Source organism: Tasmannia lanceolata, unplaced genomic scaffold, assembly GCF_043159265.1.
Source record: "Tasmannia lanceolata isolate RefF3 unplaced genomic scaffold, GAP_Taslan_0.1 ptg000006l, whole genome shotgun sequence".
In the NCBI taxonomy this organism is placed as follows: Eukaryota; Viridiplantae; Streptophyta; class Magnoliopsida; order Canellales; family Winteraceae; genus Tasmannia; species Tasmannia lanceolata.
The window spans coordinates 6,277,029-6,391,535 of record NW_027518683.1 but is presented as its reverse complement, the minus strand read 5'-3'; the positions used below and the strand labels follow the sequence as shown (position 1 = coordinate 6,391,535).

The 114,507-nt window shown below is 39.7% G+C and overlaps 5 protein-coding genes and 1 long non-coding RNA gene across 10 annotated transcripts; 2 read left to right on the top strand and 4 right to left on the bottom strand.

Moving 5' to 3' along the window:
* Positions 1-1,088: 1,088 nt before the first annotated feature.
* LOC143879445 (uncharacterized) lies at positions 1,089-21,341 on the bottom strand. 2 transcript variants are annotated; one of them, XM_077381830.1, is made up of 10 exons: positions 19,780-21,340; positions 18,908-19,381; positions 18,492-18,793; positions 10,972-11,706; positions 10,611-10,889; positions 10,217-10,378; positions 9,142-10,077; positions 8,791-9,006; positions 7,982-8,242; positions 1,089-1,883 (listed from the first exon to the last, which is right to left on the bottom strand). In XM_077381830.1, exons 1-10 carry the CDS (start codon positions 21,101-21,103, stop codon positions 1,545-1,547), a joined length of 5,028 nt encoding a protein of 1,675 aa, XP_077237945.1. In that variant the 5' UTR covers positions 21,104-21,340; the 3' UTR covers positions 1,089-1,544. The 2 variants fall into 2 exon arrangements, with proteins under 2 accessions (XP_077237945.1, XP_077237944.1); XM_077381829.1 differs by having other exon boundaries at positions 18,492-19,381; positions 19,780-21,341.
* A 5,762-nt stretch (positions 21,342-27,103) lies between these two features.
* On the top strand, positions 27,104-70,619 carry LOC143879444 (uncharacterized). Its single transcript, XM_077381828.1, has 5 exons — positions 27,104-27,311; positions 61,947-63,042; positions 66,733-66,853; positions 68,824-68,883; positions 68,974-70,619. The coding sequence occupies exons 2-5, from the start codon at positions 62,003-62,005 to the stop codon at positions 70,459-70,461; spliced, it is 2,709 nt and encodes a 902-aa protein (XP_077237943.1). The 5' UTR covers positions 27,104-27,311; positions 61,947-62,002; the 3' UTR covers positions 70,462-70,619.
* Positions 70,620-76,514: 5,895 nt separating this feature from the next.
* On the bottom strand, positions 76,515-80,873 carry DIN10 (Raffinose synthase family protein). 2 transcript variants are annotated; one of them, XM_077381826.1, is made up of 8 exons: positions 80,624-80,873; positions 80,471-80,526; positions 80,052-80,287; positions 78,892-79,968; positions 78,110-78,319; positions 77,678-77,812; positions 77,281-77,590; positions 76,515-77,093 (listed from the first exon to the last, which is right to left on the bottom strand). In XM_077381826.1, exons 1-8 carry the CDS (start codon positions 80,781-80,783, stop codon positions 76,713-76,715), a joined length of 2,565 nt encoding a protein of 854 aa, XP_077237941.1. In that variant the 5' UTR covers positions 80,784-80,873; the 3' UTR covers positions 76,515-76,712. The 2 variants fall into 2 exon arrangements, with proteins under 2 accessions (XP_077237941.1, XP_077237942.1); XM_077381827.1 differs by having other exon boundaries at positions 80,471-80,519; positions 80,624-80,872.
* Positions 80,874-85,953: 5,080 nt separating this feature from the next.
* On the top strand, positions 85,954-97,252 carry NFD5 (pentatricopeptide (PPR) repeat-containing protein). The gene is made up of 2 exons (XM_077381824.1): positions 85,954-87,320; positions 95,816-97,252. The coding sequence occupies exons 1-2, from the start codon at positions 86,205-86,207 to the stop codon at positions 96,866-96,868; spliced, it is 2,169 nt and encodes a 722-aa protein (XP_077237939.1). The 5' UTR covers positions 85,954-86,204; the 3' UTR covers positions 96,869-97,252.
* A 2,098-nt stretch (positions 97,253-99,350) lies between these two features.
* On the bottom strand, positions 99,351-101,221 carry LOC143878279 (uncharacterized). 2 transcript variants are annotated; one of them, XR_013250917.1, is made up of 4 exons: positions 101,084-101,221; positions 100,913-100,958; positions 100,459-100,624; positions 99,351-99,976 (listed from the first exon to the last, which is right to left on the bottom strand). It is a non-coding gene; the product is annotated as an uncharacterized LOC143878279 (long non-coding RNA). The 2 variants fall into 2 exon arrangements; XR_013250916.1 differs by having other exon boundaries at positions 100,459-100,958.
* Positions 101,222-103,080: 1,859 nt separating this feature from the next.
* Positions 103,081-114,259, bottom strand: DAYSLEEPER (BED zinc finger and hAT dimerization domain-containing protein DAYSLEEPER). Of its 2 annotated transcripts, none has more exons than XM_077381823.1 (2): positions 114,057-114,259; positions 103,081-105,260 (listed from the first exon to the last, which is right to left on the bottom strand). In XM_077381823.1, exon 2 carries the CDS (start codon positions 105,243-105,245, stop codon positions 103,230-103,232), a length of 2,016 nt encoding a protein of 671 aa, XP_077237938.1. In that variant the 5' UTR covers positions 105,246-105,260; positions 114,057-114,259; the 3' UTR covers positions 103,081-103,229. The 2 variants fall into 2 exon arrangements, with proteins under 2 accessions (XP_077237938.1, XP_077237937.1); XM_077381822.1 differs by having other exon boundaries at positions 103,081-105,257.
* Between the last annotated feature and the right edge of the window lie 248 nt (positions 114,260-114,507).

Genomic DNA, 114,507 nt, shown 5'->3' with positions numbered 1-114,507 from the left:
CTATTCAGCTTTATGTGGAGGACTCTAGTTCACACGTAGTCTCAGGGTGACTACGTAGACAGGGGCATCAATCTGCATCCTTCATCTTGAAGCTAATTTGACCTAAAAGATAGGTTGTGAAGGAGGATTGAGAGTGGGGGAGGGGGAGGGGGAGGGGGAGGGCTAGGGGGCATTAGACCAAAGGAAAATTACCAAAATCAGATCTTAGTTATAGATCAGAGAATGTCCCTATAAAACAACCAGTTCAACTTTCTAGTAGACTGTTAGGATATCAAGCTCCCCCATTCCCAAAGCTACTCTGAGAAAATATGAACAAGGGAGGAGAAATTTCATGTGCAAAAGTACAAACCTTCTCATCTCGTTGTTAAAAAACAAACGCCTCTGAACCTCTCCTCTTTCTGAGGATTGCAACATTCAAACGAACTGGACTCATACCTTTTCTGAGAAATTTACTCAATTGGATTTAAGAATTCCACTATCATGTTAACGTCTTCAAAATTTGTAACCTTGGCTTCTCCAATCTCTCATGCTTTATTTAGAAATCACAAAATAAACTCCTCGTTTTGAACAGAGCAGCTTAACCTCATTCAAATGTGGACAGTGTTTAGAAGCTACAGGATTGTTGAAGCCACTCTAATTCACGCTCTTCAATACAACTCTTCTGCTGAGAAACACTTCCTCTGGCATTGGCAGCAGTCTGAACTAGTTCTGTTATGGACTGGACCTCGTGTGGGTAGAAGCTCCTCCTGCTACATTATTGCCCCACTAAATTTAACACACAACACAAGTATGCCTTAATTATTTGAAAATGATACGCAACAATGCCCCATTAGAAGGACCCAATGACGGGCCATTCCCTTTTAGAGTAGTGGCACATGCCCCAGCCAAAATATACAGAATAAAAACCTCACTTCTCTCTTTAAAATACACAGGGTAATACTTGCAAAGGGCAATTATTTCTCTATTATTTCTCTCTTTGCATTTGAACCTTACTTCTCTCTTTAACATGACCCAATTATTTCTCTATTTGCATTTGAACCTTTCACCAAGAGAATTACAACAGACAAAGCATTGAAAGAAAATAAACATAAGACAAAAGGAGAAATTATGAAATAAATTTTAGTCACATCAAGACAAGGGGATGGATGATCATCTTCCTCAAATCATCTCCAACAGCATCTAAAATCCATAACTACGGAAACAACATTTCCATAGCTTCCAATGCCATTTACAACTTTTTTTTTTTTTTTTGGAAAGATATGGCATTTGCAACTGTTAGTTCCATTTTTCACATTCAGTTATTACAACACTGTCCTTAGCTTCCTCTTCAAGCATGTATTTCCTTTTTCTTATTTATTTGACTTTGTTCATTCAAATCGGGTGATCATCCGATGGTTCTACCAGTTCAAATGCCAAGAAGACTCAAAAAGGAAAAAAGAAGCGGCCTTACATATGAATTACTCACCTACGGCTAAAACCAACAAAAGATCTGGCGAATGAGATGGACTTCGCTCACAGAGAGTTGGAGAAACCTCTGGCTTTGTTTAGGTAGGGTTGAACCATGGACCCGCCGCACCATTCATATGCCCATTGCTGTGGATCCCAGCGCCATTTGGCATTATAGAAGGCGGCAGCCCAACAGCCATTGGGGGTGGCGCAGTAGGGTATAAACCATGGGAATGAGGGAGAGAGTGGGGGCTTACAAGAGAATTTCCGTTCCCTTTACATTGTTGGAGCACATGAATTTGTCGGAGTCCTTCCTCGTGAATGCGTGACAAAGTCTCCAGCTCTTTCATCGATAAGGCTTCCAAGCCCGCACCATAAAGCGGAGCATGACGAGACATTTCTTCTTGAAGAGAAGCTTCGAGAGTATGTATATATTGCTGCAAAGAAAGAATATAACAGTTAGCCCACGAAGCCTAGTATTTGGCATGCACATATGTGGGATCATGAGTAAACAACAGATATTGCACAAGTTTGCATTTATATGAGGCCACGTTATATTATTTGCACGGTATTTTCTGTACGATACCCTATTGTATTTTATGTTTGTGGGGTACCTTGACCCAGGGCAGCCCATTGATTTTAATAAAGTTTCTGTTATCTCTCAAATAAAATGTTTGTAGTGAACAATACTTTTCCTTTCTTTTTCTTTTTTCTTTTTTGGAGAGAGAGATAACTATGCAATGGTTTCTAGTCCCTTGCATGCTAAATGCTTTCAAGCAAGTATGGTATTTTCACAGTAAGTCACATCACTAGGATCTTTAGTCCAGCACCAATTGGATTGATTTATAATAGCAATTACAATTTTTTCTCCTTTGTGTTACATTTCATGTCAGAGTCCTATGGTTGTATTTGATTAATCTTGGATCTACTATAATTATCTTCTCTCCCATTGATGGCTAAGTAGAGGGGCATTTGTTGTGGGTGGTAGGTAGTGTGAAGCACGATGCAAAATTGATCGGCAATCTTATGGCCAAGACAAATGCCTCACAGCCACAGGTGGTGATGTATATTGTTGGCCTTACCAATAAAATAATTAAATAATTTAAAAAGGAAAAAACTGAAAAATATATTAAAATCTCGCTAAATAGAAATCATGATTAATGATGTGAAACAAGAAAGGTCACATTTTGGTGACACTGTATAAATGCATGATTAAGGTAATGAACTTGTCATCATGTGCATTATATTCAGTAAAATATCTACTATATGCTGTATTGATATTAGACAATTTTTTTGATAAATAGCCAGCACTGAGAATAAACACTCACATAACAATTGTTTTCCCTTGCATCAACACATTCATATCTAGTATAGTTGTCTGTGACTCAAAAGTTCAAGTACCGCATTTTTTAAATAAGATCTAATAAATCATCACAGACCATTACCATCGCAGTCTACACCTATGATTTGTGTGCCCACTGCCCAGTGACAACACAAATCGAGACGTCGACATGGCAAACTCCAAAAAATCTAAAAACAGAGACACGCCCGTCCATACACATACAATAATCATAATTTACACCACGGTAAATGTGGTCTTCATTTAACAAACTAAGATATCTTAGGACTAAGAAATTATAAGTCAAACAAACATGAGATAATCAAATAACAGTGCATTCATCAATCTAAGCTATAATTACAGACTTCACTCCTTTTCTTTGAATCCCGATGATAGCACTTCAATATTTCTCTCAAGTCTTCAATATGCAAAGGGAAAGAGAGGCCGACGTGAAATGAATATGACAGAGAAGAAGAGTATTTTTAGGGGTCTTTTTTTTCCCCTAATTAAGAAGATTCATACATTTGCGATGAGTCAATAGTTAAGAAGAGCTAATAATAAAAGATGAGTTAAAACCATTGTTTTGAAAATCTTACGATTTGCGATTCAAATCAAATTGTAAATTTGTATGAATCTTGCAATTTCCGATTGAATCATACGATTAGATCATAAATCCTTTTTTTTAAGTAAATTGCAAAGCTATTTCTTTTAATTAGATCATAAATCCTAAAATTCACAAGATTCAAGAGATTTATCGTACTTAAGGTTTTCTTTTTCTTTGAGCAACATCCTACTTTTGTATAAAATGAAAATCGAAGACCCCATTTTCCCTCATGCATTAGAAAATGCCCTCGTAAACCCTCCCAGAGAAGGATGAAGAAAGAGAAGGAGGAGGAATTTGAACAAATCGAGCCAGGTTCCAGTTTGAACTAGCAAGAAGGAGAAAAAGAAGAAAGAGAGGAAGTCCAAGTTCCAGCCAGTTCTTCTTGAAGCAGTTGAACTAGTTCAAACCTATCAAACAAATTCCACATCCAGTTCAAAATAACGAAAAAATAAAAAAAAGACAACAATGACAAATACGAAGAAAGAGAACTTAGTGACAATTGTCACCTCCTGCCTAAAGCAACTCATCGCCTGAAGCAAGTAAGTTAGCATATGCACTTTGTCCTCATTTGGAAAAGCTTCTCATTTTCCCTCTCTGAGGGGACGGAACGGGCTGAAACAAGAGAATGAGCATAGTCGGAAACGACTCGTTGATGCTTCAAAAAATTATGCTTTTTACCACTCAGAAGGCAAGATTTGGAGAAACAGTCATTGTGGGTCAAGATGGCAAAACGTGTTCTTTGCGAGTTTTTCTTTTGTTTTTTCTTACTTCGCATGAAGAAAAGTGCAAAAGCACTGCAAAGAATGCCACCTTTCTCTTTTTTCCACACTTAGAATGTAAGTAGGCACGGACTGCATGTCACCTTCTTTGGTTAAGATTAGAAGTAGGACCGTATGTCACCTTCTTTGGCTAAGATTAGAAGCAAGTGGGGATGGTGATTGGTGAGAATAACAGTTCTTTGTTTATTTTTACACTTACTTTCTCCTTTTGTTTTATAGTGACAGCATATGCACTTACTGTTACAAAATGAATATGCAGATAAATATCAACATTGCAACAAACTTTCTTTAGGGAACGCATGTCAGTATGTGCACAAAATCAAGCACCGTGCATGTGCTTGAGGGCATTACTTACATCAAGGAGGACAACAATGATAATAAGGACAACAACGATGAATTGCCGGTTTTTTATAATTAAATTTATCATTTGATGTTTGAAATTTTGAGAACTGATATGAACTTGTGTTTTTAATTATTTTTAAGATTATTAACCAATATGCAAGAGGTTGGATGATAAATGAAAGATTAACATGTGACAAGTTTTTAGTAAAAGATGACTGCTCTAGGATTTCCTATTTTATTTAGCAAACAATTCGTATTATGATATTAAATAACTAACCCGGACGGGTGTGGCTCTTTGGCTTAAAGTCATGGGTATGCTCTCCAAGGACGTGGGTTCGAATCACCCCGTAGTAAACCCGGTGCGCGTGGTTTACAGGGGATTGCGCGCATCCTTAGGGAATAGTCCCGCCCTAAAATGGGGTGGGGATACCCTATGTCATCAAAAAATGATATTAAATAACTAAAAATGGTAGTTTCTATTTAAATTAATGAAAGTAGATAAAATTAAATAAAAAGTCATTTTGTTATTGTCTCTAATTTATTTATATTTTTTAGTTAATAATTTTTTATATTTTTAATTTAGATATATAAATTGGAATGAATCTTATGATCCAATACGATTCAACCCCCATAACGATTTACGATTCGATTCTAATTTTCAAAGTATTGGTTAAAACAGTCTTTAATTCATAGGAGTGGCAGGAGGGAGTAAATATTTCACACTTGACGCAGTACAAAAGTGTGTTGACATGCCCGCATTAAGTAGACACTTCTAGCAGTATGTTTACAAGTATCGGAAGGCACATTGACAGGCATGTCAGTATCGACACGGGCCGATGCGCATGTTAGTATCGACATAGCCACATAGGTCAATACACATTTCAGCAGTAAATTCAGTGTCAAGTAAATCATAGGTCTGCACAGAAAACAAGATGAAGTACACTTTTAAGGACCATGAATAAAGACGGCAAAGAACTTGGCAAAAAGAAGAGAGGAATAAATATGGCAGCAACCTTATTCTAAATCCTTAACATGAAAAATTTAAATTAAATATGGACCATAGTCATAAAAAAAGTCATGTTAGAGATAGGTGTTGGGACTCTTAACAGGGTAGAACTCGCCCGTAAAAGCTAGCTGTTAGAGGGGGGGTGCCCATCCCTTATAAGCAAATCCACATCCATTGACTTTTTCGATGTGGGACTATTTTTGCTTTCACGTGGAACCCCGGTTTGCTTCCGAGGGCGGGAATGTCCCTCGGGGAAGATCTCAGTAACCCCGATAATGCCTGCGAGGACGGAATAATCCCTCGGGGTAGATCTCGTAGTTCCCACGTTGCACCCGCGTGGATGGGCGAGATTGTCCACGTTGCTTCCAAGTGGAGGGGGAGATTGTTGAGGGTTCCACGTGAAAGCAAAAATAGTCCCACATCGGAAAAGTCAATGGATGTGGATTTGCTTATAAGGGATGGGCACCCTTACTCTAACAGCTAGCTTTTAGGGGCGAGTTCTACCCTGTTAAGAGTCCCAACAATAGGGAATACTTTTAATCATAGTTTTAAAACTCCCCCACGTAATCGTGGACACTCCTGAGTCGACACCTTTTTACATTGGCCGCATTCCGTGTTTTGTTGTCTCGTTCAGCGTTTTGTACCACATAGTCAATAAAAACTCAGTTGACTCTCCCGAATTATGACCACGTCAACCGAGTACTCGTCAACTGAGTATTCGACCTCATCGTACCAAGTCAACTGGGATTTTTTCGGACGCGTTCCGCGTCGCGTCCGCATTTTTATACATTGTGTTTTAATGAAAAGAAAAGAGAGGGAATGGCTCAAATTCATCCTGTCTAGCATCAAAGATCTCAATTGCATCTCCTTTGCAGGAGTTTATGAGGCAAATTTGAAAAAATGGCCATTGTATAATAATCCTCAAGGATCTAGGACAATTAACAGAGCCAAATCATAAGCCTTTTCTAAAGAATTTATTAGCCGACCCCAACTAGTTTGGGACAAAGGCTTAGTTGAGTTGAGTTGAGTTGAGAAATCATAAGCTTTTCTGGCCATTGGCTACTGGGAAATGATGCCACCTAGTCTTGTCAACTCCAAGGGTAGACTGGCAGGAAAGGTCCAACCTCGACAAACAGGGAGAGACTGGCTCAATTGCAGATATTTTCACAAGCTATCCTCTACAACAGATGTTACCTTTAATGTAAGGGAAACATCTCTTCCCAACTGCAACAGCTTTGGGCGGACGTTGTTCATCTTGGACATTATTAACCATAGACAGCAAGAACCAACAGCAAGAATAGGTAAACAAAGTCCTATAAGGCCAATTATCAAAACCACTATTCAGAAGACTCACTAGCCAACTAGAAACTCAGCTAAGTTTCTTTGTTTGTACAGGTCATCAAGTTCACATTCTGAACTCTTGACTTCTATTAGTGATGTCAACGATACCAGTACAAGTAAACAGTAAGCACAATCTATTTTTGAAACTTGAAAATGGAAGTGATAAAATCAGCCAGTCTTCTACTTATTTTAAATTGTTTGATTTTTCTATTCAATTTTCTTGGGTTTCTATGTGCTGAAAAAGGTTTCACTCTAAAAATTAAAAAAAAAGGAATATTTTAAAAACTGCAACCATGATCGAACCGGAAAAGTTTGTGGTTTGGTCCAAAGCAGTTGGACCATTAATATTTTTTAAAAAAAATTAAAAAACAAAAAACAAGAAAATGAATAAAATAAGTGAAAATAAAGCACTTTAGAGAGAGGAAGAGAGAAGAAAACATCTTATTTTACACATAAGAAAGTAAGGAAGATGAAATGAGAAATACATGTTTTAGTTTCCTTGTTTATGTGAACTTCTAGAGAACAAAAACTCCTATTATTTTAATCCTAATTAACTTCTGACTTAACGAGTTAGAAAAAAAACAAGAAATTAAGTCTTAAGATTCTCTATTAATTGTTAAGGTAACTTGGTAAATGGTGGTCGTTAGATTCAAGTTTTCACTTTTTTAGTTTTGAAGATAATATTTTATTAAGTAACTAATAGTCTAAATTTAGAATATAAATGAATCAACCAGTTTTGCACCGAACCAGCTGGTTCATATTGTTTGCACACTCTAATAACAAAACCGGGCATCAATAGTTTTTTTTTTTTTTTTAATTAAGGAAACTTGAACAAACTGCACCAAAAAAAATGCTGGTTCTAGTTGAACTGGGTCAGACCGGCGAGTTTGGTCCAGTTTTTGAAACATTGGAAAATCAACTAAACCATTTCAACTATTTTTCTACCATATAAGCAAGTCCCCAAATTTTTAAATATTGCTGCATTGAGCCATTTTCTGATTTTCCAAAAAAAATAAAAGAAGAAGAGACGTGATGATACAACTAGCATAAACATAGCAATCAGAATCTTGCCAATTGGTAGAACCTCAAGAAACAGTATTAAGAAAAAAGGGATAATGCAAAACCTCGCAGGCGTGCAATTTTGCCTCCATTCCATCAATGTATGCTTCACATCGAGCAACTTGTTCTTCCTTCTCCCGTTTTTCTCCTTCAGTTTGTCCAACTGTTTGTGTTAAGCGCCGAACTTCATTTTCAAGTGACTGCCGAACTTCTTCCCGAGTCACAGTCTCTGTGGCATAGCGTTTCAACTCTTCATCAAATCTTTTCCGTGCAGCTTCTGCATTCTTCAACCTTTCTGCAAGGGCATTTTTCTCCTTCACAACTCTCTGCATTTCAAAGATTAAAATCAGTAGTGGCGCCTGTGGTATCAAAATTGAAGTACTGGGACATGAATAGCGAGGTTGGAGTTGTTAATACTTAATAGTGAATATTCACAATGATAGAGCTCAATATGCACATTCCCGGAAGAAAACATGCAGCAAATTGTTTTACATGTCTATAAAATAGTGTACCATGAAAAAGGCATTAAGTGGCAGTTTACTATCACACATGCAGAGCTTCCATGATTCACTAATCAGGAGAGTGACAGCTGACACGCATCCATGTATAAGATATGGTAAGGTAGCACTTCACCTTAAGAAAGACTACAGTTATGAAACTGAATGCTTTATTTTCACAATGATCACTTGATCTCGATACATAAACAAAGGCATCATTCTCAAAGTTCACATTGTCATCAGAACAGATCTCCCAAGTCTCTCTATGTTCCAGAAAAGGAATCAATAGCTTTAGTTTGATTCCAGAATAGGAATCAATAGCTTTAGTTTGAAATGGTTCCTGAAAATTAGTAATAAAGAAAAAAAATAGAATTTACCTTCAGTTCATCACGCTTTCGAGATTTTAACTGTGAAAGCTGTGTCTCTGCATCATGAAGACGGTCCTGAAGGACTTTCTTTTCTGCAGAGAGCTTTGCAATTTCATCATCTCGTTCTGATCGAAGCCATTCAAGCTGATTTTCAACTTCTTGTATCTGTTCGGAAAGCTCCTTCTTTTCCCGAGTATAACGGTCCATTTCGGCCCTCATATCAGACTGCAATTTTCAGAAAGTATCAAGTTGAAGCATTTCCATAGAAATAACATATGCTTGGTACTAGGAGCATTTTCAAAAAACATATATTTGGCACTTCCATGGTGATATTAGAAAGTCATATAAGAGAGAGGGTACCTTAAGACGGCTAGTAGTTGCCTCTGATTCACTCAGCATTTGAGACAAAGTAACTTTTTCTCTAGTAAAATTGGAAAGTTCAGTTTGCCTTTCCTCACGAGAACGAATATTTTCATCCTCACTGGCACATAATTGATGCCAAAGGGCTGCACGATCAACATTGGCAAGTTCAGTAACCTCTCGCATCATGCTCAGAACTGGCCTTGCAATCCCTTCTTCCTCACGAACTAGGAACACCAAAATATCCAAATCTAAATCTACTTCACGACAATTATCTGAGGGACTGGTGGCACGGTCAACAAGTCCTTTCAACATCCTTCCCCGGTAAACCTCATTAGCATACATTTTAAACAGTATCGCATACAGCATCTTCACAAACTCCTGCACTCGGGTGTCTCTAGAAAGGGCCAATGCTTCAGCAAGAATAAGAACCGGAGTAAAATCATCCTCTTCGATAGACAACGGCACATTGGTTTTCCCATCAAGGATATCTTTCATCTGAGAATTATCAGCTGTAGATCTGGAATTAATTCTCAACCTTTGAGAATGACGACTTTCCAAGACCATGGCCACTGATTTCTCCCCAAAGGCTCCTCGAGCAACAGCTCTCTCAAAGACCTGTGAAGCTTGAACAGCAAGTGAAGGTATGGATAACATCTCAATCAGGATATGAATATCAGACATATGACGGCCCGTAGACCCAACTTGTTCTTCTGCCACATGCAACCCTTCGGCATTAAGCCCATTTTCACAATAAGAAAAGAGTTCACAAGATGTTGTTATGCAATTGTGTCCAAGCTCACAGTCAGAATCAATATCTTTCAGCATAGCTTCAGCAATGTCTGTCCAACTATTCACAGTTTTGATTAGAACATCCAACACACAAGCTGAGACTTGAGCCCCCAAACTTTTCAGCCTAGAACGAACTGCTCTGACCTACATACAAGGACAAATAAAAAAAATTAGACGAAAACCAAAGGCAAGGATTTGGAATGATAACTCACAAGTGGTCTTCCAAGTGTGATGAAAAAAAAATGGAATCTGGATTAAATTTCATAGGTGTCTGCATGCATACTGCTTGAGGAAGATGCTGGCACTGAGATGCAGCTTTGAAAACAAAACTCAAGGCTGCTGCAAGTGGCTCGTCATTGGAATCTGTCAACAGTTTGAAACCTTGAAACAACACGCGTTCCCACACCTCACTGCCAAACTCCAACTGACTAAGAGCACCCAGAACCTGTATAATAGTATTTTTTTTTATTAGGCCCATTTTCTCAATAAAAAAAGAGCACCCAGAAATACAGACGTGTATATATACATAGTGCGTGCGTGCGTGCGTGCGTGCGTGTGTGAAGAATCCATAACCAGGATTGAAGATTTTCCACTTTAAATGTAAATAAATCCATATTTTAATAGCAAATCTTAAGAAGACTGCATAAATAGAAAAACAGTCAACAAATATATCTTACAGGAAGTTGCAATCCAGGTTCTGCATCTGGCTTCTGAAGACGATCGAGAAGAGCACAAGCAGCAAGCGGATGTTCCGAGTGATCAACCAATTTTGGTACCAAAGCAACTAGGTCTCGCTGAAGATGTTTTGGAGCTTTATCCAGTACAAGAGCAATCTTTTGTGCTGACTGAGGCCTTCTCCTTGGCTCTGGACAACCTTGTGGAACAACACCATCTAGTGCTCTGAGTGAATTTACAATCAATCCCAAGAGCTCCTCAGACTGCTCTGGCCATTTAGTCTAAAAATACATATTGTTAAACCAGTTAGTACATGAGAATAAGGCTTGGAAATTATGAACATATACGATTAAGTGAATGTACCTTAGGTGCCCGAATGAAATTATCGTCTACAGAAATATCTTCGGAAGACGATTCTGGTGGAGAAATAGGCTGTCCAGGGACAGCCTTTTCGGGCATCTCAATCCTATTCAAGTCTGAGCTTTGTACTGCATATGCATTGATACTTTCATCCACCCCAGAATCCAGTCTCTGGTTTATGGGACACTGCACAGTGTCTAGCGCTCCATTTTGCCTACTAGACACTGATGAATTGACTGACCCATTACCATCGGCAGAAGGTTTTGAGCTCATATCAGAAGAATCATCGCCTGTTCTTCCTTCTGAAGGTTGGCAGCACTCGACCATTATATCTAAGAGCAAGTCAATGATTGCCTGCTGCAAGACTTTAACCCCCATCAACAAATTCATTAGACTGGGAGAAGTTGTGTCAGTCCTAGTGACCTCTTTTTTCCCACCATTAATACCGGATAGCTTGGTTGGAAGAAGTAGACGTTTTACTTTAGCTGGGTCATCAAGATAGACACGGAGACCAGTCAGAAAACCAGCTATTGCACCGGCATCCATTAAAAGTTTTTCCCTTAATGTAACCTGAGGCTGTGAAGGATTATCGCCATATGTAAGGTGAAAACCTGCCCTTGCAAGAAGATTTCTAAAAATGTCTTCTTCATCACCACTTATTCCTTCACTGTCATCAGAATCAATAAGTTCATCTGGATCTGTTGATAATGCATCTTGATCATCCTCTGAAGCCAAAACCTGACAAAAGAAAACCCTGATCTCTAAGCAAGTGCATCCATGTATCAATAAATGGAAGAAGATAACAATTATGTTCAAGGGCTTCCTTCTGCGTCAGCAAAAGGACTGGAATTTGAACTACTAATGAAATTTTGTGCTGCTTTATACATCATTGACTTAAGCTAGAACACTTAACCAGAAAATCTGAAAGCATGTCAAGTGTCCACCATGAACAGATCTCAAAAGCAAGTATTCAATTGTAATTCGAAAGCAAGCAATGTTTTCAAACAATATCTACTCCAGCAGAACCTATTAATCACCAAAAAAAACTGAAATCCTATATTTGCTGGAATGTGAATTAGCAAGAAACGCACTGGGATCAGTCGAATGCTAGATAAGTGCAAGATGTAATGGACTTGATGTGGTCCTCAGCATGCCTGGAAGTTGGTTCAGGATAAGTAAGCATGCTGTTCCGGAACGTACTGGAAACAAGAATTGGATATGATGGGTTTTGGTATGAATGTAGCAGAAAGTTACGGCTGAAAGATCAAAGCTAATGCCTGGATTGCCTGCTCCAACTCCAACTTTGAGTGACCAGGTAACAAATAGGGACAATTTAACCCTCATGCGAATGAATGGCAGTCATAAGCAAGCGTTGGGAGTTATGCCGTCCAGCACCGCTTTTACGAAAATCTCATCTCAACCCGGCATGACATGGGAGTTATGTCCTCCAGCATAGACGTTGCAGCGTTCCCGAAGATCAATTGTGATTCCAAGGGCGGGCAATCCGGGGAAACTTCATCGAGCATATGGCTTGCAGGCATCATGGAAAATATGCGGCTGCAACACTTGAGGTCTAGCCTTCCTATATCAGGTACATATGTTATATTTAAAATTCCAATTAGATCTTTTCCTCTCTTTAGTGATTTGCAAGGCACAGGTCTAGACACAAGCATCCTCCAAGAAAGGGACAGTAACCCAGTAGTAGATTCCCCAGATCCAAACCCCCAATTTTTAACAGAACCAGAATTTAATGTGGAAGAAGGGGTCGAGAGTGTTATGGAGGGAGAGGAAGTTTCCAATGACGGGGGCAGAAGGGAAGTAACAGAGAAGGACAGTTTGGTCTTGGTAATGCAGCAGGAGGAAGATGTGGTGACAATTGTGTGGCAAGGTTCGGAAATGGGTTGGGGTCTTTGGGAAAAAAAAGTCCCAATTCAAAGAGTTGGTTAGGAGTAGCAAACCCGAAATTATATTATTCAAGAGACAAAGATGGGGACAGTAAACAGGGTAGTAGTCAAGGGTTTAGGGGTTCAATCACATTCGGACTTTATCACCTTGGATGCAGTGGGGGCTTCCAGAGGGATCCTGTTAGCCTGGGATCTGTTCAAATGGGAGCTTCAAGAATCTTGTATAGGAAGATTTTCAGCCTCGATAATTCAGTGTGGACGTTCACAGGAGTATATGAGCCAACAGTAAGAGAGGGAAAATGTCACTTATGGGAGGAGTTGGAGGAAGTTAGAAGGAGGTGGCTTCATCCCTGGTGTATTGAGAGAGGACTTTAATAAAATCAGGGTGAATGAGGAAAGACGGGGGTGTAACAGATACAGTCAAAATATGGTTGCCTTTGCAGACTCCATAGCAAACCATGAGATGGTTGACATACCATTGATGGGTGCGTAATTTACTTGGGCAAGGAACTCTAGTCGAAGCCTGATTGATCAGTTTCTTCTATGCCCTCAATGGTTAGAATCATTGCCCATTGCTCCTAGATCCAAGACTGGAATGCTGGGGCCCCACTCCGTTCAGATTCGAGAGAGCATGGCTAGAGACCCCTAAAATGGAGGAATAAATGAGTGTGTGGTGGGCGGAACACAAAGTAGATGGGCCGGTGGATGTAGTGGTTTGGGAGAAACTTCGTCATGTTAAAAAGAGGTTAAAGGAGTGGGAATTCCCCAAGGTTAAAGGGGGAAGGGAAGAGATGGATAAAATAAAAGAAGACATAAACGGTTACAATTGCAGGAAAAAATATCTTAGCACCAAAAATCAAGAATGAAATGGTTGAAAGAGGGTGACAAAAACACAGCATATTTTCATGGCATAACAAGTGCAAGGGGGCGGGGAAACAGAATTGAAATACTGGAAGTGAATGGAAGGCCCACAGATAACAAGGAAATGATAACTGGAGAAATCTTCGATTTCTATACTAGGTTGTATTCATCGGAGGGAATAGTGCACCCAGAACCGGAGGAGGTGGAGTTTAGTTGCATGGGAGTGGAGGACAGGGCAACTCTGGAGAAACCATTCCTAGAGGAGGAAGAAGAGAGGAGTTTTCTCTCTAGGGCGAGACAGAGCACCAAGTCCCGGATGGCTTCTGCTTAGCCATCTTTCAGTGTTGTTGAGACTATGTCAGGGAAAACACCTTGAGATTTTTTAAAGAATTTCATGAGGGTATGGAATTGGATAAAGGTATTGCCGTATCAGTGCCACCTTCACATAGCACTAATTCCCAAAGTACAAGGAGCATCAAAGGTTTCAGACTTCTGCCCTAACAGCCTAGTAGGATGCTTATATAGTGGAGCACTAAAAACTGGTCCTCCCAAAGATCATTTCCAGCAGTAAGTGTGCCTTTGTTAGTTAAGGACAATCTTAGACTGCTCCTTGATTGCAAACGAGGTAGTGGACCCTATACTCTAGAATATGAGTAGGGGGAATAGTATGTAAACTGGATATGGAGAAGGCCTACGATAGGGTAGAGTGGGCATGTCTCTATTACTAGCTTGGGAGAATGGGTTTTGGTTACAGGTGGAAATTGTGGATAAGGAATTGTATATCGCCAGCGTGGTTGTTAGTGCTCATCAATGGATCACCAAAAGGTTTCTTCAAATCCACAGGGGGATTGGGATAAGGAGACCCCCTCTCCCCTTTTTTTCTATTTGTTATAGTAGCTTAGACCCTAAAACGGCTTATGGAAAAAGGCAGAACCCACGATCTGATTAAAAGGCTTTAAAATGGGACAAGACGGGGTAGAGGTGTCTCATTTACAGTTTGCAGACGAGACGATACTTACTCTGTTGTTTAGCTTTCCCCAAGTTTCAAAAGTAATGAATTTAAAAGCCATTCTCAGATGCTATGAGTTGATCACATGCCAAAGATAAAATTTTCATATATCTAGAATATTCGCCTTAAACATCGACTCACAGGTGACTGAAGACTTAGCAGGAATACTGGGTTGTCAGTTGGATAAGCTTCATACCACATACTTAGGGTTGCCTCTTGGGGCGGGTAGACCTAAGAAAACTAGTCAGGACCCTATAGTGGCGAGAATAGATAAGAGATTGGCTTGGAAGCGGAATCTAGTCTCGAGAGGTAATACAGTCACTCTCATAAAAGCGGAGCTGGCAAACATCCCAATTTATCAATTGTACATGTTCAAGTGCGCCATGAGCATTGTGAAACGAAAACGAATATAACATATTCAACAAAGTTTTTCTATGGGCGGTTCAGATGAGAAGTGCGGCATCCCCTTGGTTAGTTAGGAAGAAGTTTGCAAACCTATCAAGGGAGGAGGGTTGGGGATTAGAAGGATCAAAGAAATAAATCTAGAACTCCTGGGTAAATGGATTTGGAGGTTCGGGGAGGAGGAATCCCAATCGTGGGCCAAAGTGATTGTACGCAAATATGGGGCAGTACCAGGAAATTGGGATTCTACATAAATTTTTAGAAAGGGGGGTGATAACAGTTTGGCATGACATTATGCGCCTGAGTCGGAATAAGATTCAAAGTATATTCAGGTGATCGCATAAGATTCTAGAAAGAGAAGTGGTGCTCACAAATCCCATTAAAGGATCTCTTCCCTGACTTATTCGCAATATAAGCGCATAAGGAAGCCCTGGTGAAAGATTGTTTTGAGCGAAGCGATGATGGGTGTTCTGAAGGTCGGTATTTAGAAGCAACTTCTTTGATAGAGAATTGCAATCAGTGGCTAGGCTTCTGAAAACATTATAAGAGTGCTACGTCAAGCAATCAGAGGTGGACAAAAGGCTGTGGATCTGAGATTCTACTTGGCTTTTTACTGTCAAATCCTTCTATCACCAGCTTGTGTCTTGCCCTCAGCTCTCTAAAGTAGCTTTAGTGTGGACGATCCAAGCGCCTCCCAGAGTATATACCTTCGGTCGGGGCGCTATACTTGGACGGATTCAGACAATTGACTTTTTGCGAAAGCGGGAGATGCAGATAGTAGATCACTGCGCCTTGTTCATAGCGGCGGGGGAATCAGTCGACCATATATTCATACATTACAAATTAGTGAGGGAAGTGTGGAGTGGCATCCTAAACAGGTTTGGGATGTCTTGGGTTTTTCCCTCCAAGCTTTTGGATCTTTTGGAGGGCTGGTCGGCAGTTCCATGGAAGAAAAAAGGTAAGATTATCTAGAATGTCTCTTTTAGCCACCTTGTGGGTGCTATAGAAATAGAGGAATACTAGTCTTCGAAGTAGTAGCAAAATCCCCTTCATCCCTCTTCATGAAAGTGATAGCTCTCACTATATCATGAGTGAGGATTCTTCCCTGCTTTAGGTTTGTATCTGCTTACGCCTTATGGGAGGGCTGGAAGGAGACTTGCCTTAGTGTAGAGCAAAGGCCCATGATCGTGCAGGAGTGGGAGCCGCCAGCCCAGGGTTTCTGAAGCTAAACTTTGATAGATCCAGTATGGGTAAACCAGGTCCGGTGGGAATTGGAGGTATTCTAAGGGACTCAATGGGAGATGTCATTTGGGCTTTTGTAGGGCCTATTGGATCTCATATGCAAGTGAGGCGGAGGTCCATGTAGCTCATCTGGGGATTAAATGCTTGAAAAAAGATTGCTTGGATAGGGTGGTTGTGGAGTGAGATTCCCTCAACGTCATCCGATGGCTTAGAGGTTCTCACCTCCCCTCCCCCTTTGAAGATTTGCTCAGCTTTTCGACGAGATCCAAGACAAATGGAATGGTCGTCGATCATTTTCAAGCATATTAGAAGGTTCGCCAATAGAGTGGCGGATAGACTAGAGAGGGAGCATGTAGATAAGGCGGGGTTGGATATATTCGATTTCCTCCCCCTTTGATTGCTTTTTTCCTTTTGTTCTTTTTGCCATGCCTATTGTTTTTGGTGTCTCCTTGTACTTCCAGGTTTGACCATCTCGGTCTTCCATTCAGGTTTAATGAAAATTTACTACCATTACCAAAAAAGAAAAAAGTGTTACTACATGAAATGAGGAAACATTCAACTAGACAAGCTATGAGTCAATGCCTATGAAAGATCTTGACTATTAATGAACCCAAAAGGCTGCTCTTTGCCCTGATAATATTGGTTGCATGTAATTATCATCGATAATTACAACGTTTGAATATTTTACCTAAGCAAGATTACCAACATGAAAGAATCGATGCATCGATCTTGGGTTGTGTAACCATCGCATGCTTTGCAGCACTAAAAGCTACACACACACTAACCACCCCATCATCATTTTAGCACCTATCCCAAGAGAATGAAACATCAGACATATAGGACTCGTAATTCCGTAATGTATGACTCTGTACACTATTCTTTTGTAAATAAAAGATCTAATTGTAGCCCAGAATCATCAGGGCCATGAAGTTATCGAAAAAAGTGAAAAGAAGAGTTTAACACATCTAACCATTAATCTATGTTCCATGCTTGACCCACATGTTTCATAGGAATCAATACCAGTTGATAGATGAAATTGTTAGTCAATTTCATCCCAACTTTGAATCAATGATAATTGAATGCAACATCATTTTCTCTCGGATTGAATCAGATTTTCTAGTGGAAACCTAATGCATCATGAGGCAAACAAAGAGAGGGAAAAGGATACTAGACTATGGTATTTGGTACTCTCGCATATCGCATGAGAGTAGTAAGATGACTACGTTTTAGCAATAACAAATGAAAATCCTTTTTGCAATGCTTTGTATATAGCAGTCCGCTACTTACCCCACTCCTTTAAATTACATTAATGGAGAGACTAAGGAGAAGACATAAGGAAATGAGAAAATATCTAGTTTTCCTAAGATCTCCCACAAGTGTTTCATATCCAATTTCAAGCATTAGGATAATGTATACCTGATGTATGTCGTGATGAAAAGTGCTCTTGGGATTTTACAAAAATTTCTTGTCATCAGGTTAAAGAATTCTTAATGTGCCCACTCCAACATGAAGGGAATGTTATCTACCACTATTTGTCCTGCTTCTCTTTCTTCCACATTTGTGGTTTGTACACAGTACACACCTTGTAGCCAAAATTCGATCATATACAAACTGCCTCTTTTCAAACTTCCAAGACAACTATCACACTTATCAAATTAGTGATGCTCTATGCTCTCAATTTGCTAAGCAGATGCAGTAATTTTCAAAAGAAATTATCGATACAGATAATGTCTCACAGTACCATCTATCTTTGGGACCATAATATTCAGTATTACTTTCTCCAAGGCTTTAACTTCCAATGTATTTGCAAAAGGTCATTGAGCAAGAAGACGTTATATATCAACAAACCCTTTTCTTCCTTTACAAGAGTTCATGGTTCAAGTCAAAACCAAATCATGGTAAGGTCATTTGCATTGGAAGGTATAGTCTTATCACCATGAAAAGGAAATGGCCAGCGTGTTAATAAATTACATTATAAAATTACAAGGAACAGAGTATTGACACTGTATGGATTAAAGGTCTATTCTAGATCAGAGAAAACAAATGACCAAAAAAATCCATCATGAAGCAATGGTCAATATAAAGAAAGGAGACATCATACTCACCTCAAGGTCTGAAAACTCGAACCAGGGGCAGCAATCGAGAATTTCGCAAACAAATACAACCGTGTCACGAGCTAGAAATCCTGCATCTGCCTCCAGCATGTCAGAGACCTTCATGAATTGAAGTACAGAATTGTTCCACGTCTTTGTACAGATGGAGGACTCCTTCCAAACTGTTTTCGCGGGATTCTTTTGATTAACCACAGCCATCCTGTATCTAACCCAAAAGTTCTTATCCGGATCACTTCCAACCGATTGATCACTTTCCAGATAAATGCATATGGTGTCGAAGGACTCATATACACCTGCATTTCGATCAGGGAATACAGTTGCTGTAATGAGAAAGTCCCCAGATAAACGAGGAAAAAAAAGAAACAGAAAAAAAAGGAACATGAACAATATCATCTTTCTCCACCCACCTATCCGCAGCTCACATCCACCAGCTTGAAAGAATTTGCTAAAGATCTTCCGTGTTTCCATTATTTCCTTGAACGATAAGAAGTTCTCCACCTTCCAAGTAAATGACCCTTTTTTGCTGATCAGATTAATTTGAGAACCTGCATTGCTAGAATCGAGCTCCTGATCAGCAAAATCTTGCATTATGGATGTCTCCTTTAAGATAAGAACCTCCGCAGAGAACACAACAGTGTCCTGAACGAGGAATCCAGAGTCCTGATCAAAGAGACTCGTAAGAGTCACAAACTCACGCCAGCCCCAGTCCTTAGCTGCTTTGGAGTAGCGATTCTGCGACTCCTTTGAAACAGATTTGTCGTCCATCTTCTGATTTACCACTGACAACCGGTGGCTCACGAAACAACTCCAATCGCTGGTGGTGTTACGAGAATCAGTAACTTCGAGAAACACCGAAAGATGGCATGGTGGCTGAGACTGCCCTGATGTCATTAAACATGTAGGAAATCCCATCAGTTATCTTTCATTTCCACAATTGAGGGGACAAATGCCTTTTAAAATGGATATTCATACTTGGGTCTGAGCATATGTCTGGGATTCAAATTGAGTGTACTGTACAGCCTTAACTATCAAAATCTTGAAACCAAATTCATTTTAGTACTATCAGGCAAAAGGATATTGTAAAGCATAAGTTATTTTAATACAAACACAAGAATGCATGACGTGGAAAACATATAAAAAGCAAATTAAGGAGAACTTCAAATGCAAATCAATAGTATGTCGCAAGAAGTGGATCAAAACAGCACAAAACTAATCATTAGAGCTTTGTTACAATGGAAAATCAAAGACTGACAAGCAGTAACTCAGTTATACTTCTTACCTCTAGGGTAGACAATCAGGCGACAATCCCGATTACCGATTTGAAACCTCTTACTCTTGACGCAGAGACCCGTTATCTTCCTCTTCTTCAGAAGATCCTTCAACCTCGTAAAATTCTCTATCCTCCAAGTGAACTTCCCGAAATGCCCATCAGACTTTCTCGGCCCGCTCCTCCCTCCAATCAACCCAGCATTCTTCGAAAAGCTATTCGATTCCTTGATCACATGAAATGGCGCACTGAACACCGCCGTATCATCCACAAGAAACCCCATATCTTCCCCAACGAAATCCGACATCTTCATATAATCATTCCAACCTAAACTAGTGTTATCCCCACTCTTGTTATCAGCCGCAAATCGTCCGTAAGAGTCCCTATGCATATGGTTGAGCCCAGGACGCTGGTTCAAGACCGACATTCGGAAAAGGCACCAGCAGCTCCTCTCAGAGATAACAGACTTCTCAGTGTCCTTGCTTTCCAAACACATGGATAGATAATCAACACCATTAACCGAGCTCTGATACACGCTGATGCGAAGATTACATTCACCAGCAGGAAACACAGGGCTCATGATCTTCTGCGTCTTGATCATCTCCTTAAATAGGCTAAAATTATGGACCTTCCAAGTGAACTTCCCACTCAAAACCTCTGGCGCAGGTCCCACGACAGAGGCCTGCAACTCGCTATCACGAGAGAATGAGACCGACTCGTTTAACACCAGAATATCGGCAGTGATGAGAAGAGAATCATTGTTGAAGAGAAACCCCGCTTTCGGATCGAGGATTGTAGAACTAGGAGTAAAATCACACCATCCATGTGATTTCTTCTTACTAGAAAAACGGTGCCATGAATCTCGCTGAATAGACTTAGAATCATCTAATTGATTGAAAATCGAAAGACGATAACTAGCGAAACAATCCCATTTTGAAGAGGAAGAGCCACGAGGATCCATGATTTGAAGGTAGACTGAGAAATAACCAGGTAGGGCTTGAGAGTCACCTTTAGGATATACAAGAAGGCGACAATCGTAGCCTCCTACATCAAAGTATCGGCTCCAAAGTGCCCTAGCTTTCACTTTAGGGAAATTAAAGATGGTCCACCGGCATACTGCCGAGTAGTCGCCGCGCCTCTCTACCGATACTGATTCTTGCCCGCCCTCGCGCGAGGCCGCCGGCTCCTCCGCCGGGGAGACTGATTTTGATGACGCCGGCGATGCCGCGGCGATGGATTTCTGCTGCCGTTGTTGCGCTGACGGTGGGTCGGAGAAGGCGGATGAGGAGGAGGAGGAGGAGGAGGTTGCTGTTTCGGTGGCGTGGTTGGGTTTCATTGTTTTTTAGGGGGGTTCAATATCTATGGATTTCTCTCTCTTTTTTACTACTACTCCCTTTGATTGGGAGGGGAGTGTTGTGTGTGAGAGACAGAGAGATAGAGAGAGAGACAGGGATTAAGAGAGGTGTGGTGAGGGTATATGGGATTGGAGGCGTTGAAGGAAGGAAGGAGATAGGTGCGCAGGATATTATGGTGCGCACCGTCTTTCTTCTGGAGAGAGATAACAGGAAAAAGGAAAGATTTTCTTCGGATGAATCAAATGATCTCACCAGTGAATGTAGACAATTAAGGTAGGGTCCAGCTATCTGTTGATCCAAACCCTTCATCTGCTGGGTCCTACTCTCGATATCAAATATGTGAGGTCACCAGGGCTTTCTTGTCGTGCTATCTTAGTAGGCTTGACAATGGATGCATGCTATTAGCTAATTGATATCAGATTAACAATGGATGCATGCTATTGCTACTATTAAGTGTATATTTAAACTCTGCAGATTGGGGGATTAGGAACATTTCATGTGCCATAATTTTGGCTATTTAGTGAATTGTGTGCAACATTGGAGGGAATTCTTGGGTACTGTTAAACTTTTTACAAAAATTCTTATTTGCAAGTGGTTTTAAAATCAAATATGATTATTTATCAATAATGGTTGTAGTGGCTTTAGAAAAAATGAATAATCTTCTTATAAACAAAATCCATCCGCCTAGACATGTTGTTATGCAGCACATGTGCATACATGTGCCTAAGTCCACGGGAAAAGGTCATCTTCAACTAGAAGCAACAAACACGATGCGTTACGAAGAGATTATCATCAAATCCTCCATCCAGTCGTTAGGTTTAGGTGCTGACACTCGCAAGTCACAGCCCTAAAGATCAAATCCAAGCTGACATTGCATCCTAGAGAAACCCTCTCTTCACCGCGTGAAAAAAGCTCCGAAATGCAATGAGAGATCACTATAAATGTTTTACAAATCATCCAAACTTCTATTTGGATCATATTCAAACATGGAAACCTTGAAGATAAAATCGGTCCAAATCAAACTATGTTGACACCCACTTATCTCTCATATGAAATGAGATATGATCCCAACAATCACCACCTTGGCTCGTTTTCCAATCACCAGAGACTTTTTGTTGGTATTTCCACTTGTTTGCAGCACTGCAGACATCCACCGGCGTTCTTAAAATTCACTAGGTTATCTCTCGAGGAAACTCCATAAAACTCATCTTCCTACTAAAATCTCTTTTAACCTTTCAAAACTTTATTGGATTTGGTCTTTTTTCACATATGATAGCTCCAACCACGCCTTTGTTGCCACGGTTGTAAATAAAAACTCATGGGCACAATACAATCTACACAACACGTGCAAGGTATGATTAGAAAACAAATAACAATATGCATTTCGAAAGTATTGCCTACATCCATGGGAGAGAAGTCATATTTCACCACAAGCAACAAGCATGTGAGATTACAAATAGATAGTCACCAATCTCTTAACCAAATCCTTGTGCAATCAACACTCGCAAACTAAACGATCAAACTGAAGTTATCCTCACATTCAAGTGAAACCTTAGTTCCTTCTTTCATCCACCTAAGAAGCTCATTTTATTCTTCTCGTCTCATGAGGTATGATAATACGTTATATAGATTTTGAGGTCACCTAACAAAAGTATGTCCCTTGCTCTTCCTCTCCTAGTTTAACATAGCAAGAAAGTTCCAACAATTTTAGAAACCATCTAAACTCATCTCTTTGTTTCCTACTCAAACCAGAAATTTTCAACGAGGAAAATACTCCCAGACGGGCCTCATTTATCTCTCATGAAAACATGGCGTAATCTCTATTTCTTGGTTGCTTTGAAGAGTTTTTTACTGCATCCCAATTGTTTTCATCACCACAGACATCCGATGCCTTTCTGAAAACCACCAGATTACCTACCTTCCCACTAGAATATTCGCTAGGCTTTCAAAACTTTGTGTGGGGAGCCGGTTTTTCCCCCCACGCGTAGGACGACAGGGGATCACCACATCGGGTTTTCAGGGGAGTGTTTATTTGATATGTGTTACTTGCGGACTTAGGATCGTGGTCCTAACTCCGCAAGATAGAGAAACTCAGAGTCGCCACCTAGGTCAGGGCCTAGGACCCGTGCTTGTTCTTCAAATGAAATGAATAACGATACTCGAATTTCGTTAGAAGAACAGTAACCAAAATGGGTTCTTTTGCTCTGTTTGTTTAAGGCATGGTCCTTGCAGATATCTGGATAAGGGTTATGGTTACAATCGGGAAAGGTGTTAGGCACCCCTCTTGCCCAGACGAATCCGGTCTCTTAACTTAGATTGGGATTTTTCGAAGAACTTTGACCAGTATAAGTTATCTTTTTATCCTTTATTTAAGTTATGATCAATTACAGAATGTAAATAAAGTGAATTTACAAAAAAAACCGAAAATAAATGGTAGTTATCCTGATTGAGATCATTTGTTATAGAATAAGTCCTGAAAGATCTCGCAACTGATCCCAATCAAGTTAAAAAATCTAACGGAAAAGACAATGCAGAAAGTAAAATAAAGGTAGAGGGGTTTATATCATAAGTTCTGGGGGCAATGTGAGCCAGAGATCTTATGTCACCACCTCGTACCTTACTCTGTAAAGAAAATTGTAAAAAGTAAAAGAAAGGTGAAGGGATTTATATCATAAGTTATGAGGGCAATGTGTGCTGGAGATCTTATGATGTCACCACCTCATATCTTACTTTGTAAAGAAAATTACGTAAAGCTGTTTAAATAAATGTAATTTTACCAGCAGAGAATTGGGCAGCGTAACCGCGCTATTTGGGAGGGAGGAGCTCTGAAGTTGCAAAGAAATCGACGACACGGGTGCTGTGTAAAAACAGGCTTTCGGTTGTCGAAAAGGCAGATGCTGCATAAAAACAGGCTTTCCGGTTGTTAAAAATGGCTTCCAAAAATTATTTCCTTCTAAAAACACCGTAAAGAGAGATTGAGAGAAACCGAACTGGTGCTCTGGGACTCGTCATAAGTTTCTTCGTCGCGACACCTATCATTAGTACCGCCTTGACAAAATTGGGTGTCTTACACTTCGTTATTCATGTTTGTTCTTCATCAACGGGTTCTCTAACCATCGTTGTGATCCGACTTCACTACAAATAAAATAGTTAGGAACAACATGATCTATATGATACATATATAATGAAAATGGCAAAACAAACCATAAGCCATATGATGCGGGTCAACAAGATTGCCTATATTCACATGAGAGAAGTCATCTTCTACTACAACAACGAGCACAAAGGATTACAAAGAGACATTCATTAATCCCTTGGCCCAGTCGTTATACTCTATGCTCACAGCCCAAGAGAATAAATTTGTGCTAGCATTGTGTCCAAGATAAATACTAGATATCTATTTTCTTCGTGCCAATACCCTTTCTCTCTCCTCATTACACAAGGCCAAGCAATGTCCTATAAGTATTTTTAAGTCATCTTGCTTTCTATTTTTCTTGAGGTACCTTCAATTCCTTTGATTTTTTTTTTTTACCTTTTTTATAACATTTTATTTATATTAAAAAACAATACTGTGAATTTCTTTTAGGCTGCGAAGAAATTTTTAGTGCTATTTGTATCATAGTAAAAAAGGAAAAAAGGAAATGAAATTGGCTCTCCCTTTTGTTATATGCTAATGGCGATCGTTGATTTACTAAGCACTTTTATTATTTGTTGCTACGAGGTATCTCAGAATTTTAACATCTTTCACCAACAAACTATAAAAGGTACAAGATAGAGAGAGGAGTCCCCTTATCAAAGCAATGGAGTATAGATTTCATTTTACCATGCAACCTATTAGGCCCTTATATAAGAAGACAATAAGTAGGCAGCAAGGAGGTTACGTGGATTTGATGTCTCGGGTTTGATTTTGATTGGATCTATATGAGAAGATAAGGATTATGATTATACCCAGTTAGGGACATGGGGTCCCTGATTTTGGGGGTTTATGAGTTGAGAGGATGTAATATTATTCTTTGGATACACCTCTGGTTCAAGGCTTTGTCTTCACAGGAACAATGGCCTCAATTTTGTGGCTAAAACATGCTTACAGCTTACAACCATGGTACTTTTCCTGTGGGCAGTAGAAAAAAGAGTCATCTAGGTTGACAATTTGCAAATAGAGTCCCCTGGGAATTTTGCAAATTAGGTCATGCCATAAACTTGATACCAAAATGCGCGTATTTTTTTTACTATTAAAAAGGCCAGAATGTCTGTAGATATGTGAAAAGTTGAAAATTACCCTGTAAAATTAAAAAAATGCCTGTGACGCTCCATCAAAGCAAGAGGTGTAATATAGTGGCCCCACCATATGCATAGGCTAGGGTGGATATTGTGGGACCAACCCCTTAAAAACATGAGGTAAAATGGTGGGCCCCACCAGATGCATGGGTTTGGGTCGAGTTGATGAGACACACCCCTATCAAAACATTAAGGCCACGTTTGGATACCCCATGTTTTTGTATTTGGATCTGGATACAAAATACATCAATCATCCTCAAGCTCATCATCCCCGTGCTCGTGTTGTGTGTTTGTGTGTGTGTGTGTGTGAGAGAGAGAGAGAGAGAGAGAGAGAGAGAGAGGCGTCTCGCTGCTGCTGTAGCAAGGGCGAGGAGCAACGAGGGTGAAGGCAATTTGCTACAAATGTTGATTTCCAAATAATGTCTTGCAGGACAAATTTGAAAATCGGATTTTTCACTGTTGTAGCTGATTTAAGAAATCTAAGGATCTGATTCAGTTCCAAATCTCAATTGCATATGTGAGAAATCCAAATCTAAATCTCGTGGGTATCCAAATGTGGCCTAAACGGCCACACGCCATCAAAACAGGAGGTGTAGAATGGTGAGCCCACCTTATACGTGTTTTGAGTTGAGTTGGTGGGACCCAGCTTATCAAAGTCACTGGTATTTTGGTCTTTTTACATAGTAATTTTCATCTTTCACATATATGGACATTTTGATCTTTTGACAACTCAACTCAACTCAACTAAGCCTTTGTCCCAAACTAGTTGGAGTCGGCTAATGAATCATTTGGAAAATTTTCTTGAAGGAGGTGAAAGAATCTACAAGGCTCAAATTGACTAAGTCTAATCCCGACGTTCGTTGGCTCGTCCACATCAATCATTTTCTTCCATTCTATCATATCAAAGGTCATGTTCTCTGTTATGTTCCTAACCCTCGAGTCTTTCCTCACTGTTTCCACCCAAGCTGTTTTCGGTCTACCCCTACCTTTTTTACTCCATCAACTTGGCACGAGTCACTTCTTCTCACTAGAGCATCCAAATGCCTACATTTTGATCTTTTGACGGGTAAAAAAAATCTACCACGGGTACTTTGGTCACAAAATTATGGCACGACGGGATTTGCAATATTCACTCAAATGTGACAAGTCTATTTGCAAATTGTCAAACTAGAGGACATTTTTTTGCAAATAAAGCATAGTAGCTTTTACAAAAAACCCCTATTTAAACTTAGGGGAATGATATTTTTCTTGTCAAACTAGAAGACAATTTTTCGCAAATAAAGCAGAGTAAAAGACTTCTTTTCAAAAAAACCCCTATTTAAATTTTGGGGAATGATATTTTCTCCCTCCTGAAAGATAAAATCTCCCCCCCCCTAACGTTATTTGTGAAGTTTTAAAGAGGGGGGGGAATGTTAAAGAGGGCGAATTTATCCTCAAGCAGTGAACATTCTCACAAAAACCGTTAGGGGGGGGGGAGGGATATCATCTCCCTAAATTTAACAATGTACAGAATTACAATCTATGATGATGAGCCGGTACAAGGACAAGAGGGGAGCCATTTGTTTCAATGATCCAAACCATTTGTCAGTGCGGCTTGCTATGGGCGGCCCATGCAACAAAACCCGAGCTGCACCCGTTAACCGTGTGCGCGTTTGGGCGGGCCACACTTAAAGTACTTAACCCGACCCCATTGACACCTTACAGGCGGACCCCTGTTCGAACCCTAAACTAGAAACCCCAACTCATATCAGTCCTTACAGTAGGCCGACGCGGCAATTATCTTTTTTCGTCTTCTCTTCCCCAGGTGGAAAATTAGGGCGAACCAGTTTCTGAGTAGATTCCAAGATTGCGTTGCAGAGCCTGATAGCCTTTTCTAGGGTTTACATCAACGCTTCGCATGCTTTCTTTGAGGTAAATTATCACTTGAATTCGCAATCTGTGCCTTCTTTTGTATGTATTTTCGCTTTGATTCTCGGTTTGGCGTATATATTCAAGTGCACCTTTTGGATTCTCGGCAGATAAACCTAGGTCTTGCATTCTTTTAGATTCTTGTTTGAATTAGCAGGTCCTTTTACTTTCATAGCGTTTTGGTCCTCTTGAATTTTGTCTTCTTGGCCTGATTTTCGTGTACGGACATAGAATTTACATTGATAGGCGATGCTCATTAAGCCTATGTTCAGTGCTTGGTGCTTATAGTGAATTGAGTAGAGTAAAAAGGTACCAATAATTTGTATCTCATTGTCTCGTTGTTAGTGACCCGTTGGACTATGTTGAATCTAGAGATATTTGTTGCTTTCTTTAGTTGATTAGTAGAAGAGGGGTTGGTGAACATGGGTTGTCGAAAGGAGAGGAGAACGTTATAAATGTTGTTGAATCTTTCCCATTAATATTTCCCTCTGGGAAAGAGTAGGAGTTCACCACCTCTGGTGAGGATTATCCACATGAAAACTTCCAAAAACTATATTTTTTCGTGCATGTCATATCTTAATAAGCAAAAAGGCGAACGCCATACAAAAAAGCAACAAAAAGCGCAACAGAGCAAAGCTATAAACCAAGTAAACTAATGTCCTCCACAAACATGAAAGCAAAGATGTCGGACTAACAAAGGCCAAGGCTACAGTTGGGGCACACTATGCCAAATTCTCAAGGTGTTACAACATACCCCAAAATTCGCTAATCTGTCCACTATTCCATTTCATTCCTGATGGGTGCGAGTAATTTTACACACACATCCAATTAATGATATACTGCAATTCCAAAAAGAAATGGAGCTTCCAAGGAGAAAATTGACATCCCCGAGGCATTTGATGACTCGGAGAGGGTTGCTTGTATTCCAAATTTTTTTGAACAATGCATTTCTTTACGATCTTTAGCTCATTCCAAATAGCCATGACCCCCGCCTTTAAGGTGTGACACTCCCCACAAGGACTTGCAAAGTCAAGAATGAATGTTATCGGTGGGATTTGAAATAGTCACCCAAGCCAGCTCGATTGAAAACAATATTGTTCTTGACATAGACCTTATTGCTCCCATCAAAATTGAGATTGAACCACCCAAGGGAAGGGCTACTCCAAGAGTCAAGGGGCTAGGTGGGAGGCACATATCCTTGGGCACATAAACTCAATCATTAATGACGTCTTGCAGTTTAATGCCTAAAAAAGTTGAGATTCTACCATTAAAAAAAGAAGAAGTTTAGATTCTGGTTCGTATTACAACACCTCAATAATGTTTGCATTAATTAGCTGACCTAAGAAGATTTGTCTTCCATTAAAACCTCAGTTATCCCTTCCCTTTCATATAAGACAGCTGCAAGATGCAGGAGACTTTTCCAATTGCATTGGAGTCTTTTTTTCCCCACCGGCCTGCACTGCCACTTCCAGAAGGTGATAATGGTGTCAAATGAGTTGGAGATAGGTTTAGGCCATGTTCGTTTACGATTATGACAATCGATTGTGAGGGCGACACCGATTATTGGACTCAAATTTAAATGTAATTTTGGGACCAATAATCGGTTTGGCACTCACAATCGGTTGTTATAATCTTAAATAAACAGAGTTTTAATATGAAATATGCTGAAAATCCCCCATAGTCGCACTGAACATGAGCGTTGCACAAAGATACAGGGCGAGCTCTTTTGAAGAGTTGGTCTCTAGTTAGAAATTTACGATGCATTGCACTCCATATAAATGGAATGGCCCCGAGAGAGGTCGGAGACCTCCATATATTTGATTTGTTTGAATTCCTCCTCCTTTTCCTACTTCCTTCTCATGAAAGGGTTCTCAAGGGTTTCTAACGCAGGAGGGAAAGAGATATTTTGAAAGAAAGTTTTATTATCTTTGATATCAAACTTAATTAGGATAAATCTCATGAATCATATGAATAGTACGATTCATTAAAAAATTGCAAGATTCATATAAATTTATATTTAGTCTTGGGATTTAAATTTAAATCCATAAGATTTAATTTGAATCGTAAATCATAAGATTTTCAAAGCAATGCTCTGAAGTACACTTCATGTCTTCCATAATGCTGGATATGGGACTTCGGAGGTGTCGATCTCAGTAGTTAATGACAACTCAAGTTTCAACATGGTCAATCGGGCAAGCGGAAGCAACATTTTCTTTGGATTTACAAAGTGATACGAGACACTTCTTGGATTAGGTCTAACTTACAATGATACCATGAAAGCCATCAATGTTAAGGGAAGGAAAAAGAGAGAAGAGTAAGTGCCTTAGTCTGACTTTTCCCTCCGTTCACGACTTATTTACGTTACTAACATTTCTTTACAAAAGAATTACTAAATGCCCTCGTTGTTGATAATCTACAAATCCTATAAATACCCCCAGAGTGTGAATGTTAACATATAAAATTGGAAAGTCAATGTCCTCTTACTCTGGAGGAAAGGAAGTGCTGGGTAGGGATTGTCTTTAAGATAAGGTTGCTGACAGATGGGTTGTGTTAGAATATACGTATAATGTCTAAGGGCATATTTGTCTTTGTACCTTATTCTCTCTTAATATAAATACGTAAGTGAGGAGGAGATCTCTCCAACTCACTCCCATTCTCTTCTCTAACATGATATTAGAGCAAAGGTCCTGAATTTAAACCTCCTTGATATTAAAATTCCACATGCAATTGCCAACCCCAAAAAAGAGGGGCCACACGTGAGGGGGAGTGTTAAAGTATAAAAGATTAAATAGCGCCTTCCCCAACAGCTTAAGCTTTTGGAGTAATTGGTTGTTTCACATGGTATCAGAGACATTCTCTCTTGTTGCGAAGATTCCATCTGTTAGTGTCTTGCTTTCGCTGGCAATTAATCATGGTTGGCCACTCTTTCAATTGGATGTGAAAAATGCCTTCCTTCATGGCGACCTCACCGAGGAGGTATACATGTAGCAACCTCGAGGGTATGATGCTCAAGGTAGATGTCCTCCTCCGTGTGTCGCTTGTGAAAATCTCTCTATGGCTTAAAGCAATCTCCGCGAGTGTGGTTTGGGAGGTTCAGTGAGGCTGTCATGCTTTTTGGCATGAAACAATGCGCCGTAGATCACTCTGTTTTCAGTCATCAGTCTGCGGCTGGCTGCATACTTCTGATAGTATATGTTGATGATATTATCATTATCGGCAGTAACTCAGTGGGTATACAGAAATTGAAGACTCTCTTGCAGAAAGAGTTCTCCACCAAGGATCTAGCTCGCCTAAGGTACTTTATTGGGATATAGGTAGCATATTCTTCTTGATCTCTCTCTATCACAGAGAAAGTACGTGTTGGATTTATTAGAGGAGACATGAAATCTTGGATTGAAACTTGCATCTGTGCCCATGGACCCGAATGTGAAGCTTATTCCAGAAGAGGACGGCTTGTTGGATGACCCTGGCATATATATGAGGTTTGTTGGTAAGCTCATATATCTCACAGTTACTTGCCCAATCATCTCATATATTGTAGGAGTAGTTAGTCATTATATGAGCTCACCACGTATCTCTCACCAGGTTGCAGTAGTCCTTATTCTCAAGTACTTGAAAGGCGCTCTAGGGAGAGGTCTGTTGTTTAGAAGGCATGGTCATATGAAGATTGAAGGATTCTCTGATGTAGATTGGGCTGGATCTCCAGTAGATAGGAGATCAACCACTGGATATTGCACTTTTGTACGAGGTAACTTGGTGTCTTGGCGAAGCAAGAAACATGCGTCATAGCAAAGTCCAATGCTGAGGCTGAATACAGGGCACACACGAGTATAGAACTTATCTGGCTGTATTCCCTTTTGTGTGAGATAGGTATTGCTCCTCCTTCTCCTTCTTGGTTGTATTGTGATAATAAGGCTGCAATTCATATTGCTACCAATCCAGTCTTCCATGAACGAATGAAACACATCGAGGTGGACTGCCGTTTCATTCGTCAGAGAATCCAGAAGGGGGAGATAAGCACAGTTTTCACTCGATCCGTAGATCAGCTGGCTGATATCTTTACAAAGTCCTTAAGCAAAGCTAAGTTGAGCGATATTTGTAACAAGCTAGGAATGTATGATATATACATTCCAGCTTGAGGGGGAGTGTTAGAATGTATTTATAATGCCTAAGGGCATAGTTGTCTTTGTACCTTATTCTCTCTTAATATAAATACATAAGTGAATGGGCGATCTCTCCAACTCACTCTCTTCTTCTCTCATTCTCTTCTCTAACAGGTTGCTCTATCAATAGTAGGTCATATGTCAATCTTAATTTTGATGAGAGTTCCCTTTGCAATTAAAACATGCTGGAATGGGTGGAATTATTAGGCAACATGAGGTGAGATGAGGATGGTATTCTCGGGGCCTATATGGTTCACAGATTCTAATGAAGCAGAGTTGCTTCAAGTTCTTGGAGCACTAGCTCTCTTTTTTCAATGTCATTCGTGATTGATGATATTTTCTTAACGTTATATGGATTAGCAAAGGGTGACGAGTATCGCCTAATGGGCGAGGTTTTTGAGCTCTAGCTCAGGTTGAGCTAGAGCTCTATAAATAAACCATCTCCATGTTGTTTGACTCATCCAACCCATCCATTCTATAGGACATCACATAGATAAGGTGTCCCTAACAAACCATCACCATAATCTTAACCACTCGATCTATAGGAGCCCATTTTCTTGCCATCCATTTTAACCCTCCACAAATCATAACCCTAACCATAACCCATAATCCTAACCATAACCATAGCCATAACCATAACCATAACCTATAAAATGACTGTTTATAGTTTGACTCATCTAGTCCAGTCATTTTATAGGTTATGGTTATGGTTATGGGTTATGGTTAGGGTTATGATTTGTGGAGGTTTAAAATGGATGGCTAGAAAATGGGCTCCTATAGATCGAGTGGTTAGGATTATGGTATGGAGATGGTTTCTTAGGAACACACTATCTATGTGAGGTCCTATAGGAAGAATGGGTTGGATGAGTCAAAGAACATGGAGATGGTGTATTTGTGAACTCTAGCTCGGCTTGAGCTCTAGCTTACGAATCGTGCTCCCTATATATGGATATATGGTTTGTGAGCTAGAGCTCAGCCTGAGCTAGAATGGTTTGTGAGCAGCTGCTCAAATAAGCTTGTCCGAGCAGAGCTCACAAACCATAGGGGGGACCACATTTTTTGGGGGATCCAAAGCATTCATTTGGAAGGCTCTTCCATGGATAGGGTGTGTACCAAAAATCGGCCCTATAGGATCATCCTAACCCAATCAAAGGTAGAGGGCAAATGGACAGACACTGTGTGTCCATGTTTCTGCCTATTTCCCCCTCCACAAATGGCAGGGTTAGGATGATCCTATAGGGCTGATTTTTGGGACACACCCTATCCATGGAAGGGCCTTCCAAATTAATGCTTTGGATCCCCCAAAAATGTGGCCCCCGTATGGTTTGTGAGCTCTACTCAGATAAGCTTTTATGAGCAGCTGCTCACAAACCATTTCCTCTCTCTCTCTCTATCTATATATATATATATATATATATATATATATATATATATATATAGAGAGAGAGAGAGAGAGAGAGAGAGAGAGAGAGAGAGAGAGAGAGAGAGAAGGGTTGTTGCGCTCGAGCGCAGCTTGGCTTAGCTGCGCTCGAGCACAGAAACAGGGGGGTGGGGTCATTGTGGGGGTGATCCTAAGCATTCATTTGGAAGGCCCCATCATGGATGGGGGGCCTACCAAAAATCAGCTCCATTGGATCACCAATGGGTGTCCATTTGTGGGGCCAAAAATGGACAAATACTGTTTGTCCACAAATCTGTCCATTTTTGGCCCCACAAATGGACACCCTAAGGTGATCCAATGGAGCTGATTTTTGGTGGACACCCTACCCATGAAAGGGCCCATCAAATGAATGCTTTGGATCCCACCCAAATGTGGCCCCACCCTGTTTCTGTGCTCGAGCGCAGCAAATGCATGCTCATATATATATATATATTTGTGAAATTTGCTCCACAGGAATCAAGAGTGGTGGAATTCCCAAAGAACTTGGAACTTTTAATAGTAGTGAGGGCGCTTCCCGTTTGTTCAGAGACCGAGTTGTACATCTGATATAGTCCGCAAACATCTTGAGCAATAAAATCCCTTATAAGCGTTGCTATAGAATAGCATGCTCAGAGACCTGTAGTATTGCACCTTTAATCACATTCCGAGGAAGAGGTACCACATGAAAACCTGACAATGCACTTCATCCAAAGATGACAAACTTGTTGAAGAAAGCCATCCTCCATAGAATCTCATTCCGCCTTTAATAATCAATATATTTCAGGTATTCTGCAAACAAAGACATTGAGTCTCTCAAATTCAAATTTATTTAAGTGTTAAATATACCAAAGAGAATTCATGCACTGTTCATGTAGGCATGTACACTTTGTAAAGAGGCTAAGAAATGATTACCTGTCCTTGCCATAGTCCGGCATGTAACATAGGAACATTGAATAGAATAATCTCTTTTCTCAAGGTGATCACTGGTTAGCAGTTGGTCCATAATAACTCACCAGATGAAAGCCATGGCAAATAGAGTCTAGCTTGGGCCTCATATATTATCAAATTGTGCGTGGGCACTAATACATATAATCACATCAAGAAAAGTGCTGGGAAAACTCCACAAGCCCTCGATCCAGATTACCACATTTAACCCCCGCATGCACTCAAAATACAACCATAAATTGTAGATGCTTGTAAATCATTTAGCACACATCTGGTCTGATCATCCTAAGATCTAAGAGCCTTAACCAGTTATCCCCAATCATTTCCAAATCCTTAGAAATATGTGCAATAGTGAATGCAGTTGAGTAATATTCCATGCCATCTGGTGATGCCTCATATCGGTTTTGTTGAAAGTATCTCCATCAACAATCAGAGAGGCTTCCTATCCTTTATTTTATTGTTAGGCTGGCCATCTTCACTTGTCTTTTCTTTAGTGTATGGTCTCTTTACACTTATATTTGTTGAGGATACTTCATCTTCATGAACGCTCAGTGGGGTCCTACGAACACGCTTGAAAGATGGGCCTCTTTTTTTTTTTAATTTTTTTTTTAAAGTATACGCAGTTGCATAAAATATACCTTCTCAACAAACACACACACACACACACACCACACACACACACACAAATACCAGCTGGGCCGGGATTGCCAAAGCTGGATCCATCAAAGTTTAAGTTCAGCAACTGTTTGCACAAAATTATACCGCAAGCGCACGGGTCAATCGTAGCTACGGGTCGATCACAGGGAAGAGCTATTAAACCTCTTAACTTAGGCAAAGTAAACAATTATCCAAATATTACTACTAATTATCTACTGATTATCTAATCTAGATGATTAAATTAAAGCCAATTTACTAGTCTAACAATTTTCCAATTAATAGAAACCACTTCTCTAATCTAAGGGAAACCTATTCAAGCAATTTAACTATTAAAATTTTTTTTTATAAAATAAATTAAAGGACTGATTTGATTGAGAATTTTAACCACTAATTTATTCACTAATCTAACACAATAATTATTTAATTTAATGAAAAACTTAAAGAACTATCTAGGTGCAAAGTTGTAAAACTATTAGAATGTTGCCTAAAATTCAAATAAAAAGTCTTAGGGTTAGAATCCACCATAGGTTAGATAAAAATTATTAGTTTGTATATATAGATTCGCTTCGATCACAATCTTGAATTAGATGGACTTGTATAGATGATCAATCCGATCAATGAAAAATCCAATCAATGGATGAGATTTCTCATTAGTAATTGATCAAGTACACAAACAATTTTCAATATCTATACAAGACTCTATAAATTCTCATCAACGATCACATATACAAGAGATAATCAATGGCATATATGATCTATAATTCGAATTTACAACCCCTTGTATATTAAAATTATATTCACAAAATTGAATCTAGACCGTTAGATCACACAATCTAACAAATTTAATCTACCCTTAAGGCTTCATCTAAACCCTAAGATTAAAAATTTAGCTACTCATTATTTATTCAAAACACAAATAATAAAAGATTACCATGATCAATAATCTAAACTAAAAGAAATAAAAAAAACAATAATTCAAAAGAATAAGAGTGCTTCCCCTTTAATTGAACTGTCCAAGTACAAGCATATTCCAAAAGAAAGAAAATAAATTTTCGACCCTCATCTTTAAAGTTCATCTCCAATTCTTCTTGGATGGTTCATGATGATTGAGCCTCCTTGTGAATTTGAGTTCTTGGAATTGGTTGATGGTAGCCAAGGGAGAGAAAAAAAATTGAATTTCTTTAGTTAACTATCAAGAGGAGAGAAGAGAGAGAGAGCCCCCATAAATAGAAAACGTCCACCTCCTCTTGGTAATTGCCAACTTTCTTAATGCAAGTAGGAATCGTCCACTTCCTTCTTATTTTGGCTCCTTTTGCTTTTGGAAACTCTCCACCAATAGGAAATAAGTGGATTGCTAAGAGGGGTAGGCGTGGATATTCCTAAAAATAAGATTCCACATGTTTTTCCTAACCATAATAGTGTGGAAATAACGTCCAAAGAGGGGAGAAAACGTGTATAATTTGTGCTCAAATTTGGTTTGGTTGGAAGTTACCAATTTTGATCCATTTTTCTTCTCGGTTACAAAATATAATAAAAGTTGGGTGTACATATTACCAAATTTGATCCCCTTTTGCTTTCAACTCTAATGTTATACGGTGATTGATGAGTTGTAAGGGGGAGAATTCATCCATTCCACTCAACTTTTTCTGGTGCTTGTGAAACTACCATATTGTCCCTACTCTTCAAAATAATTACACCCATCGCCATAATTATTTGCAAATGGCAAGACTACCCCTCCTTTATATTGTACACAAACACTTGATATTTCTCCTCTCCTCTTCATCTCCAATAAACGATCCAAACCATTCAATTGACGGTCAACTTGTAAATTACTTGCACCACTAAACCGTCCCATTGATATGATCTGAACCGTTAAATTTGCAGGCCTCGATATGAATTTTGATCTTACCAATGAGCGCACCTCTTGAATCCTTTTTGTGGGCTGATCTGGACCATTCAAACGACGGTCAATAAATGTGAATTAATTTTCCCCTCCAAGTCCATTTTCCATGGATTTTCTGAAAATAACCTGAAACATAAAAACAAGGGAAAATACCATCATAGCACCGCTTTAATTAAATAATATGCATCCCTAAGTACCTAAAATTCACACATTAATGTGTTCATCAGCAACCTAGGAGAAGGGGGCTCCAACTCCTGTAGATTCCCCTGATCCTATCTGGAAAGCATTTCCTACATAAGAAATCAAAAGATGCTCTTTCAAGATTCTTTTTATTTCAAGCAAACTGAAAATACAATGAGCAAAAAAGTGGAAAGCATTTCCTTTATCGAAGTACTACCCAGATGTTTCTTTATTTAATGAAAAGATAAAACTACCAATGCTGAAGGCCTATGAATGTGGTAAAAGAATTGCATAAGACGTTTCGCTGATGGGTTGTTGCATGTGAGAGCGGCCATCTTATATGAATTAAATGAATAAGAATTTAAAAAAAAGAAGAAGAATGTGGTAAAAGAAACAAGTATTCATAAATCATGGGACCCTTTACATCACAAAAGATACTGACTGATCAAATATGATCAGAAATAGCTCAGTAAAATGATGAGTTGTGGAAAAGCCATGTAAACCCTAAACATACAAGGCTTTTATTAAAGTCCCCAAATGTAACCATGCAACTGCTACATCCCTAATATATCTACCATAACTTCTTTTACCTATAAAAAAAAAACATCCCTAATATATCCAACACACAACCATTCAATATATATATATATATATATATATATATATATATATAAAATATTCCCACATCGGAAGCGGAGAGAGAAAGTTCCTGTGTTATATGTTGTAGACCCCCATTCCCTGTGAAGACGCGTTTTAAAACCGGGGAGGGCTGCGGCCTAGAACCGGACAATATCTACACGGTTGCGTCGGGGCGTTACAAATATGGTATCAGAGCCGTACCTCCTCTAGTATGATGTGCCAGCGAGGACGTTGGGCCCTTTACGGGGGGTGGATTGTAATAGTCCCACATCGGAAGCGGAGAGAGAAAGTTCCTAGGTATATGTTGTAGACCCCCATTCCCTGTGAAGTCGCGTTTTAAAACCGGGGAGGGCTGCGGCCTAGTACCGGACAATATCTACACGGTTGCATCGGGGCGTTAAAAATATGGTATCAAAGCCGTACCTCCTCTAGTACGATGTGCCAGCGAGGATGCTGGGCCCTTTAAGGGGGGTGGATTGTAATAGTCCCACATCGGAAGCGGAGAGAGAAAGCTCCTGGGTTATATGTTGTAGACCCCCATTCCCTGTGAAGACGTGTTTTAAAATCGGGGAGGGCTGCGGCATAGAACCGGACAATATCTACACGGTTGCGTCGGGGCGTTACAATACACACACACAGAGAGAGAGAGAGAGAGAGAGAGAGAGAGAGAGAGAGAGAGAGAGAGAGAGAGAGAGAGAGAGAGGTTTCTACACACAAGTGTAGATAAGTTATCTACACACTAGCTTAAAATACAGTGGAAGGCATATTGTTTGGGTGATCCAAACCATTCATTTGATTGGCCCTCACATAGATAGGGTGTCCACAAAAAATCAGCTCCATAGGATCATCCCAACCCTACGATTTGTGGAGGTAAAATGGACGTGTATAAACCTTCACAAATCTGTCCATTTTTTGCCTCCACGGTTTGAAGGGTTAGGATGATCCTATGAAGCTGATTTAGGCACACCCTATCTATGTGAGGGCCCATCAAATGAATGCTTTGGATCACCCAAACAATGTGGCCCCCCACTGTATTTTAAGCTAGTGTGTAGATAACTTATCTACACTTGTGTGTAGAAACCGTTTTCTCATATTATATATATATATATAGGGGAAAGTGACTGTGAGCGGCCCCTCATATAAGCTTATATGAGGTGACCGCTAAAAACATGGCGGGCCCACATTTTTGGGGTGATCCGAGCCGGTCATTTGATAGGCCCTGACGTAGATAAGGGGTGCCCAAAAAATCAGCTCCATAGGATCATCCCAACCCTTCGTACTGTGAAGGTGAAAGAGGGGAAAATGGACGGGTAAGTGGGCAAATTTATACCCACCCATTTCCCCCTCTTTCACCTCCACAGTTAGTAGGGTTGGGATGATCCTATGGAGCTGATTTTTTGGGCATCCCCTATCTACGTCAAGGCCTATCAAATGACCGGCTCGGATCACCCCAAAAATGTGGGCCCACCATATTTTTAAGCAGTCACCTCATATAAGCTTATATGAGGGGCCGCTCACAATCACTTTCCCCATATATATATATAAACCAACGGGTTTCTTTTCCTCACCAGTCAAGCATGCTTATCTTGAGTGATGGACAATTTGCTAATTGAGGAAGCATGCATATTATATATTATTAGCACTAGTCTTAAAGTTTTTAAACATAGGTACTCGACTTTGATGTGTTGCTGATTCATATGACTAACTGTTGTAAACTAGTGTACTCGTGCTGTTGCTATAAATGGTCATGTGGTACTCCCTTAGTAACATGGATTGGTAGGCTTGATTTTTTACCTTTTCTGTCATGAATTAGTTGTCATGCTCTGTATGTTTGCTCATTGCTTGGGAAAAGAGGATTTCAAAGACAAATCAGAGCACTCTCATTATCATAATTGAGAGCAGACATATATCATAGACATTTGTTTGAGGCAAGTGAGTTCCGCTCTGGTGGTAGTTATGGTTTTATATTCTACGTCAGAAGGAGGTGAAATTTCTAAGTTTTACACCTCAACCTTCTAATGATTATTCCTAAGGCTCTGTCTGGTTGCATGCACTTACCTCGTGTAAAGTGGTATACGTAGTCAACAGGTAGGAGACAAGCCTTGAATTTTCCTGGAACTTACGTCGTAGAATAGTGGTAAATAGTGTATGGTTGTCAACCTCGTAGAGTAGTCGTAGGGAGTGTCATTACCAATATAGAGGGAGAAGAGAGAGGGAAGAGAGACGAAGAGAGAGTAATCGTCATTCCCTAGAAATCCAAACAAAATTTCACCTTTTTGTGGAATTGGGTTTGGATTTCTTAGGAAGTAGTCAAGGGTGACACATCAGACATGCAATTATTAAACATGAAACATCCCTGGTAGTCTCTAGGGATTTCAATGCTATATTGGCAACCAAACAAAGGGAATTTTCTGGTGTGGTACCCAAATGGCAAATGCCAAGTAAAACCCCCAAGCCATCCTGTCTTTTGTGCAACCAAACACACTCTAAGACTGAAAACCTTTGAAGTTTTGTGGAATTATGTACCTATCATTCTATGAATTATTGCTACAAAATCGTGGCTAAACTGATCGTCCACCATCCATATCTTCTTCCAAAAGATCATTTCGCCTGAACAAGGTGCCTTTTTGTGAATAATATTTCTATAGTGCAAGACCTTGTCCAAAGTATTGATAACAAGGTGAGGGGTGGCAATATTGTCTTGAAGTTGGATATGGCTGAAGCATATGATAGAATGAACTGGCTTTCCGTTCTATCAGTGTTGACTAAATTAGGGTTCAACATGGGAGACCTACTCTCTTCGAATTTATTTATTATAGTTGAAGAAGTCCTAGGAAGTGGCATTTCTAATGTTTTTGAAACGGGAAAAACTAAATATTTCCATGTTGCTCTAGGGTGTATTCCAGTTACAGTCTTTTCGTTGATGATGTTGTCATATTCTCTAACAGATCAAAACCCTCCATTGATGATATTGTGAAATTTCTCTCTAGTTTTGAAGCTGCCTCTGGTCAACTCATAAGCAAATAGAAGTTGCTACATTTGCTTTGACAAATTAGCTTTTTCCGAAGGTATTGCTGCTTCTCGGTATTTATCAGGATTGAAGATACATATTAGGAAACATCTGATCTGTACCAGAGCCTGGACCATTCACGAGGCATATCAACTTGCTTTACGGATGGAAGAATATATCTAAAAAAAAAAAATAAAAAAAAAAAAAATCCTCAGCTGGCATTAGAGGAGTGATGATTAACAACAAGAGATTTTGCGCTAGATCGACTCTTGATCAAGGTTAGTCAGGTAGTTACAATAATTGGAAATTTGCTTGCACAATTCTGATCAATAAAAGGTTGGATTTTTATGTAGGAAGAGATCCAAGATGTTGAAATCAATGTTACCTGGAATGTGATTCGTTCCGGTATGCGGTACGGGAGCGGGTATGGGGTACGCTGGTTAGCCCGGTATGCGGTATGATGGGGTATTGCATACAAATTTATTCAAAACGAAAGTTCAGTTCCAAAATAAAATATATAAAATTTGAAGATCTCAAAATATCACTAAATAAAGTACCATTGCATACTCAATCCTAAAAGAAAAGAAATAGAAAAGAACTCTCTAGTTCTGGAAAAAATGTAAAAAAAAATGATAAATGACCAAATCAATGAGTTAGTGTGCTTGTCTTTCCCTTGTCCATTGAAGTGTTCCCTTTTGCAAAGATGATAGTGTGCTTGTCTTTCCCTTGTCCACTGAAATGTTCCCTCTTGCAAAGATGAATATACGAGTTTATTGTCCGGGATGATGGCGTCATCATTTTTAGCTATCTTAATTGCGAACATACCACGTTTGGGGTCGTGCAATCCGGATCGCGGGATGATATGGGTAGTAGCGATCCCGGTAGCAAAAATCGAGCGGAGCATTTAGATCATTCGATTCATACCATTAAACGTGAGGGTCCAACACTTCCTTCGATCGCTACTACTCCGACTATTAGTTAGAAGGGGTAGCCCGGTTGACGGGAAATGGATGTGGGCAAGAGGGACCTTTTCACCAGATTTTCTTGGTTTGAGTGTTAGGGTTTTATGATAAGAAAAGCACTACATTTATATGAAAAATGCTCCTTTTTGCAATATCATGCACTATTTTTGGGTTTTGTAATCTCATCTGAAGGTGTAAAAGCGGTTGCCGAGAAGGTGAAAGCCATTGCTAATTGACCGACACCTAGATCCTTTGGAGATGTTTTCAGTTTTCTTGGTCTGGCCACTTTTGATACCAAAATCAGGCCAAAAGAACAAGATTTGATGCCCCAAAAAAATACTATAAATATAAAATGACGAAAATAAAAATAAAAGATAAAAGATAAAAGATTTGATGCACGCCGCAAGTTCTACATCAAGAGATCCAACCGAATCCACACACTTTAGGCAGTGCAGGAATTCTTCAATCCTGTAAGGCGCAACCAACATAAGACAATGGTAGAAAGGATGGAAAAGAAAACCCCATCTGGAGTCCATAATTTCCAAAAACGATGTCATCCTCTATATGTCCATCACCTCTTCTTTAGAGTTAGCGAACCTTCAAGGGTAAACCTTGGTTTGCATCCATATGACAACATTGAGGGAATTTCCCTCCACAGTCCTAGGCTCCACATATGATAATATCAACTTGACATCGCATATCATCATCATTACCTCTGCTGTCAAAGAGTCCAAGACACTGCGATAAATTGACTGAACCATCATGCCCCTTAACGATCTCCCAAATCCCAGAAAGACTGATTTCTTAAACTTGAACCATCAAAGTAAGGCTTGAGAAAACCCATCGACAAAGGGGACCACAGAGGGTCTAAATCCCATAAAGACTATGGTTTCCTAAACTTGGACTATTAAAGTTCGGCTTAAGAAAACCCGTTGACAAAGGGGACCACAAAGGGGCTAGGGTATCATGCATGATGTGGCTCATACGATAATAGTCCGAATAATTACGTAGCTCAATAAGGAGATCCTAATAGAAGTTCTAGAAGCAGTCCAATGGGATACTTCTGAACATGATGCTTCTCAATGCTATATTGGTCTTCATCCTTTAGAGATTCCTCTATCAGCTTCCTTCGACCTTGTACACAAAAATGCAACAAGTCGAGAATTCAATAGGATGTACTTTTAATGGTTCATGAAGAGAATGCCCTAGACCATGCAAGCTCAACAAGAGTCCTCGATACAACCCCAACCACTCCGAACAGCTACAACACAAACTCCACAACTCTTAGGTAACCTGACAGTGAATTAAGAGATGGTTGATTGATTCAACGGTAGAACAAATAGCACACATTAATAATGAACCTATTATGATGGATATGATGATCTGACACAACGGTCTTGTTGAAGCACGTCATCCAACAAAAGTTCGTGATACGAGGCACTTTGGAACACCACAGCCTAATAGACAAAGCACACCACATATCTTTCACCATAAGAAGGCATTACAACAATTTATCGAAAAGAATCCCAAGAGACACCACTTCTAAATCCGCTGCTCTTTACCATTTTTTCGTAAGTAAATGGAGTCCAGTCTACCAATAAGAGGTTCCACATCTCTTGATCTAAGAAGTTTCTAGAGAAGCAAGTAGTCCAATATAACTTACCCTCAAATCTGTCAGACAAGCGATGACACTTGCATTATGTTGATATTCTTTCTAGCAACAATGGATTAGGAGATGGTTGATTGAAAGTTTTTTCATATTAGGATCAAAATTGTGCACATCACAACTAAACACACTTAATGGAAGAGCATATGGAGACACATAATGTGAAAAACTTGGATTGGATATTAATTATTTCCCAGGCTTTTTTTTTGAATGGTTAGATGTCATTCTCAACTCAACTCAACAAAGCCTTTGTCCCAAAGTAGTTGGGGTTGGCTAAAATGAATCCTTTAGAAAAAATTCATGAAGAAAGTAAAAGGAATTGACCCGGCTCTAATCCTGGTTCTAGTTGGGTTCTTCTACGTGGATCATTTTCTTCCATTCTATCCTATCCAAGGTCATGTTCTCTGTCATGTTCCTAGTTAGATGCCATCAATGGAAGAAAAGAATATACAAAGCTGACTGAGGGGGACGACTGAAGGAAATGAAAAGAGAACAACACAAAAAAGCATTAAGAAGGGAGATAATCGAATAGCTCGGTTTCTTGCTTCCCTACTCCTTCCCTGGTAAGCTTGTTAGCCTCTTTATTTGCAGATCTTTTAACCTGTTGGAAAATTACATTCGCCCCTCCAATTCGATCCCTGATCTCATCCATCCAACTACCAAATCTCCAAGGGACCGACCTTTTATCTTGAAGCCATCCAATTACGTTAAGCAAATCTCCCTCCACTATAAGCTTAGCCAAATCGATAGACTCCGCTAGCCCAATGCCTTGCAAAGCCGCCCTATTTCCGCCTCATTAGACTGCACAAAACCGATGGAGCCTGAAAAGGCCCAAACCGTGGTTCCCGCCTCGTTTCTAAGAAGACCACCAATGCCAAAAGGTCCAAGATTACCAAGGCTAGAACCATCAAAATTAATTTTGAGAAAACTGGCGGGCGGGGACCCCATTGGGGGCCACTCTTAAATACTCGCTCGCTACTAGAACATATCTCCCTCCAACCATTCGATAGATCATAAGCTGAAACGAACTTGAAGCTAGGGAGGGACCTAGCCCAAGCAATGGTCAACGCAATCGCCATAGAAGAAGTTTTATGAGGGGGCCAGACATGTTGTAATTAATGAATCAAATACAAAAAAGTTAAACTATAATATGATTGGTAAGTCTTAAGTAACTTCATTTCTATGAGAAGAGGCTTTATCACTTCATGAAGAAGACTATTCTTTTTCTCTACGACTCTATTTTTCTCGGGAGTCTTGAGGAAATGGTGTTCAGATATCAATTCCATGAAAAGAGGCTTTATCACTTCATAAAGAACTTTAAGGTTAATATTAAATTGATTTCAAGCCCATGGATTAAGTAGTTTAAACAACCTGGAACTTCATTTCTATTTTTCATCATGTCCAAGTCCCTTAAGTATCATAGTCAATAAATGGCACCAAATACATAAACCATACAAGGTGTTAATGGATCATTTCTTCGCACATCAAATTGAATTGAAAAAAAAAGTATTAAACTTTATTTTCGAACTTGGAAAGATGTACAATGGTGTGACAACTCCCGACTTTCACACTTAAATTGAGTACCATCAACATTATTTAAGGAATAATAGAACATAGAAAGTGAAATAAATGGACTCCTTAATCTACAGTGTAATCGATAAAGTACATATATGTTTTGATTAAAAAAGCATTGAAAATTAGTCCTTAGACAAGGATCGAAGAGATACAATTTTTCCAACTCAGAGGTGTCGGTAGTTGTTCTCTTTGTCTGAAGATCTTGAAATATATAATGGGAGGGGAAGAATGTTACAATGCGAAAGTTAGTCGTTGAACTACTAATTTACAACGATTTTGTGGACGTTAGAAACTTACATGGAACACTATAGAGGCAACAATGAAGAGATCTTGATGTTTTCCTGGATGGAAATGTTAGTAAGATTCTAATAGGCAAGTTTTACTTGCTAAAAATATGAAAAAGTTCCATAGGATGAGATTAAATTTATTGTAGTGCACGTGATTAGCGTGACAAGAAATGTGAAGAGTTGAGGGTGAGGTATTGTAGCTGATTGCACAAGGGAAGCAACTTGAGAGGAAGATGTACATTTAGGTTATTTGTTTTGTGACCATAGCAATTTAGTCATAACGAGATAGATGGATCACATCACATTTAATAGATATTTTTAGTGTATCTTGGGCTTCCTTAATTTGTAGCTTGTAAGGTATGCTAACCATCAGAGTGTTGAAGCATTATGAGACATGCCCCACGATATTTTTCAATGGAATACAAAAGTTCCCTACTATATGATTTGTTTTGCCACAATGGCTACGCTTGTGATCTCTTGGAATGTTTCGATGGCTTCTTCCTTGGCATCATCACCACTAGTTCCTCACCCTCGTCATTGTCGTTAACATAACCTCTCCCCTGCCTTCTTCCTAATTGACCTTTATAATGAGAATATTGAAAGCTTTAGATAAAGGAAGAAAGGCATTGGGTAAATTATGGACGCCATTCAACAGGACCCGGTGGAATGTTCAGTTAGTCTGGAGGTTCCTGGTCATGAGGGGTGGCCGGTGGCTTTAAATTCTCCCCCTAAAACCGTTGCTGGTTTTGGAAAGTTGAAGGGGCCGCTAACTGCCGGCTCTCCGGTGTTGCAGGATAAGCTTCCCGGCGAACAGGTGGTCCCCCCTGTCTAATTTAAATGTTGGTTCTATCCATTCAATTAATGGTGCGCTGCCCAAGACTGGACTGTCGGTAGGTGGGTGGGGTCTGGGGAAAAAAGTTCTTGGTCAGGAATTCCTGACATCTGCTGGGTTTGGCATTAGGAAGTATGCCCTCCTTGACCTTAAGCGGAAATTGAGGAAAATTGGACGGCTGGATAATCTATTTCCCCTATCCAGGGTAGTTTGTGCCTTTGGATTAGCTCCTGTTGCCCCCCACCTAGCTCTTTATGGGTGGGGGCCCCTCCCCAATTTTTGCTTAGGATTGGGTCTAAAGAGCTTCTTGTATTTTGTATAATTGGTATTACTGACTTTTGGATGGTGGGGTATCCTATGCTATATCTATGGTAGCCTTTCTCAACCTGGTTTGTGCGTGACGCATTTAAAGCCCTCTTATCGAGAAAATAAGGTTCTTCTTTACAAAGGAGCCTTCTCTATTGATAGGGGAAAAAGGTTTTAAGGTGAAACGTTTGGGATCCTTTGGTCTCTTGGTGACTCATCTTTAATTTTGTGTAGGCAGAAATGAGCGACCAAATCTCTCCGCAGCAGGAATCTCATTCTTGCCCTGGGGGTCCAAGCAGGAAGCTATTCATGGAGATCCTGGTTTTGGAAAGAATCCTTCACAGGATGAGAATGATGGTTTATGACGAAGAGAGGGGGTCCATCAATGATCCAACCTGTAAAGAGATCTCAGAGGATGTGCTTAGGAAATTCTGGAACATTTTTAGGCAAGATGCTAAAGATTGCCCTTTCACTTTCTATAGTGTTTGTGGCTTTGTCCTAGTGGAAGAGTCTCACTCGCCTTTGTACAATCACCCTTTCTTCAAACTTCTCATAAGTGAGGAAAGAGCTAAGAGGAAACGTATTTGGGAGCTCAGGAGGGAGGTGGCTATTAGACACATAAAATAAAAGATCTTTATCCGAAAAAGTCCTGGTTTTTTGGAGAGAAACCCGGATGCCGCCCTCATGGGTTTGCCGGTTTTCCACCTCCAACAAACTCTGGAGGAGCTGGAGAATTACGCTTCCTAGATGTGCACCCCCCGTCTTGGATCGGCCCTGGGTTCCTGTGGTAGCTAGGCGACCTCTGTGGATATAAGGAGGGAAGAAAGGTTTTTGTCTCTTGTTATGACTTCACGTTTTCCTCTTTTGGGTTCGGGTATACTTGGTCCATTCTGCATATGATATTTTGTAATACATGCCGGGACTCCTGGTCCCCAGTGTTATTTTAATATCAATAAAATTTGTCATTTTTCAAAAAAACAATAATTATGGACACCATTAGAGGGGAAAGAGTTTGATTCCCAGGAGAGCACAAAAGACTTCAAATTCATTTAATCTACGATGCAACTCAAAGATCATTCTCTCTTCTTGTTTCTTCCTTCATTGGCATTTCTTGTATTAGAAGGCCAACTCCTCCCGCTTCCTTCTCAGTTTAGGGTAAAATTCCTACGCAACCTTGCAATTTTGTTGTAACTGAGCTATCTCTTGGCGTGGTTTTAAAGTTCCACCACCATGTGTCAATTCCATCCGACATGTGTCGACTTTGTGGGGACTGAAATCCGAAATTTGATTCCTTGGATGCACAAACTTATTAAAAAACCCAATTTATCCACGAAATATTAATGCCTATTTCATTAATAAGTGAGAAGTTGAAAAGCGAAAGAAATAATATGATCATTAGTTTTCAAAAGATATGGAATATATATGTTTAGAGTGAACCTCACCGTTGGAGATAGGAATAACAACATATGTCACTAGGTGTTTGATCTTTTTAAACCATTATGGATGGTTGTCTTGCTTTTGTGATGGTTTTTTTATTGTGTATTTGTTCTTGTTCTAGCATTTTCATAAGTTCCATCTTAAATTTCCATTGTTTCCATCTATTTTGATGAACTTTTATGATTTTACAAGCTTTTCATGGACTTCCATTAACTTCCATGAAGTACTTTCACTTGCGTGGGCACCGAAGTTTGGATGGAAATTGATAATTGAATCCTTATCTCCTAGTAGTGCCGATTCACATAAGCAATGCTATTTTGCTTGAAATAATACTCATGAACAATGTCCGGACCTACTTTGTTGTAGAAAGAAAATACAGACTCAGGACTCTTAGGCTCCATGGAATTCAAGGGCTATAAAATTAAGTTATTTCCTTCCTAATCATTAAAATAAGATGAAAAAACTACAATTTGAAGTACTTGGATTTTTTAATTGGTTAAAATATGCAACTTCCTCTTCCCCATGTTACATTTATATGATGCTAGAAAAAGGAATTTTCTTACTAATCATTCCACTAGGAGAAACCAATCTAACTATTAAATTGGATCACTCTGGCAACACAAAAATGAGATATCACCAATGCACCCAAGAATGCTCACTATAATCTCACGAACAATTCACAAACTTGAAGAAATATGCTGCTCCATTCTGATATATCTTAATAACAGTGTACGCTATGATCGAAATATCAGTCATCGCAAATGACAAGGAATCACCACTCAAGATCAATAAATCATGAATAACAGGAAAAAGCATCTTTTGGATTGTAAAATAGGTCTGAAATCAAGGCCAAATCTCAACAAATCAAACAGTGACCACTTCCATTCAATTCCTGTATAAGAAATGATCAATAGGCATGGAATCTTTATTCATAATAGATCCCTAGAAAGGAAATATACAAGTTTTTCATCAAAGCATATTTTTAAATTTTTTTGGTACCCTTTTAAGGCTTTAAAAGCTCCATCCAACGACTCCAAAAAAATTTAGACAAGATAACTAGAATTGCCTACAAATAGAGAGCTTTCAAATTGTAGCAGCAACATCTTAATTTGTTGATTTCAGCCATATGACAGCTTATTTTAGCCATACAGCTGATGAGATCACAGAGAGACCCCTTGGTCCAGTCCCATCTCTTCCAACCCTTCAAAATTCTCCTTGTAATTAACGGGCATTTGAAAAGAAGAAAATGAAGAATATTGAAGGTTAAGGTTTTAACTTTTTTTTGCTCTAATACCATGTTAGTCCCTAGGAGCGGGGTAATAAACTAATTGTAAGTGATTTCCTTCCACGCAATATTTGGTTTATCAATCATCGATTAATTTGTTACCCTTAATTTTTCAACTATTATGATGAAAATAAGAAAAAGAAATACAAAACATACAGGCTACTGATATTCTCACTACCATTTTTTTTATATTGAGACAAACTCACCTTATCTTTTATTATTTAATCAGCTGTCAAAAGCTATTACAATTCCCAAACAACTCTCAGCAGCCAAATAAAAATAAAAATACAAGTTGAGTTTATCTCATTATCAAAACATGGCAGTGCAAATATCAGTAGCCAATCCAATATAAATTGTAAATGAAATTTCTATCCCTACCCTTACAAAAACATAACATGCTAATGAAGAAGTTTAAACTTGCTAATAGATGCTCTATGTGTATGTGGTCAAGAAATCTCAACTCACCTTTTATTTATTGCATGATAGCAGTGTTAGACGAAATCCCTACCCTTGATTTACCATGTGAAAGCCACACATCGCATGAAGAATCAATGATAGTTGTGACTCTATGTGAAAACCAACATCTCCTGAAGAATCAACGATAGTTGTGACTCTCATCTTGGCGAATTGGTTACAGAAATCAAATTATCCATCATATAATGGGATTTAACAAGAAAAAAGAAATCCTCAACTCACCTTTTTTTTTTCGAAAAAAAATTCTGTTGTTTCTCAAATGGTGACATTTTCTACAATTGGTTGGTTATTTATTTGATGCATTTGAGACCATAGTCGATAGTAGATCCATGAATTCTTCTTGCCCAAGTTGCTTTCGAGTTGAACTTTGATGGAAGGTCATAGAGAATCGGGACTTGGCTATTAGTGGGGTTATTATAAATAATCTTGGCGAGATTATCAGGCTCTTGTCTTCTCCTATTGTTGTCAAACATTCAAAAGACAAGTTTTGGCTCCTCACAAGATTTTTTATTTTTAAAATGAAGTAGCCACTTTCATTATGAGTGGAGGTTGACTCCTCGAACACGAAGCTTGCAAATGTTATGGTCCAAGTTTAAGTGCTTAGGCCTATATAAGTGAAAGCTTTCAAATTGAAATTGATTGGTATTTGCCCATGTCTATACAAGATTTCATTCATGATATAGAACGAGATTTTTTTTTTCTTTTTTGGTTGGGGACAGGATCGGGAGGGAGGGAGGGAGGGAGTGAGTTTAAATTGGTTATGTGACTACATTTAAAATTATTAGCTTACGTAATTGAAAGAAAGACAAATACACTCAGGGATGTCATCCCGAGTTATTATCATATCATCATCCTCATAAAGCATTCATATAGGTTATGTGACTACATTTAAAATTATTAGCTCACGTAATTGAAAGAAACGCAAATACACCCAGGGTTGTCATACCAAGTTATTATCATATCATCATCCTCATAAAGCTTGAATTTGTGGGTGACAGAAAATTTTATCAAAGAGACAAGGAAAATCATAGAAAATTATAGAAAGCGAAGGGCACAGTTATTCATTAAAAAAATATTTTCATGAAATAATAGGCTATTGATTGTTGGTAAGCTCAATAATTGGTTTATACTATTAAACGCCTTGTGCAACATTGATGTTTTTTTTTTCTGAATGGCATGATGTTACTAATTAAGGCAAAGGTAACTGAGGAGGTCAGCCCGAGAAATAGAAGAGGAGAGCAAACAGCAAAATCAAGTACAAAAACCAAACAAAATAAAGAAAATGAACAATCACGGGAGAAGAAAACCAAACATCTCCAATCCCGGTCTATCGGCACCCTCCCATGCTAATCTATCAGCAGCACTATTGGCGGATCTCCTGACGTGGTCGAAAGTTATCGACGATCCTTCCGCTCGATCTAGAATCTCGTCGTAATACTGCGCAAACCGCCAAGGGGGACCTTTGAGCCTTCAAGCCACTGAATGACATTTAGGGAGCCCCCCTCAACCACTACTCTATCCAGGCAGTCTCTATCCATACATTTTACTGCTTGGTGCACTCCTCTAACCTCTTCCCCAGAAGCATCTGCAACTCCAATAGAGCCAGAGAATGTCCAAATAACATAACTTGAAGAATCCCTTAGAACCCCTCCAAGGCCAGCTGGGCCCGGGTTGCCTCTACTTGAACCGTCTAAGTTTAATTTCAAGAAACCTTGGGCCGGAGGTTCCCACTCTCGAGCAATAGTGTGGCGCGGCTCAATACTATTACAAATCACCCTCCAACCTTCCCAAAGATCGTAGGCCGATACGAAGGGAGGATCCGCACCAAAGAAATAGTTAGCGTGACCACTTTGATAAATAAAAAGGCCGAGGACTTAGCGGCTTGGTCAAAATTTTTGGAATTCCTCTCTTTCCAAAATAAATAGTTAGTGCGACACTGTCATTTTTTTATTTTTTATTCTTTTGTTCATGTAAGTTGAGATTTAAACACCATAACATCAATATTGCAAGAGGAATGCTAGACTCACAGGAGCCCTTGCAAAATAACAGGGAAAGGGCGCCCTCATTGGGCAAAACCAATTTAGGATGCGCAGAAAATCACGGTCATAACTGCCATAAAGCAGTTTTGACCAATGAGGGCGCCCTTTCCCTGATTTTTTGCAAGGGCTCCTGTGAGTCTAGCATTCCTCATATTGCAATTGATAGAGAATTGCAACATTGATGTTATGGTGTTTAAATCTCAACTTACATGAACAAAAGAATAAAAAATAAAAATGATACTTTAAGTGCTCTATTCACTTGATTTCAAAGCTAATTTGTTCAATCTTTCTCCATTGATCTTCCTTGCCTATATTGTTGTTATGTCCAAGAAGAAAAACATCCTCTACATGCCAACAAAACGATCTACCTACTATGATACCCAGAAACAAAAACTGACACTTACATAGGAACGGATATACGGATCTGCATTTTCCATATTGTAGGAAACATAAGAATATGGGTGTCCCATACCATGGGCACAAGACATATAAAAAATGTCATAGAACTTAACTAGATTTAATTTAGAAGATGGAAATAATAGTAAATTTAAAATACATCTATAAGACTCGCATGTTCAAAAATATTATTGCAAATGTGTGACACTAACATGCAAAAAACATTAAAGTTGATTCGAAGAGTGACATATTTTTATTAAAGTTGATGATGGATGTCCACAATAAAGTTCATACGGAGAAAGATGAGAGAATATGGGCGAGAAAGAGAAGCAAGGAATAAGGAAAAGGGGTGAAAGGGAAATTTTGGACCTACAGCGGATACTCCCACGCCCCATCTTCACTTTATAAATCACTAACAAAAAAATATGTCGCATGCCAATAGGTCATCTTAATCATGGCCTCTATCAAAATAAGGTAAATAAACTAAAGCAACAACTTAAAGAAATACAATGAAACATAAACATGATGGCGTACACTAAAGTTAATTTTCTAACGCGCCCCCTCAAGCTGGAGCATGTATAACATCATATCTAGCTTGAAACAAACACTTTCAAACTGACTTTGGCAGAAGAAGTGGTTGGTGTCAGGGAGACTAATATAGTTGAGTTAATAGCAAATTCCACTCAAAACAGTGGAGTTTCATAGCAAATTCCACTCAAATAGGTTATGTGACTACATTTAAAATTATTAGATTACGTCATTGAAAGAAAGACAAATACACCCAGGGATATCATCCCAAATTATTATCATATCATCATCCCCATAAAGCTTGAATTTGTTTGTGACAGGAAATTTTATCAAGGAGACAAGGAAAATCATAGAAAACAATAGAATGCTAAGGGCACAGTTATGCATTAAAAAGATGTTGTTAGGAAATAATAGGCTACCGATTGTCGACAAGCACAATAGTTGGATTCATACTATTAAACATTTTAAAGCCTGTGCAACATTGATGTTATGGTGTTTAAATCTCAACTTACATGAACAAAAGAATAAAAAATAAAAAATGATACTTTTAGTGCTCCATTCACTTGATTTCAAATCTAATCTGTCCAATCTTTCTCCATTGGTCTTCCTTGCCTATATTGTTGTTATGTCCAATAAGAAAAACATCCTCTACATGGCAACAAAACGATCTACCTACTATGATTCCCAGATACGAAAACAGACACAAACATAGGAACTGATATATGGATCAGCATTTTCCGTATTCTAGGAAACATAAGAATATGGGTGTCCCATACCATGGGCACAAGACATAAAAAATGTCATAGAACTTAACTAGTTTTAATTTAGAAGATGGAAATAATAGTAAATTTAAAATAACATATATAAGACTCGCATGTTCAAAATTATAATTGCAAATGTGTGACACTAACACGCAAAAAGCATTATATTTGATTCGAAGAGTGAAATACTTTTATTAAAGTTGATAATGGATGCCCACAATAAAGTTCATATAGAGAAAGACGAGAGAATATGGGAGAGAGAGAAGCATGGAATAAGGAAAGGTGAAAGGGAAATTGTAGTCCTAGAGCAGATACTCCCATCTTCACTTTATAAATCACTAACAAAAAATTACATCGCATGCCACTAGGTCATCCTAATCTTTGCCTCTATCAAACTAAGGTAAATAAACTAAAGCAATAACTTAAAGAAATACAATGAAACATAAACATGATGGCGTACACTAAGTTACTTTTCTAACACTCCCCCTCAAGCTGGAACATGTATAACATCATAACTAGTGTCACGAGGTCTTTTTGAGTCCTCCCAACTTAGTCAGCCAACCCAACCATCAAGGCTCTCTCAACAAAGGGACTAGACACACAAGCAAACACAAGCAAATATAAGCAACACAAAGGGACACCAAATTTTAACGTGGTTCGGCCCAAACAATGCCTACTCCACGAGCAATCTGTATTGCTTTCACTCTAGGCCAATAGCCTTTATAAGGAAGATCTCTAGGCCAAAAATGCCTTAACAATGAATTCTCCCTCAAAACACACACATCCTCGTTGCCTTAGTGCATGGGGCGTTTTCCCACATTTTTAGTGCATGGGGCAGTTTTCGCACATATAGTCCAATTTTGGCAACCAACTCAAGGCCATTGGCCAATTTACATACTACATATAGGCCGTTGGCCAATGTATAAGTGCCCACAAGGGCCATGTGCTCATGCACTTACAATGACAAGCCACCAAATGGCACCACTACTTGAAACTGCCAAGGCATGCTGCCCTCTTGCATAAAGCCATAAGCTGCACTCCACGTTGCCCATTTCCTCATGAGAAATGCATGGAGAGATTTAGAGAAAATAAAAAGGTCCTTCATATGGTTTTCATTGATTTGGAGAAAGCGTATGATAGGGTTCCAGGAGTGTTATGCGGTGGGTCATTGAAAGGAAAAAAGTGCCTACTAAATATGTTGATATGATTAAAGATATGTACTATGGAGCAGTAACTAGTGTCAAAACTATGAATTTCACTAGGGGTGTAAACGAGTCGAGCAGAGCCGAGCTTGGCCCTGCTCGACTTGGCTCGTTAAGCTCAATACCTGAGCTCGGGCTTGGCTCGGGCTCGAACCAGGCTCGGGCTCGAACCAGGCTCGAGCTCGGCTCTGCTAGGCTCGCGAGCGGCTCACGAGCCTCACCGAGCTCGTTAATGGGAGGTTACTGGAGCTTGGGAGGTCGGGAATTGCTTTGGGTAGAGTGATGGAGATGGGAGTGATGATCGGTGGTGATTGGGGTGGAGAAGGAGATGATGGTGGCCAGATTTAATGGAAGGTTGGTTGGATTCTGACAAGTGGAGATAGGTGTGGTCGGAGGTTGTAGCTGAGGGTTGAAAAGGGGGTTCAAGGGAATGGCAAGGGGAAGAGAAAATGGGGATGGTCTTGCTGGAGAAGGCTGGATAGATCAATGGGTGAGGCGCTCTCTCTCTCTCTCTCTCTCTGCTTGAGCCAAATTCCAGGCCCTAAAACCCTATTTCGATGGCCTTTTTATAGAGGGAAATGGTATATTCACCCCCACTCTCTTCTTGGGACAGCCCCCCATTCAATGTATTTGTGGCTACTTTTTGCTTCAAAGGGGGTGGCTCGGGTAGAACAGGGGAGTGAATTAAAAATCGATATATTTTCCTCCCTCTTCTTTCCCTTGGACAGCCCCTTTGCCCAAATTTTTACACTACGGGGGTGTCTAAGGCAAAAGTAGGGGAGTGAATATTTCCCTTGGACAGCCCCTTTGCCCAAAATTTTACACTATATATATATATATTTAAATATATTAAATCCTTAATGAGCCTTAACGAGCCGAGCCTGACCTAGCTCGGGCTCGGCTCGTTAAGGATTCGAGCCGAGCTCGAGCCGAGCCCCTGCCGAGCTCGAGCGAACTTACGAGCCCGAGCCCGAGCCCAAACTGACACCCCTAGATTTTACGTCTAGTGAGTTTCCAATTACAGTAGGACTGCACCAAGGATCAACTCTAAGCCCGTATCCAGGACGAGGTGCCGGGGTGTATGTTATTTATAGATGACATATTATTAATTGGCGAAACCAAAGTAGGAGTTAATGTTAAGTTAGAGTTATGGAGAACTACTTTGGAATCCAAAGGTTTTAGACTGAGTAGGAGTAAGACAGAGTATATGGAGTGCAACTTTAGTAATGTAAGGAGGCGGGGCGACGATGTAGTAAATATGACTGGACAGAAGGTACCTAAGAGGGATATCTTTCTCCATCTTGGTTCAATCCTACATAAGGAAGGAGAGATTGAAGAAGATGTTAACCACAAAATAAGAGCATGTTGGTTGAAGTGAAAGCATGATTCAGGAGTTCTGTGCGATCGTAAAATACCTACCAAGTTGAAGGGAAAGTTTTATAAGACAGCTGTGAGGCCAGCAATGGTGTACGGCTCAGAATGTTGGGCCACCAAGAAGCAACATGTGCATAAGATGAGTGTAGCGGAGATGCGAATGCTTAGATGGATGTGCGGCCACACAAGGTTAGATTGAATTAAAAATGAAGACATCTGTGAAAAGGTAGGGGTGGCACAAATTGAGGAGAAGATGAGAGAGCACCGCTTAAGATGGTTTGGGCATATCCAACGTAGGCCTTTGGATGATCCAGTGAGAAGAAGTGACTCGTGCCATGTTGATGGAGTAAAAAGAGGTAGGGGCAGACTGAAAACAACTTGGGTATAAACAATGAGGAAAGACTTGAGGGCTAGGAACATAACTGAGAACATGACCTTGGATAGGATAGAATGGAAGAAAATGATCCATGCAGACGAACCCAACTAGTTTCAGGAGTAGACTCAATTTGAGCGGGGTAGTTTCTTTCACCTTCTTCATGAAAAATTTCTAAAGGATTCATCAGCCGACCCCAACTATTTTGGGACAAAGACTTAGTTGAGTTGAGTTGAAGTGCCCTCTTGGCCAATTGCTTGCTTGCCACGTGCATAACTGCACAAACTGCCCAACCCAGCCCGCCTTTCATGCCTAGCGCCTTCTTGGGCGAATGCTATGCCGCCATGCGTGAAACTGTGCCAACCGCCCAGCCTACGTGTTTGCTTTGAGCGCCCAGCGCCCCCTTGGCCAAATGCTATGCTGTCCCATTTTCACCCGCCAAAGACAATGGTTGGCGCCAATGCCATTGTGCATTGTCGCTCCCGCCAATGCTTTGCATGTGTCTTGCACACCAACCCTCTTGGCCATGCCCAGCCCATGGCTTTGCTTCGTGCCGTTGCCACCAATACTTATGTGCTGCCTTGCACACTTAGGCTATGCCGCCAAGGCCTTTGTCGTGCTCTGTTGCCAAGCCCATCCACACCTGATCTTTTCATGCCAGTGGCCTCATGCCAAGGTCTTTCTCCTACCTTGATTGGTTCTTGGCCTGACCCTCTAGGCCCACTTGGCTGTATTGGCAAGGGCGCAAGGTGCCACCACAAGCCAAAGCCAATGCCATCGAATTTAGGGGGCTGACACCTAGCTTGAAACAAACACTTTCAAACTGAATTTGGATGCTTCATTTTGAGTAGATATCAACTATATTAATCTCCCCGACACACAACCACTTCTTCTGCCAAAAACTTCATAGCCAAATGAATCCACCCACACATGCACACCAAGAAGACATGAGAAGGCACAGTGGCTCACATAAATGGCATAACCACCACCAAATGGTATAGCAGCCACCCAAGAAATGGCATTATATCTACAATAATGGCTTGTAATGGATTAGCATCCACAATCCACAAAATGCCTTCACAACGATCCACATAAAGGCCCGACGACCACCAACCCAAGTCTCCGACAGCCCACAGATTGTCTAAAAAGTAGCTCGCAATAGCCCACAGAGGCTACATAGTAGTTCAAAGTGGCCCACACAAAATAGCAGCTCCACAGGTTGTAGAAGGTCACAAATGAGTGTCACAGCTGTCAACAGTCTTTCCCACGTCACGGTCCACACAGCGTGACTGTAGTTCACATGAATGCATTGTGCAAGCAACCACATTTGATGAAATTGACGTAGTAGTCCTCACATAATGGTAAAGCAGTTATGCGACAGAGGACAACAACCTTACAAACATGCAATCCTCACACCAATGGTACGGCAGTCATGAAATGGACGGCAACAACCTCACAAACATGCAAACCTCACACCATTGGTACAGCAGTCATGAAATGGAGGACACTAACCTCATGAACACGCCATCCTTAGACAAGACGGTGTAAAAGTCCACTCTTGATGAAAGCGCAGCAGTCCACACTCCGTCGTCATTTCAAAAAAAAAAAAACCCAAACTCTCCCAGCTCACTACAAAATCTTAAACATCAAACTGCTACAGAGATTCCGCCACCACGCCCTCCCTGGCAAGCCTGTCAGCAACCTTATTAGTCGATCTTCTCACATGCCAGAAAGCGATGCTTGAGGAGCCCACGATGTCATCATTCTCATAAAACAGATGAGCAAAACGCCAGAGCCAGGGTCAAGGGAGTGCTCCCCTCAGCCAACGGATAGCATTAAGGGAATCCCCTTCGACCGCCACTCTATCTTTATCAGAAGCCTCCAAAAGCTTAATGCCTTTATAAGCAGCATGAGCCTCAGCCTCACTAGAATCAGCCACCCAAATAGGACCTGCAAAATCCCACCTTACTACACCTCCATCATCTCTCAAAACATCCCCAATCCCAGACGGACCCGAATTTTCAAAGCTAGATCCATCAAAATTCAACTTTAGAAAGCCGGGGGCGGAGGGCTCCCACTGCTACGAGATCAAAGGTCTCAGCTCCGAGATAGAACAAGCGACCCTCCAACCGTACCACAAGTAAAATGGGGACACAAAGCGAAACCAAGGGATAACCTTAACCCAAGAAATGATAAGGCTATTGTCTTGCAAAAGAGAGAATATGAACTTCTAGCATATCCTTCTCTGGCATTTCTTTCTTTCCATAGCACCCAAATAGTAGCCAAAAAGGATACATTCTACCGAATTTTCTCCTTCCTCTTCCAAGAGACCTGTTGCCAACCCTCCAAGACATCTACAAGCTTCTTAGGAGACACCCAAGACATACCAAATCTCCCCAAAATGCCGCTCCAAATGTCCCTTGCCATTTTACAATGAATAATAAGATGATCCACAACTCCCTAGCCTCAATGCAAAGAGAACAATGATAGACAATTAACATCTCCCTCTTGCGAAGGAAATCTACCGTTTGAATTAGATCTTGAAGAGCGGCCCAGAAAAGATACCTACCCTGGGGGGAGCTTGGAATGACCAAACTCGAGCTACTCTGGAGGGGTCAGTACAACACACAAGGTGGTGATAAAATGATTTGACGGAGAACTCCCAAAAGAATTCCAGATCCATACCCTTTTATCTCTGCTGTCCCGTTTTAAGTAACAGCTTTCTAAATTCTCGAATAGTCTGGCCACGGATTCCATTTCTGTATCGAAGAAATTCCTTCTTAAACTTTTTTTTTTTGAAAGGTTACGATTTTATTCCACAGCGCAGAGCGCAAAAAGATGGGACAAGATGTCCCAATACAAAAAACTACAAGATACAATCTAGAGAATCACCCAACTCTATTCTCATGAAATACCACGGACATTTCCCCCCTTAGACTGGGCAGCCAAATCATCCTATCATCTCTTCGCTCGTAGAGATCACTTACAAAGGATTCCTTCGACGATGCCACCACGAACAAAACTGGGAATAAATCTTTTAAAGGCTAGAATGAGCATCAACTATCGTACTAGAATCGAATCTGACCTCGGCCCCAACTCTAAACCTTGTACTAGAAAGAAACTGATGTTTAAACCACGAAATATCTCTCCATACAGTCACCCCTTGGTGCCTAAACTTATCCTCCGACTCCCCATGCCCTGCAACGGATCCATATTTACTTTCAATCACTTGAGCCCACAACTGCGAATCGTCCTCCCCATATCTCCATAGCCTTTTACCCAGTAGTGCTTGGTTAGCTTTTTTATCTTCCTAACTCCCAAACCCCTCGCCTTTACGGGTTTGTACACCTCCTTCCAACTAACCAGTGGAATAACTCGTTTCATTGTGATAATTGCCACTCTTAAAAATTCACCTGCAAAGCAATATATCTTGGACCACTCTTGTGAAAGTGAAAATTTTTCATCAGGTTTCTGCCTTGACTTACGATAATCAAACTAATGCCACATCATTCTTCAACTAATGCTTCATCATTCTTCTTTGGGAAAGTAAATAAATACCATCATAGCTTGTAATCAAGATATTGTGGAGAAGCTCAATTCTATGCTCACTCAAACTGAATACATTCTGCCCCAGGCATCCAGATTTTATCAAGGGAATCTAAGAATCTAATTTGTAATCAAATTCCACCACATGTATGAAACAATATTAGTTGGTCATTGTCAATACCAACTCTACATTGGTGGCACCCATCTAGCAATTACCTATTCATCACACCTAGCTCGTGCATTATGGACACAAGTCCTACAGTCAACAAATTTATACGTATTTGATGCAGGTTTGCATGGATATGCTTAATTCCAAGGAGGGCACATCTTCCATTCTGGTTACTTGTATTGTAAAAAGTCCTTGTATGATTAAGATCATCCATTACCTGACTCCAGTCAACTGCCCACCCCTTTCTCAGGGTCTTGGTATTCAATACAACAGTCGTGTGCCTCTATTATGGTGTGTGATTGTGACAGGAAACCAGTCTTTCTTCAAATTGTGCAATAAAAAAAGAAATTTTACTGGGAAAAGAGAAGTGTTACAGAAGGGGCAGAGATTGTTCACACATGGATCAGATCCACATACATTCTTTCTAGCTAATGGGTGAGCTAATTCATTTGCTTCTCTCATAGGCATACAACAAAGGAAATATCGATCTTCTATAAATCTAGAGTCTCAACAATAATATGAGCTAGTCTTGACTCTTGATACCCCAGGCTTGGGTGATGGGCTATGACATCACCTTCAGTCACCAACTTGACAAGGGAAAACTCAAATCCCTCCCCCCCCCTCCCCCCCCTCAAAAACAAAAAAAATCCCTCATAAGCCTCTAATTCCCAAAAAAACATCTGTTATAATTGAGCTTGATCACATTAAGTGGAGGAGGTAATCATATCGACCTTCTTCTCCTTCCTTAGATTCAACAATGAGATTCTCATAATTTGGAGACCAAACAGAGAAACATTGTCCAGATAATTATTTTTATGTCTTCCGTTCCAGATTTCCCAAAAACAATGAAGGCAAGATTGACAATAGAATTTGACCTCCATGCTTTTAATAAATCCAGAGCAAAAATTGGAGGGCCTGGTGGATGATGAACCACTTGAGTATCACATTTGACATTCCACACCTTTTGCATTATCTTAAAATGAATGACAAGGAGGCTCATGCACATGTTTGCCAGTTGCCAACTTAAATTTTTTCTGCTTCAATTTTCCAATGGTATTTATCTTTCCTTTCATCACTGCCAATAAAATGCTTGGACCCTAGGAGGAAATAGCTCAAGCCACAACTTCACAAAAGAGGAGGGAAAATTCGCAGTACATACCTGAACAAGGAGCTAACTGAACCGATGTTTCATCCCCCTTGACAACTAATGCATGATGTGCTCTCCATGTGTTTCCAATCATATCGAGGTTGAGGTTTTGGGTGCGGTCGTCATTGCCATAATTTTTAGACATAACAAGAGCAAATAGAAATTTTTGGCGAATAAGAATGTAAAAAAGCCTTGTTGGCACTCGAAATTTCATGGATCCATCTACTCATGCTAAATGGAGTCTCTATATCTATCTGATCTCAATTTACGATTTTGGGGATGCACAAACTTGTAGCTTTAAATGTTATCAGTGGTTCAGTCCAAATAGAAAAAGAGAGAGAAAAAGACAAACCTTTTCCACCATTCTTCTACCAAAAACTTAACTTTTTGGTAGAATTTGGTTGGAAGATGAGGAGAGGGGACATTAGTGCCACATGTGCGCCAAGTGTGCAAGAAGGCAATATTGATGTCTAGAACATGTCCGGGAGTCAAATGAAACTTCAATATAACATTGGCAACCAAACATGGATTCGGCATTCATTGGCATTTGAAATTCCAATGAATGCCGAATGTTTGTGCAACCAAAAAGCCCCTTAGTGATTAGTAAGGCTTCTCGAGTAAAATGGAAGTATCCAAGTTTCTGGTCATTTTTGTAATTGTATTTTATTTGATTATTTCCCTTGGTATCTCAGGGTCAAATCACCCGTTCCAGTTTTTAATTCTGATTATCAAGTGTTTCCTTGGTCACAAAATATAGTTGAATGCCTATGCTTCATTCATAATTTGAATCCTCTTAGAAGAAGTTGGATGAGAAATCCACTTATTCATAATTTGAATCTTCGTAGAACAAGTTGGATGAGAAATCCACTAAATCTATAGTTGTTAAATGCTCTAAGAGTTTACATACCCTTTAAAATCTATAATAAGGAGCAAGAGTATTGGCCATGAACTTTGACAATTTGCCACTCAATTTTTAACTCCCATTCTTTCCTACCTCCTGACTAAATTCGTTTCATTGTGGGAGACACCTTGCATTTCTAGATCTGATTTTCTAGCATCCAATTGTTTTTTTCCATTCCCCTCCCTTTTTTCAGTGCCAGTAATAGTAGTTTGATGGCCTATTTCCCTATTTTTCTTGAGCTGTAGTGTTCCTTGCGACTATTTTCCGATTGTTTCAGAACTTTGTATGCTGCCACTTTCTCAGTTATGTAATTAGTATGTTATTTACTAGACTGGATTGCAACAGGGAGACTCATATTTTGGTGGTTCTGTTTCCTTTTGTTTTAGCTATGAGGAGTGGCTTATGTGTGGCTTTAAGCTCTCTTACTCGTTTTTGGTTTCCTTTGTTGTTGTTTTTTTCAGATCCTGGACGATTTTCTTTACTAGGTGAGGCCCATCAAAGATAAGTCAAACAAAATATGTGGGATGACAAACAAAAGAACGTGGTAGCACGGGATCAGGTGACAGGCTTCGATCCTGCTAGACCTCAGGCTTTTCATATTGAGAATATGAACCGTACATCTCCTTTTGGTGTTTCTGATATAAATTTTCTCTCCGAGTCATCAAGAAAAAGGAAAGCAGTTCTAGATCAACACGGTAGTATAGCTTTCGATGGTATCTCTGAGCTAGTTAGGGGCAATCTGAGAGAGAGCGTTCCATTTTTCTTGCCTCTAGAGTCAAATGCACAGCATAATGTTGGTGAACTTTCCGGATTAAATACTCGAGGAAACACAATAGAAATGGTGATAAATAAAAATGTACAGTTTGCGGAACCAAATAACAGAGGGTCTCAATTTGAGAGACACCAATTTTTTGGTATGAATAGTCATTCAATGAGCAACTTCGAAAATGCTACAGCTGAGACGGTGAATAATTCTTGGCAGAGTATGAAGTCTATACCGGTCCATCATAGTGAAAATTATCCCTTCCCCAAGCCACCTGTTGGAGAGATCCCTATTGTACCTGATTCAAAACATATAGCACATGCTAAGACTAGCCAAAATGAAGCCACCAGGATTCATTCATATTCTGGAACAAGTGGTACGTGCACACAAGAGGCCCATTCTATTCTCAGTTTGAAAGATGGGATGAACTATGGGCAAAGAAATCATATTCCCTCAGGTACGTCGACTGAGAGTTTTACATCTTTGGAAGTATCACAACAGAGGGTGGTAAAAAGTTGGGAGTCTGCTGATAAGGAGATAGAGAAGCAAGATGGTTCGGATATGAATAATTGCGAGCATTCCTTAGTGGATAAAAATTCCGCTGCAAGTGCAGATAGTCTTTCTAAGAAACTTGATGAGCATGGAAATGAGTCGTCCCATGATTCACATAATTTGGATCCGAAAAGTAAGTTTGATGCTGGAAATGTAGCTCCTATGATTATTGAAAAGCTCTGGGATGGGTCCCTTCAGCTAAATTCATCTATTACTTCGGCTGTGGTTGCCTCCTTTAAAAGGTTTCTTCAACTACTTCATGAACTTCAATGCTGCTACATGGCCTTTTTTCTTGGATCTTGTTTGTTATTGGCTTATATGAATTGTTTTTGGTCTTGTATCATTATGGCTGTTATTCAATATGCTATCTGGAACTGCTCAATTTCTTGGATCTCATTTGTTGAGATACTAATCTATCTTAGAACTCTGAAACCCTAGTTACAATGGAAATCCAGGTTTTTATAAGGTATATTAACCATTCACAACTTGTACTTTATGTAGAATCAACGGCAAAAGACAAATGCAACATCTTCTGGTGTGCCATATACTAATTATTATTCTTCCCTCCAACTTCTAGTTAGTTTGGTGAAAGAGTCTACTCGGCGTGTTTCCTTTGACATACTCGGTGTGTCTCCTTTAACATCAATTGGCAAGTCTAAATGATGTGGATGTGATTGACACGGCCACTAAAAAGAATCTCATATGATTCCTTTTCCCAAGAGTAATTGTGAGAGGAAAATAAGAATCTTCTTGGCGATGGAGGGAATATTTGTACACATTCCCAAAAAAGGGAAAAAAGAAATGGAAAACCGGAGTGCCCATCAAACCTATTAATTGTTAGAGGAGGGCAAGAAAATGACAGTATCAATAACAGTGATGTTCTGGATAACTAAACCAAATCTAGTTACGTAACAGTTGCAATTTGTCCCCAAATCAAGCTTTACTAGATTGACATATCTAACAAAGTGCTCAAGTCATTCGGAGCTCACTTGAAAGATAAAAAGATAATCATGATTAACCACGTGAAGTGGTGGTGTTTGGATCATCTCATAGCTAGAATGGGTTTCGGGGTTAGATGGTGGGAATGGATGAATAGATGTATCTTCAGTCTGGTACTCAGTTCTTGTTAATGGATCACCCAAATGTTTCTTCAATGCTTCAAAGGTTTACGTCAGGGAGATCCTTTAGCCCTGTTTCTTTTTATCATCATGGCGGATTCTCTCAGTAGAATGATGGATAAATCCTGATCTATCTATAGGTCCGATTGAAGGGTTCAAGATTACTATTGTTGGGTTGGAGTTGGAGATATCACATCATCAATATGCAGATGGTACACTTCTCTTTAGCAGCCCTGATTTCTGGAAGGTAAAAAATATGGAAGCTATTTTTGTATGTTACAAAGCTGCTATTGGGCTACAGGTTAACTTTTCTAAATCAGTAGTTATAGGTGTCGACTTAACAATGGGGAAGTTGAGGTGTTTGCTAAGACCATCGCATGTAGTGTGGCAAAGAACTTATTCTCCCTTGATTGTAGAATTACGCTTATCAACTCTTTCTTAATGAATCTGCCTATCTATTATTTGTTGCTTTTCCATTGTCCCAGTCAGTATTAATAGGATATAACAAATGGAAGAATTATTTTTTAATGACAAACGGCAAGATATGTGTAAGCCGAAAGTCGAGGGCTGTCTTGGTATTAGAAGGTTGACGTTGATGAATCGGGCTCTTCTAAGAAAATGGATGTGGAGATTTGGGGTAAACAAGGATAGTGTATGGAGATTGGTCCTTGAGGCTAAGTATGGGTCTACATTCGGGGACGTGCTATTACATGAACACGCATAGAGTATAGACCATATGGAATCTCGTCGTGGAGTGATATTTTAAAGGTTACCATTCTTTTCCAATGAGGCATTCATTTTAGGGTTGGAAATGGGAATAATATCCGCTTTTGGTTGGACTATTGGTGTGGAAATAGGCTTCTAAAACTGCATTTTCCCATTCTTTTTAATATGGAGTTAGATTTTGGTACTAATGTGGCCGACTATTTAAGAAGAAACATTGAGGTGAATTGGAATGTTACGTTTCAAAGGCTTTTTTTTATTGGGAAGTTGATGTGGTTTCTTTGTTCTTAGAGAGAGTAAACTTAGTTTACGTTAGTAAGCATGGTTAAGTGGGATTGAAATGGTCTTCAAGAGGAACCTTTTTTTATTCGCACCTTTTATCATATGCTTGTTCATTATCACTTTTTTCCATGGAATATTATTTTTTATAGATATTTTTACACATGCATTGCGTGGGAGCCCATCATAGATATTTTTACATGTATAAAATGGGATGTGGATCACCATTTTATATCTCATGTTTTGATTATTTTCTAAAGATATTTTTACACATGCATAGCATGGCAGGGGCCCATCATTTTAGACCTCATATGTTGATGCGATGGGGATCACCATTTTATACCTCATGTTTTGATGGACTGGGGCCTTTAATCTCCACCCAAACCATGCATAGGGTAAGCCCCACAATTTTACACCTCATTTTTATGGGGTGGTATCTACTATTTTACACCTCTTGTTTTGATGTTAGGACCCACTATCTCCATCCAAACCAATGTATAGGGTGGGGCCCACCACTTTGCACATCATGTTTTTGTGTGGTGGGGCTCTCCATTTTACACACATGCATAGCATTGGCCAGGAATGCTGCGTGCGTTCGAGTGAACTCACCTTGTTTTGATATACAATTACCAAAAAGCTCTTAGTATCCAATTAAAAAATCTGACTTTATGCAGAGCTAGGAGCGGAGAAGATCCGCCGGACGGCCAAGCACTGAACATACCTTGCATCAATGAGTAGAAAAGAAGGGTATAGAAGTAATTATGCCAACGGCCTTGCTAATAAGGCTTCTCCTTGAGCTCTCCAATTTTTGGGTGCTACAAGGGGGTATAAGGGGCATGTATGTGAGATCAAGACCGTTGATCTTTTATAACATCATGAGCCGACCAACATGGTCTTGGTCCCATCCTGAATAGACATCTCATCTTTGGGATAGGGGAATACAAAAATCAACAGTTTAGCTTTTCTTATCAGAACCCTAAATGAGGTTTGATGAATCATGGGCACATGATCATATGATTAAGGTGAACTCAACACCATTTGGCCGGCCATATGGTTGCGATTTAGGTCAACAAATCTGTTCACGTAAATGAGGTAGAAGTGGGCGCCAACAAGCATCTTTTAGGAAGGAGCGTAAACATTTCTTTCTTTTTAGCATATCCCTACAATATGAGAGAGAGGGTGTATGGCATAAATATCTTTAGACAAATAAAGAATGTTCTATGACTACTATGCGCTTATTTAATGGTTAAAGAACAATTACATCATATTTAAGAACTCACGGTAGTTGATTTTCCTCCAATATTTGTCTTCCATAGGATAGGAAAGCCAATACTTAACTGTTAAACACATGAAAAATACTAAATGTAAGACTAATTGGAAAGCCTAAGAGATGATGTTCCTTTTGAATGTTGCTTCACCTTTTCTCATTGTACTTGTATAGCTTTGTTCGATTTTATTTCTTCTAGGTTTCTTTGTTTTGGTTGTCTTTAACTGAAAGAGATTATGGTTATTGATACTTGTAGACTTTGATATACAATTTCAACTTTCTTTGGAATTATTGTTGCCCATTGTGGCAATAATTCTACCGACTTCCACAGGACTTGGCTTTTCAATCAGACTTATCTTGCCTTGTACATTTAACTGTGACATGAGTTGCTTATACATTATTCATTGGACTGCTTATATCTAAATTAATTGTATCATATTACCTCTCATTATAAATAATGGTCCTAGGAACCTGTGTGTTATGTATTTGAAGATTAAATAAGAAAAGTTATTTGATAACTTGTCAATAATGCAATTTTTGTGCAGCGGGGAGAAGGCCTCAGAGGCCAACTGGCCTAAACTTGTAGAAGTAAAAGGAAAAGTAAGGTTAGAGGCTTTTGAAAAATATATTCAAGAGCTTCCTCGTTCTCGCAACCGTGCATTGATGGTAAGCTTTAGGTTTTTTCCTATAATACATTAAGTTGTTATCAGAATAGTCATGGTAAAGATGTTTGAAGTTTCAATATCGGTACTCACACTCCCTCTTATGCAGTATAGTACACTCAATACATCAATTTTGAATGTTCGACTTCTAATCAAGCATATATGTTAAAGCAAGTCTAAACTCTCAAGATCTTCGTTTGAAGATCTCAAAGAAGTTGTGCTGTTTTAACAAGTGGAACTTGTAGGATTGATCTTCTAGGAAGATTATAGTTTTTGAATTATTAGTAGTTTGTGGTGTAAATGTACAAAGGAATGTGAAAAGGAAAACCCTGGACCTGTCCAGGGTTCTGAACTTATCTCCTAGGACCTCATATGATGGTTCATGGGGGACTCCTGGTCTCTTTATCATGTAATCTTCGTATGATTATCAATACATTTTGTCAATTTTCAAAAAAAAAGTCTAAACTCTATAGTGACTATATTGGGTTTCTTACAAACTACATTGAATGGAAATTAGATATAAAATGATCCTTACAGAAAGATGAAAACTATTACAGCTAAACACCAACAATAGCAGTAACACTTGTCGCCTGAAATGAACAAGCGTGACAGGAGACGGACTATGTAAACTATTACATTTAAATTTGAGTCCAATAATCGGTTTGTCACTCACAATCGGTTGCCATAATCCTAAATGAACAAGGCCTACATAGAAGGGTGAAAGTATTAACTTGAGACATTTGTTTATCCATACGGTTGTCCAATATCTTGAATCCATCTGGTAGCATTAATTTGTACCTATTTATAGCTATCCAATCTTTCTCGGGTCCAATGGGAATTTGTGATTCAAAAGACACGGAGGCCAAAGCTCTCCTTTGCGGTCTCAAATGGTTCGCTAAAGCTGGGTCAGGTCCTTTGATTATCGAAGGAGATTCTTCTAATGCCCTTGCTTGGGCAGCTTCTAAGGCTCCTGGACTGTGGAATCTGACCAGCAATATTACGGAGATTTGTTATCTTTGTCGGATAGTGTGACCAAATTTTAATCATAAAAGAAGCAGACAACAAACTCGATGGCAGCCACGATGGTTTAGAAAGGGAAGATGTGTGGTTCTTAAGGTGGTAGCGGTGCTATCCATGGCTTCTTGTGGCACTTGGAGCTCGCAGCAGTCTGGGCTCAGTATAAAACTCCTGCGTTAATTGGGTTAGGAAATTGTGGGTATCCTTTGTCAAGATGATTTCAGTATGTAATTCCTGTGGGATTGGTGCATTACGTTGTTGAGAAGTTCCTGCTAAGCAGCTGTCATGGGACGATATGCAAAAGGCAAATAGGGGCTGGAATGCTTATTTGGGCCTTGCACTCATGTAAAGAGGGGTTTCTGCTGTCAAGTTTTATTAAAACAGTTTTGAACTGTTGCTGATCAGCAGAGGATTGTTGTGATCTAATGGTAATAGTTAGGTGTTTAGAGGTTTAGGGGCTGGGGGAGCATTTGATCACATTCTTGGGCTTGGCTTATCTTCCGTTGCATGAAGGGGATGCCTCATCTCCATTGTTGTATTCCTGTTCTTATGCCATTTGAATAAAATATGCTGTTAGCTTTTCAAAAAAAAGAAAAAAGAAGCTCTTGGTTGTTGCCATATTGACCTTTCCAGTATACTTATGTTAATGACAACACAAAAATAACTGTGTTTCTTATAATGAGGTAAGGTCTCTTTCCTAATGTACGAATTAGAGAATACATACCTTCAAATCTTTCTTTTTTTCTTTTGAGGATTTTGGCATGTTAATATGTATCCAGATTTAATCCTTCATTGGAAATCTGACTTTACAAAGAGAAAGTCCACAATACTTTATGCAGTTGGGTATAGTTCTTTGATGCACAGATGGGATGCGACAGTATAAGAGCAACAAGTCATACGGTTGACTTATATGTGCAATTGACAAGTGCTAAGAACTTTGCATACATATTTTTTCAGGTAATCTCACTTTGTTGGAAAGTTGGATCTTCCAAAACAGGGTTGACAGGCATGAAGACGGTAAGTGTGAGAGAGTGTTATAGAAACTATCTGAATCTTATTTCGGACTGGTAAATGACATCTCATCGGAGGTCTCTTTGTGATTTTCAGGTTGCAAAAGGTTACAAAGAAGGGGAGAAGGTAGGGTTTGCACAGCTCTCTCCAGGTGTTGATCTTTACGTCTGTCCTCGCAGTGACACCATAATCACTATACTTGCAAAATATGGTTTCTTCAAGGGTATGGCTGCAGTTGAAGATGATCAAGACTCATTAATTGGTTGTGTTGTGTGGCGGAGAAACCCCACATCATCTACTACTAATTCTAAAAAGTCTGAAAAGAAGAAACTCCCCTTGTCAGGGCAGCCACTAGACTCAGCTTCTGACTCTGCCATCTCTCAAGGTCCTGAATGTAATGCTCCGCTTACAATTGCACAAGATTCGGGAGGAAATAATGGCACGTCATTTATAACACAACCAACCGAGGGTTCCAGCCCACTAATCCAGTCTATCAAGGATCATGTAGTTGATAAATCTTCCACCAATGCTACTCCTAAGCCGACTTCTATGTTCCTTGATAACCCCCCAGTGATGTCGACGGGCCTGCTAATTGCAAGCAAGCCTACTTCCAGCTCTTCACAGGACCCTATAGGGCACTCAGTGGAAGTTGAGAATCCCATACCCCTTAATTCAGAAGCAAAGAAACCTAATACAGGTTTGGAGCTCTCAGAACCAGTTCTTCCAGGGCCACAACAATTGTTGCCGAAAGATCAGCAGAGACCTTCTAGCTCCGACGATGATGATCTTCCAGAATTCGACTTTGGTACTGCATGTGGGCATGTAATTCCCAGTAGCAATGCTATTTTTTCAGGTGCTCCTCTGTTTGACAAGAAAATTCCAGTTGAAAGAATCAGAAATCCAGTTGGGTCCATGCCGTTCATGCAGCCCATTGGAAGACCAATGCCAGTTACCAATCATCAAATGTCACAAGCTCCAACTTTTACAGGAATTGCATTTAATACTCATCAGGTAGCAGTACCTCTGCCAAAGAAACTCCAAAATGAAACCCAGGTTTTGGTGTTGCCCATCTCAGAGAAAAAGCCCAGTGTCCTTGGAAGCAATATGTTAAGCAGACCCACTAATGTGAAATCATCCACCATTACAGAAGGCCCAGGAGCTGATTCTCATATTACAAAGAACCTATGGTATGACGACGATGACATGCCCGAGTGGTGTCCCCCAGATCTAGAGCATCAAAACCAACCACCAGCCATGGCAACTACTAGACCTTTAAACACCTTCCCAATTCCTAGACCAGTATCTGAAAAACCATCAGCAACCCTAATGCCTTCTCAATCCTCAACATATCCCCCTTTGTACCCCCCGGGGTTTCCTCGTGGGTATCAACCAGGATCGTTCGATCAACGTCCTACAAGTAATAACAACATGCCCGCACAAACTAGACCTGTTTCTGTATCTGTTAAGTTTGGTCCAAGATTTCCCCCCAGATTAAGTCCTACCCCAACCTTGAGGCCTCAGTCTGGCATGTTCGGTATCAGACCTCCGATTAGGCCTGTTGATTGGAGGGGTCCAAGGCCTTGACATTCAGAAAATTAGTGCAACTAATCTGGTGTGTTCTGTATTCAAAAGTTTCATTTGTACGTAGGAAGGAATCTGGATTGAAAATTTGTGTTAGATATATGAATCTTTCTTGTTTTGAATCATTCAGTTTATCTATGTTTTATGTTGTAAGTTGCGCATTTCTACTGTAAACTGGCCAAGGAAATACATCCCTCTCGGACGGCGCTGTAGCCTGGTTGAAGGGAGATCGAGGTTGCTGGACCGGAATAGATGGGTGATGTTTCCAAATTTGGTTTAGTGCTTGAGGTTTGTTTATGCTTTATCTGCAGTGTAGCTCAACTCTAATACCTGTCTAGGCCCATTGACACCCCTATTTTATGCCTACTCACCTAGTCTCAAGGCCCTAATGGTTTTGGATTTTGAGAACTGATTTGAGTCCAAAACTGATCATTGGACTCAAAATTTTGTTTTGGTCCTGCTTGTTTTGTATTTTGAGAATTGATTTTTGAGTCCAAAACTGATTATGGGACTAAAATTGTCTGTAATTTTGAGTCCAATTCCTTTAAGATTGTGCCAAACCCATTATTGGACTTAAAATTATGTTTAAATTTGAGTCCAATAATCGGTTTTGTACTCACATTCGGTTGTAATAATCTTAAACGAGTAGGGCCTAAATTAGTTGCGCACTCTAAATCAATTCTCAACCAAGAGGGCCTAAGTTTTAGGTGTCTTGAGAATTTGCATTAGCTGTTTGTAGGTGTAAATAGAGAAGCACCTCCTCGTCTCTTCCAATTAACTCTGCCAAAACAGAGAAGCACTTTTTTTCGAGGAAAAACAATAAGCCGGCAAAACATATGTGGAGACCTGGAAGAATTACATCCACAGCGTTTGAGGGAAAAAAAAATAAAAATCAAGTTCCCTATTAACCGGGAGATTATAAATAAATTTGAAGCAGTAGAAACTAAATTGAAAGTGTGGCTTAAATTAGCAAGTTCCTAAAAAATTCCATCAAATTACTTTTCCTGCTTGTTACTTCAAATATAAGAAAGTAATGGAAGTCCTTTAAGAAATAATCCATCCGGGCATTGTTACCCAGTGCTAGTTCCTTGTGATGATTATAACAAAAGAGAGTTTCCCAGTCTTAGCATTACGAAAAGTCCATACGTCAACTTCATCTTCCTCTTTCCTAAGCTCATGGAATAATACAAATTCCTTCCATCCCTTATTGAGCACATAAGCATGCGTAGAATTCCATTGCATGAGCACCATATTGTATTTACGGCCTTCTTCGTCATAGACATCCACACTAATTCCTTTCCTAACATTCTCTTTTCCACGTAGTAATGGAAGGAGAGAGTCTTCCACCATGAGAAGAAGAAGATAAGAAGATGCTTCAAGGCGCGCAAACACTCTCTGATATTCGCCCCCACCAGTAGTGTGCAAAGGGGACCACGAACTCGCCTCCAAGATATAATGAAGCCCGGTTCCAAACCGATTGCTTGACAACGCTCTGTACTGAACGGAATCAAGCCCGAATCACATTTGAGTTTCTGCAGAAAACAAAATACTTGAAGAGAATTTCTAAAACAGTAAAAATAGAAATTTTGTAGGGGTTTAGAGAGGGAGAGAGAATTGTGCTGGAAATAGCAATTTTGGGTATGCCAAAGTAGAAATCTGAATTCTGTATAGAATGAGTATTTTCTACTGTTGTTATAGAGCTTCTGGTAGCTTTTCCTGTTGAAAAACACCCTTTCTGAACATCCTTTCAGCGGATTTGAATTTTGACCATTAGATCGAGTCTAATCGCGACTCTACGGATCATATCAATCCTGGAGTGACCGTTGGCTTGTGTAAAAATCCTTTCAACTCTGAACCGCTAGATTGCCCATCCATGATGCAAATCGCACCCTTTGGGCCTTTGACCAATGAGTAGATGGGACACCATCCAACAGTCATCTTCCATTAGCCTTTACACTATGATCCGACGCTTCGGATCGCACCCGCTCATGCACTATCCATTGGAGCCCCTAAGCCTGTTGGGCCCGAACTCAGGCCCAACCCGACGCCGAAGTACAAAGTGCGCCTAAAAAAGCGCCAATAAAGCGCCCTATAGCTCATTGCCCGCGCTGCGCGCGCGTGTGTAAACGGTGCGTTGCACCATCCCGCGGTTCAACCGAAAGCTAAGACCCATTGTGCACCATAATAAAGTAGAGAAAAGAGTAGAGCTTTATAAGCTAAACTTTTTCTTTCTTATGAGTCGGTATAGGATTATCTTTTTCACACTACTTTTGCACTCTTCTCTTTCTCTTACAAAAAGCAATTCTTTCTAAAAAAAAGTTTTTCCTTTTCCAAAACACACTTAGAAAATATTTTCCAAACACTATCTTTAGACGAAAAATAAGATTTTGAAAATAAAAAATCTAACAAAGCGGCTCTGCACACCGTTGATGTCGCTATGGTGCAACGTCTTGTGGGTGATAAAAACTGGTTCTCTGTGTTGTCAGACCAACTCCATCAATACCCTCATCCTTGGAAACTCCGGTGGCCGGACTCGCTATGGTGCAACGTCTTGTGGGTGATAAAAACTGGTTCTCTGTGTTGTCAGACCAACTCCGTCAATACCCTCATCCTTGGAAACTCCGGTGGCCGGACTCCAACGAGAGGACAGAGTTTGGCTACATTGGCTTTACGCAGAGAGACTTGATTACTCACCGGTGTCTTTTTCTTTTGCCCTTCTTGGACGGGTTGTAGGTAGTCTCAATGTAATATGTCAATGCTCGTAATTTTTTTCGCTTAGCTAAGTCTTTCATCTCACTGTACCACATATGACATAGAGTCTCTGTTGCTGTTAGAACTTCTTCATCCGGTTCCAATTGCGAACAGGAACATGCTTCAGAGAGGGTAAGAAAAGAGAGAATAAAAGAGAATGGAGAGAGAGTAGATGATAAAAAGCAAAGAGATTTGTTAGAAGCTGTACTTCTGGTCAAACACAAATATGGAAGGTATATTTTTAGAAGTTTACAAGCTTCCTTCCATATCGAGAATTTTAGTTTCTCTATTCCATTAGCACATGGTCTACTTAAAAGAATCGGTATTTTTTTTTCAATAAAAAGTAAGAAAAGGAGAAAAGTCAGAATTACCCTTTATTGTAATCTGCGAGGACAACTGAGAAGAGTTTTGTTTTGATAATGACACTCCCCTATAATATAAGTGGAATTACATTAACAGACTGTATCTCCTCACTTGTTTACATAGATCAATCATAGTGTATACACCAAATGCCATTAATATATACCACGAATTAAACATTAGGTGACAATTGGGCCCCACTTCATCCTCTTTTATCCTATTGGTTGGCTCATGCTCGGCATAATTTTACAGGTAAAATATTGTGAAATGATATCGGTACTATACTGTTTTGATAGTGACGCTCAAGTTTCTTGTCTTTTAGTCCTTAAAGGACCTGTGAGAGCTTTTTTGGGAACTGTAATAACCATAACCATTTGACAGCCCTTTAAATAGTAAAAGACAGGAAACTTGAGTGTGAATATCAAAACATTAGAGCGCTGATATTATTTCCCTAAATATTTTATGAGCTTTGTTAAGGCCATTCGCACCCTCAAATTCTCTTGTGCTTGCGGGCCCGGCAACAAAAGTATAGTCAATCTTTGATCCTAATCTTCAGATGAAAATTGTCAGAAACTCACATAAGAAACGAAAAAACCTGTTTTGATCAAGGGATTACATTAACAGTTTGGCGTGAAATCTAATCTCATAATGGCCCACAAGATCATTGGTCACACATGCTAGTATAGCAGTATGCCACCTCTTGAGGTGGCTGGTCTGACGTAGACCTGGCAAATGGGTGGGATAGGCCAGGTTTGACCCGACCCGTACAAGTCCAGTCAAACGGGCCGACTTGGAAAAATTTACGGGTCACAAATCTTGGATCCGCACGGGCCAGTCCGACCAGCGGGTCACCCGTATATTTTTGTTTTTATAGTTATTTGCTAGCCACCTTCTCCAAAGGCTATTTCTCACCCATCCTTTGCAATTGTATGTGTTGAGAGATTTGTCTTATTAGACGTAGTGAAAACTGCATACTGGAAAGGTGGCTAGCAATAATAAGTACCGAAAGAAGCTAGCAATAATAATCATAAGGTACTAAAGTTTTGGAGGAAAATTACGGAAAAAGTGTTGTAGAGTAGAAAAATTATGAAAAAAAGTACCGAAAATGGTACCTTTATATGACAATTACGGAAAAAACTACAAAAAGAAAGAAGAAGAGGTATAGAAATATGACAATTACGGAAAAACTACTTTGTTTCACTTCAACCGGCACCCGCGGGTCCACACAGACCCGCCCAGTTTTGACGGGCCGGTTTACTCGCGGGTCAACTTAGAAACGGGTCACAAAATGTTAACCCGGACCCGGAAATTACGGGCGGCCTGGTCGATCCGCAGGTCCGGGTCAATTCTTGCCAGGTCTAGTCTGACGTGTGACAGACCAGCCGCAAAATGCCTTCTGCGATGGACACTAGCAATTCCCATATTATAGATAGATTTTTTTGAGTAAAAGAACATATTATAGATAGTTGATGCACCAAAAAAATCTTCTCAGATCCTAACAGCTCAGAAAATAAAATAATAGAAAACCTAAGAAATTGTAGGTTTAAGGGAGGGAGGGAGGGAGAGAGAGAGAGAGAGAGAGAGAGAGGACCCCTTCTATGAAGATAGCTTGGGTAAATATTGATGCAACGGCGGATAGCGGAAGAGGAAAATACCAATTGCGCAAATAGGGTGACGGAAGCAAAAGTAGGGACAAGGAAGGTAAAGGCTTTTGGGTTTCAAGAATTGTGTAAGGTAGGCGGGTTCAAGGGGTGTTTTGTGGGATGAGATTTTAATTGGTCTCGATTGAAGGTAGTGCTACAGGGTTTTGGATGAAAGGACACAAGGCTAGGGTCTATTAGATATGGAATTTGGTAGGCTAGAATTAAAAGGATGGAAGTGGTGAACGGATAATTATAGGAGGTGTATATTATGGACAGCAAGAGGGTGACTATAGGCTGAGAAAGAAACTGATTCCCAGGCCTTGTTTGGGGCTGAGATAATCAAGGGTGGGGATTGTGGATCGATAGCTGAAATTTGAAGCAGGAACAACTGCTTCTTTATGATAAAAATCCTGCATAAAAACAGGTTAGAAAGCTAAAGAGAATTAGAAGTTTTCATGAAGAAAACTTACATATTCTTCTTCCCAAAACATAGACAGAGAGAACTTTTCTCCACAGAAACTCAAAACCAAACTTTCATTATTCAAAAGCATCAATCGTTTGCATCTTTCTGCCTATTTATAGACTTTAGGCAATTCCTAAACCTACTCAACTTCGGTTTCCAAGTTCGACTAGAACTAGGAAAAGAAACAACCAAAAACTTTCTCTAAGTCTAACGTAAAAAATAAAAAAATCTCCTATCATTTCTAAAAGTACTAAAATCTCTCGAACTCTCTTAGATTTCCTAGCTTCACACGTCCAACACTCTCTCTTAAAATCTATCCATATCAAAAGCAAATAAAATCCTAATAAAATAAAATTGTAATAAAAAGAAATTCTAATAAAAGTAAAACCCCATGTTGCATGGGATCAATGTGAGCCGTTGATCTGCGCAAATCGGCTTAATGCCCCTGCATCAAATATGCCTTCTGAAAAGTGCTTGTGCGCTGAACTCAATGACTAGGTCTATTTTGGTAACTAGGCATCTTGGATAACTAGGTGCATTTTGGTAACATTTAACTTGACATTGTAAATATAACAACACCTTAGTTTTTTTTATATTTTGCATTTGAGAAGGTGTATTTTGTTCTTATGAAATTTAAGAGTAATTTAATATGTTAAATTCAGAATACTGGTGTAGGCTATGAGAAAGATCTTTGATCTTCTTAAACAATGTAATTTTAGTGAAATTTCAAGCCATTTTAATAGTAGAATAAATTGTTTTTAATTTTTTGTGCTTTGGCATCAAGAGTCAAGACACTTCTCTTGAATCATGTTCTTGTCCCAAATTTGGAATCCACATAATGAACTAAAATTGAGCTCAAATCTACATAACCAAGGGCTTCATAGCTGAGCCAAAAATCATAATAACAAAAGAAAACCTTATTTGATTTACATCCCCATCACATCAGTCACTCACTTCTTTCTTTCCCACTAAAGCTATAAAATAACCATCATTTTTTAGCCATGAATGACATGCAGGGGGCCATAAAAATCTTGAATCTATACTTCAATCACTACACTGTGAAATTGTTTGTCACCGGCAGGCATGCTATCCAAATGAAGGATCAATAGCCCACACGAAGAATCATATGTGAAATCAACAGGGTCTGAACCCACAAAGCACTTCCTGGGTTTTGCAGAGGAATAAGCACCCAACCTTCCACACCCCTTCACCTCCATTAAAATTGTTCCCAGAACTTCAGAGCTCCTGTTTTCTAATGGCTGTAACGAGATCCCATTTTGTTCCCCAGAGTAAGCAGACTCCAATTCAGACACAAGAGTGCAATCCCCAACTTGGTATCTCAGCTCTTGGATTGCTCCTCCAGCATTATACATGTCTATCAGCCCCAGAGGAGCAAAACTAAATCCGGGTGCCAAGACCTGCATTACAATTAAAAGCTGATTACGACAAAGCATACATATGTAACATACTGTTACAACTCTGGCCTAGTTCTCATTCTAGTCTGAATGTTGTCATACTAAATCAATCAAAACTCATTTGACTCTCTAACTGTGTGGTTTTTAAAAATTGAATTGTGACATGGAAATTAGAGATGCAGAGCCAAACCTTGATAGGTGATATGGTGAAGATTTCATGCTCGAGGACCTTGAGAGAGACGGGCATGGCAGCGTGGTTGGGGAGGCGAACGAGTTCTCTGTCCCCATGACGGTATACCACGCAATCCCCATTCCAGTCAGGGTCCGTTGCCGCGGCCGCAAGGAGATGGACATCACAGCCCCTCACAACACATGATAGGGCCTCTGTTCCGGTCTGATGAAACATGTTCTTCTTCTCAATGCTGTTCCAAGCTGCACCTTGGCAGTTGTACACGCCAAGGACCCCCGTGTATTGGTTCATGTTCCATATCTTAAGCAAGCTGAGAGAAATACCAGCCACCCATTACAAAAAATAAATTGAAGGAAATGGAAATCCAAGAAGAATTAAAACCCAATTAGTAATTTACCTTACTCCGTCCCGAGTAGGATCAGAGAACAGACAGTCTTTGGTGGGACGACCGGGAAGTCGGGGTCGAAGAACAGAGCCATCAGGCAATACCAGCTTCTTTAGCAAGTCGAAGTTGTGCCTCCCAGGTTCATCACTGGTTGTTTGAGGTAAATACAGATGATAAGCAAAATAGAAAGAAATGCTAAATTCAGACAAATGAACACAGAATGCAATCCAGTTGTAGTTAGCCGAGAAATAGCTGTAGCAATCTCTCAGAGCTGTTATCAAATAGTCAATCATACACACATATGTATAAACAAGGGAAATTGATATTGGGATAGCTATACCAATCTCTCAGAGCTGTTCTCAAATGGTCAATCTCTGAGAAATAGCTATTAGTCAATCATACACACATATGTTATAGAGAAAGGAAATTGACATTGGCACTCACCTGACGTAGATGGGTCCACCACTGATGGCCCTAGCGGAAGCGTGGAACTCAGCTGCAGGATGGTTGGAATGAAACATGTCCCAGTCAGGCTGCATGAACTCGCCTAGGAATACGCTGTTGTACGCCACAGATGCAATGTGGATGGTATGAGACATCGGATCACGCGGGAAGAAATCGTCTGATGCCCTCACCACAGCCGTCTGTTTCGAACTGTGTTCATACACACCCATATGTCAAATTTTGATCAAAATGCTCAATGACAACAAATTAATACACTTTATAGGAGGTTAATACGAGATCCAAAGCGAGGCTAATCGAATCAACAGTCTGGATCGATCAAATGTGGGACCAACTATTCCTTCGAGTCATACAAAAGTACTCTTAAAATAGAAGGGGGCTTATCTATCAAATCAAGGGTGTGTCAAATATCCAATATCCTAACTTAAGTGCTCAGACATATCTGACCGGAAAATTAGATGCAAATTCATTGATTTTGTCTAGTGGGACCACACTTCATAAACATCTGTAATTGGGCACTGATATATTCGCCCATTTTCTTCCTCGGCCACCCCTAGTAAGTAATAACGTAAAAAGTTTGTCATAAATACACTAGATGGGATGGCCCGGGGACTAAAGGGGGATTTTATAATCCCAAGGACAACGACCATAGCACATATGCAATGTGTGCACGGGATCATATAAAAATACAAACAAAAAGAAATTGAAATATCATTTTCCCATAGAAGAAAACAAAAAGCGGAAGCTGGATTAGGTCCCCTTACCAGTAAAGAGCATCAGTATTGTGGCTCATGCAATCGATGCACCCATTATCCGCAAAATTCTTAGCCACAGACGCATCAAGTGCCTGATGAAACTGCCGTGTGAGCTGCACCCTACCTCCCAAACCCTTCCCCACCGTCTCCAATATACACTGCACATCCACCTTAACCCCATCCACCCCTTCCGAAGCCAAATACCCATGCAACTTATCATAAAACCGGTACACCCTCTTGGGGTCCACCAACCCCAACCCTTGCACCTTCATAGCCTCAGTCTTCCACCCTGGATCGTTCAATTCCACCCCCGGTCCCACCACCGGATACATCATCTTCGACCCATATTCCTCCCCTGGCCTGACCCCACCCCAATACCCAATAATCGCGTGCCACACGTACACGTATTTTAATCCATACTTCTCCTTAGCAATTCTCACAATATTCCTAATCCCAATTTCTGGGTCATCCTTGGATTGGAACTTCGAGTTCTCTTTAATGTTAGTCAGTCTCTGAATAGGATGACTCTTTTCTTGATCTTGATCTTGATCGGGACCCACCGATTGCCATCCGTCGTCGATGATGACGAATTTCGCCGGAGTACCACTGGCGGCGAGGGTTTTCAGGCCGGACTCGACTCTTTCTTGGGTGACATCTTGGTAGAATGCGTCCCATGTGCACCACCCAAAATAGTCTACAATGTTTGGTAGCTTTTTTTCGTGTCTTTGACGGAAGGTTTTGAGGTGGGATTTAACGGCTGAGATTGAATCTGTGATGGTGGAGAAAGGGTCAGACCCGGTATTGATGAAGAGAGAGTGTGTGAAGGATGAGGATTTGGTGTCTAGATCACCGGACTCGAAACAGAGTTCTAGTTCGTCTTGTGGGTTTCCTTGTAAACAAGCTCTAAATGGGCCTTCAATAAGTGGGAGAAAAACAGTGTAAATGCTCTGATTCTCATTGTTTTCTTCTCCTTTGGTTTCAATTAAAAGGAATTGGGTTTCTAAAGGAATATCTCTGCCTTGATCTCCCATTTTCTGAGCCATCCACCATAGCTTAAAACGAAAGCATGATAGAAATCGCACGTCTCTGATCACAAAAAAAAAAACCCTAGATAAGTTTTTGTCTTTTTCTTTTTTATTTATGGAAGAGATTTAAGAAAAATTTTCTACCTCATAGTGCCGAGAGAGACCACATGGTGACTACGATTTTCTGGAAAGACAGCACCCACGAAAATACCTTCGATTGGGCTGGAAGTTGCCGCTGATGTTGAGATTACATTATCCGGCACGCCAGATAATATTGTACGGTCCTTGATAATAAGTTTCCGATCGGCAATCCTAACCTTCGGTGTGATTGTCATCTTCCTATTCTTCTTTTCCTTCTTCTTTTCTAACAAATTCGAGTCCTGTAAGATCGAAATCACATTGTTTAAGAAAAAAAAAAAAAAAGAAAGACTCGAAAGCCATGTAAAACTCTTAATCCTATGTAAATTTATTATAAATTTACATCTTAAATGCACCTTAACGAACGAACAAAACCCAACAAATGAAAGCAGACAAAACTAAGAAGATCTCGAGTTTCCTAATACCTTTTTCGGCTGAGAGATAACTCGATCGGATGCAAAAATGGTAGAAAACCTAGAACATGATCCCAAAAAAAAAAGAAAAAAACAGACCCGTCAGCAACAAAAAGGAGAAAAATTGTGGAAAAAGAAAGTATGGAACAATTAATGTATGAATACCAGAGAAAGAGGGCTTGTTTGGAAGCGTATCAAAGCGTGGAAGAGATGAAAACAAAGAAGAACGAGAGAAGGAGAGGAGGTGTGAAGAGAATGACATTGGAGGGGTAGAATTTATGGAGGGAGAGAGAGGGTTAAAACAGAGGAACCCAAAACCGTTCATCTTGCTCGGTTTCTTGACCTCGTCTACTGGTGCGTACAAGTAACCACCTACTAACGGCAGAAACACCAAGCTTCTTCTCTTATTTCTTCCTCTATCACTACAGAGCCGTCAAAGTTGACGGAAGATGAGATTGACACGTTTGATCCACGTCCTGCAAATCCACATTACGTATTAGATTATTGAATCTCTACGCTGGATCCACGTCTGATTACGGTGACGTGCCTCAAATATCCGTGCCCATATCTGACCTTTTGCTTCCATCTTTTTTTAATTTTTTTCATTCTACACGTGTCCCCACCGAAACCTTAAAAAGCGCATCTCATAATTTGGGTGGAACATACCAAAAGCGCTTCTTGTTTTTTTAGTACCTGGGTGGAACATAGTAAATGCATATATCTCGTGATTTAAGTACTCTCCCAATCCCATCAGGGTCCGAGGGTGATTGCTTGGACCTACTTCAAAGCAAAACCATGCGTGTAAATAAAGTCAGATCAGGTCAAAAAGGAAGATATTGAATGTTTGCTTCCTACATATCAATGGTCAAGATTCAATAATTGGGTGCTTGATAGTATCCGAACGCCGAACCCATATTATCCATAAGATTTGCTAGGGTCCATCGCAAAAGACATTTCGCGGCTGGTTTGTTGCATGTCGGACCGGCCACCTCGTGAATGGAGACAACAGTTGCATGTTGGACCAGCCACAAAATGCATTTTGCGATGGCCACTAGCAATTCCCCAATGAGAAAACTTGGATGCCCCCAGATTATTTAAAACCTTATAAATGTAAAGTTTCCTTCAACATTTAAATACATTTTTAAACGTAAATTTCTATATAGCTATTAGATATCTTATAGATTTAAATTTTTTGATGCTTTTAAATCCGCCCATGACCGCATGTAATACAAATAAGGAAAATGGTATGGAGACCGAGAGTACGACCAATGGGAGAGCTCAACAATGAGAATGTGCCATGTGTGCAAAAAAAAAAAAATTAAAAAATTAAAATAAAATCCCAGGCCTAAGTGCTGCCTTTGTCACTTGTAAGGTTGTGGCAAGAAGTTGTTCGTTCGGTCCCTGCTCGGCCTTACTTCCGGTCTCCCTAGCATTCATTACTCGTACAGTAATGTTAGAAATTTCTAATCCCAATCAACCAATGTTAACGTGTACTTTTATCATTTAATATGAAGGGCCAAAAATTACTAATGCTCTGTTTGGATGCCGGGGTTTTTTTTTTTTTCCTGGGATTTATGTGGGTAAAGGTAGGAGACAAAAGAGGGGACAAGCATTAATTAGAGAAAGATATTATGATGAGTGGAGAGAGAAGGTAGAGAGAGAAAGAGAGAACACCCTTTTCAAGACAAGATTTTGCTGATGTCAGCAAGAAAAAGCTGATGTGACCACTAAACCTTTACCCACATAAATCCTGGGAACAAAAAAAACCCAGCAACCAAACAGAGCATAAGGGTTTTTGCTAGCCACTGCCCTAAGGTGCATTGGGAACTTAATTTTACATGTGTTTTGATAATAAAGTATCAAAACATGTGTAATATTATCAAAACATGTGATAATAAAGTATCAAAACATGTGTAAAATGATTGTAAAATAAAGTTCTCAATACACCTTAAGGAGTGCTCTTAAGTGACACAGGAGCCGAGACAACTAGTCAGGACGATGAACAGAAAGTCAATGCCCCGGCTCAGCCATGACGTCCCGCTAGACTCCTTAGAAATTTAATTATAAAACACATGTTTTGCATGGATAATTACTTACACTGAAATGTTGTTGGCTTACGTGGATCCAAGGAGTTATCCTTCTATTGTTGGCTTACGTGGATCCAACGAGTCATCCTTCTATTCAGTCTTCCTCTAATTTTAGTAGTCTATTATAGACATCGATCCTAATAAAGAAAACACTAAAAAATAATTTTTATTAGACTCTTTCTTAACGGACACTATCTGAGACTTGCATATCTGTGATCGAATCCATAGAAATGACGCAAGCACAGATCCGGCCCATTGTCATTCAATCCACCTTGATCTAATATTATTAAGTCCGGATAATCAAAATCCGCTTATGGTTTGATTTTTGTATCTCTTAATCCCGCGGACGAGATGTCCCCACTACAAGAAAGACCCAGAAAAAATATCAAACTGTAAATGATTTGAGATGGTTTCTATTTAGGGATTTGCTAGTGTACATCGCATAAGGCATTTCGTGGATGGGCTATTGCATGTGAGAGCAGCCACACAGGCTCGCTTTTCAGCAGATTTTGTCTTCATTCACGAGGTTTGATTTTTGTACGTCTTAATCCCGCGGACGAGATGTCCCACTACAAGAAAGTGATCGCTGCAGAGGCTCTAATTTCAAAAAAATTTGCCCGTTGAATCACTGAACTGGACACGTAATCACGCCAGAGCCCCAATCGAAACCACAATCTGATGGGATGGAAGATGATCTGAAAACCCTCTCTTGTACGTACGCCACGAGGGAGTTTGTAACAAAAACTCCTACAGAAAGACCCTAGTAGCCCACAGAACAATATCAAGCTGTAAATGATTTAAGATGGTTTCTATTTAGGGATTTGCTAGCATCAATCGCAGAAGGCATTTCGCTGATGGGTTATTGCATGTGAGAGCAGCCACACAGGCTGACTTTTCAGCAGATTTTGTCTTCATTCATGAGGTGGCTGCTCTCACATGCAACAGGCCATCCACGAAATGCTTTCAGATGGACGCTAGCAAATCCCTTATATTTATATAAAAAAGAGATTGGCCACTGTAGACACCCAATTTTGGGGCTCCCACAGCCACGGATATTTTCCGCAGCTGTTGCATCATAAATGGCGACGGATTACCAAGATGCAGAGTCCATTGCTATATACATTTAGGGGCCGTTTGGAAAAGCGGATTTTAGAATCTTGGATTTCCTCAAAATTGTAGATGGGAGATGAGAAAAGAAGAGACCGGCCGTCGTTTTCTGATTTCTGGCCCTTCTTTTCGACAGCAAGAGAGCAAGAGATGGTCTCATGTTTCCATTTCTTACTTAAAATCCAAGAAACGCTGTCAGGACAAAGGTTTTAAATTTCAGTTTCGGAGAGCGTTTCGGTCCTCACTGAAACCGAAATTTTCGGCCAAAATTCTAAAATTTCGGACGAAATCCACAAAACCAGATAAATGAATATTTTACTATGTCGAAAATCTCGGCCAAAATTCCCAAAATTTCGGTAATTTAGCTGAAATTTCGGGAAAGTAATAAATAATTAAAAAAATCTAGATTTTTGAGTGAAATTCCTTACATTTCGGCTGAAATTTCGGGGAAAATGAAATTTAGATCGAAATTTTGAACGAAATATTGTAACGTTTCGAGTATATCTAATTTCAGTTTCGGTTTCGGGTTGACCGAAACCCAAAATTTCGGTAGAAATTTAAAACCTTGGTCAAGACAGCATATAACCGCTTGATCATGACTTTTACACTGTTTTCAAACTCAAAACTTGGATTCTAAAATCCAAGGATCCAAACGGCCCCTTAGCGACATCATATTTTGTGACAGCTAATTTTGAAAAGGGATTTGGTATGCACTTAATTAAGTGAAAAGCCATTCCGCGGCTGGCTTTTGCAGAGAGAACAGCCAAGTCAGATGAATTTAATGAATAAGACAAAATCTGTTCAAAAGTGAGCCGGTGTGGCCACACATGCAAAGATAGGCGTGAAATGGCTTTATGCGAGATTGTCTAGCAAATACCTTTGTACAAATTTCATTCTCTTGTGGCGAAAGACAAAATCTTGTCGTCAAAGAGTATTTCTTGTAGTGTCCTTTAAGCATGGGATTGAGAACATAAGGATCCCGACCTACCAGATCAGGATCTCAATGCAGATCCATGTCTTCATGTGGGACCCAATATTAGTTGTGCTTGAGATTGCTTGCGAGCAATATCATAAATTAGATTTGTCATACACATTCAGATGTTGGTCCTGCCTTAGCCATGGTGCAGGAATCATTACTTCAAATTTTAGGTGGAAGTTCACCTCCTTAAGGATAAACTCACCCCACTGCCCTGTTTATGCCACTACCGCCCAGTCGCAACACCACCAATACAGTACACGCTTCTCTCTGTCTGGACCTTGGTGGCCCTACAACTAAATTGTTTGGATCTTTGAACAAGGTAGGGATCGCCTATACTTATTCCTATACTTATTCTCACAGCCAATATTCTCTATCCCTTCTCTCTTTGAGCACAAATCCTTAGTTAGGGCCCAACAATGAATAGAAATTTGAAGAAGGTGGACACCATTAAAAAGTGTGTGCTTTTTTAATAAAAAAAATCACTTGTACTCATTTTGTTCGAAGATCCAAACCGCTCATTTGTTGTGACGCAACATACATAGGCCTCGCCCTAAAAATCATCTCCCTTAGATGATCCTAACTCTTCGAATCACAGAGTTTTTTATGAGGTGTCGTCATCTTAGATTGGAGGGTTAGGATGATCCGATGGAGATGATTTATGGAGCACGACCTATTTTCATTGAGGCTTAACAAATGAATGGTTTAGATCTTCCAACGAGTGGCCAAAGTGAAATTTCTAAAGAATATAATTATATGATGTATTTAGTGCCATGTAATAGGTGGGCCCAATGTGCTAAAGCCCATTTTGCTCGAAGATCCAAACCATTCAGTTGTTGGGCCCCGATGTTTCTAGACCGTGCCTTAAAAATCATCTTCATTGGATGATCCTAACCTTCTAATTTGTAGATAAATTGTACTGTACAGAAATCTCTAAAGATCAGAATGTAGGATCATCGTATGGAGATGATTTTGTGGAAGAGGACTAGTTACATTAGGCCCATAAAATGAACGGTGCAGATATTGGAATAACGTGGGCCATAATGATTTTTCTAATAAATATTCCTTATTTGGTGTCTGTGGGTGTATGTATTTTTTAAAAAATAGAGTGGGTTGCATTTTTTATGAGTAGTTAAATAATAGAAAAACAGGAAATACTACAAAAGTGAGCTGGTGTGGCTGCTCTCACATGCAATGCAATAGGCCATCCGCGAAATGCCTTCTACGATGGACGCTAGCAAATTCCGTTCATTAAATTCCTACAATCCAATTCAAACAAGGCCTGTGGGCCCCAATTTAACCTTTTTACCTGGACCGTCTCTCTCTCCCTCTCTCTAACTTTCTAGGGTTAGGGTTTTGCTCTATCTTCCTCCTCTCTACAGGTACTGAGGGTTTTAGTCTGCCTCCCTCCTCCCTAGTCTCTTCCAATTTTTGATAGGGCTAAGGGTTTTACCCGTATTAAGAAACAGGAGCTTATAAATTCGCCCCCTTCAAGTCCCTAACCCTGCGCATTCATCTGCTATATCACATCCTAAGATTGAAATCAGTTCAAAATCTCATTCTCCATTTCCAAACCATGAAAATGGGAATAAAACCCTTCTTCTCCAAGCACTCAATCACCCATTTCTCAAAATTCAATCGAAAATGCCGCTCCTCTTCACCACATATTCACATAAATTCTCCCTCTGTTACAACCATCTCCCCATCAATCCCTTCATCACAAAGAAATCTCCATCCCTTCTCCCCCTCGCAAAATCCCCAAATCCCCAAACCCATCTCGTTTCTCTCTAGGTCTCTCCACTCTCTTCAAGAAAACAGTCTAGTAGAAGCCGAATCTGATGCTGAAGATGAAGAAAATGACGGGCCCATGAACGAGTTTTTGTCCCGATTCGTATGGATAATCCGCGGAAAGCTTTCAGAAGCTTACCCTAACTGTGATAAAGAAACCATTGAAGGTATGCTTTTGATTATAGTAAAGAAAGTAGTTGAGGAGATGGAGAAAGGTGGCCTTGAAGAAATGCTAGACTCTGCGAAAAATACCCAGGTGATCGATTTTAGTCAGGATCTTTGGAAAACTGTATGGGAGGTTAGCAATTCTGTTCTGGATGATATGAGAAAGGCGCGAAAGATGGAAGAAATGAAGAAATTCCTTCACTCTGAAGATGTTAAGGAGATGTGTCGGTTCGCAGGCGAGGTTGGTATTCGAGGAGACATGTTGAGAGAGCTCAGATTCAAATGGGCTAGGGAGAAATTGGAGGAAAAAGAGTTTTATCAGAGCTTGGAGCGCCTCCGAGAAGAGGCATTGGAAGAAGAGAATGTGGAGAATAAGGATATGATCAATGTTGAGGGGGACGACAGTTTGGTTACTGAAAAACCTAAAGATATTGAAATTGTTCTTCCACAGAGACGTGGGAAGATAAAGTATAAGATCTATGGGCTTGATTTGTCAAGTCAGAAGTGGGCGGAAGTGGCTGATAGAATCCATGAAGCTGAGAAAGTCTTCACGCCCGAGGAACCTAAGCCAATTTATGGAAAGTGCAAAGTTGTTACTGAGAGAATTCTTGGGTTGAAAGCGGAGGAGGATCCGTCCCCGCATTTGGCTGAATGGGTGGAACTACTCCGACCTGGAAGGGTTGATTGGCTTGCGCTGCTCGACGGATTGAACGAACGAAACCCAGGTTTATATTTCAAGGTATGTTGCTGCATGGTTCTATAATTTCAGATTATGTTATATCTTTGCCTAGTAATTCTAGCATGTGTAGAAGGCATCTTTTCATTCCTATGATTGTGCCTATCTGTGGTTTTCTTCTCATGCGCGCCCCTCTTAACTTCATTGCAAATGGTATAGAAAAAATGCATTTAATTTCTTTTGCTTTTACTAGTTCATCCTCTTTGTAGCTCCTATCATTATCGATGTCATAAATTCATTTATAAAAATTCCAAACGATAATCTAAGTTAGATGCTGACAACGTAGAACCCCAAAACAACTAACAACACTTAATGAAGAAAAAATAATACCCTCCCAAATGTGCTTCAATTTTACTTACAGCTGGAAGCATTGCATTTAAGGCTTAAACATGAATTGCAAATTTGGGGCTCTTTAGTTCTACTTCCAAATCAGTTCCACTAACCTGCTACTAAAGTACAAAGCAGCAATTATCAAGCAATAGCTTAAACAAGCTTGGAACAAAAAACTAGAATGGGGTTGTTTTGGCTGGGCTTCCTAGGGTTCTTAGGGTAAATCCCACAGGACGAAATTCTTGTGATGAGATCAAGGCGCTTTCACTAGGGTAAATACCACAAGTTCTTGTGATAAGATCAAGCCTTCATTGGTTCTAGAATGCAACCTCGCAATAATGGTTGACCTGGGCAAAATGAGGTCTACATGAAACGATAAGGTAAAGATTTTTTTTTTGTTCTTTTCAAATTAAATTAAGAGGTTGTGGACTCATTTGACTTGATTGAGTCAATCATTGACCCTGCCAAGTTGACTTGAAAGGCCTTGGGGTGCGTACATCTAGCCCTCCCCAGACCCCGCAATGGCGGGAGCCTCATGCCCTGGGCCACCTTTTTTTTTAATTCAAGTTTTTGTTCTTTTCAAATTAAATTAAGAGGTTGTGGACTCATTTGACTTGATTGAGTCAATCATTGACCCTGCCAAGTTGACTTGAAAGGCCTTGGGGTGCGTACATCTAGCCCTCCCCAGACCCCGCAATGGCGGGAGCCTCATGCCCTGGGCCACCTTTTTTTTTAATTCAAGTTTTTGTTCTTTTCAAATTAAATTAAGAGGTTGTGGACTCATTTGACTTGATTGAGTCAATCATTGACCCTGCCAAGTTGACTTGAAAGGCCTTGGGGTGCGTACATCTAGCCCTCCCCAGACCCCGCAATGGCGGGAGCCTCATGCCCTGGGCCACCTTTTTTTTTAATTCAAGTTTTTGTTCTTTTCAAATTAAATTAAGAGGTTGTGGACTCATTTGACTTGATTGAGTCAATCATTGACCCTGCCAAGTTGACTTGAAAGGCCTTGGGGTGCGTACATCTAGCCCTCCCCAGACCCCGCAATGGCGGGAGCCTCATGCCCTGGGCCACCTTTTTTTTTAATTCAAGTTTTTAAACATTGTCTTGAATTATGTCGAAACTGGAAGCAAGCAGTATGATTTCCATCTTGAAAGAAATTCTTCAACTATTCTAGCACTGGCAAACCATATGGGTATGTGATGTCATTTATAAGATGGGGATGAGAGGCACTATATACCCAATAGTCTTGCCGTAAAGTTATGATGATTGCATAATTAATCATCTAATAATCGCTTTTAGCAAACTATCCATTCATTTAAACAAATACTTTTCTAAATTAATGGAACTAAAATTGCAAACTTAAGAAAAATTCACAGTATTTTGCAAGAAGAAAAAATTATGAATGGCGGAAAGATGAAAATGGAGATCGGGGGAGTTTTTGAAGGGGCAATGTTGATGTTAGATGCATGCAGGATTTCATATTTACCCCTAGGATTGGACATTCAGGTGAGCCTCTCTCGGGCAATGAGCTAATGGTTGGGCATTCTGGCAACATTTGATGACTATGGATGTAGAATGGAGATTCAACAAACATGATGGATCATAGCAACATTCTTAATAAGAATCTCATAGGAAAATTCATATTTGATTCAAGATTGATCATGTAGTGTAATTGATTAATATCTCATTCTAAAAGCAAAGAAATGAACTTCGATGAGTCCTCTGCAGTAAGCAGGGTAGCGAGGCTTTCACAGACTGAGAACGACTATTGATTCTGCGCCAAAGCAATCCAGCTACTATTAAATTACATGGTTCACCTCGCATGCGAGGCTTCGACGCTTTAGAATATCTCTTTATGGGTTTGGTTTCGGGGGGCGGTTAGGTTGGAGGTATTGAATCGTAGGTGAATATTGCGTTCTACATACCTATTGCCGGTCCTAACCTATCGGTCTCATTCCTGGTTTTATTAAAGGTACCATTCACTTTCAATTGTGGAGATAGCAATCATTAACTACATTGCCTTGAGAAAACTCAACAAATAAGACCTCTAGTTATAGACTGAATCCATGTTTCCAAGTTCACGTAATGGAAAAGGAATTAATGAATTCTAGGTTGGACCTTAACTTGACGCCCTCAAGTCGATTGGTAGGATTCCAAGGCATCTGTCAAAATTGATTATATATATATATATATATATATATATATATATATATATATATACACACACACTAGTAAAAAATCCCGTGCACCGACAAAGAACTGTATAGACCCCATCATAGGTTGATCCAAACCGTCCATGTGATGGAACACAACATCAATAGGTTGTGCCCGTAAAATCATTTCCATAGGCTGATCCTAGCCCTCCAATCTATGAGGTTTCCATAATTAAAAAAGCATAAAGGAGGGGGGTAGGATTGAAATTATGTGGCTTTAATGGGTGCCTTTGTTAAAAAGCATAAAGGAGGGGGTAGGGTTGAAAATATGTGGGTTGAATGGGTGCCTTTGTTAAAAAAGGTCAAAAAAAGTGATGTGTAATTCTCATAGAATTTTGGGAGAAATTCAAATAATTCTCTCATTTTCTCTTCTGCTATATATATATATATATATATATATATATATATATATATATATATATATATGAGAGAACATTTCCTACACACTTGTGTAGGTAAGTTACCTACACACTACCTTAAAATACAGTGGGGGCCCACATTGTTTGGGTGATCCAAACCATTCATTTGAATGATCCTCACATAGATAGGGTGTCCACAAAAAATCAGATCCATAGGATCATCCTAACCATTCAAACTATGGAGGCAAAAAATGGACTAATTTGTGAAGGTTTATACACGTCCATTTTACCTCCACAAATCGTAGGGTTGGGATGATCCTATGGATCTGATTTTTTGTGGACACCCTATCTATGTGAGGACCATTCAAATGAATTGTTTGGATCACCCAAACAATGTGGGCCCCCATTGTATTTTAAGGTAGTGTGTAGGTAACTTACCTACACAAGTGTGTAGGAAATGTTCTCTCTCTCTCTCTCTCATTATATATATATATATATATATATATATATATATATAGAGAGAGAGAGAGAGAGAGAGAGAGAGAGAGAGAGAGAGAGAGGAAAGTGTTGGTGAGCTTAAGCTCACCAAACTTATGGTGAGCTTAAGCGCCCAATCACATTGGGGCCTACTTTGTTAGGATGATCCAAAGCATTCATTTGAAAGGCCCTTACATGGATGAGGTGTGTACCAAAAATCAGCTCCATAGGATCATCCTAACCCATCCATTTGTGGAGGTCAAAATGGACAGACATTATTTGTCCACAAATTTGCCCATTTTTGTCCTCCACAAATGGAGGGGTTAGGATGATCCTATGGAGCTGATTTTTGGTACACACCCTATCTATGATAGGGCCTTGCAAATGAATGGTTTGGATCACCACAGAAAATGTGGGACCATGTGATTGGGGCGCTTAAGCTCACCAACACTTTCCTCATATATATATATATATGAGAAAAACATTGGTGCGCTCCATTTTTTTGGTGCGCTTAAGTGGTTATAGCGCCTCCCATTCTTTTAAATGTTTGGTCCCACATACAGGAACAAATGGGAGGCGTTATAACCACTTAAGCGAACCAAAAAAATGGTGCGCTAACTTCTCTCTCTCTCTCTCTCTCTATATATATATATATATATATATATATAGAGAGAGAGAGAGAGAGAGAGAGAGAGAGAGTTTCTGAGCTGGAGCTCAGATAAGCTTATCCAAGCTCGAGCTCAAAAACTCATTTGGGCTCATTTTTGGGGTGATCCAAAGCATTCATTTGAAAAGCCCTTACATGGATAGGGTGCCTACAAAAAATCAGGTCCATATGATCATCCTAACCCTGGGCAGATCTGTGGAGAAATAGTATCTGTCCATTTGTCCTCCACTTTTGGATGGGTTAGGACGATCCTATTAATCTGATTTTTGGTACACACCCTATCCATGTAAGGGCCTTTCAAATGAATGCTTTGGATCACCCCAAAAATGTGGGCCCACATGAGTTTTTGATGCTCGAGCTCAGAAATACTTTACTATATATGTGCGTGCGTGTGTCTATAGATGTGCCCCTGCACTTGCCATTTAAATGGGGGCTCATATATTTTATTTTCCTCTATTGATCTATAGTTGTTGGAAACGCCTAGGAAGGGTGTTTTCTCGAAAATGCTTTTAAAAAATGGAAGCAAAATGCGGAAGATTTCTTAGGAAAAAGTTTTGGAAACAAATGGGAACATGTGGAAAACATATGGAAAACATGTAAGTAACATATGAGAAATATATAGGTAATGCATGGGAAACATGTGGGAATCGTACGAGAAACATTTTCTAGAAATTGTGCCAAAAAATTAAAATAAGTACAAAAAATCCACTAAAAAATAATACATAAGTCATTTTTTTTGTCTTTAATTAAAAAAAAAAAGGAACAAAACTCTCTCTCTCTCTCTCTCTCTCTATATATATATATATATATATATATATATATATATATATATATATAGAGAGAGAGAGAGAGAGAGAGAGAGAGAGAGAGAGTTTCTGAGCTGGAGCTCAGATAAGCTTATCCAAGCTCGAGCTCAAAAACTCATTTGGGCTCATTTTTGGGGTGATCCAAAGCATTCATTTGAAAAGCCCTTACATGGATAGGGTGCCTACAAAAAATCAGGTCCATATGATCATCCTAACCCTGGGCAGATCTGTGGAGAAATAGTATCTGTCCATTTGTCCTCCACTTTTGGATGGGTTAGGACGATCCTATTAATCTGATTTTTGGTACACACCCTATCCATGTAAGGGCCTTTCAAATGAATGCTTTGGATCACCCCAAAAATGTGGGCCCACATGAGTTTTTGATGCTCGAGCTCAGAAATACTTTACTATATATGTGCGTGCGTGTGTCTATAGATGTGCCCCTGCACTTGCCATTTAAATGGGGGCTCATATATTTTATTTTCCTCTATTGATCTATAGTTGTTGGAAACGCCTAGGAAGGGTGTTTTCTCGAAAATGCTTTTAAAAAATGGAAGCAAAATGCGGAAGATTTCTTAGGAAAAAGTTTTGGAAACAAATGGGAACATGTGGAAAACATATGGAAAACATGTAAGTAACATATGAGAAATATATAGGTAATGCGTAGGAAACATGTGGGAATCGTACGAGAAACATTTTCTAGAAATTGTGCCAAAAAATTAAAATAAGTACAAAAAATCCACTAAAAAATAATACATAAGTCATTTTTTTTGTCTTTAATTAAAAAAAAAAAGGAACAAAACTATTAATGCATGTATTATGCATAAAAGAGCATTCATAAATCATTTGTTGGATGCAGTGGTTGGTATGTTTTCTATTTTGGTGAATCTAAGGAGCAGGGATGATGATTCTCAGTGTGCGTTCTTCGTCGTCTAGGGTCCTAATGCGGCAGCAGGCAGATCTTTGCAATGATTTTTGGTTAAAGTTGGATGTTATACGTTCTAGAGGGCGGATTCTGTGGTGTATTTGGAGGAGATTTTAATGTTACTTGATTTATTTATGAGGGAGTGGGGTGTTTTCATAATTTTACTAGCATGACGTCTTTTTCTAAATTTGTTAGTAGGAATACTTCGATAAACCTTCTTCTTTTGGGAGTAGTGGGGGAGAAATTAGAGCAAGAATTGATTGGATCGTTTTCTTCGTTGCTACCACTGGGCATCTCTTTTACTGGGTCAGTCCAAGTTGTCCTCCTTAGACATGTCTTTGATCATTACGTGGTTTGGAATCGATGCTTGGGTCTTGGGGCTCCTCTTCCGTCATATTTGAACTCCCATGGTTAGAGGAACCTAAGTTTAAGGAGAAAATTGAGAAGTGGTGGGCCGAGGCAACGGGGTATGGTCCTGCTGATGTTCAGGTTGGCAGAAACTTAAGACTCAATGAATCAAAGTTGAAAGGTTGGGTCAAGGAAGATCTGGGATTAGTAGGCAGGAGGAAAGGGTTATTGGTCCTTGACTTGAGTTGTCTAGATGGTAGAGATAAGGAGCACCCTAACACTGAGGATTTTCTGGAAAGAGACAATGAGTATAATCGTATTATTTTTTTGAATGACATCTCAGAAACTTGTTTTTTTAGTGTACTCGTATTTTGTTCCAAGAATAGCTTAAATGGAGTTGAAGATCTCAGTCCAAATGAGGCGGAAGTGCGAGCTTTACTATTTGGCATTAAATGGTATTCATCTAACTCCTCTCCTCTGATCATCGAGGGGGATTCGTCTAATGTGATTACATGGGCCTTGGAAAAATCAAGGGAGCCTTGGCAGCTTCACAGCTATATTGCGAAAGTAAAGGATTTAGTACGGCGGGTTCAGCCAACTATCAAGCACAGAAGGCTTTTGGCTAATGAAACGGCGGATTATTTGGCTAAAAATGGTGTTCTGTTAGATTCCATGCGGGTTATTATTGCGGGAAATGTAAGGGGGGATGGGGAAGCGTAATTAAATTTTGGTACTGTAGTTTTTCGATGTAATGCCTTCGAGCTACTGTACTTGAGCCCTGGTGGGGGACATCTTGTCCCCTGCGTGGTCCCTTCCTGATCAGTAAAGTCAATTTTCAGAAAAAAAGATCTCAGTCCAAATGGCTTTAGGAAGGGGAAAAAGACACATCTTACTTTCACAATATTGCTAGTGCTAACATGGTTTTAAATTTCGGTTTCGGCTAAAATTTCGGACTTATCTGAAACCAAAATTTCAGCTGAAATCTCGAAATTTTGGTCGAAATATGGTACACGCGCTCGAAATACCGTTTTTTGGGTCGAAATTTCGACCGAAACTTTGTAAAAGAATAAAAAATTAATATTTTTTAACAAATGTCGCCGAAATTGCCGAAATTTCCGAATTTCCGACCGAAAATTTGTAAATTTTTGCTATTTCGGTTTCAGAACGTTTCGGTTTCGGTCTTGACCGAAATCCGAAATTTAAAACCATGGTGCTTACTAAGAGGTGTGGGAATAGAATTCATTCTTTGCTGGTGTATAGGGTGCATATCGATGATCAATATTCTATACGCACACCTTTGCATTATATTAGCATTCAAAAAAGGGGAAGAGAAAGATAGGAGTGCAATGCATAATGAGAAAAAAGACCACCTTTGCCTTTTATTAGCATATGCAACATATTAGAATGACATTAGTACCGTGACCGTGAGTCGGCCATTGTGGCATTTGTGGTATTTGATCATTAGTACCGTGCGTCGCGTAAAACCTTTGTGTTATTGTGTTCCTTTGTGTGAGCCTCCGCTTTTTTGTATTCAGTGATTGTATACTTTTTATTTATTGATCAAATCTTGATCTGAAGAGATTTTCAAAGGACTTTGTGGTTCCTCTGATAGAGATGGAAGTTTAGTGTCACCACACAATGGTGGTTTCAGAATGTAAACAAATGAAAAGTATTTCTGTTGATTAGTATTCTTAAGGATGTAAGGCGCTATCTGAAAAAGTGCACTTAACGAATAACAACAAATCACATAGATCGCATGAAGCCTACAATCCTCTACAGTCATCATTGCATAACCTGACCATTGTGGTATTTGATAATGAACGCCCATAACCTCTTGGTATTTCTTGCTTTTCTTCCAAAACCTCCCTACATTTAAAGCTCACCTACAAAAACTGTAGTACTCAAAGTCATCCTATGTGAAATGTATCCATTATCCGTCTTTATCTTCCCCTAATGGAGCAGACATATATTCTTTTCACTTTTGCTAATTATAATGGGGCAGCTATCTGAAGTGCTGGATTTATGTAGAGATATCATCTCTCCTCAAGCATGTTCAAAGAACCACTAGTGATTCTACTGATTCTCTTGCAAGGGCGTTGGGTGGGCGGAGCTTAATGTTGGTGAAGAATTACCTCTTGTAGTCATTTAATTTTCCATAATAGTTGTTTTTAGTTGTTCTCTTTATGTTTATAGGCCCTGTTGGACCATCTTGATCCTTGGCGGGATTTCTCCATTTTTTTAATGATTAATCTTGTATATTGTGCAAAAAAATAATGATTTCGACTATCTTTCAAGTTCTTACAACCATTCAAAAAAAGAAAGAAAAAAAATCTTTCATGTTCTTACAGGCTCTTTTGCTTTCTTGTATAGTTAGCCGAACTTGTTTTGGATGAAGAATCTTTTGAGACCAACATTCGAGACTATTCGAAACTGATCGATACTCATGCAAAGGGGAACCGCATAGAGGATGCTGAAAGAATCCTGCAGAAAATGACTAAAAAGAATATCGAACCTGACATCCTAACGTCAACCATCTTAGTTCATATGTATGGTAAGACGGGCAACCTTGAGCGGGCAAAGGATGCATTTGAAAAGTTAAGGAGCCAAGGCTTCCAACCAGATATGAGGGCTTACAATTCGATGATAATGGCGTATGTGAATGCCGGACAACCCAAGTCTGGTGAATCATTGATGAGAGAAATGGAGGCAAGGGATTTCAAGCCCACCAGGGAGATTTACATGGAATTGTTGAAAGCATTTGCTCAGCGGGGCCATGTCGATGGGGCCCAAAGGATCGTCAACACAATGCAATTTGCTGGGTTCCAACCAACATTGGAGTCGTGCACATTGCTTGTTGAGGCCTACGGGCAAGCGGCAGATCCAGATCAAGCCAGAAACAACTTTGATTACATGATAAAAGCGGGCCACAAGCCAGATGATAGGTGCACTGCTAGCATGATAGCAGCATATGAGAAGAAAAATCTACTTGACAAGGCCTTGAATTTACTCTTGGAACTTGAGAAAGATGGGTTTGAACCCGGGATTGCTACATACACCGTCTTGGTGGATTGGTTAGGTAAGTTGCAGCTTGTTGATGAGGCTGAGCAGGTATTGGGGAAGATAACTGAGAAGGGAGATGCTCCTCCTTTCAAGATCCATGTAAGCCTTTGTGATATGTACTCGAGAGCGGGGATTGAAAAGAAAGCACTCAAATCACTTGGGATTGTTAAGAATCAGAAAGAACGATTAAGAGCGGAGGATTTTGAGAGGATCATATATGGGCTTCTAGCTGGTGGTCTTGTGCAGGATGCAAATAAGGTTAGTGAACTTATGCACAAGCAGGGTTTTACTTCGTCGGAGCCCATCAAAGTGGCTCTAATGGCAGCTCAAGCAATGCCTCGCCAAAAACCGACAACCAGATAGGAGGAAATTGGGAGCGTTGCCTTCAGGAGGGAACCTGCAACACTACATGATTTGCCCAGCAAACTACATCGAAGTGAGCAAGTTCTGACTCACACTACATTTCCTTGTCTGTGAGCTTGCGTACTTTTGCCATAGTCTCTATCACATGACAGTAAAAACCAAGAGAAAAGTTGGTTATTTGCAATCAAATCTCAATAGTGTATTTCATGTTTCTCTTTATGTCTTTCATTTCTTGAGAGGTTTCGAATCCATTGTCTGATATCACTTGTGACCCTTTCTATCTTCTTTTATTTACTGTGATTTACCTGCAAAATAAGTTGCGAATTATGATATTGATTAACCAATTTTCTATAAAATAATTAACAAGGTCTCTAGTTACTTCCACACCCTGTAATTTTCACAGCATGCTTCTGTGTGCGCCCACACATTAACTCTGATCACAGATGTTGCCTATTTTTCTGGCAAAGCCATGCAGAAGAGAATCCTGCAAAATATGGGTTCAAGAGTGGCTTGAGCCTTCTCTTTCTCTATTGTCTTTCAAACCAGTCATCTCGATGTTAGCTTGACCATAGTTATGAGGTTCGAAAAAAGAAAAAAATAGTTGTGAGGTTCGAATTCAGGTATGATTCAGCAAGGCAAATGTTAGAAAACTTCGGAAAATATTTGGAAAGAGTCCTGTATGTATTTGGGAAAAATACTTGTTTTGGTTTTGGTTGAAATAAGTCATATTTTCTTTTCCTATGTGGATGCAAATCATATGATGCTTTATCTTTTTCACCGAAGAATGATCGAATTGTTTGTTATTTTAGTGTGGAGGCTAGTTCAACTGCTTATGATGCCATTTAACAATTTTAAAAATTTCCCACATTTATGTTTTTGTCTTGAATTTTATCATCAAGATATTTGGCAATCTTGAATAACCTTCACATTGTCAGAATGATTTATGGCGGTTTTATAGATTTGTAATTTCTGATTGGGTATAATCATTTATTACATTTTGAAATCACTAGGACTTTTTGGTTGTCATTAGCAAATGAAATGTGTGTTTCATGTGATAGGATGATGCTTCATACTTTGGGCTTTCGTCCGATAAAGAACCGCAAATAATTAAACTACCAATTAGACTCATGGTTCTGATACACCATACCAGTGTCTAGAATCTCAATTTTTTTCTTGGGGTACCTTTAATTAGATTCAACAATGCTAAAGAGTCTATACCTCAATCTGGACATGGGGCACACCAGATTATCTCGTAGGTTCCACGATGATCTTGACCCCTCTTTCAACATTCATATTTGGCATTGGTGGGGACACTAAATCACTAGCTATGATTCAATACTTGTTTGCATCGCTTAGGAGATATAAATGGTTCCATTTCAATACTTGTGGCGTTTGATAGTGTCCAATGATGATGATAAGCTGTTGATTTTGTAGTCTTTCTCTTTGTCTTCTGCATGAGATATCCATTAACCATGTGGGTCGCCTCATAATGTTACACATGATCAGTCTTAATTTTAAGTACATACCCTCATTGACCGTAAAGCTAACTTAGTGGTTCTCATGTTGTAGACCCATCATTGGGTGGTCCCAACAATTATACTCAGACGTGCTCTAATTAAGATGTCAATAGTCACAGACAAAATTATGATAGAATTAAATAGTTATATACTATGCTATAAAATGGAAGAAACGGTCACAAAAACCCAGCAGGAAGGGCGCCACATTGGATCCACGATCACTCAACTTGTATTTATCATTCCTTTAATTTTGTCCCCTCAATTTGGCATTCCTCTTATTTCAACAGTTATTTAGACCTCATAATAAAGAAAAGGGATTTGCTAGACAATTATGTGGCAGGAGAGAACCACCACCTCAGGTGAATTAAATGAATGAGACAAAATCTGCCAAGAAGTGAGCTTGTTTGGTTATTCCCTCCAGTAAAAAAATGAGCTGCAAAATGGCTTTGTGCGAAATTGCCTACCAAATCCTTAAATTGGGTTCTTGAAATGATTAGAAAGCATAGGTCTGGTCCATTGACATTGACCCCACCTTGATCCGATCCATCAAAAACCGTTCAGGATTATGCTAGAAAAGTTAAATTGTTGATTTTTGTAGGCCTTAATCTTACTAATGAAATGTCCTTTTAGCATGAGGCTAGGACTATGGGGTCACGGCCTACAAGATCACGATCTCAATCACAAATACATGTCTCCATGTGGAACGCAAATTTAGTTGTGCTTGAGATTGCTTGTGATATGTGGATCTTATCATATATTAGCCTAATCATGCACACCTGTGTCATGTATTATGCTAGCATTGCTTCAAAGTTCATAAAAAAATATTTAAATATTGACGATTAGTAGATAAACAACGTGCATTAATGCATTATCATTCTTTGGATTTCACACACCATCATCCACCAATCACCAGGTTTTTTATTGACTTGGTAGGGCAAACCTTACGCTCCGAGAAATCATTGAAGGTTAAACTGAGTCTAGATGATTGATTTGGGGATCTTAAATAGTAATTATATCGTCATACTACCAACAAATTCCAATGCAATCAATGCTACGCCAATATACCAGATATTTACAACTAGATGCCCAACAAAAGCCAGATAAACAATTGGGAAAGAAAGCCAACAGCATTTTCCAAATGGGTCTGCTCTAACTTTGCTGCATTAAGCAGCAATGCAAGGCCTGCAAGGGATGATAACTGGAGAGGAAGGTGGACCTAGAAAGCTGCTTTTTTTGCTGCTGTAGCCTTTAGTAAGGAGATTCTGAAGGTGGGTCTTTGGTCGGGAAGTGATAGCAGGGAGCTTATATAGTTTTTTGAAGGGATTTAAACAGAAACCAACTGTACTAGAGATCTCTGGGCTGTTTTGAATAACATACCAGTTCCCACTACTGTTCAGTAAACAGGTTCTCTAACTCCTTATCAAATTCATCAGCCTCTGCCTCTTCATTGGGACGATTAAATCCAGTCTGTTCATAAAACACTTCCTTTTGGATGTTCCACTCCTCGGCAACCTTCTCACTGCATCTCCAATCAATTTATTGTTTTCTGCTATGTGCTTTATGTTTTCGATTCTCACCAGCGAACCAGCCTCTGAGATGATAATGAGACCATAAAAATTAAAAATTAAAAAGATAATTTCTAAAACAACAAGGAGAAGAATGAGGCTAACAGCCTCTGAGCATGGATATTGGCATGTGCAACAGTGTTGTTATATAAGGGAAGCCGTGAAAACCCAGTCGGCCATCATAATCAGAAAAACACAATGCATCAGAGACACAAAAAAGAAAACTGAAAGTCACACCACCTGTTTTGATAGATAAATCCTTATGAATTTTGATCTTCTTTGATTAGCTGTTACAGCCATGTCACAGTTAGGAATTGAAACAGACAATGAAGGATAGAGAGAAGAGAGTATCTATCAAAACAAGGGCGGGTCAAAAATCAGCTCCATACAAAACAGATTAAAACATATGTACAACTATAACAGGTGCTAAACAGTAAAATAGTGTTCCTGCTGCAATGCAATTATCTGTCTTCAAAAAAGAAAAAGAAATTCCTTGTGTAAAACTTACCACCGAGAAAGAACAACTGTTTCATTGAAAAGCTGGAATTTTTCATCATCCATTGAAGAAATTCCTTGTGTAAAACTTTCCACGAAGACGGCCCACGAAGCATCTACTATCCAAAATGTAAGACACATGCTCCTCGGCGACAGTTGCAGCATTTTCATTCCTTTTCCTGGCATTAGATTTACATTTTATATGGAGGGTCTCCAATTCTCCAAAGCCATCTACAAGACTATAGACTAGCAAACTCCTTCTAAAGTTTCTAAATCTGAGGTTTTCGAGTTATAAGTGGCCAATCACCCCCAATTGATCTGGGCTATGTTTTAGTTTACGGGATGCTGGAGCTACATACCTCAGAAAAATTGTTACTTTTCCTGAATATTAGTTATCACTATCCTATAGAAAACAAGGAGCATTATTGTAACTTTCCTCAGAAGTCAGAATACACGACATGACTTACCAGATTCATATTCAGAAACTCTCCTATCCGACTATTTGCCAGCAATCTGCAGCGCCAAAGGGAGGCAGGCAGCACCTCCACTGTTTATATGAATATCATACCGAAAAGGAAAAGAAAATAAAAGCAAACAAAATAAAATGAAAATGTGTGAGTTGGCAGGAGTATACTTACTTCAGTACGCCTCAGTAAACTCATTCATAAGCTCATCAATGTCCAGTTTCAATGGAGTAAAGTCCAGTTTCGTTAAGTTTTAAAGGCGAAGAATGATAAACATGAGAGAGAGTAGCCTAAGGAAGGATAAGATTCAAGCCGGGCCTTTTTAGATCTCAAGCGATGGGTGGGCCATGCCTAAAGCAAGCCCAAACAACACTAATCCTAGCACACTCGTATCCCTCGTTATTTGTGCATTGGCTAACTTAACCTCCAAAAGTTCGATAGAAAATACTCTTGTTTGGAAGTATGGGAAAATTTTGGGCAATGATAAATTCGCACCTCTTTAACGTTAATTGACATTAAAAACAGTTAAAGTCTGCCATAGGGCTGCAACGCGGTTGGGCCGGGCTTTTCAAAACCCTAGCCCAACCCTGGATCCCATTATCTTAGCCCCTTAGAAACCTCAACCCAATGCCTGCCCTGCAGGGCTCAGCCCAGCCTTGACCTGATTCGCCCTGTTTGGGCCGGGCCGAGCTGGTCCTAATTGACCCTAGTGAAGAATAGGTGCATGGAATTCCTTACTTAAAAGTTCAAAGAATTGAAAAAGAGAAGGGATATATGGAGGTCCACTTTCAACAAAAAGTCAAAAACCTTGAAAAAGAAACGAAGACCTTCCCTTTTGTTTTATTAGATGCCCTAAATCCTTTTAAACTCTAGCCATTTATTTCACTCAACTCTACCTTTTTTTTATGGATGGTTAGATTAGTATGATCTCTTCTTTAGAGAAAAAAAAGGAAGAATGGGCCCGGCCAAAATTGAATTGAGGAAGTGACAATCAGGGTCCGGCTGGGCCAGGGCAGGTTGGCTCGAGGTATCAAGCCTGAACCCGACTTGACTGTCTCAGGCCTGCAAAATTGAACCCTAGCCAGCCCTCAGGGTTGGAAAATCCAGCCCAGACTCTTTTTGGGCTTAGTGCGGGTCCGGGCTCACAGGGCCAAACTTGCACCCCTACTCTCTGCCACATACCCTCCTTTAAAGGGGTGCTAATTATCTTCCCGGGGGTGCCAATTTACAGCATTTGTTTAGGCCTGTCAACGATCCACTTCGGATCGGATTCACTATGTCTTGGTCACGATCTGTTCAGATTCCGTTTCGGTTGACTCCTTTTCATAGTGCTTTTTGGATCCTAGAAAAAAGTCACGATCCATTTTGAACTGGACTGTCCATCAGATTGTCCTGCATCCTACTTATGTTGTATGCAGTTAGCGCTAATTAGGGTTTAGGAGAGAGAGAGAGAGTTATTTGTTGCTTTGGGTATGGTTTTTAAATATAATTTGTTGCTTTGAGTATGGGTTTTAAATATAATTTGAAATTAACCCTCATGAACATACTTAAATAAACAAAAATTTGATGATTTAGTACATTACCGCCCTCCATTTGGTTCTAGGACGCTCCATCTGATTTTGTGGCTATGTCTAGGTCATGATCATGATCATGATCGCACCTTAGGATATGGATTCAATGGAAGGTACATGCGATTAAATTAAGTCATTAGGAGCTCGAGTTGAATTAGGAGTTTCATTTCAAAATAATAGTTTATTTGCAGCAATGTTAGAGCATTAGATAGAGCACGTATAAAAGGATAACAAGAGTCTTAGCAGTGAATTGAGTAGTCAAATTCAAGGTGTTCGAGTCTGGGAGCGTCATATGGCATCTTTTTACTAGCAATAGGCAAGTAGAACTAAGTTTTTACTCTCACTTGGAATTTCGTGAGCTATTAAATACTAAGGCATGTGGCCTTAACTACCATGATATGAGTAAATAAAATTGAATTTAAAATCTAAAACTTGCTTGCTAGCCATTGCTCTCTCTGGTCTCCAAACTTTCCTTCTTATAGAAAATGACCAAAACACCCAATGTAAACATATAGGGTATGATTGATATATTACAGGTTCCCATATTATTTCTCTAATTTAAAATGTAGAACAAGCAAGTCTAATGACAAGTTAGTGAGGTTATGAGAAGCAAAATCATCGCTGCACTAAGTTAATACCAAGTACTAAATTGTTACAACTCAAGGACAGACATGAGCAAAAACAAGCCATGGCCAACCTATCATAATATTGAGAACTGACCATACAAATTGGGAAAGCCTGAAATGAATTTAGGTTTCCATCTTGACAATGGCATTAGACGAACCCGTTAAAGCAAGCTGCTGCTGCTGCTGCTGCTGCTGGTATTGAATCCAATCTTTGGCACAAACAAGGGCCTCCAGAGTTTGTGGTGCCAGTGAACTGCGATAGTTGTCCAGCACTCTACTTTTAGTGCTAAATATGAACTCAGATGTAACAGTCGACATTGGAATCGCCAAGATTTCACGAGCCATCTTTGAAAGTGTCGGGTACTTCAATTTGTTCAATTTCCACCAATTTAAGATGTCAAACTCTTGTACCCTTGGTAGAAGTGCTTCATCGAGATATTGGTCCAACTCGGACTTTGCGGGTTGGATGCTAGACATTTCAGATATAAACATATCGAAATCTAGAAGCCCATCATTGCTAGGAAGAGGGGTCTCTTCTTCCTTTGGATTGTTGTCATATCCTTGTTCCACATAAGCTGGAGTTAGTGGCAATGGCTGTGCAACGTATTCGAGATATAGATCATGGATAGCATCATTGACAACCTTAACACATGTGCTCGAATTTTCACCGTAGATTTTCGAGTAGCTGAACTCAACTAGCTTCATCTTGAACCGTGGATCCATAACTATTGAAATGGCTAAGATAAGGGTGCAGTCTTTCCAATATTTGTCAAACCTTTCGTGCATTTTCTTAGTAATGGCACTGATGAAGGGATCCTCATTCATTGCGGCATGGGTCAGCTCTAATTGGATCTTCCATGCTTCATGGAAATACATATTGGCAGTTGGGCATGGTACTCCTAAGAAAACAGTTGCCGCATCATAAAGAACTTTTAAGGACTTGCAAAGAGTTTCAACCTTGCTCCATTCATCCATGGATGGGGCTTCATTGTAGTTCGGATCGGACGCCTCCAAGTGCGAAAATGCTTGCTTGTACTCCGAGGCAGCCAACAACATAAGATACGTTGTGTTCCATTGGTTCTGAACATCAAGTGATAAGCTCTTTGTGCTAGAGACTTGTAGCTGTTGAACAACCTCTTCGAATTTTTCCTCATGTGCCTTCAATGCCTTCACGTACTTTATGCTCTCGCGGACTTTGTAAACAATTCCATGGATCACCTCTAGTACGTCCTGAACAATGAGATTTGAAACATGAGTAAAACAACGCACCACGAACAATTGACCATTGAGCACAGGCATGTTCTTGTTGGACAGCTGTTCTCTAAGATATATACTAGTATTGTCCTTAGAGGAGCAATTATCTAAACTAATGCTGAATAATTTCTTCTCCAGATTCCAATCCGAAAGGCAAATTCTAATGGCATCAGCAAGGGAATTTCCAGTATGAGAAGACACAACTGTGAAGTTGAGAACTTGTCTGTGTAATATCCAATCATTATCAATGAAGTGTCCTGCTAGACACGCATATCCTATAGTCTGACTAGACGTCCACAAATCTAAAGAAAGGCTTATCCGTCCAGGCATTGTCCCAAGTAGCTGCATGATGGTTTGCTTTTCCTTTTCATAAATTGCCAAACACTCCCCTTCAACGGCGCTAAAAGTTTCCACCTTGAATCGAGGTTGGAGGTTTTGGACAAAAGTATTGAAAGCAGAATGTTCGACCATGTGGAGGGGATATTCATGCACAATTATCATCTTTGCAATATCTAGGCGACTAGAGTCCTGGTCATATAGAATGTTGGAGAAGGGACTTCCTCTGTAGCGTTTTTTTGGCTGATCGGTAGGACTCCCACTATTTTTTGCGGCGGGAGTAAATGGGGTAAGTTGTTTTTTTTCTTGACGCCTGTTTTTGGGACATATTCCCAAGGCCAAGTGTCGTTTAAGGTGGCTAGTCCCTGCTAGCTTGGAACCGGTACTGTATGCGAAGGTTTGCTTGCATTGTTTACAGCATGCCCGGGTACATCCACTACCCACAGTTTCCACGGTGAAGTGTTCCCAAACGAAGGACTTTTTTCTCCTACGCTTGGAAGATAATTGCATTTCTGAATTACCTCCATCATTGTCACTGGTGCCAGCCATAATGAATTGATTCTGCTTCAAAAGAAATATACACTAGTGTTAAAAATATACAGTAACTCTAGATCTCAAGTTTTTTTTTCAATTCCAAAAAGGACAGGACAATCACACATTTTAGTTGAAGCTGAATGTAACAACAAAGGAGGTTCGTTCATATCAGAAAGCACACAATAAGTAAAGGTTCTCCAAATAGGCATGACCTGTATGTGCAGCTGGAAAGACTAATAAAAGAAAAAATTTACAGGATGAGAGAAACAATGCATCAACATAGAATACAAACAAATCAAGAAATATGAGATACATGCATGATGTCAGATCTGGCATGCCTGAAAATAAAAATCTTCATATGCATGCGATAGTCTTTTATATGTATGCACACACATGTATATATATACATGTACACACACATGTGTGTTAGTGTGAAGATGATCCTGTAATAGTTATCCCAAGCGACTTTCTCCTCATCAAAGATTCTTTTTTCTTTCAACCAAGATGGACCACAACATCGCATATAGAGTTGCTTCCAAATTATTTACCATTACTCACATCAAGACTCTTTGTGCATCTGGATTGCCGGAATCAGCATCCTATTCCAATTATGTCTGATTCTGGCATTTGGTTCATAAAATAACAGAAATCGAGGGCGGTTTTTTTTTTTTCTTTCGCCGGCGCGGGGTGCAGGGGGGGAGTTGCCTCAATATGTTTCCAGCCCCAAGGGAAGGTATTCTGAAATTTTTTATTAGGAGAAATTATATGGTGGCCGCCCTTTATATGTAAAGGGAGGAGAGAGAAAACATCAACCACGATGATTTCTGATCAGGGTAAAAGTCAAAAAAGGGGGTTTGACTTGGATCAAAAATCAAGGGGGAGAGTTTTTTTTCTCTCTGCCCTTGTTGGTGGACGGTCGGCCACCATATAAAAACTCTTTTATTAGAAGTTCTAAAATTTATTTTTTTATTTTGAATAGGATACCTATTCCAATTCCCAACTCTAACAATCCAAACATAGCCTTTGGGACGTTAACCACGAAAAGTACTCACCAATCATGAAACACCCCTCTATGCCAAAAGTTGATAGTAGCATGCACCAATTCAATTGCAATAGATAAAAAAATAATCCTCAAACTACTCTTTATCTCTACAGAAAAAAACAAACACATGCTATGTGATCCTAAATTTCTCCTTTTTAAGATTTCATGCGTTAGTTTTGGCACCACCAAACAAAACATTGTAAGAAAGCAAAGCGTATTGCCCTGCCATAGCCGTTCACTTGAGGATGTACCACGAACACCAGTGGAAAGGTTAAGCCTGCATGAAATTATCGCTGCAAAATAAGACTTTGCATAGAAATGATCTTTGAGGATCTAGAACACAAGTTCTCTAGTTGACTTCAAAAGGAGATATATGGATGACTTCAAAAGGAGATATATGGACATTGTTTATAACCTCATGCGAGAGAAAAAGCATTCAAATTCACCTTGCTTTGTTAATTTTCAAAAAAAAAAAAAAAATCACCTTGCTTAAGATTTCTCCCCAAAACTAGTTCCCATCCAACCCCCATCCCTTCTTTGTCTCATAGCATTCATTTTCCTCTCTCCTCTTTGAAAAGCTTGTTCTTGGTTTTTTGTTATTTTTTAGCTTTTGGTATGTTTTGCCTGTCTATTGTATTATGCATTCTGTTTTCTTAGAGACCACCTGGCGCTCATGTAGTGTATTATATTTTTTCCCCCAATAAAGCTTTCTATTACCTTTCAAAAAACAAATAATAAGATCCAACTTCTTTCAACAAGTGGTTCCACACCGCCTAACCCATGTAATGATGTTAAAAGAACCACCAAATTGACCATGTGCAACACAAAATACAATATGAAACTTATTTATTCATTTATTTAGAAAAAACCTCCCCCCCACACCTCCTCCTCCTCTCCCTCAGGAACATTGAAGCCTTGGGGCAAGATGAAAAATGCTTCAACTAAAGATTACCATGAAAAAACGCTAAATTAAAGACTACGATACTAATAAGGGCATGATGGGGGCGCTACGACTTAGCTTCTCTTTTATAAAGCTTGCTTCACCCTCTCCACTTACAAGGTACACTCCCTTAAATATATCAGAAAATGTGACGAGATGATGTTTTATAAGCTCAAGACCAAGGAAGCAGGGATTCGGTCTCACAGGTGGGGAATCGCGATTCCCCGATTCGCGAATCGGATTCGGGATTCGGTTCGATTCCCCAAAATAGGGAAATCCCGAATCCTTTTCATCGGAAACGTGAATCCCTATTTGGGAATCACGATTTCTTTTCCATCGGAATCACGATTCTTCATTTATGGATTCGCGTTTCATTGATAATAAAATTTGCGGATTCACATTACCAAAAACCGCGAATCCCATTCAGTGAAATCCGTTTCCCCGGCGATGCCCCGGATATAAACCCACCCCCCCTCTTGAACGGTTTCTGTGTGAATGGTTAACTGCTTGAGAGGTTTCCGGCTTGAGAATGGTTTAGGGGAGTAATATTTACGCCCATTTTGATCACCCCACACCCATCGTCAGTGGCAATGGGTGAGAAAAATTCAGTGGCTTTGACTGCAAAGGGGGCTAATGTACATGATGTGAGAGAAATCCAGTGGCTTTGATTGCAAAATTACACTGGCAATGGGTGTCCCCGGCGAATCTCCGGCAACTCCTCGACGATTCCCCGGCGAAATTTCGAATCCCGCTCCCAACCATCCCCGGAGCCTTCGAATCCCGTTTTCGATTCCCGCCCTAGCAACCTTGCTCAAGACACATAGTGCAGAACTATGTGGTCAAGGTTCTCCCTGCTGCAACCATCAAAGCAGACTTTGCCACAGTAGAAGGGAATCACAGGTCTGACCATAGTTACCAAGGTGGGAAATGAATTCGGGAAACAAAACGGGAAATGCATGAAAAAAAAATAGGGGAAACGGGAAACGGGAAAACGTTTGAAAATCATAGAAAAAATACACAAGGAAAACATGAAATATGTGGTTTTGTAGATTTAACTTTTTTTTATTTCAAATTTCTATTTGATTTTTTCTGATTTTTATTTTTATTACAATATATGCTATTGTTTTTTTTTAAATATCTATTCCACAATTTTTTATGTGTTTTTTCCAAAATGATTTTCGTAAGATCCACACATGTTTCCTACATGTTTCACATGCATTTTCTATGAGTGTTGCATACGTTAATCACGTGTTTCACACATGATTTACATAAGTTTCTCATATGTTTCCCATGCGTTTTGGAAACATTTGTCCAATTTTTTTTATCATGGAAGTGCGGGGAACACGTCATAGGGGAAACGGGTTTCCCACCCTCAAGAAACGCGTTTTAGGGGAAACGGGTTTCCCATCTGCCCAAGAAGTTTCCGGCAACTATGGGTTTGACAGCAAATCGGCAGAGTAAACTTCCAGCACATCAATGAAAGCTAAGCATACATATAAACTCCCTAAAACAATGAACAAGAATGGATATTTACACCAATTCATATGTCATCCTCCAACCAATATGACAAACCTCCAACACCTGGCCATAAAAATTGGTCGAATCCCTTCCCTTGGCACAAGTCCGAAGGTGGGGAAGAAAGTAAGATGCCCAAGATATCAATATTTTATTTCCTTTGAGCAAGCATTAGTTTCTCCACAAGACCAACAATAAAGGTAAAATTCAAACTTGCTTAGAATATATATAAAAAGGAAGGCTGCTCTCCTGAGAGAAAGCTCAGTAGATATAACACACCTATTCAGTTACCCTAAACTTTTACTGCAAGGTCGAATAAATTTAATGAGATGGTAAAATACCACAATCAAAGCTAATATGAAGTATAGAAAGTGGGAAGGAAATAATCTCCTTGTCATGTTTTGGCTCTCAGATTCCGGGCTGCTCAGTCTCCACTGTGTACAAGAAATATGGAAGAGCATATGTCAACTAATTTTCAAAGGATAATTATCTGCAAGTTTACCAATTCCATCAATGGATCACTCACTACCAGAAAAAGGTAATTCCCGATCCCAAATTATTTTCGTAGATTCTAAGGTATGTTGGAGGAACCAAGACATCATACCTCCATACCTTATAACTGCAGTGCTAATGTAATAACTTGAAGATCGCAAGGTTTCTTTCCTTTTTTTGAATGGTAGATCACAAGGTTTCTTAAAGTTTTTACATGGCTGAACACTGAGTATGAAAGAGTTTGCAGCCAAATTTTAGGAAACAGGTTGGAATGACGGGCTGCCCTTTTAAACAAGAGGATAAATAAACATCATACATGTTTTGAATTTCCTTCATATTACTCAACAAGAAAAACATTCTAGAAATAGGGGGCATGGGTTAGTGAGCCCTTAGTCAATGTTCTTCACCTCGTAGTCAGCCAAGACGGCCTATTATTTAGCTATTTATACGCGGTTGTTGATAAGGCTAAAGAAAGCACACGAACAAGGTTGAAAATAGCAAGTCCAAATGCATGCCCTACTAGAGGATGCATACCTTCACAGTCAGCTACATAGGGGTTTCCTTGACTCACCATTCTTTTACCCACTCACTGTTTTGAAGCATAGAGAAGTGAATAAAAGGTTTGGAAGACGCTATGGAAACAGACTATGACAATTAAAGATTTGACCCATGCAGTTTGTAGCTTGATACATTACAAATTAACTAGAAAAAGAGAACCAAATACAAAAAACAAAGGATAAATCTTGCCCAAAAAAAGGAAATCAAGCACATCAAGAACTTATTCTAAGGGCATAGAATCCCCAATAAGCATGTATTCAAGATGCAGCATCGCCAATAGGCATGTAAACTCATTGTTTTTGTTTCTTCTTCTTTCTTTTTGCTTTTGAAATGAAGGAATATAATTAATTGCGGTGCTGCCTACGACGAACACAGGTTTGGCTGTCCCTTTTTCTACTTTGTCAGCATGGTTTGAAGAGAAGAGTGGGACCAAAAAGGTATAGCGGTTATGTTTCTCTGGAATACTATTACAGGCATGGAGGACCGAGATGCTCTTAGCCAAGGAGGTGGCACAGTTGAACATAGTGGAGATCGATTTCCAGTTTGCTAGCACGAGGAATGGGCAATATTCTAGGGTAATAGTGGAAAGTCTAATATGCAAGCAGATCCCCAATCGAGATGATAAGGCACAAGATAACACTACTATAGAAACAACAATTCAGCTCGAGGGGATAAGGCACAAGACAATGCTATTGATGCAGGATCTGGGTCATGTAAATAAATCCTAATATCTGCATCAACTATGCAAGTGCTATATTTTATCAGCAGGCTTTAGAACAGCATATGATCTTTAATCACAAGAGACGCACTAGTCACCCCTTCCTTTGCGAATCTATCTGCCTCCACATTAGCCTTTCTCCGCACATGACTCAACTACACCTGTAGCCTTCTAATATATCCAATACTTCTTCAAATAAATCGACAAGACTCCACGGGTAGCCATCCCTGATCTAACACATCTGACAATGTTGGTGAGTCTCCTACAATAATAAACAAAGCCTCACTAAGGAACAGGATAAGTAATCTTAACTTTCTGCCTCTTTGTTGGACAGACTTTTGCTTCAGCCATTAAAAAGAGTTGCTACTAGGTTCCGACGTCAAAGCTTCCAATTATATATGCATCATTCTTATGTATTAAGTTGTAACCATGAAAAGGTTAAGCCCTTTCTATAAGCTGGGTTTCCCAACCCAGGGACGTTATCTTCCCCTCTGATCTCAATTTTGTATATTCCTCTTCTGACTTAAGTTACCCAGAGTATTAGTTTCTACCTAGTTTCACCTCCATAGCCTCACCAATAGAAAGCTTTCAACTGTCATCTACACTTGTTATGAAAAGGTTCCATCAACACAACTCGGAGCAAGGGAAATATTTCCTGTTCGAGTCCAAGAAACATTTTCCCAGTGCAAACTTATCATTGCCACTTTGTTAAAAGGAGTTGCAATGCTAATACGTAGGTTAAAATGTTGAAATGTTTTTGTGGAAGCATTTGTTATTGAGGATGAATGAAATCACTGAAACAGGATTAAACAGCTAAAAAAATCAATCACAAGCCCTTTCCACTTTGACCAATATACAGGTAGGGGTGAAGGTCAGCACAACTTATGGTGGGAGTTCCTAAGTAGAAAACGAATGCCTGGAAGGTAAATAATCCTGTTGAACAGTTAAACTATAGTTTTAAAACTCGCCCGTTTCCGCATCGACTCCCCCGAGTCGCCTCCCTTTTACCTTGGCCGCTTCCTGCATCGCGCCACATCCGCGTTCCACATTTTGCCCTACAGAGTCAATAAAAACTCCTTTGACTCTCCCAAATTATGACCACGTCAACCGAGTACTCAGCCACGTCAACTGAGTACTCAGCCGCATCATGCCGAGTTGACTAGGATTTTCTTCGCATCCGCATTTTTAAACACTGAGTTAAACACTAATGGTTTGATGCCTGGCCAACAAATGGCTCTTGGACGCAGGGGTGTTGACTGTTACACTATACAAGGTTGACGATATAGAATTTAGTTTGGTCTCAAACAACTAAAGGTCTGCTGAAACACCAGCCATTGATAACATCGAGGGCGTATGGGCATCGAAGATGCTTCTAATAGGGGCCCGGAAGCCTGTCTAGACTTATTGCAGGTTTATGTATTTTTATATTGGGTGATTTAAGCTAGAAACTATGATGGATGGTTGTCCTTTCAGTGATATGTAACTTGCTAGGGTACATCATATACCACTATAAGAGAGAGCAAGCTGAGGACCTCCAATACACAATGAATGATTTCAAGTGACTGGTTAACTGACAAGAAATCAAGTAGTTCATGTAACACCATAAGATGTGGATGTTGTCTGTGTTCATAGAGCACAATGAGCTGGTAGATATGTTTGTTGCTAGAAAAAATCATTAACATGAAAGGAGGTGGAACATTATTAAATATTGGATTCAGCCTACAACAATATGAAAAGGTAGAAAAAGAAGTTGTCACGTAGAGATAATCAGCTTCCTGTAGTTTTTTCAGAAACACAAACCAATGCAATGGGTGTTCTTCCTCGTGTATTTTGTAGCTAAAACTCTCACGTGGCACTCCACCTTTGTTGAGAAAACTCGGTAATCAACATGAAGCAACTTCACAAAAAAAATTAGGCTTCAGTTCCTTCACACACCAAGAGTTAGTCATCAAAGAGCTTCCTTGTATATATAATATAGGACCATCAATTCCTTAGATAACACTTGTCGGTTATCCTTAAACCCACCCATGGCGTCCTGCCCATTCGCACTAATTTCCCTTGTCAGGCTTCTAGCTGACATAATTCCTCAATAAACATCATGATCACATCATGTTGAGTTGGAAGAATAGTTAGTCATGTAATAAGTAAAAATAGGTTCAACCACCATCAAGCACTGCTTGATTCACTCTTTTGCAAGGGACATGATCTTGCATTGATGCAACATTTTTAAGAGTCGGCAATAAAGAATCAAGAAGGGCCAACCAATTATTGTGATAAAATTTCACTTACGGACTTTAGTAAGTAATTACTACTCTATAACTTCACACACATGCAAGTGAGGCACGAATGCAATTAGCAGATAAGATACATATACCAGAATATCATGGAGGATAGGAGAGGTCACGGAAGGTAAGTACTAAACATTAACCAAAAAATCATAAGGGGTAAATGCCTCACTTCATTTTTTGTAAACATGAAAGACAACAACCAAATAGATAATGCTTAACACTCACTTGCTCTGCCTAATTAAACCAATTATGCCCACCAGTTAAATGTCATCCATTATATAATCTCCACACACATGGCATAGACTGCGAAGGTCCTGTTCGTTTTGGATTTTGAGTCCAAAACTGAAAATTGCATTTAATTCTGAGTCCAATAATCAGTTTTTTGATTAAAAATCAATTCTCAGGATCCACGATAAACAGGACCTTAATATATATATATATGCACATCTGGTAGTATTAATTATACAAATAAACTATCACTCATTAAAATACATACATACATACATATATGAGGAATATGTTGGTGCGCGTAAGTGGTTATAACGCCTCCCATTCGTTTAAATGTTTGGGTCCCGCTTAAGCGAACCAATGGGAGGCGTTATAACCACTTAAGCTCATTGCTTCTTTTTTTTTTTTTCTGTTTTAGAAATTATGCACCTAACTTCAAAGCAAGCCACTCCATCACACAGATGGACACAAAACCCACATCTTGATGTCAAAAGTTGGCAATGAACTTATGAAAGGCCATAGATATAGTCGTCAGTGGTATGTCCCATGGGCTTGTGAGGCCCAACCCCCTTGGGTGGGACGCCAACTTGGCTTGGGCTTGAGCTCAATCTTGGACCGATAACAGGCTGGACTAAAGCCCAAAGACAAAGCCCATCACAGACTTATCCGGGCTTGGGCCTTCATATTTTCTAATGGGTCGTCCTATGGCCCAGCCCATCGACACTCCCTAATACTAGAATCTGGAGTATAATACCACAAACGAGATTTCAATAAATTATCAGATACTTAGGGCTAGAAAACCCAAGCCCACACTTTATAATCGCAAAAATTAGGGATAATATATTTTTCAAATTTCAACCAACGAAATGTATAACTCCAGATAAAATACCACCAAGATAAGAATTTTTACCTAAAATCAAATAAAACTAAAACCCATGTTCAAAAATAAACTGAAAGAGAAGAAGCAACACAAAATCTTGCAACAAATATCTCAAAAATTGCGAATTCCAGCTCTGAAAGAGAAAGAGGAATCTTGATTTGTTACCCAAAACTGTTATAGGAACGGCGATCTACGGCATATGTGCTAGATCCAACGGTCTAGATGCGTGCAACTTCTGGAATAGAAGCTTGATGGGGTTTTGGGTATGAGACAGAGAAGGGAAAGGAAAACAGAGAGTCAGAGAGAGAAACACGAAATGGGCCTTTTTTTTTATGGGGCAACTGAAATGGGCTTTTCTCTATTTTTGGGTTTCAGCCCAACTCTTAACTCGATCTCGTTAACCGTAATTAACATTAGTAGAGTTAAATATCTCCCTATTTAATCTTATCCGATTGCTGAACGGGTCAGGCCCACTGTAGAGATGATAAATATATTGGGCGATCACAACCATTGATCTGATGGGCCCCACCAGGTGACAGTATTTATCTAAAGTCTCATGCTGGGCATAGATCCAGTCCGTTAGATAAAGGGCGGCAACAATCAACGGTTGAATTCT

Excerpts from the sequence above, each read along its gene's own strand:
- LOC143879444 (XM_077381828.1), top strand. The coding sequence starts at position 62,003 with ATGTGGGATGACAAACAAAAGAACGTGGTAGCACGGGATCAGGTGACA. Across the intron at positions 63,043-66,732 it reads GTGGTTGCCTCCTTTAAAAG|CGGGGAGAAGGCCTCAGAGG; the intron begins GTTTCTTCAACT and ends ATTTTTGTGCAG. Across the intron at positions 68,884-68,973 it reads GGTTGACAGGCATGAAGACG|GTTGCAAAAGGTTACAAAGA; the intron begins GTAAGTGTGAGA and ends TGTGATTTTCAG.
- DIN10 (XM_077381826.1), bottom strand. The coding sequence starts at position 80,783 with ATGAACGGTTTTGGGTTCCTCTGTTTTAACCCTCTCTCTCCCTCCATA. Across the intron at positions 78,320-78,891 it reads AATACTGATGCTCTTTACTG|TTCGAAACAGACGGCTGTGG; the intron begins GTAAGGGGACCT and ends GTATGAACACAG. Across the intron at positions 77,094-77,280 it reads TCACCATATCACCTATCAAG|GTCTTGGCACCCGGATTTAG; the intron begins GTTTGGCTCTGC and ends ATTGTAATGCAG.
- LOC143879445 (XM_077381829.1), bottom strand. The coding sequence starts at position 21,103 with ATGAAACCCAACCACGCCACCGAAACAGCAACCTCCTCCTCCTCCTCC. Across the intron at positions 10,890-10,971 it reads ATTTCATTCGGGCACCTAAG|ACTAAATGGCCAGAGCAGTC; the intron begins GTACATTCACTT and ends ATGTATTTTTAG. Across the intron at positions 1,884-7,981 it reads CAAAATTGCACGCCTGCGAG|CAATATATACATACTCTCGA; the intron begins GTTTTGCATTAT and ends CTTTCTTTGCAG.
- DAYSLEEPER (XM_077381823.1), bottom strand. The coding sequence starts at position 105,245 with ATGGCTGGCACCAGTGACAATGATGGAGGTAATTCAGAAATGCAATTA.
- NFD5 (XM_077381824.1), top strand. The coding sequence starts at position 86,205 with ATGAAAATGGGAATAAAACCCTTCTTCTCCAAGCACTCAATCACCCAT. Across the intron at positions 87,321-95,815 it reads ACCCAGGTTTATATTTCAAG|TTAGCCGAACTTGTTTTGGA; the intron begins GTATGTTGCTGC and ends TTTCTTGTATAG.